Source organism: Melanostigma gelatinosum (genome assembly GCF_949748355.1).
Source record: "Melanostigma gelatinosum genome assembly, chromosome: 5".
Lineage (NCBI taxonomy): Eukaryota > Metazoa > Chordata > Actinopteri > Perciformes > Zoarcidae > Melanostigma > Melanostigma gelatinosum.
Genome location: NC_136638.1, coordinates 13,212,438 through 13,338,007, shown reverse-complemented (window position 1 = coordinate 13,338,007; position 125,570 = coordinate 13,212,438). Strand labels below are relative to the sequence as shown.

At 43.4% G+C, this 125,570-nt stretch overlaps 11 protein-coding genes across 13 annotated transcripts; 7 read left to right on the top strand and 4 right to left on the bottom strand.

Annotated features, from left to right (window-relative positions):
• Positions 1 to 10,655: 10,655 nt before the first annotated feature.
• Positions 10,656 to 13,952, bottom strand: dusp1 (dual specificity phosphatase 1). The gene is made up of 4 exons (XM_079269364.1): positions 13,351 to 13,952; positions 12,963 to 13,108; positions 12,615 to 12,834; positions 10,656 to 11,921 (listed from the first exon to the last, which is right to left on the bottom strand). Exons 1-4 carry the CDS (start codon positions 13,757 to 13,759, stop codon positions 11,566 to 11,568), a joined length of 1,131 nt encoding a protein of 376 aa, XP_079125490.1. The 5' UTR covers positions 13,760 to 13,952; the 3' UTR covers positions 10,656 to 11,565.
• A 2,584-nt stretch (positions 13,953 to 16,536) lies between these two features.
• Positions 16,537 to 31,438, top strand: ergic1 (endoplasmic reticulum-golgi intermediate compartment 1). The gene is made up of 10 exons (XM_079268069.1): positions 16,537 to 16,669; positions 21,118 to 21,179; positions 24,956 to 25,028; positions 25,281 to 25,375; positions 27,378 to 27,502; positions 28,092 to 28,196; positions 28,303 to 28,363; positions 28,577 to 28,677; positions 29,398 to 29,520; positions 30,417 to 31,438. The coding sequence occupies exons 1-10, from the start codon at positions 16,650 to 16,652 to the stop codon at positions 30,522 to 30,524; spliced, it is 873 nt and encodes a 290-aa protein (XP_079124195.1). The 5' UTR covers positions 16,537 to 16,649; the 3' UTR covers positions 30,525 to 31,438.
• A 1,004-nt stretch (positions 31,439 to 32,442) lies between these two features.
• On the bottom strand, positions 32,443 to 69,939 carry flt4 (fms related receptor tyrosine kinase 4). Its single transcript, XM_079268783.1, has 30 exons — positions 69,636 to 69,939; positions 54,555 to 54,651; positions 52,775 to 53,049; positions 50,155 to 50,285; positions 49,884 to 50,049; positions 48,763 to 48,902; positions 48,513 to 48,684; positions 47,832 to 47,949; positions 47,522 to 47,706; positions 47,192 to 47,357; positions 45,111 to 45,246; positions 44,416 to 44,524; positions 43,714 to 44,076; positions 43,074 to 43,220; positions 42,311 to 42,442; positions 41,660 to 41,766; positions 40,542 to 40,677; positions 39,955 to 40,059; positions 39,675 to 39,788; positions 39,061 to 39,149; positions 38,750 to 38,909; positions 38,558 to 38,652; positions 36,829 to 36,951; positions 36,629 to 36,740; positions 36,319 to 36,418; positions 35,983 to 36,088; positions 35,781 to 35,905; positions 34,539 to 34,659; positions 34,284 to 34,369; positions 32,443 to 32,986 (listed from the first exon to the last, which is right to left on the bottom strand). The coding sequence occupies exons 1-30, from the start codon at positions 69,691 to 69,693 to the stop codon at positions 32,758 to 32,760; spliced, it is 4,203 nt and encodes a 1,400-aa protein (XP_079124909.1). The 5' UTR covers positions 69,694 to 69,939; the 3' UTR covers positions 32,443 to 32,757.
• A 4,994-nt stretch (positions 69,940 to 74,933) lies between these two features.
• Positions 74,934 to 80,805, bottom strand: trim105 (tripartite motif containing 105). The gene is made up of 7 exons (XM_079268784.1): positions 80,717 to 80,805; positions 80,045 to 80,377; positions 78,805 to 78,900; positions 76,857 to 77,090; positions 76,712 to 76,725; positions 76,489 to 76,604; positions 74,934 to 76,259 (listed from the first exon to the last, which is right to left on the bottom strand). The coding sequence occupies exons 2-7, from the start codon at positions 80,330 to 80,332 to the stop codon at positions 75,700 to 75,702; spliced, it is 1,308 nt and encodes a 435-aa protein (XP_079124910.1). The 5' UTR covers positions 80,333 to 80,377; positions 80,717 to 80,805; the 3' UTR covers positions 74,934 to 75,699.
• A 2,646-nt stretch (positions 80,806 to 83,451) lies between these two features.
• On the top strand, positions 83,452 to 87,076 carry LOC306777809 (neuropeptide Y receptor type 2-like; the record flags this gene model as incomplete). The annotated part of the gene is made up of 2 exons (XM_079269103.1): positions 83,452 to 83,501; positions 85,923 to 87,076. The coding sequence occupies exon 2, from the start codon at positions 85,961 to 85,963 to the stop codon at positions 87,074 to 87,076; it is 1,116 nt and encodes a 371-aa protein (XP_079125229.1). The 5' UTR covers positions 83,452 to 83,501; positions 85,923 to 85,960.
• Positions 87,077 to 87,817: 741 nt separating this feature from the next.
• LOC306777810 (neuropeptide Y receptor type 2-like) lies at positions 87,818 to 88,609 on the top strand (the record flags this gene model as incomplete). Its single annotated transcript, XM_079269104.1, has 1 exon — positions 87,818 to 88,609. A coding segment is annotated over one exon (792 nt), but the record flags the coding sequence as incomplete, so codon positions are not given.
• Positions 88,610 to 90,451: 1,842 nt separating this feature from the next.
• Positions 90,452 to 94,622, top strand: prelid1a (PRELI domain containing 1a). Its single transcript, XM_079268312.1, has 6 exons — positions 90,452 to 90,557; positions 91,114 to 91,233; positions 92,304 to 92,529; positions 92,628 to 92,741; positions 93,035 to 93,113; positions 93,633 to 94,622. Exons 2-6 carry the CDS (start codon positions 91,142 to 91,144, stop codon positions 93,752 to 93,754), a joined length of 633 nt encoding a protein of 210 aa, XP_079124438.1. The 5' UTR covers positions 90,452 to 90,557; positions 91,114 to 91,141; the 3' UTR covers positions 93,755 to 94,622.
• A 267-nt stretch (positions 94,623 to 94,889) lies between these two features.
• On the bottom strand, positions 94,890 to 98,359 carry mxd3 (MAX dimerization protein 3). The gene is made up of 6 exons (XM_079268344.1): positions 98,182 to 98,359; positions 97,433 to 97,532; positions 97,254 to 97,283; positions 96,985 to 97,099; positions 96,654 to 96,819; positions 94,890 to 96,189 (listed from the first exon to the last, which is right to left on the bottom strand). Exons 1-6 carry the CDS (start codon positions 98,249 to 98,251, stop codon positions 96,071 to 96,073), a joined length of 600 nt encoding a protein of 199 aa, XP_079124470.1. The 5' UTR covers positions 98,252 to 98,359; the 3' UTR covers positions 94,890 to 96,070.
• A 1,096-nt stretch (positions 98,360 to 99,455) lies between these two features.
• On the top strand, positions 99,456 to 110,223 carry fam193b (family with sequence similarity 193 member B). Of its 3 annotated transcripts, XM_079269291.1 has the most exons (10): positions 99,456 to 99,702; positions 100,946 to 101,224; positions 101,881 to 102,067; positions 103,635 to 103,853; positions 105,608 to 106,019; positions 106,131 to 106,314; positions 106,451 to 106,684; positions 107,211 to 108,282; positions 108,370 to 108,445; positions 108,585 to 110,223. In XM_079269291.1, exons 1-10 carry the CDS (start codon positions 99,544 to 99,546, stop codon positions 108,679 to 108,681), a joined length of 2,919 nt encoding a protein of 972 aa, XP_079125417.1. In that variant the 5' UTR covers positions 99,456 to 99,543; the 3' UTR covers positions 108,682 to 110,223. The 3 variants fall into 3 exon arrangements, with proteins under 3 accessions (XP_079125417.1, XP_079125416.1, XP_079125415.1); XM_079269290.1 differs by having other exon boundaries at positions 105,608 to 106,314; positions 107,211 to 108,258; XM_079269289.1 differs by having other exon boundaries at positions 105,608 to 106,314.
• Positions 110,224 to 110,417: 194 nt separating this feature from the next.
• ddx41 (DEAD (Asp-Glu-Ala-Asp) box polypeptide 41) lies at positions 110,418 to 116,337 on the top strand. Its single transcript, XM_079268258.1, has 17 exons — positions 110,418 to 110,555; positions 112,082 to 112,177; positions 112,288 to 112,438; positions 112,560 to 112,634; positions 112,775 to 112,835; positions 112,919 to 113,055; positions 113,147 to 113,219; positions 113,313 to 113,466; positions 113,599 to 113,735; positions 114,006 to 114,168; positions 114,331 to 114,462; positions 114,575 to 114,646; positions 114,753 to 114,849; positions 115,146 to 115,295; positions 115,429 to 115,500; positions 115,648 to 115,758; positions 115,942 to 116,337. The coding sequence occupies exons 1-17, from the start codon at positions 110,529 to 110,531 to the stop codon at positions 116,076 to 116,078; spliced, it is 1,845 nt and encodes a 614-aa protein (XP_079124384.1). The 5' UTR covers positions 110,418 to 110,528; the 3' UTR covers positions 116,079 to 116,337.
• Positions 116,338 to 116,689: 352 nt separating this feature from the next.
• dok3 (docking protein 3) lies at positions 116,690 to 121,118 on the top strand (the record flags this gene model as incomplete). The annotated part of the gene is made up of 5 exons (XM_079268771.1): positions 116,690 to 116,746; positions 118,330 to 118,632; positions 118,922 to 119,012; positions 119,720 to 119,907; positions 120,103 to 121,118. The coding sequence occupies 5 exons, from the start codon at positions 116,690 to 116,692 to the stop codon at positions 120,961 to 120,963; spliced, it is 1,500 nt and encodes a 499-aa protein (XP_079124897.1). The 3' UTR covers positions 120,964 to 121,118.
• Between the last annotated feature and the right edge of the window lie 4,452 nt (positions 121,119 to 125,570).

Genomic DNA, 125,570 nt, shown 5'->3' with positions numbered 1-125,570 from the left:
TAGAAACAGATGAAATCTTAAAGGTAGAGTATACTAAATTGTATGTACGCTGTTATCCGAGCTTCTCCATTGGTGCATGTAAGCGTGACCCGCTGACGAGCTCGCGGACGCCGCTCTGCACTGCTCTCATACGAAGGTTACACCCATCCTCCGGTTCCCCCTCAGGTAGAGACTGTGTCCGACTTTCACTGTCGCCATGTTGAGAGCTGGCAATTGAAATGCTCCTAATCTCGTGCATGCCTTTAAATGTATCCAACACAATAACCAACAACAACTTGTATTCCATGTTATGGATGTTCATATGCAATGCCTTTATGATTTTGCTTAGAGAATCCCTGCAGACATGGTCATAAATGCATCTGCCTGGAATAATAGTTGTGTGTCTAATATGGTCCCTCCGCAAAAATAAAGTTAAATGATGTTGTTAAAATGTATTAAAGGACACAAGATGTCTCCTACTTCAGTGAAAGGTCAGTTTTCAGTGTATGTTTGTGTAAGTTTCATCCTGGACCACGATTGGCTTCCAAACTGTCACAAAATGCTTGTGCTAAACTGTCCCCCTTCAGCAGATGAGAAAACAGCCTTCTAATGTCCAACTCTACATCGCTCTTCACTATGAAGGTCAAACATAAGTGCAGGAACAATAATCAAAACACATTTTTGACTTTAATCTCTGGCCTCATACGAGGGGTTTGCCAGTAAGTGACATCAACTGTAACTGTGATAATTCCTGTGCTGTCAGAATCCAGCAACGTGTTGGATCGGGCACTATCTGCTGTCTAGAGGCTCACTCCTTAGACGGACAGCATACCAGACATCAAAGACAACTGCCATGGGAAGCACATGGGCCAATGGGAACCCTGTAAGCTGATCTTACGTCCAGGACACGCTGAGATGTTACAATGTACAGTATGCCGCTTATATGTTCAAATAGGTAAACAACTGGGAAAGCAACAGGTAAGGATTACAGCTCTGATATCCGTCATCAATGGGATGAAAGACGAAGCTGTGGGGGCCATAAACACCCTGTTATATGACCCTCGCATTTCATTTGAAGGGGGAAACAGCGGGGTCAATTTCACAGACACTCGGTTCACCTTTAGCACTTTTACACTGCTGAGTGCTTCCGCCCATCTGGGCCCCTTTTCCTGTTCTCTGTGTCCCTCCGCTGCCGTGAAGTCAACCACCATCCACGCCCTTTACCGTAACCCCTGTCTCCTTCGACCATGAGTTCTTATTTATCTTACTCATTATTTTCTTTGCCTCTCCTTAAAGCTAATCGCGCCTCCTTCCCATTCCCTGGCCCTCTTCCTCTCTCCCTCGCCCTCTTGTCATGACACTGGCCTGTGACACGTGTGGGAAAGTTCTGCGGGGCCCCCGCTTCGGGTAGGACACTGATATACTGAGAGTGCTGGGTGACAAGGCTATTTTGGGAACTTGTAAATATGAGAACTTCCTTTCCTAAAGTGTATCTAATATCCCAGAGGATTATTAACAACGAGAATACAGAGGCAAAATTGCTGCGTGTCCATCGTGACTTCTAGTACAGCTTCGCCTTCTCTTTGTGTTTGAATCAGGGGTATATAAGAGTGAGCTCAGAATAGCGACGGCCACCTTGTTTTTAAACGCTCTTACCTTTCACAAAGACACATTTACAAGGTAAAGAGACAATAAGGTTCTCATTTACATGCTGCTTTTTTCAGCAATTGTTCTTCTGTCTCTATGACAGCATTTTCATGTGCTTCCACACATTAGGCCACATTTTATTTATTTATTTAGGGAGCATCCGGCTCACAGTGCTATGAATGCCAAAACCCTCTCCCGGAGACAAGACAAGAAACAAAACAGGGAGGAAACATTGTTGAACTGGAGCTTCAGAGGAGGAAGCTGAGATTGTGATAAGGGAGATCTGGAGTCCTTTAAACTGCAAACAGATGAGATGGGATATGAACTGCTGAGTGCTTTGCTTATAAGCTAATGCTGGATATAGGGTTAGGTTTAAGTAAACCATACTGAGACCAATAATAATAATGCAGTTAACAAAGGATGAAATGAGTCAATATTTCAAACGATCCTCAGCTGAACGACTATACCGTGACCTGTTCATTCAATTTAAATCAACATTAAAAATGTATGGAAACTGCTTTGACGCTTGCAGACAGACTCCCCATCAGTAAAGATCATTATTAGGTGACATATATGTCGAGTGAATATTACTGATAATAAAATGTATCATTTTCATTCTCTTTTGTCTCTCACTTTCACACATCCACAAACACACACACACACACACACACACACACACACACACACACACACAAAGTCAAGCAGCCTTGAATAATTAAGACGGTGCTGAATGTTTAACTGCCTCTCCTTATGCCACCCAAGAGCTTCATCACATGTGAGAGCAACGGCCGAGGTCGTACTCACACTCACAACGTGGGCATCCTTAATTTACTCTCCAGACGCACAGATGTGCAGTGTAGATAATTAACGCAGCGTGTAACTTGAGCTGAACTTAGCAGGGATGTGATCTGAAAACAGCAGACGAAGCCCTCGTGATGATGGATCCTTCGTGCAATGAATAAATTCTGAGCTGAAAGTCTACACTCACCAACTCTGTTCTCCACTCTCATCCTCCTTCAAAGCACTCCGTGGTGGAAGTGGGGAGTGCTCTAACATACACAATAAGCACTAGCGCTCTCCAAAGACAGGCCTTGCTTTATAGCTTCAGATATAGGAACAGATATAAGACATGACACACCTGCTGCCAGGACATAAGCGACCGCTTCCACTGAACCGCAGAGGAAACATGTCTTGTAACACAGAATGTGAGTTTACATTTTGGACAGTGGATGTTTAAATATAAACAATGTTTCGTGTTTCATACAGTGATCTAATACAGAAGAACAGAACGATGAAAGATTAGCTTGGTTTTGCTACAATAATCCAGTGAATTCATCCCTTTTCTTGCCAAAGTCAGATCATGAATGCTGAGCTCCCTATTGGCCCTCCCCCACGACATCAGTATGATGTAGTGGCGCCACCTTGTGTTGCGCATTGGTATGTATGAGAAGAATGACTTCCAACGTGTCAGTACACGGACACTTAAAACATTTAGACAGAGCGAGTGAAAAACACGAGAGTACTCACGACAAACGGATGTTCCCTCGAGGAACTAAACTGTCTGTTTAATGTTTAAAAGTGATTTATAATGTCAGAAAAATAATAACACAACCTATTTGTGAACAGTGACGACAATGTTGAAAAGAGTAAAACAGAGGAAACCGTTTGTTTTCCTTTCTTCTGGATGAAATTGGTTCTTGTCCTGTGACCTCCTTTTCTATTCTCACAATCATTTTGTCTTTTTCCCACCACCCAACAGGGGGTCTGGGAAAGCTATGACATCACCAGAGGCCTCTGAACCTTTCTCAGCCAATCAGGGCTCGATACATGCAACGACTGAGTGACAGGCATTTCCTTTCGGTCTAAAACAATAAATAATAAAGTTTCATTAAAATGAGATGTGGTAGGACTGCTCCGACACTAGTTCAGGGTCAGATATTTAAGCAGTAAAATGTGGTCATAATAGTGTCATGTAATGTGTCTTACTGAGGTTAGAGTATAGACGAACAATAAGCTCATGTTATTAGTATCTCAGGGAGGAATATCTGTGATGTTTCAAGTGTTGCTCTGATAGCTAGTCGGCTACAACAACCACTAAATGCACCCGAGGACGAACCTAACTTTTTCTCTGTCATTTTTAATTCGGTGAAACATAAATTGAGTCAATGGGTGAAGTGAGTAAAGAGTGTGACTTACCCTCTGTGGTGCAGTTTAGTGTCTTCTCTCTGTTGGAAAGAGGCAAACCGCACAAACCAAAGGGAATGAACACGTTTGAGGACTGGTTGTGTCCCATGTTGTTTCCCAAACAAAACGTTGTTATTGAAACAATAAATTCTCCAAGTTGATGACGTTTTCCGAAAAGAAGGGTTAACCTGGTAGTCTCTGTCTTCCAGCTGGTGTTCTCTTGTGTTCTCTTGTTGTGAGTCAGGAAGCTGTTATTTTAGCAACAAGACCAAATCCCGCCTGAAATTTGAAGCGGTGTAAACATGAGCACGTGGATATTGTTATCTCTTTATTTCGTCCAATAAAATCAAACCAGAGAGGGGAAGGAGTGGACGTTGGCACTTGGGGAATTTGTCTGTGTGCGCGCGTGTGTGCCCGCGGATCGTTAAACACGAGACATTCGAGGGGAAGGCCGCTTACTTTTGTTGACCGTTTCTTAAAAAGGTGAAGTGGGCGTGCTTGGTAATATTCCTCTCCTCGAGAGGTGAGCGCGCGGGCCACTGGTAAAATGAAAAGATGAAAAGGTTTAGTGAAAGTACTTTGAATTGACGAGCTCAAGTAGCTACTCTGATACTTTTGTAAACTGCATGATACTGTAATTTGGTAGTTTAATCAATAATAATGCATCCTATTATAGAGTGATCACATGCTTTGTATGGGTGTAGAAGTACAAATAATTATAACTGATGGAGTGGACGTATAAAGTAGCAGAAAATGGATATATTCAAGTAAGTAGGCTACATGTAATATTCAATACTTGAGTCAATATATTTAGTTACATTCCACCACTGTGGTGCATCCTGACTCACTGCTACACTGTCATGGCTAACTGGGCCATTGCTCATGTTAGGAAGACTGACGCTTTACGACAAGTCAATCTCTCTGCTTTGAAACAGCCCTGCTGCTGAATTATGTTGGATTGCATGTCGGTTGTTCCTTTTTTATTTTCAGTAATTCTTTCGCCGCATGTGTTCTCCTTTTATAAAGGCTTCGGTGAACTGGTGAAGAAATGTTTTTTTGTTTTTGCTATCAGTAAAAGCACAGGTGTAACTCTCTCTACCAGTGTCACAATGGTCTATTGTACATTTCACTACTACTTTATCCAGTTCTTAATAAAAGCTGCATCTGGATTTTAATGTGATCATCATCTAAAGCTGAATTGTTGTTTACTTATTATCTTTTATTCTAAACTATATATCAGTGTTGCGGTTCAAATGAAGTTGATGATCAGTGAATATAGATTACTCATGTAAACAACAGCAGCAATGTGTTACTCATTAACAATACTGGTCAAAAGTCAACCGTCTGAATCAGAGTTTGACCAATAGTAGCCCAGTCTGTCTCTCAACTTATCCTGCATAGCTCAGCAGTTTTCATCTATTGGACCGAGGGTATTTGTTGGACTTTCGTATAAATTTGAATAGCTGATGTAACACACTATTGGCTGAGGTCATAGGTCATGTTAATCTAACATCCTCTGGTTCCACTCATGAAAACTCACTTGTGTGTGTCTGCCTGCGGCCTGTCGATACGCCCACACCGATCGTTTCATTAGCTCTTCACTGTCAACAGAGACTTTGACAATTTGGACGACCTCAACTATCTGATCACGTAAAGTCAATATGAAAAACGTATTGTGTAATCCAACTGCACTGATGTGTTGCTGCCTGGGTGAATCCGCCTCAATGCTTCTATATGCTAAAGCAAATAGTTTTATCCGCAGGCCGTCCACTTCATTCATTCCCATTACAGATTGTATTTTTTATATTTGTAACACACTTTATCTTCCATAGGATGGCGCTCACACCCAATGAACTTGGAAGAAGGCATTGCTCAGTGTCAACGATCCTCTGTGGGGATCCATCCACATGTGGGATGCTCTACTGAACATGTGTTCAACACACATTTGATCCATTCATCTGAGAGCGCTGCCGCGACTGTGGTTCTCCAGACAAAACTACTAATGTACCGCATCACATCAAACAGAATGACACAGAACGACATTTCATAAATCACACATCTTTTTAGGAGACCTTGTCTTGTGTGTGTTTTGCACGGGTCACACAGCACACATCAACCAGTTAACTAAAACAAACAGGACAAATGTTAAATGAATGATTTGACTCAAGCTTAAAGTTAAAACTTGAAAATAACATAAAAGCTGAATATCAATCGAAAAATAATTATTTGAAGAATTATTTGTGTCAAATGTTTTGAAGTAGATGTAGAGGATAATGTCGAAACACAAGTAAATTAAACCTCAAAAATATAAATATAAAGCATGGTCATCACATAATACCATCTCACAACTATCAAAATCAAATAAATGTAATTAATCATACGTTTTTGGCTGTGTTTTTCCGTCTGAAGAACGGCCTCAGTAATGTTGCAAGTGCCACCAGCTAGACCACATGACTGATCATTTCTCGGTCATGGGATGTCCCACGCTTGCTTTTGCCAACGGCCCTGAAATCTCTGCAGCAAGATTTTTGCTTTGAGTATCACTGCATTACTTTAGCACTGAAAAGGACAAGAGTACCGATCCCTTCCTTGACTTGTTTCCACCTTGGGTTTGACCAGAACAGCGTGGCGCTTTGGTTCCGTGATAGCAGTTGATGATGCTCTCATATCACAGTTCTCTGATAACAACCAGACAAACTAATCACACTTAGGTTCATAATACGGATCTGCAAAGATGTCTTATAACTGCAGTCGTATAGCCATTTGAATCCTTTATTTTTTAATTACCCCAAAATTTGATTTGTTGAAGCTACCGAGCACATCTGCACTGCCCTAATGTGATTAATGTCTGCTGATGATCTTTGTGTCTGACATCATCCGCCCAGAGTACAGCCAGTGCAGAAGACAGGATGCCAGAAATTCCTCGAATACTCCACACAGGATCTCGCCGCTGCTTGTGAACACAGCCCTGTACCTCCTGTGAGTGGAAAAATACAGACTCAGCTCACTCAGGGTGGTGAATGAGGCTCTGGAGGGATTGAACGGTGTCTTACGTCTGCCTTTCATTCAAATATGTGATGTGCTTTAACCATTACAAGCAATTCAAAGTTGCTACTTCTACTAATTTTTTTCATTTTTATTCAACAGCATATTGTTAGAGAATGATAGACCCCATTTAATACCAAGGTGTAGCAGAGCTCTTTTATCTGAACAAGTGGAACGACCACAAACACAATGGGAGATAAATATTATAGGACTTCTGTAGAGATGTCCTGGTTGATAAACCAGAGCACACCGTTAGAGCCGACAAAGTTTCTCTTCCACCGTCGTCTGACATTCCAGATGGGGTTGTTCAAGCAAAGGGAGCCCTGCTGGCGAGGAAAAGCCACTTCACTGCGGCCAATATGCAACGTCCTGACATTCCTCAAGCTATTCAAGTCTTTTGGTTATCATGTCACACATCTGTCCATATCTGGGCTCCTGTCACGCAAGACAGCAGCATGTCTGGCTTCATTTGCAGGACTTAAAACAGAAGGTTTGGGAGAGGTGTTGGGGGGGGGGTGTTTTACCAGCAGTTGCAGAAATAGTTTGAAAATACGAAGCTGCTTTCCCGCTCTTTCTTTATTCCCTTTTTAAATGTGATACCTGCAACATTGCTGGGTTGATTTATCCATTCAAAGCTTTTGAAGCAGGTGACAGGTCACAGAGGCCTTTGCCGTCCCAGTCCGAATCCTCTTACAGATTTACTCCAGGTGAGTATTCTGCCATGACATCAATGTGTGTAAATCTTCTCACTCAGGATATTATGTGTGTTTGTGAGAATGGATGTGTGAGTGTGAGAGACTTAATCCAGTTTCAAGGTACGAGGAAGTGTGAGAGGCGTAATTACCCAGCATCCTCCAGCAATCAGACTGGCAGGACACGTTCACACTTAAGCCCTTCTCACACAGGAAGTCGGGTTGGATTTTAGTGTGTAAGGTTGTGGCCTTTGTTGTTCAGTCTTGTATACTGTGTGTGTCTGTGTGACATATGTGACAATAAAAATGATGAAGTTGTTTATCTTTGTTTGGCGATGCAGCTGAAATTGACTTGAAATTTCAGCTGGTGTGATGCATTCCTGAACATATTTTTTATGTTTTGGCTTGCTTGATTGATATTGCTTGGTTTATATTTCATTCTATTTAAAGAACATGGAGCAAGGTGGAAAAGGGGGGCGACGGTTTTACCTTTTCAGTATCTGCTGGACGATAGTGTGCTTTGTGATCTTTGTGAGCCATCTGCACTTTAAACTGCAAACCTTCTGGTCACAATTATTACTATTTTTTTCCATCACAAAGTGAGATGAGACACATAATGAGACACATGAACAAATAATTTCTTTGAAAATGAAGGCAGAACATTCCCCGATGCTGCGCATATGAACTCATTGTTATGGTGTTTTGACAATGCACTGACAGTGTTGTATTCCAATATAAATCAAATAAACTGACAACATTTATAGGTTCATAGAGACGAGGGTGTCATATTGTTTTATAATGATGATGGTGAGCTCATGTTCTTTTATTGCAACATTGAGAACAAGCTTGTAGCAAATCTTTCAAATGAGTCATTTGATTCCATATTAAAGTCGTTTAAACTACTTTGACAGGATTCAATTTAAAGTGGCTATGTGTCACATATCATCAACTCCCACATATTTGATCCAAACTGCATTATGTAAAAAGGGAAGGGTTGGGGTTGTGCTTCTTCCTGTCGTGGCAGCAGTGTCTGACACATTATAGATCCATCGTTTGCTCTGGATTGTGTGAATTAAAATGACTTTGAAGCTGAGTCAGAGCTCAGTTGCTCGATGGAACAACCAATTGACAACTTAGTGACACTGGCAAATGTTGTTTCGGTCATTTCTGACTGACTGATAGTGACTAAACATTTAAGGATATGATAAGAAACATATATATCAGAAATAAATAAATGTATGCAAGATTCTCCTTTCATTTTTGAATATAATCCAGTCATAAAGGGAGAAAACTCTGCTCGCCTGGTATCAGACTTGGCTGAGATGCTGGCGCTGTAGGCTGTCGAAGTTAATGAAATACAGCATCCAGTCTCTGACCAAATGCTCGCTTATTAAAAAGACGTTTGCGCAGATAGCACCTTGACATTGTCTCTCACACACACTCTTGAAATCACAATGCTTTAATGTCTCTGACCTGGCTGAGGGCTTTTTTCCCTTCTAGGCTCCCTCATCAGATCATAAAAGATAACAGCTTTCACACACACACACACACACACACACACACACACACACACACACACACACACACACACACACACACACACACACACACACACACACACACACACACACACTCCTGCCAACAGGACAACAGGAAGTCTAAAGACACAAAGGCGGGTGGGCTGGTTTGGGGGGGGGGGGGGGGGGGGGTAGTCGCACATATGTCACCAAAACCACAGCTTGTCTGAGGGAGCTGGTGAGGTAATGACTAAGCCTTTCATCACAGAGGCATTGTCACTTGTGATGTTGTATTTCAGAGACAATCATTTGCATTGCAGATAAGAAGTGGGTGTCAGTTTAAAGAATACATTTTGTCATCTGTCAGAATCCTCGTATTCAAAGTGAAAGAGTTACTAAAATGTAAGGCCCCCCCCCCCCACCCCCACCCCCACCCCAACACATGAGTTTCATTAAATGTTGTTATGTAAGGCCTTAGGGTATCATCACCATCACGTCTGGAGAAAGTTGTTTCTCCTTTTTCTCACACCCCACCCAGGGTCAAAGCCAATGTTTTGGCTAATTTGGAAACCAAACATATTCCTTTCCCCGTCTCTGTCTCCACCTCCTCCATTGGTGTGGGAGGCAGGGGACACAGGGCCGGTGCTTGAATGAGCCCTGAATGCTCTTTAGTTGTCACACTTTTCCCAAACGCCTTGCAGCTGCTCCTATTGTGGCCGCAGAGGGAGGGCTCCTTGGCTGATTCTTTAAGCCTCCTGCTGCTGCCCTGGCCTCAGATGGGTTCATAGAGGGGGAGTGTGGCCCGAACAATGGCCGACGCCATGACATCATGCCTCTAATGTGGGCAAAATCCTTATGCAGATATACGATAGGATTCCAACACATGGAACAAAACAGGGAAAGATGTGCACAAAGATGTGTCTGACAGGCCAGAAGGCCAGTTTTACTTCGGCTTTATGTCGTTGCATTGAAGTCATTTTGATTCATTGACATTCAAATTAAGAAACTTTCATTTGTTGAACACATAAACAGATTCATTTTCACAAATTAAACCAAGTCGGACAACAGAAAATGTAACCGATGAATAAAAGTATTTTTTTTAGAAACAGTCATTTAAAATGTGGATATTTGCTGGTTGTATTAGTCTTCTATTATATTTAAATGTCTGGGTTTTGGAATGTTGATCACAAAAAACAAGCAATGTTAAAGACAACATGGGCTTTGGGAAATTGTGATGGCCTTGGTTAGTCAGTGGCAACCCTAAAATGTTTGTACTGATGGCCACATACATGAACACATTTATTTGAAAGGATGGATCAAGAGAATTAAATTACTTTTGGGAGACATTAAGTTGATATATTTGCTTTTCATTATGGACTTAATTGGAATAATTATAACCTGAAGATGCCACATTGTTTTATGTATTAGCTACCTCAAAGTAGCTAGAATAAGTGGTATATGGGTAGATTGTGACAGTTATTATAAAACTACATATGTGTTGTCTAAAATGATTTGCAAGTCAAGGTGCATTATCAGCCACTGGTGAATAAATCTTCAGTCAGACATGTAAGAAAGTGAACATTCAACTGAGTACAAAAGTCAGGTTAGATTTATTAAATGTATAAAAACAACATTTCAACAAACGTATGCAAAAATATATTACTTTAGTTCAATAAATATGTCAGAATGCAGGCACGGAGGACTACGTGTCCCCATTTTAGTAGTTCTGGGGTTCTGTCCGTCTCAGCGCTGCAGTACAGAAACATGAGGTATTTAATGGTCCATTTCCACCAACGTGTCAGGATCGTCAAGGTTTCATGGTGTCTTTGAACGGCAGGTATTTGCATTTGAATTGTCAACCAATTCAACTCTCAAACTGAGCATGAAGATTCCTGCCACATCTACACTGAAAAGAGGGGGGGGGGGGTACATTCATTGTTCGTCACGTGGAGGAGTAACTTCCATGCCATGTTGGGCAATGGGTTGATGTGGCTTTCTTCAGCCAGTACAAAAAGCAAAATGGACATGTGAGAGGATAAGTCAACACTCCTGAGACAACTGTCAGCCCTCTCCATTTTCTTTAAAATGATTACGATTATCAAAAGCATTTACCTTCATGAAATTAAAATTTCAAAACAATCGATCCGTTGAATAAAGAATATTCAGATACTTCCTCTACGGGAATAATCTCAACTACCCTTTCAGTCATTTCCCAAGTCATCTAGGATTACAACTTTCACATTATGAGGCACAACATGTGTACTGCCTGCTGGTAGTCTATTCTCCCTTTGAAATGATGAGGACAACCTACAGCGATCTGGCCAGCAGGTCAGAGTCAAATGAACTGACCCTAAATACTAGTTCCCATTCTGTCCAGTGATACTAGTATCACGATGAAACGGCTGATAATCAGGCCCGCGTTTTTTTGGCAGTGCTCTTAGCAGAGCCACTTGTGAGTTTCAGTTCAAGTCCAAACAAAGTCTGTGCTCCCCACACCGTCCTCAGCAGCTGGGAGAGGTGGTGATGGGACTGTGGAGGAATGACAGCTGACCAGCTGAGGTGTGTACAGGGATCGAGACTGGGAAATTGAAGACTGTGCTGTTGTTGCCGATCGCTGGACTGCCCGCCTCCGAGGAGCAGGTAGACGAGGCCAGGACCTGGGACTCGAACTGGAGGAGCTGACCCATGAAGCTGAAGTTGGGGGAGATGATGCTGCGGCGCTGCTTGACAAACTCGAAGGCCTCGTCCAGCTTCACGCGGTTGGTCCGCATGAGGTAGGCAAGGCAAATGGTGGCGGAGCGGGAGATGCCTGCTTGACAGTGCACAAACACACGGCCTCCTTTATTTCTCACCGAGTCTGTGTGGGGAGGAGGGGGAGACAAGAGAAAGCAACATTAGTTCACTGTAAACATCCATCAGGTGATGAAATGCATTTGCAAAGAACAGAGGTTTGAAGTCTGCCTGTCACAGGAAGGCAAAAACACAAAAGTCCTTGCAACACTTTCAGTTGCTAATTAAATCCAGCAGTGCTCATTAAGACACAGGAACACAGTCAGGGGGGGGGGGGGGTGCAGGGTGTGAGCTTGCGGGGGGTTGTTCCCAAAGGAGGCCGTCTGAATAGACAAAAGAGGGGGAACAGACCCCTGCTGGGGGTATTGATCTGGGAGGAAGGCCGACAGTGAGAGAGGAGAAATTTGCCTTTTGTCTAGCCAGAACAAAGAGTGGCGTGGACGGGAGCCATTCAAGCCCAGCCAGCCTCCCCACGACAAAACTAGTTTGGGGCCGTCGGCCCCGCAGTCCATTCAAAAGGGGGGCATCCTGAGAGGTGCGGATGATGTAACCACCATTATGGCCCGTGTCGAGCCAGCTGGTCTGTTTTGGAGGGAACTTTTTCAAATTTAAATCCAGCAGTCAAAGAGTGTTGTAAAGCAAAGGGAGGGGGGGGGGGGGGGGGGCAGTCAATGGACTCTAGTGGTGACAGCTGTGATAGGTGCCCACATTTGGCAGTTGAGGGAGCGTGAAGGGGGTAAAGGTGATGGACATTACTCACCGATAAACTCGATTGCCTCGCTGAACCAGGAGCTGATGTCGGCTTTGTGGTTGTCCTCCACCGGGATGCTCTTGTAGAGGAAGGAGTCCACAAAGTGGTTGGGACAGTTGGCCGAGACGTTGATCAGAGCGGTGATCCCCAACATGTCCAGCATGTCTTTTCTTGAAGCATGGTAAGCGCTGCCAAGGTACAGGAAAGGCAAGATCTCCACAGGACCCCCCTACACAGAAAGAAAGTAAACAAAGCAACCCCATTCAGTCAGCACCAAAACACTACAAGAGGAAGTAAGACACAAACGTGTGCCATTGAGTATCTGTGGTGTGCACTCAATCAATTAAAGATACTGACCTGGTCATATAAAGGAGTATTGCATGGACTACAGCTTGCGTCTGCACTCTCAGGATGGCTGGAGCTCAGGGGCAAACTAAGCCCCTGTGGAGGGGAGGGTCTGGTACACATATCTGGATACTCTGTGGAAAAGGTCTCAAAACCACCTGAGAAGGGGAGAAACAATACATGTCTGTCAGATCACAGCACAGAGGCACAGCCACGTTTAAATATGGGTCTCCAACAGGGTGACAACTGCTCACGGGTCTATTTTGGAACATTGTTTACTCCAGCACCACCAGCTGGTATGGTGACAGCTGTAATCCGCATTCGTTGCCCCGTTGTTAGGATACAGTGAAACAATTGCGCGAGGCAGTAAGAGACCTGTGTTTTTTCATCTCGCCCTTACCTTTGAGAATAAAAACCCTGGCTCCGCAGGGCTCGCGACGCAGGGCCGTAAGAGCGAGCATCAACGTCCCGTCTTTCTTCGCCTGGTTTAAGTCCGAACTGCGGTCGTCGAGCAGCACGACCGACTGGTACTCCCCGGACAGGAGTCGGTTCCTTGTGTCCTCGTTGGGGACAATGTGCTCAAGTCCTAGACCTCCCCTGGCTCTCCGGCGCACGATGGTGCTGAAGCGCACGTTGGTAGAGCCCGATATGTGGGACGAGTTGAAGGACAGGAAGGAGCGGCAGTCCAGCACCAGGCAGCCCGGGACCTCGTCCTCCAGCAAGCAACGGAGGGACTCACAGTGGATGGTGGGGACCTCCATTATGACCATAATAGAACGGCGGGATTTAAACAGTAAATCCAGATACATAAAGCTTGTACGGCAGTGAAACAGAAGTTTAGGTTTGAAGCGGTGAGTCCTTTGTTCCGGTTAGTTTGTTGAGAGAAAACAAAACGGTTTCAACTAAGTTTCTAAGACTATCGAAGCTAGTCCTTTCCTCTTGTTTGCGTGTGTCCGGTAGTTTTGGGTTCTTCTTTAAAAGTTTAGTATGTACAACTTCACAGTGAGCTGCTTCTGCCTCTGAGCGCTTTGAATAGCGTTTATATACGGCTCGTGCCTGTGAATGAGAAGGCACTAACGTCAGGTGGACCGCCCTTCTTGGCTTCCTGCCAGCACTACAGACGTCATTCCTCCCCCCCCCTTCTCCTCCCTCCCCCCTCTCCTCCCCGAGCGCAGGACGGGGCTCGTGCGCATGCTGGACATTTCTTAACGTGCGCACAGCACGTACGCGGGCACGCGGTGTCAAGAAAGTTTTCACTGGGACACTGGAGTCTATTTTTGTTTTCGTTTTATTCTTTTTTAAACAAGTGTATAATTCATGACTCTTATGTTTCCAAATTACCAAACCGTTTGCGTAAAATGTCCGTGTGTCAGCAAATAAGGAATTTGCCAAATTTTCCATGATGTTAGTGTTTAATTAGATTTCTATTTTGCCTCTTCAGCTGAGAGTTGACAAATAACAAGATAACAAGTAAATATAGGCCATGGGGGCCATAAAGGTTTATTCTTTGTTTTTATTAGTCGGAGGTACATAGTGTTCAATGCCCCGAGAGCAAAGGCGAACCATAAAAGTTAATCACTGTATAGAAATCTGAAGTCCAGTAAATTTCCACATGCTGAGAAACAAAACATGGTCTACCAGGAAGACAACAGCAGTTTCATTTGTGGCCTCAATCAAAACGGAGGAGTTTTTCACCACCAAAAAAAGTACAGTACAGACATACAGACAGAGAGAGAGAGAGAGAGAGAGAGAGAGAGAGAGAGAGAGAGAGAGAGAGAGAGAGAGAGAGAGAGAGAGAGAGAGAGAGAGAGAGAGAGAGAGAGAGATAGATAGATAGATAGAGAGGGGAGGCTTTAAAGACATAAACTTAACCAATCACAACAAAGTGTAAAAACTCTCCAGCCGGTTTAACCTCACAGTCCTGTGAGATGAGTCAACTGTTTGACACATGCTGGAATGTTACACACTACGGAGGCGGGTTAAATGGGGCTCTGAAAACACTCTGTACCAAACATTTTGTCCTCAAAGGCATCTTCCCTTTCAGTCATAGAGCGACGGCTTTACGTGCTGGAAGGTAGGAAATAAATCAAACACCTGGTGACGTAGGCAATAACAGCTGAGGGGCCTGGTGAAGCAATTGTGAATTTCCATGAAGTAGAAAAGGGCCATAAGCAGCAAATAAGACCATGTATGATTGAAACCAAAACATTCATTTCATTAACAAAAAACTCTTCTTCTATAAGTGTGGACATTTATCCGCACATATGTCCTCCCAGAATACAAACCTGTCTGGATGTGTCTGAGTGTGAATATTTGCATATAGCCTGAGTTGTTGCTCTGTTTTGGAGTTGCATAATTATGGCCCAGTAACCAACCGTAGCTCTCTCTCACCCAGAAAGGGAAGTGAAACAGAGGCCGACACAGAAGCATTTCCTGCGGTCCGACCTCACTGTCCCTGTTTACTGTCATTGTCACAGGCAACAGCTGAGCCATCAGTGGGAAAACACAGGGCCTGTCTGTTAATTGTTATTTGAGACAAAAATGTTTAGTTTCATGTACAGTCTATTTGAGTGTGGGGAGAACAAAAACAAAACATGGGAAAAACCTTAACTGATGGAGATGACAAATTTTTTCAATATCATCAAAGCATACAGCTCTCTGTTTCTGGGTTATGATGGGAACATCGTTGAAAAATGCCTCTATCTGACGCTTTTCTGACAATGTTCCAATACTTTTTTGTATGTCATTCAAACAGTGTAGCTGGTGGGATTGGGACTGATGGGGGCATTAGACTTCATCACATGAATTTTAATAAAAAACGTCTCACATGGATTATGGCCCGCTTTTTGTCTGCAAACTTAAAAAACGGTCCAGAATGCACAGCAGTTACTCTAACCACAGGTTGGTAACACTTTACTTTAAGTAGTACTTAATAAATCATTTATAATGCACATGAATGTAGATTTATAAGGTAATATATCATATGTTATTGTTAATTAATATATATGAATCACTCACAACTATATTATGTTGTTATATTACATGATATTGTCAATCCCCAGTTGCACCAGCTGGGTTTCACATGAGGAGTTACAGTAACAGATACATTTATAAACACTTCAAAATGTGTTTTTATACTATTTTAGGCCAAGGAATAACAGATGGATTACGCACACATTATTTTAATGTTGATAAAGATATTTTTTAAGCCTATACTATACTGTATTACAGACTATTACCGTAGACCACCCTACAATGTATTGATTGCATAGGTGCTGCAGATTGAAAGTGACTGGTTAAATCTGATGCGAAACATCTCTTCTCTCTATGATTTTAATATTTTGTGTCCATGGTCCCTAAAAAAATAATGTAATAAAACGGAGAAAAGCTCAGAATTGTCACAAGACCCGCTCTTTGTTTGTATTATTTAAATCGCTTCTATTATAATTTTTTTAAATACTAGAACGTTTTCAACGAACGTTATTAACACAAACCTTAAAAACCTGATAAAAACGTCGCAGCCGGAAGTAGAATCGGAGCGAACCGGAAGTAGCTTTCAGCCAATCGGCTTTTGCAAAGCGTACTAAGCTGACGTCAGCCCGGTACCGATGAACAACCGGTAGCATTGAAGAGAGCTCTGTTAGCCCGTTGTGTGTAGCTTTGTCCGCTAATCCCCCCCCTGTTAAACGTGCTAGCATCATGCCTTTCGATGTTAGGAGGTGAGTACGAAGCTTCCGTTCATTTTGGGTTGAGGTATGAAGGGATCAATGGCGCTGTTTTCACAGTCTGTGAATTAAGGGCTGGCAGAAGCATCGCCCACTAAATGAGCGGGTCAAAGTTGTAACAGTGGTGTTTAACATGTGGCATGAATGGGCCACATCGTCGCATGGGGTGCAGAGTTTGTGTTGACTCCGTGGAGTGATGTTCAGGGACGCTCACAAGAGTTTTTTTTTTTTATGTGAGGGTTCCTGGCTGCGCATGTGCAGACGTCCTCATCCATCCCCCGATGCGTCCTAATGTTTGTAACACGTGAAGCCTCAGGGCATAGTGACGGTCACATTGTTTTACTAAACAAACGTGATGGCCTGATCTAGTCTTCTTCACAAATCAATGCTCTATAATCATCACAGTACACAGAAAAGGGTAAAGGCATTCAGATTCATTAGCGACCAATAAACACGCAATACACATCCAGCAATACACCTGACGAATCCACTAACTTATAGATACCGTGGGATATCAGACACAGAGACTAGGATAGTCACACCTGCAGAGCTGTTGGAACTGTCAATAGAGCACTCCCTTATCAAAATATAGGACTGTGGGGACTTCCTAATTTGGGCAGTGATACTGTACTGACCGGTAATCTGTCAAACTCTTGTGGTCGCAGCCACATATCCTTCCATTTGATCAGAAAGTAAAGTAGAACTGCAACCAACAATTTATGATTTCACTCATTTTAAAGCAACAATTCTAAACCTCTTCTTCCAGTTTCTTTGCTTTTCTGTCTTTTGTGTAACTGTAAATATAACATTTTGGGGAGTTTTGGGCTGTTGATCGGACATAACGAGCTATTTGTAAATTTCTTTTTGAACACGGTGGTCAGTCGCAGCCCTGGGTAGCACACTGTAGACGTCTGTCACAGTTACTCTCGTCTTTCAGACCACAGCTGTGTTGAATCTACCGACATACAGGATCTGCCGTGACTCTCGTTTGCATTGCAGCAGTAGATGACCGATGTGTGAGAGAGCGGGTGTGTCACGGGGTTATCAAGTGGTCATGTCCCGTTCAGAGGCTTCTCTCACTCGATCGCACAAAAACCTGCATTGCAACAGCTGGAAATAGTTTGATTGACCAACTAACGAGTTCAGAAACACATGGGGGTTAGTCACCAGTGTGAGAGTGTGTAGCAACATAGATTACTGTAGATTACACCATCAGCTAGGGCAGCGTGTATTCCCAGAATGCTTTGTTGTCTTTGACGACTAAATATATAAACCAACACCAGCAGTTGATTGACTATAAAAGTGCTACTGCTGGTTCTATTCCTTTTCTGATTGTCAACAAATCGCGTGGAAAGACCAGCATTGTGTTAATGTTAATGCACCTGTCGTTACTTTATGATCGCTGTCTGTGTCTCTCACAAATATAGTGTTTTTATTGTTAAAGAAGGCTTAGTCGTTTCCTAAAACAGCTGGGTATTGTAGTTTTAAAGAAAACGTTACTTAAACTGGTGTTAATAATGCATTTGTTTAGGACTATTTTCAGCTGCGGATTAATACATGTTTGGTGTGCTAGGGCGTGTTTACAGCCGCAGAATTGCTTTGGTTGCTTGTTAGTTGGATCAGTTAATTGTTGGTTTTTGACTCTTTGTTGATGAAAATAGAGAAATATAGAATATCACCGACTTTATCCTTTAAAATGTACTTAAAATATTTGTTTGAAACGGAGTGACTGTGTTCACATCCATAAACCAACCATCTTCGGAAGAGTTTTCTTAAAATGCTTCCTCTATACACAGCTTGTTGATGTGTTATTACTAAACACATCTCGGACTGGATGTGAATGTTCTGAAATGCCTTTACCATGACACAGTACCTAAAATGGTAATGACACTGGACTAACATACAGCTGAATGTATTGGCTTCCTGTGCTGCTCTTGACAGGTTCTTCAGCAGTAATATCGACAAAGATCTGCTTCTAATGATAAGGATAGAATGACATCAGCTCATCTGAGTGAATAACTGAAAGGCTTTTATCCCCAAGTTTAATTGACCCTCAGATTATGTCATTTATTGACACACGCGGAGTTTGGTTTTGTGATAACCTGATGATGTAATGTGTTTGCTCCTCGAATAATCAGTCCACGGTGACTTCAGTAAGGAAGCTCGGTGTCAATAGATGCCATGTCTTTAAATCTTGGCATATATACTTTATAATCTTGGCATTATACTTGACGTACACTTCGAGCAGGTGATTGAATCGAAGCCCTGTACGTAAAAGAGAGGCGTAGGCACATGTGCTGCTTATAGTTGGTGATGCGGGGTGATCAAAAGTGAGAAGAAGAACATTCATCATAAACATCCGTTATCTGCCTCATGCAGCAATACATGAAAGAGAATGAACTTCTGACTCACCATGACTCATTTGGCGAGGCATACGGTGTATTTCACCCTGTCTTGAAAAGCAGCTCTGTGGTGTCAACAGAGGGATGCTGGTACACCATGTCCTCACCAATAACACGCGAGCCCGCCATACAGAAGACTGAGCAGTGACGGAGGGAGGTGTGTTGACTGTAATTCAGGAAATTACAAACATCAGCAACGCACCGAGGGCTGAACTCTCGAGAGTGAGCGTTAGTATTCATGAATACAAAGTGTTCTGAGCAGAGAAGATTAAGGGGAACTGAGTTCTCATCCAACCTGGAAATAAGTGAGCCAGAGTGCATTAGATAGGTTACATGAACTATTTAATCATATTAAGTATTTAAGAATGATGCATTTTAATCAGGACATTTTAAATGATCATGATGCGTTAAAGTAATACTGAATGTATTTCTTCACAAAACAACTTCCTTTTTTGCATTTCAAATGCTGCCTTATCGTATATAAGTTTAATTGAGCGAAGATATATTAATGTCATATATTTAAAAACAACTTTACTGGAGTTATCGTATATTTTATTTAAATAAAAATGTGTAAAAACTGCATTAACGTCAAGTTGTTTTTTATAATTATTTCGCTGTAGATGAAATTAGTTCCTTTATTGATTGTTTTATTCTGAAGTCAAGGATAATGATAATGATAACCTGAAGTGTAATTCAGACCGTGTGTCCAGATATAACAAGTATACAGTTCACATGCGTAGCATCAGTTTCCATCTCGCGTCGAGACTGACCAGACGAGTGAGATTTAGTTTCCTCGCTCGTATTCGTATACGATGGTGCGTGCAGTGTGCAAAAATGTACATGATTTTAAACGTACATGATTTTAAACGTACATATACGTAGATGGCTGGTTTTTGTGTGATTATGATACAACCAAGATCTATTTAAAATGCATTCAAAGTGACTGTTTGGTATAAGGTGAGCATGCAATCCTTGAACTAAAGTCAGAAATATGGAAATCATCAGAACTAGTAGGAGGCAAGAGACCCTCCCTCTGCACACTAGAGCTTTACATCCAGGAAGTGTGTTACCCTCGACGTTATTATGATCCTGATGCAGAGGGATACAGGGACCAAGGGGAGCTGGCTGAGGTGTTTAGGATACAGGGGGTCCTTGAGCACTAGACGAAAACAAAAGGAGTGAAAGTTGAGGCAAAACAAGAGAAGCAGCGGGATCTGGGCTGGACGGGAAGCCGTCCCTCCCACTTCCTCCCCCGGTCCTGCTAGGCATCAGCTGGGATTATTTCACCGACCGCTCTCGGTGGAAGGAACGCGAACAGATGTGTGAGTGTGTTGGGACGGAGATGAGTAAGGGGAGTGAGCGTGAGAGAGCGGGTGGGGTTGGTCAGCGATGAAGTTTTGGGTCGAAAATGTTTCACTGCCCAAAAAGGACATGCGCGAGAACTCATGAACTTAAATAGTTTTGGTGTTGAGTAGCAGGTATCCCCCCCCCACACACACTTTTTCAGATTTTTCAAGCTGAGAAACAATATTTCATAAGAGAGTGGATTGTGTCAGGTTGCGATGATCCTCCTCCGCTTCTGATTCACACACACACAGTCTGAAAAGTCAAAGCGAGAAATGCCAAGTTGAAGATTTAAACGAGAATAAAGTCTGATTGTGCCAACTTGAATCCTTCACTGCTGGTGTCGCTGTATGTAATTGTACAGTAACTTCCAGAAGATAAAACGATATAATTTAAAGGTGTGTATATGTTGGTTGAGCGTCATAGACCTTTGTTGAGGTCAGGATCACAGAGCACACATTCAAACGAAGAGGTGTTACCCTGTAAAATGTGTGTGTGTGTGTATGTTGCCGGGTGTCTGGACCTGTTGTGTATCGTGGCGGGGGTCCAGAACTAACATTCCACCACTCTTTAGTAATATTGCTCAGCCTTATTGGTACAGAGTGTTCTTCTCTTCTCAGCACGTAGTGTTTACATTTTCTTTTCTCCTTTTTTTTTTTCTTACTCCCCTTTCTCTTTCTTCCTTTCTCTCCTCAGATTCGATATCTACAGGAAAGTGCCAAAAGATCTCACCCAGCCCACATACACGGGAGCTTTCAGTGAGTAGTCCTTCACCCACAGCAGGCCCAGATTATGAGCGTTATTTGTGGCTGTTTCTTATTTGGATAATTTTGTTGAATCAAATTTTAGTTGCCCACTCGTCCACATATGTATGTTGGTTTAATCATGTAAAATGTATACAAGTAATTTTGGTCCAATGAAGTTCTATTCCTCATTCAGTGTCAAACCTCAAATACACATACTCGATTGATACCACTCTCATGTCTGCACTTAAAATATGAAACTACCGCCAGTTGACGGTGGGTTTAGCTTAGCACAATGGCTGAAGACGGAGGGAAACAGCTAGCCTTGTTCTGTGTGAAGGTAACATACCGTCATCCTACTACGATTACTGTTTAGCACACGATGTAGTTTTAGCGAGGTGGCTGAATTGGAAAGGGTTTAGGCAGGCGAGAACAGCTGTAGTTCAAGTACCTGCCTGTCTGTCGCAGAGGTGCGTCCTGAGCACAGGGAGTACCTGTCACAGCACAAACCCGTTTGGTAAGAATGTTAATAGCCATCGCCTCAGGCACCTGAGAGAAGAAGAAGAACCGGTGCAATCTGAATGGGGTCATGTGATTTCCTGCTTATCATGGAGTTGTATTGATTATTCACTTCATTGAAGACAAAAAAAGACCCAATGACGCACCTTTTGGCTCCACTTAGTCATCTACTAGTGTTGGTTATTCATTGGTCAGCTGATGAACAGAATGACGAACCCCAAAAACAAACTTGATGACATCACGGAGAGGCAGTGCTGTCACTGGATAGTGGACAGTTTAACACGGATTACAAACGCCTTCCTGGATGACAGGGACGAGAATGGGTTTGCTAAAGATATATACACGGGGTTTTTTTTTGTCGCCCACGAGGAAATGGATGGAAGTGCTTCCTGTGCACAATCAACACCCTTCCTGTCGCCATCCACTGTCTAGGGGTGAGGGCATCGGGTTGATTTGGATATTAGACTAGTTACTGCTTCACCCTCGGCGGGTCGACTCACATCAGAGCTTGTGTGGTTCTGAGACTCCCCGCTTCACAAAAGGCCAAATATTTGACCCCGCTTTTGTTCTGTTTTAGGGCCACATTCCTTTTGGGTGAAATTTTTACGGTACTTACTTTGGACAAGAACAGTGGTCTCTAGACATAATGTATCCATCTGTTGTCAAAATATATGGTTGGTGTGTGTGTGAGAAAATGAGCCTTGGGCAGCGCAACAATCTGAAACGGTGTGATTCATGGTGTTACTGTGTCCGATTCTTTGTGTCACAAGCTCTGAAGCAACTTTTTGAGCCCGTTTCCTCACATGGTGTGTGAGCCCTGGCAAGGATGAGCTCCAATCAAGACCGTTCATGTGAGCTCTTTTGTAAGTCATTCGGCTTGTCAGTATTTCCGTTGTGGAGCGGTTTCAAGCGGTAGCAGCCCATCACGCTGATCTTTAGTAATCCCCTTCCTTTGAAGCCCGGGGAAGAATTAGTCTTCTTATGAATCGGAGACCTGTGTGTCGTAGCGACACTCCCTGTTGTTTGTTGGTTAAACATTACTTTATGCCAGTGATTCTTAACCATAGGGCCACCTAGAGGGCCGCGAAAAACTTTCAGTTTTGCACCTGTGGGCCGCGAGGGCCGCGGGACCGCATAGGTTATCAATTGAAGACACCAGAGATATCACTGTTATCCATGAGACGCTCAGTTACAATACAGCTTCCCACCACCTGGTGGCGGTAATGCGTCAGTTAGTTGTTTAACAAGCTGCAATAAGCAGAAGAAGACACTCAGCTAGCCGCTAGCCTGTAGCGAAAGTTATGGATAAGTTATTAAAAAGAAAAAATGAAGACGACAGTGGTGCCATACCCCCCAAAAGTCTAAATGTGTGCGCAAGTACAACCCTGACTTTCTTAAGTACGGCTTTGTGAACGGAGGCAACGAGGCAGAGCCGAGTGCTCAGTGTGTGGAATGTGAGCTAATGCTATCAAACGAAGCACTGAAGCCTTCAGAAATAAAGCGACACGTAGCGACGAAACATCCAACGCTCGTGGGAAAGTCTGTTGGGCTTCTTGTTGTGTATGCAGGTTTACATACACATGATAATAAACGTCTTTGTGATCATCACATTGTATCATCTCATTTATTTAACAAGGGTTTTGCCTGTTCAACACCGGCATCCTCGATCCCCTCCCCTTCCGTTCCTACGGCTTGTTTGCGCAAATACGTCACAAAACATGTCCGTGTTTGGTATCCCAGCATGCCCAAAATCCTCATCTTTGCAAAGAAATCATCGATTTTCTTTCATTTCTTATGGTTTCTCCACAAAAGGAGCCCACACACACACTGTCCAAAGTCGCCATAACCGCTGCAAGTCGTATCTTGTAGCATTTCGACGGAAAAAGACACATTACAGACCCGACAACGTGCTAGCGGATGTTACCATGGAGCTACTGCCTTCAGAAAACGCTAGTACTTATAGTACAAACCTTATCCTCCTCTTCCGTAAGCCGTCAACCAACGTTTGCGTAACTGAGCTATTCTCATTCTCGTTCGTGCGCTCGGTCGCAGCCATTAAGCACAGAAAGTCCGCTACTCACACACCATGTCTTCGGCCATATATACATCGTTTTTGCAATTTGCAAAGGCTAATAATAAAAGGAAAATAATATAAAATCACAATATAAAGGGAGAAACACCTTTAGTGTGTCAGAATATCATGTGGTTACCATGTGTCCATTTGGGTCTCCAAATGTCCTTTTAGAGCTCCGCCTGGATCTCTTCATGGAGAAACTCTGTAGAATGGTCATACTTTGTCCAATCTTCTTCAAATTTGAGGCAGTTGTTCACTGATAGTGTAGTTACAGCCCTATACTGTCCTTTACCTGTACAGATACAGCCACCGGCAGTTATTTATACTGAAAGATACCTTTTTATTTAATGCGGACAAAAATCTTACATTTTTACTGACTCCAAAGGCCCACTGCTCTGTTTCTGTATGACCTGCAGGTTGTCTGACACTTTTGATGCATATAGTCAGAGTGGGCCCCGGGACACTTTGTACTTGAAAAGTTGGGCCCCGAGGTCAAAAAGGTTAAGAACCCCTGCTTTATGCAAAGCCTCGGCCAGCCGCAGGTTGGGCCCTGCCAACCACAAGGTCATGTGACTGTGAGATCCCATTCGACAATTGCCACGTCAACACGCCTCGCCTGCTGAGACAGAGCTTCTCTGACCGAGGCTCTCGTCACACCGGTTAGACCACAGATCAGTTCCTTCCATATTTATCTTAGCGAACACATGACGACGATTAATGTGACCTGATTAGTTTGACACATGAAATGAAAAGGGCAGCCTGAGCTTCTCCTTTTTAAGCCCGGGCTTTATTTAGGCTCAGACTAAACCAAAACACTTATTATTTGTCGGGTCTGTGTAGCATGAGCTCACCTCTTTTAGAGCTGATCTGCTGTAATGGCTGCCTGTTGTGCTGGTATTTAATGTACAATTAGTGAAGGACGGTCTTTTTAAAAACCTGCGTAATGGCAGGTTTAACACCGCCAGTAAAACTGCTATTTAGGGACATTCTTTATGGCCGCTGTGATTTAATTAATGTGAATATCTTCGCTCAGCCATTCCCAAAGGCTGGAACAACCCGGCCCATTTGGTTTGCATCACCCCTTGAAATGTTGGTGTGACTTGAGATGAATGTGAACTAAATGCCATGCGTAAGATCAGCAGTGAGTGAAGCGTTTAAAGAAGGTGTCCATTCTAACTTTGCTCCTCTCTGCCCACAGTTTCCATCCTCTGCTGCATCTTCATCCTCTTCCTGTTCCTGTCCGAGCTGACGGGCTTCATAGCCACAGAAATGTAGGTGTCGCAGGCATCAAATCTCAGAACTTTCGCACAGGAAATTGTCTTTGTGCATGCATCAGTCTCATGGTCATGTGTAATAAGGGATGACTAAGGGAGGCGGCGGGGTGGGTGTGACAGGAAGGAAATTACTCTCACAGATGTTAAAGTCATCTTCTTTTGCTCTAATTGACTGTTTTTTTTTTTCCTTCTCATTAAAAGTTTGGTTCAAGCTTACCTAACCATTTGTCTCTTCTCCGTCCATTACAGAGTAAATGAACTGTATGTGGATGATCCAGATAAAAACAGTGGTGGGAAGATAGAAGTGAGTTTAAACATCAGTTTGCCACACTTACACTGTGATTGTGAGTATATAATAATATAATAATATATACAACTGCACACCATTTCTTTGCATTACACTTCCTGTTTGTGTGTTCTCTTCTTTTTTTTAATTTTTAATATGGGCCTTTTTTTTATAGTTTTGTTTTGCTGCTTTATCAGACCGTATCATGCTTACCATGCTAAATGAAAAGATAAATGATGCCTTGGATAGAGAGCACGGCTCTCATAAAGAAGTAGTAAAGCTACATAATGGTTTGCATACACGGCTACCCAGATAACACGAGATCTAAGGCTGGCCTCCCGTCTGTGTTGCCTCCGTTTGATGTCGTGCGGCCACACGGCCGTGATCAGAGTTTGACTTCTCGGCTCCTCCGCTGTGCTTCGATGTCAGAGAAGTGGGCGGGGACGGAGAGCCGTCACTGGTTATTTGCTCCTCATGACTCCCGTCAGAAACTATGCCCAATGACCCACACGCGTGTGCGCAAATTGGCGAGGCTCTGGCAGCACAGAAAACACGCATTCGTTCGATTCAAGCGATATCCAAAAATGGCAAAGCTAATAAATGCTGCCGGATTTCTGCAAGAGAGAGCTTTGGCATGCAGACGCACAGCTGTTGGCCATGTGTTTAGACGACCTCACTCATGGCGTGCCTCAACAAAGGCGGTCTCATGTCGTTTCCAATTAAAGCTCTCGGTGATTGTATGTACGGTGGTTTTGTTTCTTTGCAGAAATGCGGGGCCCTCTTTAAATGCACACGCTGGTCTAACCACTCGGCAGCTGCATGTAATGAGTAGACATGTTTCTCAGCGTCCTCCCAGCGAGTTAATACTGTACATATATTTTTCCGGGGCCTCCAAACAGGTTGTCATCCATTACAAATTTGGCATTTCCATCCCTTTTTACTAATTATCTGCTCTGCTCTGCTGTTGTGGATTTAAACACCGTCTCCCTCCACTGACCTTTTACGGGTTGCCAGGTCTTGATTTGTTACTTCATGGAAAAGCAGAACTGCGTGCAATAACCGTGTAATAATTCCCACCATCCACTTTACATGATGAAATGTCTTAAAAAGGAGAAACGACCGGCTCAGACGCACTCGCAGTGGCACAGTTGACTCGTGTTTGTGCACTGTGTTTTGAGAGACGGAGGGGGAGCCGAACTTGTCTTGAATGTCAAAGGTCAGACAGGCGGCATGTGGAGGTCTTGAGCACAGGTCCAGCAGACGTCCCTCTCTGCACTGCTAGCCAACACACAGCGCAGCCCGGCTCTGAAAATAGGCCACTGCCAGTGTGTGTGTGTGTGGGGGGGGGGGGGGGGGGGCAGTGAAGTCTAGATGGAAAAACACAGACAGACAGGCAGGCAGGATAGGTGGTCTGTTTGGACTCTGCAGAGAGTGACCCGCAGAGTAAACACACAGTTTCTCTCTTTATTCTTCTCTTCCACTGTTAATAAAAAAGAAAGTGCTTGTTTTAGTTTTTTGCCTGTAAAAGAAATAAGAGCTGCAGCTCATGATTATTCTCACTATCAGTAACTTCTTTGATTAATTAATTGATTGTTTGGTCCATAAAGTGTCCAAAGAAACCTGGGAAAATGCCTGGCGACTTCTATAATTGACTTATTTTCTATTTATAATGATGTTTGTTTTGACATGTATTCATAATTGTGTCTGTGTGAGCGCTGGCGTATAGTTTCTTTCATCTCATTGAACTCAAAGACTAAAATAAAGCTTATTGTACAGAATTGAGAAAAGCAGAACATTTTTGGTGTAAAGCTGAAACAAGTTGATCAGTCATAACAAAATAAGTAATTAATTGACAAAGTAAGTGTTAGCTGCAGCCATAGTTGGGTATTTTTGCTGAACAATTTAAGATAGTAGTTGATTCATTTCTATTGTTTGATTAATTGTCTCAGCACTGAAAATGGTAAAAGTTTGGATCCAGCTTAGGAAACTGCTTATTATTGTCATATTCTCTCTTCTTCATTCTATATTAAATTGTCTCCCACGTCTCCCTGTTTCTTCAGTGGTGGGTTTGGACATCCAGGATGAGATGGGCCGCCACGAGGTCGGTCACATAGACAACTCCATGAAGATTCCTCTCAACCAGGGGGACGGCTGCCGCTTTGAGGGAGAGTTCACCATCAACAAAGTAAGGCCTCATCACCACATAGTAGAGAGGAGAAGAAGAATAACCCCACACACACACACACACACACACACACACACTCATATATACTGTATGAGGTTTAAATGGCTGATCAGCCTCAGAGAAAGCCTAAAGTTAGCTTGTTTCCCCTGTGCCCAGTAATTACATTATGATGATTTGGATATTTTGTGGGACATAAACTCTCAGACTATATGTCGACTGAAGCCGACCTGCTTCCTCCTCCAGTCTAAATTGAGTTATGTTCAATTTAAGAGCTCTGGGATCGGCTTCAGTTCCATCTGCAGTCTGTTTGTCCTACCTCCAGCGTGTGCGTCAGTCTTTCCAGTCCATTTAAAATGATTAACCCAGCAGTTGTCCATTTAACACTCTTTGCTTGTGGAATATTTGGAAATATTGTGAAACGTGTTAAAGTGGATTTTTCTTCGGGACACCAGGGCCATTTGGTTTCCAACCAATCGCGCGCGCGTGTTTAGACTCGCTCATTAGTTAACTAAATGTGTTGCAGGTGCTCACATTAACTTACCTCGCTGTGTGTGTGTGTGTGTGTGTCTGTGTGTCTGTGTGTCTTCAGGTACCAGGAAACTTCCACGTGTCGACGCACAGCGCTACAGCGCAGCCCCAAAGCCCGGACATGACTCACAACATCCACAAGTTGGCCTTTGGAGAAAAGCTCCAGGTCGGGACTCGCACTAAAACACACCGTGGGGAAAAATGGACACTGATAAAATTGAACGGTATCAAGGCTGAACACGGATCTCTTCTCTCTCTCTTTTGCCACGCAGGTACTAAAAGTACAAGGAGCCTTCAATGCGTTAGGAGGGGCTGACAGGCTGTCATCCAATCGTACGTATGCACGTTGCACATGTACCCTCGTATCCACTGCGTGACCTTTATGTAAGGCGTGGTGTGATGCAATGAAACGAGACACCCAGTGGGACGTCTTTTGTATCCAAAGTAGAATCACAGCTGACTTTGCATCTCGGATGGAAAGGCTCCAGTGATCAAAACTACATCCATTTTTGGAGACTTTAACTTGTAACTTTACTTCTCTTGCAGCTCTGGCCTCGCATGACTACATCCTGAAGATTGTGCCGACGGTGTATGAAGACCTATCGGGCAAACAGAGGTTCTCCTACCAGTACACGGTAGCCAACAAGGTGCAGTCTCCCTCCTATCATCCCGTGTTCCCTTTCCCCTCACCTGTTAGGTCCGAACCCTCTGCGTCGCACGTTGTTTCTGCGCATGTCGAGGCAGCAGCGGGACCATCCCAACATGTGGCCGGAGCGCGTTTTGCCGGGTTAACTTGTGCACTCACCCGGAAGTGAAAGCTCGCCCCTAGTGACTGGAAACGCTCCGCAGATGTCAACAAACCACAAACACACTTCCTAGAACTGTGTTGATGGACAGCTGCTTTGGAGTTTGGAGTAATAACAGCGCAGGTCAGCTGTGAATCGAGGAGGATGAGGGCCTGAGCAGATTATTCCAAAATCAGCATAAATAAAGAAGAGTGCTTCAGTGTGGCAGTCTTTTGTTCTTTAGGTGAATTTAGGTTGTTTTTTTTGCAGTAATGCGATTTAAATGAATTCACTGATGTCGACATTATCGCGTAACACATTGTAGCCTCCTCTTACTTCATCACATTTATTGAGCCAAGATTCATTTTCAATGAATCATTTATGACTTTTTAGTGACTTCATCTGAAAGCTATTCTATGACTCATAAACGCCGCCGCCAGAATGAAATAACAAGATTGCTCCAAATTGATTTCTAAACACAATGGGTTGAAACGTCTGTTTATTAAATCAATTTTTCTTGCCACGTGCAGCTCCAAAAATGATGAAGGTTTGTAACACGCTTTCTTTTTTCTTCCCCCACAGGAGTACGTTGCTTACAGCCACACGGGCAGAATCATCCCGGCCATCTGGTTCCGGTACGACCTCAGTCCAATCACAGTCAAGTACACGGAGAGGAGACAGCCCGTCTACCGCTTCATCACAACAGTGAGTTAATCCTCCTGGGATTCACCTGAACAAAAATATCTTAGTTCAAATTCAGTCAATTTGTTTTAATTCAAAGTCTTGATGAGGTCTTGAATACAGTAAAAACTGGGATTTTAGGCCTTAAACACAATCTTTTAATGTTTCAGCGTCTTTCAGCTTGTTGTTTTGGATCAACAGCTGGCAGCTTTAAAGTTTTGGTTCACTCTTATCGATGGTTCATGGCACTGATAAACTGACACCCAGCAACAAACGGCAGACAGACGGAGTTAGCAGCTAGCTGGTGGACAAAATGGAGCGTTCAGCAGCTACAGAGGCATGTGTTCCCCTCAGGAGCTGGTGGAGAGCCGCTTAGCTTAGCTTAGCATAGAGACTGGAAACAGGTAGCCTGGCTCTTTCCAAAGATAACCATCTACCAGTTTTAAAAAAAGGTTATATTTGGTTATTTAATCTGTACATTATACCTCCTGCCTTCTTTGTTCTCGTTCTCCGCCTCCTCTCCCCACTCGACCTTATCGGTTGAGGAATTTTGGCCGAGCCCGTAGCGCCTCATCGGCAAGGTTTCCTTCTGACTGATAATGCGGTCGGGATTAAATTGGCTGCCTGGCGGATGATCTACCCCATTGTTTGTCCTTTTTGAGTTGTTTCGGTTCATCGTGACTTGGCATGGGTAGGACATGACTGTAAGCATAGTGCGATTATGAGTCACGGTTTAAGATTTTGAGTCAAGCTGCAGCAGGACTCTTTGCTGGATTCCAGCACATACTGAGGTGTCAGTGAAATGTGTTGTGATTTAACGTGATCACAAGCAGATGATGTTGAGCAATTTCTAATCAGAGGAGAACACAACGTTTTTTTTTTACCGGTGAGACTGACGGAGTGACTTGTGTTTCCTGTAGATCTGTGCCATCGTCGGCGGGACGTTCACAGTCGCAGGAATCATCGACTCCTGTATATTCACCGCTTCAGAGGCCTGGAAGAAGATCCAGATTGGGAAAATGTCATGAGGACTGCTCCCCACTCCTCCCTACATCTTATTTATAAGTGCAAAGTTGTTAGCCTGTTAGCTGAATCCAATCCTGCTCTAACCCACTTCCTTTTGGAGGTTGTTCCAAAGCGACCAATGGAAGTGGCTCCGGCACTCGATCTAACTACCAGGCTACACGGCTCAGTTACTTAAGCTCCTCTCAGGCTCCAGCTGCTCTGACGTGTGGACGCAGACTATCGCATGTCTGCTTCCGCCGTCTTCAGTGTCGGGAGAGGAGAGGAGAGGAGAGGAGAGGAGAGGGAAGCTCTTTTGTTACTGTCGAGATCAAGTACTGTGTGTCAGGGTTCAACCAGTCTGGGTATTTGAAGTCTGTAGACGATTTTCTTTGAAGTATAAAAAAAACCAAAATGCTGACATTCAATCTCTTTTTTTTGTTTTTTAAATTTGGTGCACAATTTGACACAAATCCCCACATATATTCAATCATAGGGAAGTTTTCAAGTTATGGCTGAATGATTTACAGACATAACGAAGTGTTTAAATTAATTAAAAAAAGTTTAAAAAACAATATTGGTCTAACTGTACTTGTTTTGTTTGTAAGCCGCAAAAAGGGAATTCTCATTTGAAGGAAGTGTTGTGGTTGATAAGACCGGACTGAACTTCAAAGTGTTTCCGTAGGTCACGCTGTCCATAAAACTGCATCTTGAATCATGTGACCTCTTACTGTATCTCCAGTATTCACTGCATGTGCCTTTGGGTTTAACTCTTCCACCGCACAGGGTTACCATCAGCTCTCATGCGTCTGGTTCAACGGCTGCTGTTACAACTTAGTTTTGTAGATTCACTTTTTAATACATTGATCATTGTTCATCTTTCAGTCAATTTATACCAATATTTCATCAATGCTGTTTGATATCCTAGTTTTGGCTTTTTCCCCAATGCATTTGAATTACTGAATTGCTGTTTTTTTTCTAAGAGCAAATTATTTAGTTTTTCTGGGGGTTTTTTTTTACACGGTACGTGAACTCATTGAATTTCTATGACGGTGTAAATTGTAAAGAATATTTGGTTTTGTAAGGAGAGAACTTGTCGGCCAAGGTGTTTGTCCTCTGGTCCTTTTTCTTTCTTTTATACTGTTTTAAAAGACTCTGATGGAGAACAGTGATAATCACAAGCTCTTAGAAACTGCTCTTTCTACTGCTAAAGTCATCCACTTCCTGTTCTATCTCAAATTGCTCTGTAATGCAATGTGTTCCTCCAGTAAAGGCACCATAGAAATCATTTGTGTGCTCCATGTGTTCAGGTTTCTATAAGCTTAGCTGCCAGCCGTTCGACAGGTTTTATTTCCTCAGTTTTCAGGATTTGGTCTTTTACAAGTCTAAGAGGAAGTACTATCCCTATCATTTTATAATAAACTCTAAAATAGTGAGTCAGGGAGTGCTGGTTTTAAGAATGAAGTGAGCTGCTGCTTTAAAAGACGATTATTGAACCCCTTTTTCACCTGAAACTGACGGTTTACCTAAATTCATCCAGGAACCCTTAACAATTATTCATAGAAACTGAAAATGGAACATTTCGACCTCTGATTTTGAAACGTGAACTGAGCTCTAGTAGCTGTAATAGTGTGTGTACAACGAGGACTTTGCACCCAGAAGCTGCTCACTTCTCTCAGCTGGCAGCCAGAATCAACACCCTGCAGGTTGCCGTTTGTGATGTGAGCATGTAAGAGGGTGTTAAACTGTCACCGCTGTCATGCTTACGTCCAGCTCTGATAAGAGGTGCTTAGTGTGACTCACTCCTTTTCATTCGCCCTACATCCTCCGTTTACCTCCGTCACTTTTCTGTGTTAATGGCGTCGAGTCGTAATCAAGCTTCACCGCCTCCACTCAATGACGAGACACATTTCTTTATTTCTCCCCATTTTAGTCATAGTTTGTACAAATGAAGGAAGAACACTCTGTATATAAAATTCGAAATGTGTGAAAAGAGAAAACTTAAGGTTTGTTTGTCATGCTGCCACCCGGTGGCTGGTTAGAGGATCTTCAGGCCCATATAGCTCAGTCTGTTTGTTGAGGCAGCCGCCCGAGAGGAAGAGATGAGCAGAGGTGAGCTCTGGTCCCAAGGATCTATAACCTGATCTTCATTTATAAAGGACTAGTTACATGTCACTAAAACCTACACGCCTCCCTTGACCTGAGCTGTCCCACTATTCCAACCCGCTTATATTCTCTGGAGCTGCATCTTTGGTTAGATTACACGTTGGAGGAGGCCAGGCAGGGAGCGTCGGGCGAGGAGAAGAAGTCGCAGAAGCCTTCCTCGGACAGGTGTCCGTACTCGTTGTTGTAGAAGGTCTGTCCTGAAAGCTGGCTGAAGAAGTTGGGACGGTGCCTGGAGCTGCCGGCGCCACTGCTTCGACCCAGGGAACCATGGGAACCATGGGAGGCTGTCAGCGGCTCTGTGCTGCTGCTGCTGCCCATACGACTGGGAATAGAACAAAGAAAACACAAATGCTGTTTAGAAATAAGGTACCTGTACTGTAGGTGTGTTGGACATTTTGAGTTCATGAACGTGAATTGTTTCTCAACAGGGACGTCAGTTAAAGACCAAAGTTACTCTGGTCCATCTTTAAGCTCTGAACCTGTAACTGCTAAAAGTGGAAATTGGAGCTCAGAGTATAAGTCTGGTGACTCTGGATTTTCCTTATCGTCTACAAATCTCATGAAAGACCAACAGATCCTACTAACAAATATTCTCTGTGTCGCCTAATGTGGCTTATTTTCTCTAACATAGAGCTCCATTGTTGTCCAAAAACTATTAAAACACGTCACGGAGCCACGCTGATGTCACTGGGTGAACATGTGCACTGTAGTATGGTACCATAAATACTCACACTAAAAACACTCTCCAACAAATACACCAGTTTAGTTACGCGTGATAAAACCACGACAGTGCCTGATAGAGGAAGTTATTTAGCCTTTTTCATTTTAATTTTTTATTTTAATAAAACCATTTATTCTTGACTAATTATTTTTGGCTTCAGTGGGAAAGTGAAAAAGTAATGACAGACAACGCATTGTTGGTTTGGGTCTTTTCATGGGATTAGATGACAATAACAAACATTTTGGACATTGCAAGCCCTATTCCGTATGCGTAAGAATAAAAGCTATTTATCACACTTTCTTTTTTGACTTCAGGTGGTTAAGACTAGCCTGAGGTGGTAATAATGAATGTTTATATCTTTCTGCTGTCTGGTAAGCTGTTCTATCCAGACACCTTTGATACAGATACTCGTTCTTGCCGTCCTTGTCGATGTGGTACTAGATCTCGTTGTTTCAGTGTTTAACAATGGAGCTTCATTGTTGGTCTTTCTTGCTCTGAGTGCACCTGTGATTAATCCTGAAATCACGTCAGAGCTGCTCCCCAAAGGTTTCTCCGACACCTTTGCTGTAAGTAGGAGTGAGTTGCTGGATAAATGTCTCATCTTCCCGTTTAGCAAATAACGTTTTACTGCTTTTTTTAGATCATTGTTGAGCCTACTTCTCAAAACGGTCAAATGACTCAAACTGTTCCTTCCTACTCACCCATGCTTAAATTAGCTCTGCTGATGCTTACGTCCTTTGCAACTCTACTGCAGCTTCCCTACATATTAGGCTGTGATTCTACAAGCCTGTTTCCTCATATTGACTCTGTACTGGGTCTAAATTCCTGGCTGTATATATCCTCTGCTTCTCTTTCAGTTTCAGGCGGCGGTATCGATCAAAACCTTCGTGTTGTTAACCTTTTTGAGACGGCGCCCCTGTGCCCGTGTTCAATTCTCTCAAATTCTTCGGAGGCCAGAACCATCCCGCTGTCTGTCTGGTTATCCTGGGAAGAGACACAGTGAGACATCATGTGAATATAAATGCCTTTGGTTGACCCCGCTGCTACGTCTGCAACTAGTTTTGGTCATTACCAGAGGATAACAAATCAAATGGCTTTCATTAAATGTCACCAGTCACATTTTCGACAGTTGATGAGAAGATAATGAGCTCACTTGAGTCGCTTTCTGTGGCTGCATCCCCTGAGGAAACTCGTCAAATGTCTTCACTCTGGGCTGACACAATTTAGTGGGTCCCACAAACACACAGCCGGTAAAGGGCACGCAGTTATAATACCTGGTCAAGAGGTGCAGAAAGGATTATCAGATTAATAAAAGATGGAGCCTCTAAATGCCACAAGTCAGATAAGAAACGGTAAAAAAACGAGAGCAGAATAAGTTGTATTCCATAAGATACATAGATTACATGTAGATATTTTAGTTATGAATAGGTTGTCAGCTGTGTGACTTGATGATACATCTTCAACCAACAAAATGATCCTGTCCGCAAGTTGAATAAGAAATCATTTGATTCAAATACCCGTCTCTTTTCCGGAGGCTCAATGTCTTGACAGGCTGACAGCGTGTGTCAATAACAAGATGTGGGAAAAAAAAGCTTTAAACGTTACTTTTTCTCCGAGTTTTTCCATAGCGGCTTGTAAAAGTGACTTTAAACTTTACAAGGACAATCTCACCACGAGGTACATTTACTAGCTTAACTAATTTAGTAGCTGGATGTTGTGTGAGACTATTTTCTGCTGTTCAATAAACTGCTGTTTCCGAGGTCAAGAATTCACTTTGAATTGCATTAAAGATTCACCGTGTCCGTGCCTCAGGCAGCAGCCCTGACCGGAGGCGTTATGTTTTTGGGGTTTTCCCTCATTCCGTACGTCCATCTCATTCTACACACAAAAATCTGAATTTATTCAAATTTGGCACAAAAGTCTACTCGCGCTCCAGAAATAACTGCTCAGAATTTGGTGGTCAAAGATCACTGTGACCTTGCAAAACACATTTTTGGTCATAACTCAATAATTCATACACTAACTACGACAATTTCAAACAAATGTCTACAAGGATGAAAAGGATGAAGTGATGACATTTTGGACGGACGTGGATGTAAAAGAGGCATACAACCGTAATTCAAGTTTTGAATGAAGTTTAGATTTCATGTGGCTGTTAAAGCCCACGAAAACCTGAAACAATTCTCTATGACATAAAATATTTATGTGCATGCAAGTTCATGACATCACCTTCAGCGTCCAAGCAGTGAGAAGAGCTCAGACAAAAACACAACATCTCCGACGTGAGATGACTTGGTGTGTTCAAGTAGAACCACGTTGCTCATAGGAAACATCTCGACATGGAAAATAGATTTCCGGGGCCTTTACGGACTACAGGATGAACATGCATGAGTACCTGGCGGGCAGAGTGTTGCCGACCAGTCTCAGTTCCTCCTCAGATGGAGGGCGTGAGGACACCTGTGAGAAGCCATCATCCTCTGAGCTTTGTGAGTGGTTCAGAGGTATGTAGTCCTTCCCATCCTGAAGGGTAAACGGAAAAGTGTTAAGGATTCAAGACCTGAAAACTAGAATTGACGTCTCTCCGGCAATGGACTCACAGGTAGGCTGTTGTCCTGCAGCAGGTCTCCCAGGATCTGCATCAGGTTAGGGAAGGTTGGTCTTTCTTTGGGCTCACCGTGCCAGCAGGCCAGCATGATGCCGTATCTACCAGCAGAGAGCAGCACCATCACGGCAAGAACACTGAGGTCCTCAACTTCCCTGACACACTAACCTGACCCTATATCCTCTCCTACACATACAAGTTAGCCAAAGTTATGATTTTTTATGAGTATATTCTCATTTGCCTTCGGGATTGGCTCTAGCAATCAAAAGGACTATAACTCTTATTTGACAGCAAAAGACGAGAGAAAGAATCAATCAAAGTCTCTGCTTACATTTCGGGGGAGGCAGTCTCCGGTGACCTCATCCGCACGCCATCTTTCAATCGTTTGCAAAAGTCTTCGTCAATCTGTACTCCCGGGTACGGAGAAGCACCTGAGGGAGGATTAAAAGAAGATGAAACATTCATTAACATGTCAGAGATGGGAAAAACAAGTTTGTTTGTTTGAATAAAATTGGTTGAAATAAAACGAATAAAAAAATGACCTAATTGCTTTGGCAAGAACAGAGATCGATACACTTACAGACTGACGGAGGAGATTTAGATTTTTATACAAATAAATAAAAATGAATTAGTGTCTTTACCCAGTGAGAAGATTTCCCAGAGGAGAACTCCAAAAGACCACACGTCACTCTGGGTGGTGTACACTTTGTCAAAGATGCTCTCTGGAGCCATCCACTTCAGAGGCAGACGAGCCTGAGAGAACATATGGAGTTTGATATTTCATCACAGACGGATAATAAACCTGGAGCTCCAAAGCGTAGCAAGTGTGAGGATGCCGTACGTTGCCTTTCCTGACGTAGTCGGGGTCTTTGTATATGTCTCTGGCCAGGCCGAAGTCACAGATCTTCACGATGTTGCTCTCTGACAGGAGAATGTTGCGGGCTGCCAGGTCTCTGTGGATACACTGCCGGTACACACACACACACACATACATACATCACAAACCTGCGGTGTGCATGTGTGTGTCCCTGCATGTGTGTGCGAGTGTTTGCATGCATTGATTCCACCTTATTTTCTCTGATGAGTGAATTACAGATATGATTTAAAGACAGTAAACAGCATTTTCTCAATAATCTGTTGCCTTATAACCTGTGTGTGTGTGTGTGTGTGTGTGTGTGCGTGTGTGTGTGTGTGTGTTTGTAACTGGGACTGGACTATGTCACTGCAGGAGATCCAACGCTGTCAAGTAAACGTGCCTTCAGGGTCACGACAGTCAGTAATTTAAAGACAGACATTGTGCGTCTGGTCAGATTGTTGATATTCATTATAAATGATCGTCTCTTTTGTTGACACCATTTAAATTACATTATTCACCCGATTACCAGAAGCTTCATACGCGATCAGCTCACCAACAAATAGGACCAATCCCAAAAGAAAAACAGATTGGTTTCATTTACCATTTACCGTTTTAACCAGATTTGATTTTGTTTGTAATATAATTGAATTCAAGTTATTTTTTATTCCAAAAATTATATATTTTGAATCTTTTTTGTAATCTCATTTAATCTCATCCAGTCGAACTCCTTTCCACATTCTGTACTGGTTACTATTGATTTCACATTAACTGACAGTGACTGTTCACCTGACAACCGATCACTTTCAATTCAGGGACATGACGTATCCATGGAGACGGAGGTCAACCCCGTCACTCCTCTTCGCTCAGGAGTTCTCTCAGTCCCTCAGTGAAAGGAACTCTCTGCTAATCTTTAGCACCATCTAAGAGGACCCTCGTAACACAACATAAAATCTATGTAACATAATATTGAACATACTTTGACACGTTGAATGGGGCAATAATGCAGAATCAATGCATAGTACTTTAAAATAGCAAGTGAGCTTTTGAATGCAGGACATTTACTTGTAAGAGAGTATTTGTTTTATCTTGCAGTATTACTACGTTTATTAAAGTAAAGGATCTAAATATTTACTTCACCACTGCCTGAATCAGTCCTCAGCTGTGTACCAAAGCCATATCACATGATAACTGTATACAATAACATTTTCATGGTATACTGTGAAGGGAGTTCAACATAGAAAAGTGTATGTATTTGAATGCATTTGGGGCAAAGGACATCAAACTGTGACTTTGGTACGTCACTGCCAAATAAACGTCAAAGAGCAACATGCTTTTCCAAAGGTACGGAGCTCATTTTATGTTCCCCGTTAACCATTCACAGTCTGTCTTAATGTTCTGCAGCTGTGAGTAGTTTCTTAACGGTGCATTATTGGTGAGCGTGTCCATCAACAGCACATGCAAACAAGTATGGAGTACATTTGAATTCCTTATTCTATGCTCCTGTTGAACACGCGGCATGCTGGACATTAGCTTTAATATGCAGCATGAGATCGTGGCATTGCTCTGGTTATCGGTCACGTGGTTCATTAACATGCACGAAGGACGGAAAAGCTGAATGATCCAGGCTACAGCATAATGCCTGAGCCCAACCTCTGCTGACATTTCCCCACAGCTCATTCGCTGAATTAAAGCCTTTGTAATGCTGACAATTAACCTTTCTGGAGGCCAGGAACTCCATCCCACGAGCCACCTGGAAACTGTAGCAGATTAGATCTTCTATCGTCAGAGGAGTTTTCCACAAGTCCTCCACTGGAGAGAGAAGATGAGAGCGAGATCGGTCATGGAAAGAAAAAAAAAGAATAAGAAATTCAATAATCTGCTTTTGTGTGAATTAAAGCAGACTCACTTGTCTCCCCTGCGGGATTCTCACTGGGCGTGTTGGATGACTGACTCTGAGGACTGGTGAGCGGGGAGGAGCGTGGAGGGGGCGGGTGGAGAGCTCTTTGGTCCATTTGACCCGCCTCAATCATCCGTCTCACCTGGCTCTGAGTTTTAGGAGAGCGATCCTGAGTGGGGGAAACAGTTCAATGCATCACCTCCATATAGAGGAAATACAGGCTCAACCAAAGAAAAGGAGATTCTCTCTGCGGCCACATTATGGCAGCAGAACAAACAAATGGAGAACGGTATAGGCAGTGTTCAGTGTGTTTTGGATACCCTGTACGGGAGGAAGAACTCTCTCTTTGCTCGTAGGAAGTTAGACAGATTCCCATACTTGCAGTATTCCACTATCACCATCAGTGGACCTGTTGATACAGACACTTTAATTGTCAGCTTTTATCACGAGAGTACGGTGTGATGAAAAGGCTATGAATATTTCAACATATTTTACATTTTTTTCTTACTTGATAAGTCATTAAAAATCTCTACTTTTTCACACCACCTGGGATTATCTGAACAGTTAAATTGCTGCTTTTTTTAAGGGTACACAGGGTTAAACTATTCCAGATGTGAGCTCCACAAAAATGTGCTCTTCAGGTCAAAATGATGTACTGACACAAAATTAGGGGTGTCAAAGAAAAGGAGAGGCAGCTGTTTGTTTTTATCAGATGGTTTGCTCGAAAAAAAACATGTTAGTGGAAGCTGCAGAGGGTGGACAAAATAATGTTAACACTCGTAAAAAAAAAAGGGATTTTACTAATTAGGACAAACAACAGAGCTGAAAATAGATCCAAAATGAGCTGTTCATGACAATTTCATTTTTCATGAGACGTCACTGTTACATAATTGTTGATAGACAACATTTTCATCGTAATACATGTAAATCTCACCATTTGGTTTGGTGCAGGCTCCTAACAGGTTCACTACATTCAGATGGTTACCAATGTGAATCAGTATCTTCAACTCGGACATCAAGGCCTTGTGCTCACTGGCTGTGGATCCATCTGAAACACACACACACACACACACACACACACACACACACACACACAAAGTGGAACATTATGCATACAATACATCTTGTTTTTTATTGTTGTCTTGTTTATCTACCAGGGTATATACCAGGTAACTCTGTGCATCAGTGACTTGATACACAGAGGCACATCTCACCCTTCAGCATCTTGACAGCCACTGTGTCCAAACTGTTGCTCTTGCTGATGCTGTAGATTGTTGCCTCAATTACTTTTCCAAAGGCACCGTGTCCCAAAACCTTTCCTGTGTCAGGAGAAACCACAGAATATTTATGTTCACTGATCTATGCCGACTTCGGTTTTGTCTCATTGGAACACAAAAACAGTCGCGGTTGGGAGCAGTTGCAAAATGTAAATGCATCTGGCGTCCATATACACAAGGGGGGGGGAACTTAAAATCTCAATTGCAGCATTTGGAAACATGTTCCCATGAGTTGGGAACTGTCGTGGAACAGATGCGTTTCCTCAGGGCGTTTTCAAAAGCCGCGCTGGGAATGAGCGAGTATTTAACATCAGCACTTTACTTGGCAGCACTTTGCCCGGCTGGCTGCGATCCAATCTCATGCCATTAAGGATTCTGGAAATGGAAACGTAATTCGGTTTCATCCCATCTATTTGCTCTCATCCCCGCCTGCATACTTCCTCGCAAACCTCCCCTCGCTCCCATTCACTGGTTTATCCCAACAGCCATTCGTCCTTTTCTCCCGCCCTTCCCCGGCTGCTCACCCAGTCGCAGTTTGTCTCTGGAGACTTCCCACTGCGAGGAGTCGTAGGGCAGGTATTCACACTGCTCGTCCAGAGGCACCTCCCCCGGGTCCATAATGATAGACAGATAGCCCGTCTTTATGTCCGCCGGGTTAACCTGAATGAACCGGGGAGACAAAGAGCTCATGACAACAACAATGACTGTCGTGTGCATTGAACATGTAACTCTGGCAGCTGTGATGTTTTCCCTTCAGTCATAAGATACGGGAACATTTCAGCAAGAATATAAGCAAGCATATAAGCCTTACATCGCCATTTATTTTACCTTCATTAAGTGTTAATAAAGGAATGTTTCTTCTTCTTCTTCTTCTATTCAATTTCACACTTGTTTCAAGTTTATACAGTGAGATTACTCATGTGCCGTACAAAGGGGAGCCAAATCCGAATGGCTGGTTGAATCATGTTTTCTGATCCAGGCTCCCCACAAAAAACAAACTGGTTTGTCTGACAGCACAGTTGTTAAGTTGGCAGGCACTGCAGACACCCAAATGTATGTAAAGCACTGAAATAGTGAGTTATTCTATGATATCTCTTCTTTAAATGACCATTTAAATGACTATTTCATACTGCTGCAGTTTGACATCACAAACATTTAACACAGGTTGACTTTTGTCATGACATAATCACAGGAAATGCAATGTGTTTGTCCGTGAGCTTGAAACGTTCCTCTAAAATGTGTCGACACAACATGAAAACTGTGCTGACACACACTCATGCTGTCTGTGCAGCATGACATCAGATCACAGTTGCTCACAGAATGATGACGAAAGTAGTGCCTGAGTAAATGAGTTAACTGGCACAAGTGAACAAGGGGGAAGAGACACAAAGACAGAGCTGCTGTAAGAAAGAGGGGAGGAAACGAGTCATCTCTGCACAACAAGCCTTCTCTTAATTACTTGTTCATGACAGCACCACACTGTGCGGGTGAACTGCTCGACTCTCTTGAAGATCAAACAGGTTGCGCTCAAACGCCGACAGACATGTTGTGGGGTCAGAGGTTGAGTTACGGCCTGTCAGTCTTTCCAACAAACCCCAGGGACACAAACACAGACACACGGTGAGAAGTGGCGCCCTCTGACCCGCTTTGCGTTGCAGAAGATTAGGATGAGCAATGCCCAGAAGAAAACAGCAATGACTCCCGTCCCGATGAGGATTACGATCTCCACATTGGCCTTGTCGCTTGAACCTTGGTAGAAAGAAAGAAATAAAGTCACGCGTGGGTGCAAAATGTTTTATCTGAAACCACTTTATCAACTCACAGGTCTTTATTTAGTCACTCCTTACCAACTGCAGGGGGTGCTATATCACAAACTACTCATCCTTCTTGCAAGCGCCTTACTTTGAAATATTTAGGTGACAGCAATGTGTTAAACAGTCATTTCATTTCATCAAGAGACCACTTCCAGCAAAGCCATTCAATTATTTATAGTATGAAATGTCCCAGCAGTCAACGCCTTTGATTTTGACTGTGGAAAGCCATACACAACAAAAGCACAGAAACTACAGCTGCAGAGAAAAGTGTGAGCGGTGAATGACTAAAATCCTGACATGTACATTTTGTGTGTGAAGATGTGAACTCAAGGGCAACTGTGATTTCAGGCCCGAGTGCTCTCGAGAAGAAGGCATGTGAGTGTGTGTGAGTGGATTCAGGTGTCTTTGGGATCGCATGAAGCAGCCTTTTTTCTGCATGTGTGTGTGTGTGGGTATGTGTGTGTGTGTGGCTGACTCACCGATGACCTGGACGGCGGCTGAGGAGTGGACACAACCGCCCTGGTTGCAGGCGGTGCAGGTGTAAAGACCGGCATCCTCCTCTGTAACCCGCTGGATACTCAGCGTGCGGTTTGAGTCCTCCAGCTGGATCCCTGAACAGCGACACACACACACATCGGCTCACTTCATCGCTCCACTTCTCCTCTCACATCATAAACCCAGCAACTTTTTCAACAACATTTCTTGAATTCCTGTCACACGTCTGCACTTCGATCTGTAGTGTTCATTTATAATGACATCGCCCTGTGAGGCGAGCCACATGTCCCAGCAGCTTCTTTGAGTGAACCCAGAGCATCGGCTGTCACTCAGACACCATATTGACCCCCCCCCCCCTTCCCCATCTCCCTCAGATGTTAAGAAGAAATGCACGCTGCGAAAGCTAATGAGCCATGCCCATCGGCCTGCAGGGTTTTACGCCTGTGTGTGGGTGTGTATATGTGCAGTGAACACATCTGTATTCTTGTCACTGGCTCTGTTTGACAAGTGTGTTCTACAGTGCCAGTGGGCGTGTGGGTGGGCTGGTGGGCGGTTGTGTATCTGTGAGTAAATATTAACAAACCGTATTGTTTCTGCTCTTTTAGCTAATGTGAAGGCGGAACGTGATTCCCCTGAACAGAGCATAGACTGTCATACGAGTCCTGCTAAATTAAGCTCTAGAGGCGCAGACCTTATGTGTAACACTGTGTAAATGCGTGCGTCACTCGAGGAGGTGTGTTCAGGCACCTGACATTTGGTGGAGAGGCTGGTTGTCTTTGAACCAGGAGAGGCGGGGTAGAGGTCGGCCCTCTGCGTCGCACTCCATCCGCAGAGACTCGGTCACATTCACCGTCTGGTTGGTGAGGCTGAGCTTGTACCGAGGTGCCTCTGGGGCTTTGGAAGAGAGAGAGAGAGAGAGAGAGAGAGAGAGAGAGAGAGAGGACAGGGAAAAGGGAAATTAACATCCTGCACCCATGTGAACAGTGCAAACCAAGGAGTGCCAATGTACAACGCGTCTTGTAGCATTGTAAAAAGGGCAAATGTCAAAAAACCCCATTACAATGTACATCTATCCTCCGGGGCGCTGAATTTACAGCACACAATTACGCAGGAATTTGTTTCTGCATTTCAGCCCTGCAGCGTCTCAGCTCTGTTTTCTGTCGATGCAGTGCAAACACCGGGTACTCTCTCCATTACGTTGGATGTTGGTCTCAGGCTGCGTGGGTTTTGTGAGTGTGCGTATTTTGAAGCCCTTCAGCATCTCAGCTTCACTGTGTGTGTGTTTGAGCTTTTCTCTATAATTAGCTGTGGTTGAGAGAGACTACTCTCTACGCGGGGCGATGTGTGCATGTGTGTGTCTGGACTATTCATCTCTCTTATCTCTCACCTTTCACAGAGATGTATCTGAACAGGCACTGTTTCTCCCCGCTGCGCCTGCTCTGAGCCTCACACACATAATGACCCTCATCCCTCATCAGCTGCACGGAGGGGATGGTGAAGTCCAGGACCCAGCTGTTGGAGGCTTCCTGGAAGGAGAGCTGGCCGTCAAGGGTGTATGCGTAGAGGTGCACGCTCCTGCAGTCAAGCTCCTGGTGCTTGCCCTGCTCATCCTGCAAGGCCTTGGGGTCAATGCGGTACCACTGCAGCTGCTCGTAGGTGTAATTGTCAGCGCTGCAGGACAAGGAGACTTTCTCCTGCTCCAGGGGATTATCCAGGGGCTGCACGTCCACACTGAAGCCCTCAGGGATGGCTTTAAAGATAAAGAGAAGGGCAGAGTGGTTAGGTAACCTAACAAGACAGAGCTAATGCACTGGGCATGAATGAAACCTATTTCTTATTGGTTGGTTTATCAAAATTACAACATTTTCTTATTTAAATCCTGTTGCTCCCCTTGGGCTTTTGTCAGGGGGACACATTCAATAATCCATCCATGTAGACAGAAATGCTGAATTGTTCAATGTAATTTTCCAACCTCAGATATCTCAACACCTCGACCCACAATTATCTGCACGGCTACAGAACACGAGAGTCATCGTCCTGTGTTCTTTTGTTGGCAAATGCAGGGTGAAATGTGACCCGACATACTTACTGGTTACATAGAAGTAGATCAGCCGCTCGTCTTTGCCGACTTTGTTTTCAGCAGTACACTTGTACATGACAGAAACACTGGCGTTGCCAATCTGAAGCCTGCTCACTATCTGTGGGGTAAGAGAAGGTGCACGAGACTTTAATTCATCCGGAAGAAACGCGCATACTCGAAAAGCAAGTGCAATCTGCTGTCACGTAATTCGCTGTGACCACAACACAAGCGAAATGTTGTTGCTGACAGGTCAACAAGAAGCAAACCCACTCAGGTGTGACTGTAAAATCCCAGGAGTTTGCAGGGGTGTGTTTTCTGTTGTCCTGTTATGGGTGTGGTTTACAAATGTACTGGCATGTGTATGTGCACAAGCGCCCCTTGCATGCGTGTCTGGGTTTTGCTTATGACCAGTCCTTACAGGAAGTCTGCAGAGGAAGACTGTTCTAAATATTTCTACTGTGGAAATGGTTTGTAATTGACAAACCTTGTGATGGAATTCAGAATATGGGACGCTTACATGAAAACATCACGGTCCACTTCTATCAATGTCTTCTTTTCTGGGCTATGTCCTAATCGTCGTCATTCTTTTACGGAAATTTCATTCATATCAACAATCATGTCATCGTATTGTAATGTTGGGATTTGTTTTGAAGATTCATGAACAGGTGGGCTTCGGCAGTCGTAATCAAAAAGCTGTGATGAACCTTTTGTTGGCCATCCACCACTTCCACCGCCGTGCCGATGGACTCGATTTTATTCATGGCGTTTTCCAAATGAATGTCCTGCCAGTTCTGACAGTCTGCGATCCCGTCACTCCGGCCCCTCCTGTCTCGCCGGACCCTGTATAGAAACACAGACGCATTCATGACGTCTCCCCTCATTGACATGCGAAGCAGAGAGTGGGCAACCTGAGGTTTTATGAGATGTTATCAGTTTTTCTGTTGTTTTTCACGCACTGGGTTGCATTTTAGATCCATACATGAGCTTGCATCTCAAAGCCAAGGTAATAATGCTGTGTCCGAATGGAAAAACTATGGCATCAATTTCTCTTATGAAAATCCATAGTGTGAACATCATAGCAGAACTAATGAACCATGGATTTTTGTTTTGCATTTTCTTCTAAAGGCAACACTCAAATATTAGCAGATATATAATCAGGGTCAATTCATTTGTTGGAGACTTTCCCAAACCTTAACCATAACCACGAACTAGTCTTCTGTTTGGGGGAAATTTGAGGGTTTGGTGACACAAAAATGAGTTCAATTCTTCAACTGCACACATATTGAACACATTTTTTTTATTTTATATAGCGACTGATATCTTTTAGCCATGTGTGTGGCTGTAGGAATGGCAATGGGGATCAGAAGTATGTGCCGCTCCTTGCTAAGAAATAGTCCAGCACATAACCACATTGTGTTCATTGGTGAGCTTCAGAGGTGCTGGAAGGCCAGGCTAGCTGCTTCCCTGTTTCCAGTCGTTACGATGAGCTCAGCTACCGTGTCCTGGCAGTAGCTTCATATTTAGTGTACAGACATGAGAGTGATATTGTTCTACTCTCTTCAAGAACATGAATGAGTGTATACGTGTATTTCCCAAAATATCAAACCATTCCTTCATCTAAACATCAGTCTCTGTAATGTTCCTAACACAGACAAAGTGCTCATCATGAGACTCTTAACTCATCCATTATCATTATCTTTTTTTTCTTTTCAACACTTATCCTGTTCAGGGCAGACATATATAGACAGACAACCATTTACGGCATGTCTTTGGACTGTGAAGGGAAGCCGGAGAGAACCCACGCTGACACGGGATGAACATGCAAACCACACAGGAGGCCTGTCTAGTCGTGGAATCAAATACCAACATGGCGCCCCTGTCCACCCGTATGGACCCGTCATTTCTCAAGTTTTGCAGAGAATGTCACTCAAAACAACTAAGGTGAATTCAGTATGGGACACTTCAGCATGCAGGTGGACTTCACCACATGTGAATCAAATTGACTCTTCTCTTAAATTGGATACCAAATACAGAAAAGGAAATTCAATTATTTCTGCATGCACCAGAAAAGGTCAACATAGCCACGCCTCAGTCGGCGCCCATGAAATGTGACATGAGATGTACGTACATGAGACAGAAAATGAACTGGACATCTGGAGCCAAAGTTGAGCTCAACCTGCCACTGCTGTGTGTTTCTGATTGTCCACTCTGTTGCACGCTCCCATGGAAAGGTCAAGAGAACAGCAATAACTTCAAATGTTAAGCCTTGGACGGAGATGGAGGCAAGTGAATATTAAAGGGATATTATGCAGTAGCGGCCAGGCGATGCCTGATAATAAGTGTGTAGGTGTGTGTGTCACTGTTACATGTGCATTTGGGTTTGAGTTTTCCGATGTATGTCAGACAGTGAGTGCAATGTGAGAGCTGAACCATGGCGGCTCCACGTGGGGGAAGAAGCAGGTTGGATATTGAACACTTTCTTTTCGTCCTCTCTTTCCTCTGTTTACTTCTACTCCACCTTCCTCTTCATCTCTGCTCCTCTCATCCACCTCCGCATTTCTTTCCCCGTCGCCTCTATCTTCATCATCTCCTCCCTCTCTTCTTCAATCAGAGCCAGTGGATCATTTCCCACTGACCTCTTCCTCTTATTTGGTCGTCTCATAACGTTTCATGCACTGCATCCCACTCCTCCCTTCTTTTCAATCCCGTTCAATCAAACTCTATCTGCTCCCACACTGGTTACACCGAGTCAGTCCCGTGTGTGAGTTTGTGTGGTGTCTCTTACAGTCTGCTCCGGGTGCTTCTGAGGACACACGGGCCCCAGGGCCTCCACTGCCAGCTGATGCTGGGGGCGGGCAAACCATAGGCGGTGCACGTCAGCGTCTGGCTGCTGTCACTGGGGTAAGGACTGGACGGATCTGCCACTTCTTTCTCATGGATCTGTGGGGCAACTGGGTCAGAGGAGAGCCAATCAATCACTCCCTTCAGTCAGACATAATATCTAGGGACCTCTCGTGTTTTGTGGCATTTAACTGTTGCACATCCACTGTTTTTTACACCAAACATCTGGCGTGATCTCCACTGAGGGCTACACAGACTGACAGACTATAGTTACCGTTGACCACAAGTGTAATGTTGAGCCTCCTCTCCAGCGCGGCGGCACTGTTCCTCAGCACCACCGCGTACAGCCCAGAATCCTCCTGACAGACATCCTTAATCTCCAAAGCATGGTTAAGGTGCATCCTCATCCTTTTCATCCTGAACTCTGGGCGCTGGTTTATCTGCTTTCCATCTTTATACCTGGGCACAAAGCACAGCTGCTACATTACAGGATACGCTCCAGCTGAACGAATCTGTAAACCTAAGGCCTAGCTATGCATTTGGAAATTACCCATCAAACTTAATACACCAGAGTCTCATCTCACCATTGTGTTTCGGGTGTGGGGAAGGCAGACACGTTCACTTGTAATTTGAACGACTTCTGGCCGGCAGTTACCTCCACCACTTGTCCGTTTCTGTAGTTGAGGCTAATAAATGGCTTTTCTGTAAAAGAGAAATTCACATATTTACAGTCTGAGTCTCAAAACCAAAACGATCCACCAAAAATCTTCTGAGCATCAAAGACTCGCCCCCTGTAGGCTTAAGACTTGAAATGTCCAAAGAAACTTCTCAAATCACTCCTCCGCATCGTCACTTTATTGCTTTGCCAATTAATTGGATTAAAAGGAGTGGATATTTCAACACATTTTCTTGCTGTGACTCTGGGTCACCATTGGAATCAGAGCCACTAAATATTTGATAGAGTATTCATTTTAAAGCAAGACTATATCATTTTTTGAGGATATAAATTGTTAATCCTTATAAGTAATAAAACACCCCTGCTCAGTTCAGCACCATGCTAATACGCTTAACTAAGATGGTGAACATGGTAAACATTTCACCTGCTTAAAATCATTACGTTAGCATCTCGTCAACATAGATTTAGTCTTGGTATTATGTACAGATACTCACAATTAATGTGATATTCAGGCTAACAGACAGATTTTTGTGAACAACAGGAAGGCCACGCAGTAAACGGCACTGTTCTGAGCCAGTGCTCTGCTTACCATAAACTATGACCTGAGTTTGTTGGGTCTGTGTTGTGTCCGTGGTGGTGAGGTTGCAGCTGTATGGGCCAGTGTCTGTGACGTTGACACTGCGGATGGTCAGGACGCTAACAGCCTCTGTGGCGTGAGACAGAGATTCACGATGGGGCTGAGTGTCCTCCCAACTGTTGGGCTAGTGAGGAGAAATGAAACTCAGGTTTTCATTGAGTGGTGCCTTTCATCGTGCGACCAACCGATGCTGATACGTTACCTGTTTGCGAGGGTAAGACCACTGAATGTCCACTCCAGTGTCAAACTCCACCAACGCTGTGCAGTTCAGGATGAGGGCCTCCCCCACTATCAGCTCGACTGGGTCCTCAGGAAACAGCTTGAAATCGTAAATCTGACTTCCTGTACGGGAAGAGAGAAAAAGGTGGGAGGTAGGGACAGAGGGACAGAGGGAGGGGAGACAGTGAGAGAGGTCATGGTGACACCGTCAGCAGTTTTCCCTTCCTCGCAGGACCAGAGGAAATGACATTCCTTTGGACCAGAGGAGCCATCCTACTATTAAGACGGTTGTCACAAGCTCGCACTATTTTCGTGCATGTGTCAAGCCATACATCAGTGAAGGAAATTAAAGTGGAATACAGAGAAGCCTCAATTCAAGATAAGACAGGAAAAGCAAGAAAGCTTTGGACACTGGCCCAGTGTCTCTGACATCCTCTCTCTGCGGTCTCTGGAAACAACATGGGGTTTACAAAATAAAACATACGCTGGTGATGTCTGTGCAGCAGACTGTCATCGGCTGATTGTTTAAACGCTCCATTAGCGCTCGGAGTGAAGACTCGCTCTGGGTTTCTCTTCCAACTGATGCTGGCTGTTACTTTTGGCCCGGCAGCGGTGGGTATGGGTTTCCTTTCGCCCTCTAATGTGAGAGGTGAATGATCTCACACAATATAGCAAAGAGCCTCTGGGTCGCTCAGTGTTCAGTTGCAACGAGTGGGAACCTCAACGTGCTGTCTCTTCATCTTAGTTTCCTGCAATTGAATTATGCCTTCCCTCTCTCTTTTCTTTTCTTTTAATTCTGCTGGCATAATGGCACACGTCCCCGCATTAAAAAAGGGAGTTGTGTTCTTTCGAAGAAAAGACATAATGAAAGAAAATCCTTCAAGTTGTTAGCATTAATGCGTAATTGGCACACTTGCTGCCATGCAGAATGTCCTTGTTAATTTCCCTTTCAACAAGAGTAGAGCTTCAAATCTAATTTAAATATTTGCACTGGGTAAGTCATGTTTTTGTAGCTGCTGTAGTTAAGGCCTGTATGATCCTCAATGTTTTTGCTGGAACACAAGAGGAGACCGAACCCTTTAAACCTATAAAGTGTGCGTTTACCTGTCATGTGGATCAGGTAGCTGGTAGATTGATACTCTTTGCCTCCCAGCGTGGCGGCACACGACAATCCAATGATCATCGGCATACTGTCCACAACCTGTCTGGGAATGGACCAGCCTCGCTTGTTGTCCCATGTCATCCCGCTCTTCTCCAGAGGCGTGGGATACTGAGATGACACACATGAATTGCTCCGGGTCAAATCGTAAATGAAAGCATTGACAGGTTCTGTTGGAGGAATAGAGTGTGAGTGAAGTCTGTGATGAGTACAAACCGCGTGGAGAGTGACGTTCAGATCCGGCACTGTGACCAGGCATGGCACTACGACGTGGGTGGAGGAGCGGGTAATTAAAATAGTTCCGAAGTCATTCTCGGGGCTGTAACTGAGGAAGGGATGTTCGGGGTCTGGGTGCAGATAGAAACAGGGAGCTGTTAATAAAGGGTAAGCCTGATTCCAGCCACGATAATAGTTACCTATTACAGAGGTAACTTCAGGAGCGGACAGCCACATATCGCAAAGCCTGATAATGACCCCCAAAGACACTCATTGTTTGTGGAGTTCATCATGATTACCATGTAATGCAACAGCTCAGTCTGTCCTCACACAGTAAATAGCATTAAGAACTGCAATTATACGTCGGAGAGAGAGACAGATAGCCGAGGGGTTTATTCCTCCTATAAACAGTGTTACAACCCCCCTAGGCTGTCCGTTAGTGGAAGAAATCTCTTTTGTGTTTCTTTAAACCTTGGCGTTCCCCTTTTGATTGTCTATGACTCAAAGATACTGTTGCTAGGGGACTCTGGGAGACGGCAAAGCAATTGTGTCACCAGTTTACATTGCAGCTGTTATCTTTACAAAACCTCATATTCCCACAGCATGAGCACACTATTATAAAAATGCTTATCTCTCAGACAATACCAACGACTTTCTGAACAGCAGCCAAAGATGTTGTGTGACTGCTGCCTGCTTTTGTTCTCATTTCTTTTTTCTCACGATAAGCCTACTTTTTTTGTTCTGCGGCACTCAAAGCTATGACTTCAATCATCTGCAAGGCCAAACCATAGTTCCCATCGTTTATATTTCTGCCCCGCGGTGTTCTAAATACACACAGGCAACAGCAATAATACACAACTCCTCGCAGCTTGAGTTCTTCACAATAAATCACTGCAAGTATTAGAGTGCAATCGGTTTCCTAAGAGAAGCTGTTGCGCCCGGGGCAAGAAGAGTTTGCAAAACCATCATGAGCCTGGGTATGAGTGTGAAAAGGTGCGTCTCAGAGGAAGTGATTGTGTATTTTACATGAGCCTGCACTGCATGTGTGTGCATGTGTGAGTGCAAGTCCATGCACATACAGTACAACCATGAACGCTATAGTTACGCGTGTCCTGGTGTTTACGTGATCGTGTGCAGTAGAGATGGGGTAAAGGGGCGACGTCTGCCTGTCTAACTCAATCCACATGCGTCGCTTTTCATTCCGCCACATGCTGGGGCTAATTTATGGCTGCGATCTCATCTGCTCCTGATCAGCCCCCTGGTTAGATCTGTGGAAATTGTTTTGGCACCTTGTCAGAGGGGATAAACAGGCATTTCACAGGAGTGGACTGGTCAGCAGGATTCCCTTACATGACAATCATGTGTCTCTCCCACTCTCCCTCTCCACTCCTCCTACACTTTTCTTTTTGAGCGAGGTGAGCAAAAGTAAAAAATGCAACCCCTCACTGACAAGTGCTGAAGTTGGTCTCAAAATAAAGAAAGTAGGAGTGATGGCTCTGAATACTAAGAGAGAAAACATTGGTAGCAAAACCAATTTTATTGTGCAGGTCCTATCAGGTTTGATGCATGAAAAGTCTCACGTGAAGGTGAATAAAAGGTGAGCTGCTGCTATATTTCAATATGAACAAATGAATAACATGTTCTTTGTCTAATCGGAAAAGGCACTAAGCTGCTAATTCCTATCTCTATCAAACACTTTGCATCTCTAATTTCCGAAAACATAAATCGCCCCAGCTTCCTGCTTGTTACTGAGGCAACAACTTCTATTTCTATATAATGTCTTTATACTGTTTTGATGTTGAAGTCACGGTCAAAAAACAGATCTGTTTCAGTGGGACGTCTATGCAGTTTTGTTTTACTTGTGAACCTCCCAAGGAAAAGAGAAACTGAAGACGAAAGGGTCCACACAGCCAAGCCAAAGCGCTGCAGACCTGGTCAGGGAGAGATGAATCATGCTCTCTTTAAACACAGAACAAGTTCAGAGTGTTCCGACCATTGATGGCATCTCTTCAGGTAGTCCACGTGTAATTGGAAAGATTACCCAAAATGTAAACAAGAAACCTCTACCTGCATGCATGTCTTTTATTGTTGTCTAGCTGTGTCTGAGTGATTCATGTGTTTCACATACTCTGTATGCTTTTATGTTTTGTGCCTCTGACGTGGATGTTTTTTAGCGTCTAAACAACTACAGCATAATACTGTTTTTAGTCCATGTTTTAACATAGTTATTCTCACTTTTTTTCATTGTTTGTCCACGCATTGTTAAGTGTCAATATTGTTTAACCTTTTAACTTTAATCTTACATTGTTTTTAGGTTTATTGTGTAAAATCGGCCTCTTGGGACTACAGATGAAAAATAGCCTTTTGGCTAACTCTGGCACATTTGCAGAAATGTTTTTATTAATGTGCACTGTCCCGTTCAAATAAACCAATAAATAAAAATGTTTTAAAATAGGCAGCAAAATGACCCACAAACTCACTACTATGTGAAATGGATTTCTGTACAGAAAAATCGAACTCATGGTTGGAAATAAGGAGTTTGGTCAAAAAAACTGCCAAGGACTTTTCAGTTTCTTGCATCAGCATAGTGTATGTGTAGGTTTGTGGGAGTGTGACTCACCCCTGATGAAGACATAAACGCTGACGGCAGTGGTGCCGACAATGATGGCCTTGACATCCTTGTAATAGCAGCGATAGTAGCCCGTGTCTTTGGCCCGCGCCCCGGTCAGGTCCAGCCTCTTGCAGTACGGCCTCCCAGGCTGCCCCGGACACTCGCTGAGCAAGGCGACCCTCTGACCGGGGGCCCTGGTGGTCGACAGCTGGGCCTGGCGGTCGGTTAGCTCCTGTCCCACCAGAGTGTGATCAGGCCAGGCCCAGGCCAGAGTGTGCTGTCCCCTGAGGAGACATTAGGCCAGGACATGGAACAAATTTAGCTTCAGGGTGATAAAACATCATCCATAAGCAAGATTTGAAAGAAAGGGATAAGGTTTAAAAAAAAAATTTCAATGTACGTATGGATACCTGATTATTGTTTTAAGGCCGACTTGAAATAACACTATTTTGGTGTCTGTATTATTGTCATTCTTCCAGTCACAGAATAATTGTAAAAGATGAGAAGTGTTTGTGTGCATGTGAGCGGACACCAGTGTGTGCATGTTTGTGTGTGTGTGTGTGTGTGTGTGTGTGTGTGTGTGTGTGTGTGTGTGTAATGCTGTAAAATTCTCAGTGCGTCCACACATCCCTGTTCGCTTTGTGCTTTGTCACATAAATTCAGTTATGGTTGGTTTATGTTAACCCGGAGGCTTTATGAGCGAGATTGCGTGGAATCATAATGGATGCCTGAAAACTGATATCAGCTCTGCTTTCACCACCTGCCTCCACCAACTGAAAATGCCTCCATTTGCAGACAGTACCATTTTAAACTATTTATTTTCGGGCTGCAACTAAGGATTCAACTGCTGATTATTTTCTCGATTAAAATGTTTGGTGTGTCGTACGTCGCTGTTTGGTTTCATACTGTAGTTCAAGACACAAAAAAAAGAAACAAATTCTCACATTTGACATTTATGCCTCAAACGCATGATTGGGTACAGTTGGAGAGTACTAGTCTATATTTTCGAATGACCCTATCAGGTTGTGCAAAGTTCACTTTTCAAATCGACGTTATTTTGTTTGAGGGGGTTGGCAAAATGACAGAAGACTGTACGATGGTTCAGGCAGAATGACAACCGAAAGGGCAGGAAGAGACTGAAATACCTCTGAGCAACAGTTGAATAAGAACAGACGAAAAGAATAGAAGAAATCAAAGGTTGGTGAATAAAACTGGAGGCGTAGCATCCAAATGTGAGCAGACTTTAATAGGAAGAGGTTCCTGTTTCGTTGTCAAGTGCACAAACGTGCAGGTTAGAGGTCAGCACTGTTGGAAATGGATCAGGGAAACATCAGCTGAAAATACTATGCACTGACAAATCACAGTGCAAACCTATTCAAGCTAACATCTGAGTGGACTGCAGAGGGCCCAAAGATAAACGGTTTCCAAAAATATTTAGAGCCCAATTACAGCGTTGTAAATCATCAATGATTGATGATCACTTATGCTTTGCTGGACTGGAAAACAATTTCAAAATCAAAGAGTATTTTGGGGGAAAATGGTACCAATATTCTTCGCTATCATTAGTGGGGACAGTGACTAAATGGAAGTTTTAATCATAATTCTTCTTCGTGACAAGAGATATCACTTGTCAAGTAAAGTATCTAAAATTTGTACTTGAGCAAATGTAATTACTCTCCACCACAGCAATGTATAGCAAACTTCTGGCATCGTTGGGTCATTATGATGAAAAAATTAGAAGCCTGAATGAACAAAACAGCAAGTCACTCCAGCACACACATCCACAAACCTGCATGTAATGGTGAGGGTTCCGTGGACTGGAATCACTAGGTCTTCTTTGGAGCAGTCGAGGATGGGCGGAGTCATAGAAAAGCCAATCACCAGGCCTGAGGGAGCGAACAAAGCAACTGCATTAGATTCATGTTGCACAGGTTCAGTCAGGGCCGAGTGGTTTTGACAGAGCGGCTGGTGGGCTGTCAAATCTCCCGAACACATCAGGAATCTGAAATCCAACACGACAGCGGCTCAGACGGCACGTTGTTCATTACATTTACAAGCTGTAAGGCACTCTGTCCCTGACGCTGAGAAACACCCAGAGAGAGAAATCATGGCCCGCTCGTGAGGCGGTGCTGCTCGGAGCGCCTCACTTCCACCTCTGAGAAACAGCCCAACGCCACCGTTTGTGTTTGATTCATTACCAACGCATTCCCTTCTCTGACTTGTGCTTGGTTAATATGTCCGGCCTAGAATGCCATTACAGTCCCGGAGTCCCCTCGGGGTGCTATTAGCGCTTAGTCAGACTCCACACCTCCAGTCTATCATATATATAAATGCCACCAGGACTTGTGCCCCACCTGGATATCATATAAAAACACACACCGAGCGATAGCACAGGGCGTGTGAAGGTGGAGAGGCTTTCTTTGCATTCATGGAAGCAAATGATGACCATTCTACACATCAGACTCAGTGTTTGTTTTTTAAAATCAATGTGATACGTGAGCAGTATTCAATGTATTAATGGTGGCACTTTTCCAGCAGAGCCAACAAAGCATATTCAAGAACAAACACATCAGCAAGTTAAACACCTGAAAGCCAACGTTGAATATTTTCATATTTGAATCATTACTCCCTTTTCCAGGCCAGACAAAAGACTTCAGCAACAGAATGATTTCACGAGTCGGTCGATTCCGGCTGCCAATCAAAACCCAGAGCTCTGGACAGCTGTGATTCTTGTCGACAAGCCTCATTCCTCCAACACATCCTGCTTACAGGGAGCACAATAGAGCAAGGTCATTCTCATGTAAATATTTAGCTATTCGTGTTTACAGTAAAGGCTGATCAGCTTGGGTTCCTTCCAATCCTGCAAACAGACTTTGAGTGGTCAGTCTCGAATACAGTACAGCGAAGGTACGTTGTTAGAAACATTAACACGACAGGTCAAAAGACATCGACTTCATTTTATCGATCGTCCTTCGTCCCTTCTTGTGTGTTGCTGCTTCCCAGAGTGACTTTACTTAAACACTCTCCAAATCAAAAGAGGAAAGTGATTGCTTCGCTTTCAATGGAAAATTAGACGGCAGGACAATAATCAAGGCCACTTTTCTGCTGCATTTTGTTTTCAACTTCTACTCTGAATGAGGAATAATTCCTTAAAGTGAATAAAAGGTATGCACGAAATATAAAGAAAAAAATACATAAAATTACATTTTGCCAGGAACTTTCAGACAGGTGAAGTTTTTACTGTTAAATTTCCCTTTTAGCCAAAAAAATGTCAATGTCATATAATTGTATTCTGTTTTTTCAAAAGAATAAACATTTAGGCATTTAAGCATATTTGCTTTCTTGCAACGAGATCAAGAATAATAAGAAAAGATCAAAAAAGATCAATACCACTTTCATAACTGCCAGTGCTCTCATATTTATACAGTTTTAAAATATATATATATTGATATACAGTCTATAGATATATGTATATATATATTTATATATATATATATACATATAATCACCATATATATATATAGATATATCTATATATATATATACTCGTGCTGGGCAACGATTCAAATATTTAATCGCGATTAATCGCATTGTTATGGCAAAGTTCAAGAATGAATTCAAAAGTAGTGTATTGCGCACTTTTATTTTAAAAGTACTGCTATATGAACAAAAGGGCGATAAGATTTGGTTCACGAGATGCAGGCAGCATGTTTTATACTTAATGTGAATATAATTCATACTATGTTGGCATCTTATTCTGAAAACCGGATGTTCGTCTGAAGAAACCAGATGTTGTCTCACGTTAACCTTTCCGCTGACTTTCAAAGTCCTTCGCTCGCTCCTGATCTGTGCCGTTTAAATGCGTTTACCGTGAATGTCAGTGCACTAACATGTAAGTGTCTGCTGAGTTGACCACGGAGATCTGAGTGTCTGCTGACTTTACCGCAGCGATGTCCACTGGTCTCCAGGGACAGCAACAGCTGGTGCAGCTTCTCTCTTTATTTTTTTTCCCATCTCAAAAGGCTCAAGGACATACACACACACGTTCACACACACACACGTTCACACACACACACACACACACACACACACACACACACACACACACACACACACACACACACACACACACACACACACACACACACACACACACACACACACACACACAACTGACTATAGGATGTTTGCTGGATTTTATCCCACTGTTCTTGTCATCCTCTTGTTGTTATGTATATGTATTGTCTGTTGTCTCTCAATTAAAAAATAAATTAAAATGAAAATAAATAAAAAAAATGCGTTAACGCAAGATAAAATAATTGTCGGTGTTAATTAATGAATGCGTTAACGCGAAATTAACGCGTTAACTTGCCCAGCACTAATATATACATATATTTAATCAGTTAGTTTAATCCAGATAAATGTGCGTCATGGAGGCTGTCTTGGCCTGAGGTTTCTGTCGCCCGGCAATCTCACAGTGATGACAAAACTCGGGATTCCTTTTTGTGTGAGGATTAATCCAACAAGATAAATTACATGCTAATTAGTAAGCTTTAGGGGTGCTGTTAGGCAAATTCCATAGATTTTTCATATCAAAGTCTGTTTACAGGTTTAGGGGGGAACTTCTGCATATGTGGGGAACGGTTCTATAAAAGCCTTTAGTGTCTCCAGAGGGAGTTGTGTAAAGTCTGATAAAATCCGCTCATCAGATCTGCTTGAGGCTATAGCGCTTCGAGGCTACATTAGCTGCTATTTGCATAACAGACCCGAATCTCTGGCCAAACTGTCGGCAGTCGAGTTGCATTGTGGGTGACGCAGGCGGCAGTTTTTGAAAAGGAAGAAGAATGCGTGCAGATAGAAATGGCTCTGCTGCATCGATTTCTGACAGTAAATGTGTGGAGTTCTCTCTGAGCCAGTTCTAGGCGATCTACTATACAGACATGAGAGTAGCATGTACCTTCTCATCAGTCTCTCAGCAACTACTCCTGTGTGCTCTACTACGACTGCTGTTAACCTTCTTACTTTCTTTCATGCTAATAATATATTGATTCACATTTCAAATCATTGTTCATGTCTGCTGGGGGATCACAGTTGACTCAACAAAACCACCAGGCAACGTCTGTTTCTGTCTACGCTCGGATATTGAAAGTGACATGCTAATTTAAAACCACAAAAAAAAAGCACTTTAAATGTGAACGAGGGCAGCTAACACCGCCATGCTGACAGAAAACAAACATGTTACGCCGCTGAAGTGGGAAGTAGTGGCAGTCTGTCATCATTCCCAGGTTGGCTCCCAGCGGGGTATTCCTTCCTTGCTCTTTCAGAGATCTTTAACTCTGCCCCAGAGAGGCAACGTTTTCCCAGCATATTGTCCCAACCCCACCCGTCCGCACCACAACATAGCTTAGTCCACCCTTCCTCACACCTGAAATGCTGTAGGCCGTGTCAGAAAACCCCCCCCCCCCCCCCCCCCGAAGAGCTACAGACAAGGGGAAAGTGTGAAAGGAAATCCCTGTCAGGACTGCTAACATCTTTCACACTCACTTAGAGACGAGAACAACTGCTTGCTTCAATCTTTTGGCATAGCTGAGAGATGAGCTCTGGATCCTCCGCACCTTCCTGTTAAGGTTTCAGACCACTATGGAGAGCAGACCTGGATGTTTCCCTCTCAGCTGATTCAGAACGCTGCAGCTCGAGTCCTCACTAAGACCAGGAGGGTGGATCACATCACCCCAGTTCTAATGTCTTTGCACTGGCTTCCTGTCCAACAAAGAATTGACTTTAAAATCCTGCTGTTGGTTTACAAAGCACTGAATGGTTTAGGACCAAAATACATCTCTGATCTGCTGCTACCTTATGAACCATCCCGACCCCTCAGGTCGTCTGGGACCGGTCTACTTTCTGTTCCCAGAGTCAGAACTAAACATGGAGAAGCAGCGTTCAGTTTTTCTGCTCCACATATCTGGAACAAAGTCCCAGAAAGCTGCAGGTCTGCTGAGACCCTCAGCTCATTTAAATCAAGATTGAAGACCTTTCTGTTTGCTGCTGCCTTTAATTGAACCACATTCAATTCATATATTAATCAATTTCCTGCATTTCTGCATTTTACTACTGTATTTTATTTCTTGCACTGTTTTTTTAATGTTTTAATGAATGTTCTTAATTGGTTTTAAATCTCCTTTTCTTTTGCCTTATGTTTTGATGCTTTTAATGGTTTTATGTGAAGCACTTTGAATTACCTTGTTGTTGAAATGTGCTATACAAATAAACTTGCCTTGCCTTGCCTCTCGCTATGGAGGACATTCAAATGACTCAGAATAATAAAGACACTTTTCCATTGTTTACTATCATTGTGGTTTCTTTTAACCACAACTACAGACGCTACCTTACACTAACTAAGTAGTTACAGTTTCAAACCTCAACCATAGAGGTGGCCGATTAGAAAAACTGTATATGACTGTCTTTTGTAACTTTTGTTATGTTTTTAGAAGGAATTACGTCACCTTGTCAATAGAGATATCAGAAAGCACTCATATGGTGGGGCTGGGCGAAATGGCCAAAATATTCTACACGTCGATAAATTTACATCACAACGTAGCAAATAATCCAATAAAGAGTCCATATCAAACAACCACATGGTTTTGTATACTATTTAAATACTTGAAAAATAAAAGGTATTTTGCTCATTTAATTAAGAACTGAACTGCAAAATAATCAGATTTTCTAAGAGAGTTCAGTTAGTTTGTGCTTGCTATAATCGACAACGTGTAGACACGATGAGAGGCAATACAGGCTGCTTCCCACACAGATTCTACCTTCCACAAAGACGTACGCCATCAGAATAGTTTGAAAGATAATAAATTATACCCATCGTCCGAACATAAAACAGGACAACAAAGCTGTATATATATATTCCACAATAAACACAACATGGGGACATATAGGTGTAATCCAGTGTACAGACGGATGTGTCGGGACATGATTTATGTTACTGAGAGATGAGCAATGAGCTCTGAGATAAATCGCTACTGTAGCTGAGTTTCAATGACGGATGCTTCCCTCACACTCAGTTGAGAGATCGCACGCTGACAGACAGGATGCCGATATTTTTGAAATGTCATGACTGACTTGCATGCCCTGAGAGACAAGACATCAAGATGTTGCCGGTGTATTTCGGGGAGGAAAATCTGAAAAAGATGTATCTACGACAGAAGGAAGATTTGAGCCCCTGCTGTTTGAAATGCTCAAGTACAGTAAGATGGACTGTTATGTCTATCACAGCACAGCAAGAGTGTCTCACACCAGAGGGCAGAGGACATTACGCCCACATGGAGTCAAGCTAAAAGCTCTTTGAAGTCGAGACAAACATTTCACAGATCATTCAAGCTGATTTAATTCATGACAAATGGGCTGGTGTCCTCCGAGCTCAGCAGTCCCGACGCGGTCTGGGCGAGTTTGAGGCTGATGTGCCCCACGTTACTTGTCAAGACTGTGGATCTCTTACATACTATATCACATGTCATCCTCAGCGGCTCTCTCATAACTGCCGAAGGAGACGCTGCCAAGTCATGCTATAGGTTACAGAGGGCTGCTGGCCAAAACAGCCACCGACAACTCAGACACTTCAGACAGATGGGAGGTATCGGAGGAAGGGGGTGGTTCTGTATGGTTGTAGGTGACTCTCGCCCCCATGTTGCTCCAGGACCTGCTGGCTCTTTCCCTCATGTTTCACATGTTGTGTGCCATATGTCAATACCTTCCATATGGATGTGCAGTATAATGTGTACACTGTGTTTCCAAACTGTGAGACACCAGATATGTCATCCTGTCAGCTGCATTAACGATTTGAGGAGAAAAGATATCATCCCCATTAGCAATTGTTTGCCCTCCTTCAAATATAATTAAAAGATTGTTGCTCCGACGTAGGGCCATGTGAAGCAAATGCCAAAGAAAAGCAAACACATCGATTCATACGAGTTCGTGGCTGATAGCACATATATCGTCATGATAATAAACACGTTTTTCCAGCTGTGACCTTTCATGCTGAGTTTCTTGACAGATTGTTATGACTGTGATCACTCAGTGAGCTCATTTATCTTAATGTGCTTTAAACAGTGAGGTGAAAATAAAAAAGAGTCTCCGTGTGTCGTACGAGCTTGGTTCCCAAACGGCGGTTTCAGCCGGAGGAGCGCCGGCACAAACCGACGTGTAGGTGGACAGTGAGAAAGCAGAGCTGCAGCTGTGGACTCTGGTTAAAGGAGACTGTGTTACACTTCTCTACACGAGGCTGCAGCTTCAAAGAGAAGATGACTCAACAGTGCAGGTGAAGTGAGACATCATGTGTCTGTTTACACTTGAGTTTAAACCTTGACTTAGTGTCATTGATTATACAAGAGACTGGTTTTAGCTCCTCAGCTGTGGTTTACGTGCACTTTAGGCCACTGACTTCTGTTCATTTCTGTGAGATATGAAAATCAATCAGCGTACTGTTGAATCCTGCTTGACTTGTATCCATCACAGTTAACGTCTTGGCTGCATTCATTTTTGTCAGTGCTTTGTTATCATTGCAAAGTGAAGAATGATTTGAAAAGTGTGCACTGCACTAACTCATGACAGTGTAACTTTGACAAAAATAAATGCAGCGTTGATGTTTATTGTCATGGATTACATATCACCGGCAGCTTTAAAGAGTCTGATAATCAATTTGTTTTAACAGATAAATACATTAATGGAAGCCAACGGCTGCCTGGAAGGTCAGAAAAACATATTTTAAAAATGAAAACACAGCAGCATGGTCTGTCAGTCTGAGGCCATGGCTCTTTGCGGAAAAAAATGGTCGATTGCGCTCCCCGGGTTGGGAATGAGTCACCGGCCCAAACAAGGGAGTTCAAGTATCTCGGGGTCTAGTTCACGAGTGAAGGTGAAATGAAGCGTGAGATGGACAAGCGAAAGGCAAAGCTCTGGCTTCATCAGTCCATCTATTTTGTGAGGCTCCCCTATAGTCATGAGCTTCGGCTAGTGACCGAAAGAATGAGCTCGAGGATACAAGTGTCTGAAATGAGCTGAGATAAGGTGAGGAGCTCAGAGCTCATCTAAAGGGAGCTTTGAGTAGAGCCGCTGCTCATTCGCGTCAAAAGGGGCCAGCTGAGGTGGTCCGGGCATCTGATCAGGATGCCTCCTGAACGCCTCCCCACAGAGGTTTTCTGGGCACGTCCAACAGGGACCCAGAACATTCTGGAGGGATTATATATCTTGTGTGGCCTGGGAATGCCTCGGGGTTCCCCCAGGAAGAGCTGGAAAACATTGCCGGGGAGAGGGACGTCTAGAACAGCATGCTGAGCCTGCTGCCCCCTCGATCCCGCCCCATGTAAGCAGAGAGAGAATGGATGGATGGACGATTGCATGGTATGCCTCAAAATTGCTTGTATGGCCCATTATTCAAAGCCTGCAGCTAACAGCGTCTGACAGATCAACATGTATGTTTTCAGAATAATTGCTTGGCCTGAAATCTCAAGTGGATGGTGATTGGCTTGTTGGCAACACTCTTAGTCATGTGAACAGGGGGCAGACAGCCAAATAAATATTTGAGCTTGGTTGCTCTCTTTTCCCATGCATTCCAGCTGGTGGTGCAGAGATAAGCAGCAGCTTTGGGTGATTAGCTTCCACCAAGAAAAATCAACATAACATAACCTACAAAGATAAAACACAATGTTTCCAAAGCTGACTCACTCGTTCTGTTATCATATGATTACACATGAACACACACGTTTATATGTAAATCCTGTCTCTGACAATAAATTGTTCATCTGGAGCCAATTTTCTGTTTCAAGCACTTGAAATGACTGCAATGACTTTATAAACCCTGTGATTCAGCTCATTGCATTCACAATATTCAACAATTATTGCAAACATCAAGGTTTGAGTGGCCGAAAAAAAACTTTTCAGGCTTATATTAGTTTGAAAGAAGCAATAAAAGAGAGGGAATGATAAGAGCTTTGGTTGGTTCAATGCAGTTCAGATAAGGATGAGGCAGTGAAAAGAGTTGAAACATGCCAACCATGTGACAGCGGTCATATATGGCTACATTGGACACACACACAGCTGGTCTTTCTGCCTTTTCTGTGCTGCATGCCTCTGTCATGGTGGAAGGGCCAGATGTGAGAGAAGTGCCAGAAGTCCGAATTTTTCAAGGACAATTGGTTCTCTTCACACAGCATGTGAGTCAGGCTGCACTTTGATGGGTCAGCTTCCCATTCCTGCTTGACAGGCAGGAAAGATGTGCGACTGGCTACTTGTCAATTGAAGTGTTCAAACAGCATGCCGGAGGAACATCAGCAGTAAAGCTCTTTATTTATTGAAGGGAGAGGATGCGAAGAGGCGCAGAGGTCTGCAGGTCATTTGCAAGAATTCAGTGCTGCAAAATAAGACGAAATAAAAGGTATGAGAAAAGCTGACAAAAATAATGTCAACCCAATTCATTTCGGACGATTGCAACCTTCTGAAAATATGTGCAAATGCAAGGTGAAGCTGAAGATTCCTGTCATGCTTATATTCTCTGCAAAATCAGTCAAGATGGCTGAGCGGTTGAAGATGCATGGTACATAATTGTCTTATCTCCTTTTTGTCCATGCAGCCAGTGGACAAAGGCAAAATGCCCCAAAATGAAAGGAATAAGTTGACATGTTAGGAAACTTATTTCCAACTAAAAGCTCTGCAGAGTTACAGAGGTCATGATATTTGCTATTTGGGTGTATTATGTGCTTGTTTTGTGAGGAGTTATGGCACATTGAACTGCAGAATTGCTCTTGTAGTGGGAGTACAGTGGTATGTACAGTGCAGTAGATCTTTCACCGATTGAAATGCCTCTGCGTGCAAGTTCATCTCATGCTTTGCTGAGCTCTGTTCATGGCTCATACTGCTGGTTTTGTCACAGTCAGGGAGTGCTGGAACTGGACTGCCCAGCCTATGGAGGCCACCTGCTGACTAAAGATAAATCACACACACACACAGGAAGACGCAAAGCAGCCATTAGGCACTCTGAGCCAGTTCAAAATGTAAAGCTTCTCTGACAAGCAGACAGATACGAGGCAGGAGGCAGTCAAGAGCATCAAAGGTACACATGAGCGCAAGTACGACACACGGCACATTTAAAGCTCGCGTGAAAGGCAGCGCAATGTTTTTAACTGGTTTTTCATATTTCCTGTTTTCTTTATCATGCTTGCGCTTCTCCCACTTCCCCTTTTCATGGACGGTGAAGGAGATGTTGCCGTCAGTTGTTGGGCTCTGATCAGTCACATGACAGGAACAGGAAGAGAGGAACCTTGTGTAAACAAAAAAAAAGCTTTTTCTCAGAGTCTCAGGATGCGACGTGGGAGTCCTTCAAAAAACAGACACGGGTTTTCACAGATATAGGAATTGGAATTAGGAACTTGTGCTGTTGCTTTCTGGTTATATACGCTGTCAAAAACAAATGGGTGAAACTCCTGGAAATGCCAGCTGTGACATTCCTTCAATGGAGACTTAAATAAAAACTCACTTGTCTCACACAGCAAACAGAGAGACAGCAAATGTGATGCCCATTTTTTTAAAGAGCAACGTGTAGGTGACAGAACAGCTACAGTTGTCGTGACCCAGTATCTGGCAAAGGACCAAGGCCGAGGAACTCTGAAATAGCCCCGTGTGTCCGGCGACGGACGGGAGGCCATGCAGGCCATGGAGCAGACCTGCACTCTGGATGTGGAGTCAGCCGGCCTCAGGCTGCTCCATACTCACTCGCTCTCTCTCGCTCTCTCTCTCGCTCTCCCTGAAAGAAATAAAGTCCACTTCCTCTGTCATCTGGACACAAGGCCAGGCCAAAGCCAGGCGACGGACTGACTGGCAGCCCGGCTTTGATTTCATTGTTACTACAGAGGAGGATGACATTCACTACGTCCCTGTCCTCTGGACTATTAGGGGAGTTAGGCCTTTCCAACATCCTGCCAGAGGAGGAGTGCGAAATTAAGGATGCGGCGACAAGCCATCTGGTCCAGCTTCCTATGTTTAAAACCTCTGTCCCTGACTAAATCTTCCTGTATGCCTCACAGGCACACCGGACAACTCAAGCTCTTCCTCCATTTCTTTTTGCATGTCATCATTTTTATCTTTGAGAAATGGTTTCCCCTGCTGAGAGGGATATCAGACACATTCTGGCACTCTTGTAAATGCTTTGTTCTGGCTCCTGGCAATGACATTTATGTCGAGAAACATCTAAAACATCTCACTTAGTACAAGCAAATGCCAAAATGTAGCCAAGTCCACGCCTGCTGTGATGGCCTGCACGCTCCTAAAACTCGTGCTGCGACTGTTCAGAGGCCAAACTTTGAGGAGCCCTATTACTGCTCTTGTTACCTATTTCCTGGAGATTCAGGTCATAAACAAGTCTTTGCTGCCGTGTCAGATGTCCCAGTGAAATAAATCACTGCGGAAGCTTAAGTTGCCGTTGAAAACAAGGGAGTGCCAGGTCAACAATTATGGTGCTGATTGCCTAGAGGGAGGGAAGATGGCAATTTCCGCAGGCTTTGCCAATGGACTCTTTCCCACGAACCTCAAGCGACCTCCAATCCCAACGCAAGAGGTAGGAGTGACCGATGAAATACTCTACACCTATACGCACGCATCTGCCTGAGGCTGAGTAGCAATTTGAACGTAATAGCAATGGAGGCTCTCGTTGAAATGATAAGTGCTCTAAATGATGCTTGTTTCTTAGCAACGCAAGCCCTTTGGAGTGCTGTTGTATGTAACAGCCACCGTGTCCCAGGATCCAGTTTCTGCCTTCAGAACGTGTGTCGGGTGATCAGCCAACAGATAGATGTCACAAAGCAATTTCTCTCTGGTGTCTGTCAACGCTATACTGACAGTAACTGTTCACCAGCTTTTACAGATGCTGAATCTCATGTAATCGGCCTTGCATTAGCACGTCAAGAAAATGTTTCAGCACCTGTCATAAACAGCTGTGTGTTCAAAATCCCTAATTACTCCGGAATGCCTAATTTGTTGATAAACCCGCCTCCCTGTCAAATGCAATCCGATTCACCAAGATGTAAGCTGAGCAGAAGAATGTGCAGCAGTCCTCCTAATCATTTCCCGTCACAGCGAGCAGCAGTGACATAATGTCATCTTCTTCTCGGTAAAAGCATTTTTTAATTGTGCACACTACCCATTCATGCATATGTTAATTTACTTATTGAGTTGTAGCTCAAGTGCTCACAAAAATGCATTTGCTTGATGGCTGCAGTATGAAACTCAGGCGTATGTGACCATGATAGAAAGGACAGAGAGGGAGGCAGAGAGAAAGACAATCAATCGGCTGAACCTCCTGTGCATGGTAATTATTCCGGTTGAGTGTTTTAAGAATGCGAACAAACTTTGACATTGTTGGAGCCTGCTGTGTGATAATATGCTTTATCCCTTATTCAAATCATATCACATCTCCCCGCTCTCTATGACGGCCAGCATTTCAGCCTGCCTTCGAGAGTGGCCAACTATTAACACTTTTTATTACGTCAAACAAAACAGCTCTTTTCTAGCACAACTAAGAGTCTGAAAACGGGCTAGCAGCTATGCAGGGCTGTACTTGGGCACAGCGTTATGTTAAGATGCTGGTGCATTTGCTTATCACCACAAAGCACAAAGTCTAGCTGTGGCTGATGAGAACGTCATTACAGTTTTGCAGGTAGTCAGTCAGAAACCGAAATACTGAACACATTTCAACCTGATTATGGCGCTAGATGAAAAGTTAAGGGATTACCGAAGTTTAACAATTCATCCTGAGAGGAACATAAATGTCTGTGTTTATTTGATGGTTGGGAAGACATTTCACTAAAAAACACACATGTTAACATCATGGTGGCTCCAGATGGAAGGTCAGGGGATCACCAAAGAGGATTCATCCTCTGGGCACCATATCTGTAAAGCTTATGGCAATCAAGATACTTAACTAAAAGACAACAATGTAAACCTCACGGTGGTGCTTGGGACAAAGTCCAGGGATCAACAAATGTGTCGGATTAAATTGAATGTCCGTATGAAATGGCATAGCAATCCGCCCAGTTGTTGAGATATATCAGTCTGGACCAAAGTCGTGGAACGGCCTGCGGAGACACATTGCCACACCTAGAGCCAGGCAGCTAGCGTGCAGCTAGCATTGCTAAAAACTGGGCACAGAAAACATGGAGGGGTCAGAAATATGAAAACATAAATACCACAGATGGTTTTCATCAACTATCTAACACCAACTCCGACACATATTTGGCTTTTGCTGCAGATTCCTGGTGTTGAAAGAGCTTATCTCTCAGCTCTAGTCATATTTGGGGTGTTGGCGCTTTAGCATGATGAGAAAGTGAGTGACCAGACATACAAATGCCCATGGGGCCTCGCTACTTCATGCCAGTGATGAGTGAGGCACCGGACTCCCTATTTATTTGGACTTTACTGCAGAGAGCTTCCCACACGGAGCAGCAGCGGCATTCCTCTCACATCCGAGCTGCTCTCCAGCTGACAGAACCAGATATGCCCGGACAGACACCGAGGGTCCGCACCTCAGAATCTGAGAACCTGAGATTAGCGCAGAGGATAGGGGGCTATTGTTGGCTAAAACAACTCGACCTCTATAAGTGGACGACTACAATAATACCCAGAGTTGAGAGTCAAATTTCTGGGATGATCTGATCAAGCAGAGGTATGCGTACAGAAAACACTCTGCTAACAGCAACATCAACACTCTGCACCCAAGACACAAAGTAAGCCAAAAACCATTCGGCTCCAAAGCTCAGCTTTAGAAAAAGAAGGAAAAACGACATTCACTGCTTTCATATGTGACTGGGAAGGTTTTCAATAGCCAATTATGCTTCAACAAAAACAAGGAAATTAAGAGGAGATGAATCAGTGATTCACAATTCATTTCAATAGTAGATGTCTTCTTTTTTTTTTTTAAAGACAGGATTTCTAGCTGGGTAATTAATGTTTAGGAACTACCGTAATTCAGACCAGAGACATAGCGTGACAGGAAGATGGTAGAAAATGGCTCGGGGTGAAACCTTGAAGCTCCAGCAATGCAGCTGCTGCGTAAATGATGACACCCGCCCCCAAAATGACAATGACTTCTGGGCTGGCTCGCTCCGAACACATAATGGGACAGTGTGCTCATCATGCTTGCATACGACTCCAAATCAGTAGTGTTATTATGAAAGATATTTGGGGGTTAAGAAGGTTAAGAACAGACAAAAGATGAATTGCTGCGTTCAAGGTGCATGCTCTCTATTTTGGAGATGTGTCATGCTCTGCGTTCATGTTCATTACAATCTGAAAAGGTGGTGGGCCAGCACATGGCCCCTGTCTCTCACCGCTCCACCTTATTGTGGCACTCTCACAGTTACATACTGTGAGGCTGTAATTGAATTGAAAGCCTCCAGGATAGTTCTGAAATATTTAGATTCCCCTTTATGTTGAGCATCGACTGAGAAAGGTGGGGGGCTCTGTATGGTCGAACTAAAAGTGGCAATGAGTCCTTCAACAGGTAAGACCGCACATTCGCCAATGGGAACATCAGGTTTGTGTGACGAGACGTGTCAGTCATCGTGGACTCATGAGAAAAAGACGACAGACGAATTCGGACTCAATTCGTCGCACATTACAAAATCTATCATTCCCATTACTGAGGGCAGTGATTCCCCTTAAATGGACTTTGTACTGCAATTAGTCCCCATTCCTCTCTGGAAAAAGAACAGCCACTGTTGCTCTGTTCCTACAAATGTACATAACCCACCCAGCACAGCAGCGAGCGCCATCCCTCCACCCCGGAGTCGAGATTCAGCCATATGGTGACTGCCCCTCACAATCCCCTGTTCTTCATGAACAGCTGTTCCACAGCAATCAGTGAAGAACAACTCAAATATACACATTCAGTCATTCAGGGTAAAAATGCAAACAATCTCAGCCACACTGCCAGATAACAGAGTAATTCAGGGGGCCTTGATTCAATTATTTGACACGACAACAATGTGCTTCAGATTATTCAGTCTCAGTTTGAATGCATTTCCTAGACCAACACACACAAGGGACTAAAAGCACTTGTGGAGGCCGATCACGCTGAGAGTAACCCCAAAGTTCTTCAAACAAAGTTGGTTTGTACTGGACGCAAGTGACATTCTCTCACCTTCCTCTGGCTTTGCACAAATACTATTTCATTAAAAAAAAGACCACTCTGACCCCCCTCTTCCTCCACATGTCAGTCCAGGCAAGACAGCTCTCCTCCCACTCTGCCTCTGAAATGTGACCTCCATACAAGTCTGGTAAAGTCACTCAGATTTCACATATTAGACAGAATCTTACATTTATGTTCCTTCTTCTGAGTTTAGCATCATCAATTAACAGCTGCCTCTTTGTCAAACACAACAACAGCATGCCTCCCCCTAGTGCCTATCTGCATGTAGACTTATTAATTCTGTCCCGTATTGAGAAACAAAAACCTCAATCAGGTATGAGTGATAAATGAACATGAAGAAAATCCGCGCTGCACTGACTGCAAACAGAAAGGGGTTTTCAAAGCAGACTATAACCTGGAGGGATTTCATGTTTTTGGATTGAATGTGGTGCATTAGTTACAAAAATGTAGAAATATCCCACTCCATTTACAATGAATCAAACAGAAAACATGTATAAACTTAAGTTCCACTGCAGATTAACGCGAATACAACTTTTGCGACGCTGGAAATAAAACTCCAAACAATTATTTCCCGAAAGTCAGTGTCAGCACAACACTGAGCTCGACCTGTCCCCTCGTAAAGAAAAAGGGACGCGCTGAAAACGTTCAGACTCATAGAAGTCTCCTCACCTGCGGCGTATGCTATTCCAGTCAAAGTCCGACAGAAAAGCGTAAAGTCTGTCTTCATCTCCAGATCTCCGGTCCAGACGCGCAGAAGCTTGAGCGCTGTTTATTATAAAAAATGAAAAAGAAAGAAATGAACTCGTTACATTTAATACTGCTGGAGACCGCGGAGAGGTGGTTTGAATGAATGTCCGTGGGTTGGTGGGGAGACTCAGGTGAACCTCGGCCAATCGATGCCTTGTCTGTAGCCTACTCTGCACAGAGAGGGCAGAGCCGAAGTGCTGAGGAAAAGGGGAAAAACAACGTCTTTTCTTCAGCCAAAAGGATGGACAAGGCACTCAATGGGATTTAAAACGATTTCCCTTTCCTTTACTCGTGACAGGAGCGCATGCACACTCGGCCATCCAGTGCATAAAACAAACTGAATTGGAGGGGTGTGTGTTTGTGTGTGTGTGTGTGTGTGTCCATGACAAACTCCCTTTCCTGCAACACCCCATTCATTTCACCCTCAGGCTTAAAGACCCATAGTGATCATCAATGACATTGTATAGGCAGCAATGCCACTGATTTGTTCAAACACTAAGTACAAGATTGACGTACTTGTACTTCATTTGAGTATTTCCATTGCATGCACCTTCCACTACATCTGAGAGGCAAATATTGTACTTTCTTCTTGGTCACATTTGTCTGAGAGCTTCAGTTACTTTTCAATCCCCCTTGGATTAGATGGAAAACACGTCATCACAAAGGGCTGTTGTTCTGAGCTCATGGAAAGTTTAGAGATACATGGTTCTCACAGGACAGCTGCAAACATATGATGATCTTATCGAATATGATGTGTGGCTGTATAGATTAAACTAGCCAACAGTGTCTGAAGGAGTTCAAAGAAACTCAACCATAAACATCTGCAGCAGTAAATTGCAACATACACATTAATGCAGCGTTATTATTAATCCAGAAACATCATATATAATCGTAAAAACACTCACAGGGAGAATTTCACTGCACAATGAGAACTTTTACTTTTGACAACTGAGAGTAAATTTGACCCTAACTCAAGGTGTTGACTGCAGGACTTTTACTTGCACTGTGTATTGCTACTAAAGTAAAGCATCATAGTACAATGAGAACGCCACAAACGGCTGTAAAGGAGCTGTGGATTTCCGTTTCTTGCTTTAGTGCAGAACGGTTTGATTTTCCCTTCATGGTTTCCCTTCAAGCCATTTAAATACCTCCTGATATCCAATCAAAAGCTCATCAGATAATCCCAATACCATCAGATTTTCTGAAAGCCACCACCGGAGCGCAGCAGTATGACCAAGGAAGTGCACAAAATACCACAGGAATATTAGAAGACGATTACATGATATGTTCTCCTTTGGTCGGCTGTCTTTCATCGACAAAATAATATGTCTGGCATCCAATTCTTCTGACACCATAAATATGCAATTGTATCTGTTCGGGGCCAAATGTCGGCCATTCATTTTGAGTAGGAAAATGATCTTCTCTTTCTTCCAAACTACAGCTGAGCATAGGTGCCTTGGGAGTAGCTCACTATCAGGAGTGTGTAATTATTCTTCCGAAGGGTCAGATGCAATGATGCCTCCAATAAAACTAAACTGCGTCGGGTTCTTCCAGCCTTGTCTAAACCCTGTTAACCCCCACCACCCACACACATCCCTCCTGCTCAGCGAGTGTGGATGAAAAGCATGTACTAAGAGCACAACATGCCCACAGTGAGCTGCCATCAGCCTGTTCTATTTTACACAGAGGGATTTTGGAAATTGAAAACCTGTGTGGCATGCACTCTGTGAAATCATTTTTTTAAAAGTCAAATGGAGTGCCAGAGCTGTGAACTTGGGTGATAGAGCACGTAGATAGCGTGTCGGATGCAGCTGTGCGTTTCATTTATTAATCGTCCCAGATGAATAAATCAGAAGGACCAGCAATGCACATTCAAGCCAGTGTAATCAATCAACTGTGCCGTAAAATCAATAGCATGCTTTATCTCCTCTTGGAACATTGCAACAATAAGAACACTAGTGTACTCCAGATTCCTTCCTAACTGAGCCATCAGAACTGTTGAACACTGACCAAACAGCTGTCAATGAGAAAACAATGTTTCTTTCTCAACATGATTATGCTGTTACTCTAGAGGAGTTCATGGAGAACCAGACATCAGGAGTGTGCCTAATAACAGGGAGTCAAAGGATCATTGCGTGTTTTTGTGGGCATGTGGGAATCCACCTATCTGACCTGAAAGCACAATGTTGTGATTGAATGGTTGTAATTAAAATGTTCCCCTGGTTTCAGCCCCGCAGCGCCCTCGGCTTCAGACGAACATAAACACACTAAATTGTGTTGATAGCCTAACCAAGCTACGTCCAGGGAGTTACCAAATCTCATTATGAATATAAAACAGATCATTTCAGAGAGACGTGAAAACACTTGAGCCGCCAATGTAACAATAAACTGCACACATAAGCATCCAGGCGAGTCATTCAGACACCCAGTGATAACAAACAACAGCCCTCATGCTGGATAGCACCATGGCCCCTGCTGTGTCAGACGAAAAGTTTTCAGTTCAGAATCCCGCTGGCTCCTGAGAGACAACTGCGGACTCAAGGACCCGTCCTTGAAGTGCCAGCACTCCATCCGGCCCATCCTCGGGTCAGGAAACACATTACGGACCCGCAGCTACTATAGGAAGGATGTGGAGAGCGCATGCTGCCCCGCTCGCTCTCTCACTGAAGTCAGTGCCCATGGGCCTGTGCACAACACCGCACTCTGCCAAGCCACTATAGCTGTCACTGTTGAAGAGGGTCTTTGTTGTGTTTTGATTGAGGCAGCCAACATTTCACATCAGTTGTAGGTCGTGTTCACTATCGGTGAGCTGTTATGGCTAGCTTTGTGCCTAGAAGAAGGAGCAGGGCTGGCATGAAAATGATTTACCAACGAACTAGCCTTAAAAAGCTAATGTGCTGAGTCAGTTTAGAGCAAATGGAATCTGGAGCTTAATTTAAACAGAGCATTTCTACACAATCCGAACCTAATTTGAAGCTGTTTTAATTGTTTTTCGTTGGCACTTGAGGGCAGCAGAACCACACAACGTTAATATATTATCACCATATAAAGCTGATATAGCAAATGTGTCAGCAAACGGTAGGCTGTTTGTATTCAGCAGATACGGAGAGACATTCATTTGGAGTGGTGTTTCTGTCCACCAGACGAATGTAAGTTTGTTATGCACTCTCCTTTTAGTTCTGTTTTGGTCTCCACCAACTCCTGATGAAAATATCGGGCTCCTTCGTAGCTAAATGCGTCATGTTCAGCAGCTAGTGCTGGGCTGGGCAGGTAAGGTACAGTGGGTTTTAGTAAAGGAATACTTCACCCACAAAATGACCATTTGTATGTGGATTACACACCCCGGGTTACCTTGAATTCTGAAGAAAACTTGCATGCTTCAGCGGCGAACGAAGAATCAAAAAATTGAGAAAAGTCTTCATGAATTGAAGTAATCGGAGGCCATGTTTCATTTTTGCTAAAACTTTATTTAAAACATTTCAGACTGCGCAAGTGTGAGACTGGATAAATGAGACTTGGATTTATTAGGGGTGGGGGGGAAAAAAACGTTTTTTTGTTTTTTTTTAGAAAAATCAAATCAATTGCTTTTTCATTCCACTAGATGGTGCTGAGTTGTTTTCTGGTGAGGTCAGCAAAGGTCCCGGGTCAGCGTGATTGGTAGGAAGTTGGTCAAAGCAAAGATAGAGACATCTGGCCTCACAACGGGGTTAAATCTGCCAACAGTAGCCGGCTCATGGGGAGAGAGCAGCGCATAACTGTCTCTCTGCCCTCGACATCCACGCATCACAAGTTATACTGAGTTACATAACTCGTATATCCTACTTGTATAAGTTATAGTTCATATACTGAGTCCACACGTTTGCATTTAGTTCAGTTGGACTGTAGCAATACAAACAGTTCAGTTTGTCAGGTTCATGCAACATTTATGACATTGTTGGTCAGTCTGTCTGCTTGACAATCATATTCTGCTGCAATAAAAATGATTGACGTGAGATGAACAGACTGAAAACTTTATCTTATGAGATAAAATATGTTGACAGTTTTCCTTTGGGGACATAATTTGAAGTTGAAAAAAGTAATAAATCGCAATATAGGCCTATGGTATCGCAATACTCAGAATATCGCAGTATCGTGATAATATCGCAGTATCGTGATAATATCGCAGTATCGTGATAATATCGTATTGCGGGACCTCTGGTGATTCCCACCCCTAGGATTTATACTGCACAAGTCTCCACCATTTACTTAAATTCAAATCAAGACTTTTCTCTTTGTTCGCTGTGGGGGCATGAGGGAAAAACAAAGATTTATTCAACAATTCCAGGGAACAATGGGTGGGTAATTGATATACAAACGGTGTAGTGGGTGATGCATTTCTTTAAGAGCTTTTTTTTGCTGGAGAGAACTGCCTGCTGTTAAAGACAAAGATGATGAGAGTGGTGAACCGAAACCCTAAAAAACACTAATGTGCTCTGTAGAGCTGAGGGGAACTGTAGAGTTGTGAGATAAAACTCCCCATTTCCCCATCTGTGATATAAAAATATTGATACGTGCAGTTTATGAACCTAACCGTAATGAGGCTACCCACCACAATTTAAAAATACTGAAATATTTAGTTACATATCCTCTTTCAACCAAGCAGAACAAAGAGCTTTCCAGAGAGGACGTGGGGTCCAAAAGCAACCACACACATGAAGGACCTCCTCATAATCTCTTCAGATTTCATATAAAGTAAAAGCCCTCTTCAATTCAGATTGAGTTGACTTTAATCTGCATTTATGGGTCAAAGTGAGTGTCTAGTGTTGTAAGCGAGTCATAAACGCACCCACTCTGCTGAGCAGGAAGCGCATGGGTCCCCCTCTGGGACAGCTCATTGTGCCACTTTTACAATCTGCAGAGGAGGCAGCAGCATCCTGCTTCGGCATGCCCCCCCCCCCCTCCAGAGGCCCGTCGGGCAGCCCACTGTCCCTCTGTTTATACGACCTTTCACCTGGCAGGAGGAAACAGGACGTCAGTGCTCTAGTGTGGTTGTGAAGATAACCCAGGGCCCGCCTACTCTTGACGGCTGGTGCACTCACAGCCGCGCGTTCTGCTTTGATGATGCTTAATAACATCCTTGATTATTTCAAGTGAGGTCATGGAAGAGTGCAGTGTCACAGCTGCAGAGAATCAAAGACAATGTTTATTTAATAAAGAAAAAGTGATTTGGTTTATTACTTGCATCAGCAGGTTTTACAGATATTGTTTGGGCCTTTATCAGGAAATGACAGAACATGTAGCTGACATGCAATCATAACTTGAGCAATAAAGAAAGTGTACATTGTATATGTTCAAATCCATGCACGTGTAACACATAATGACAACTCAACAGGAGGTGCATGATTGAATCTGAAGAACTCATAAGCTGTTGTGAAGTCACATCTGGGTGTTACAACTTAATCATAAAACATCTGAAATTAAAAAAAGGCAAAAAAACTTTAATTTCATACTATTGCATAAAACACGAAGAACCATTTCATCTAATGTAAAACCTCACAGTGACGTGAACCATTGCTTCATGATGATTGAGGTCAGGGGTGACCATAAGACCTTTTCACAAGCGAAGCCTCAGGAGAGTCTGAGAGACAATTATGCAGAGTATCATTGTCAACCATCTTCATCTAGCTCAGATATTTGTATGAACAGTGAAGAAAATGAAACCGTGATGCATCCAAGCTGCACTGTATTCAACCCCAAATGGTTGAATGCAGCAGTTCTATGAATATGGCAATTTTTATAACATGTCGAGAGCTTTTAGGGTTCATTTGAGATAGAAAATAGATGCATATATATCCGATCATTAAAGCATGGACAATAAGAAAACAATCTTCAAACTCTTGCGATACAGAAACCACAATGGGCACAATGGCAGAACTGTGACAAAAAGTGATTACGTGAATAGGCAGCTCTTGCATACTGAAACGCTTTTCATTAGCTTGCACTCCTGTTAGCAAGACAGAGCGACAGGCGGGTGGTGGAGGAGTTTGATAGGCGGAGGTTTCTGACTGCTGTCACTAATGCACGGGCTGAAGAAGGGGAAGGCCTTGCCCCGCGGCCCGTTGGTGAACGAGTAGAGCAGACTCATGTTGTCGGCGTTGTAGAAGGACACCCTCCTCTCCTCGCAGTCCAGGAGAACCCCGAGCCTGTGAGGGGACGAGCCGAGCCGCAGCCTCGTCCAGGGCTGCGTGCCGGCCGAGTACTCCCTCCCGTTGCGCAGCCGCAGTGTCCAGTAGCCGCTTTCGGGGCTCAGCTTAATCCGAGTGTGCCTGTCTACGGCCTCGGACGCCACGCCCAGGTCCCACTTGGCTTTGGATCCCACCTCTACCTCCCAGTAGTGTCGGCCCGACTGGAAGCCCTGGGCGGCCAAAATGTTGACGCACTGCAGGAAACGTTTGTCGTGGTCCATATGCGGGATGGTGACGTCACATTCCATCGCCGCGGTTTTGTCCCTGGAGACGTGAATGTTCGGGTGTGCCGTGTCGACATCGAACGTTAGCGGGGAAGGACCTTTGGGGTGAAACAATCCATTAAAATGGTAATAAAACTCTACAGCGTGTCCCATTTTGAAATGAAAATAAATCCCATCGGTGGACCAATGGTGTCATCACTCTCCTTCTGTTACCGCCTCAACATCTTTATATAACAATAGTAATGTCTCCTATAATTACTCCCATCGCTGAGGATTTTAGCACAAGTCTTTTGTGTTTCTAATAAAGCACGTCACAGAGGGAATTACCTGGATTCAAAGACTTGAACATCTTTCTCCATGTGATGTACTGTAATGGGGCCATGTATTTGTTGCTGAAAGCATTTGTATCAAACTCTTGGGCAATATCCACCTGCACACATGGCCTGTTGGGGGGGGAAAGTGTGTTTAGTGAGGGTCCTTCATTCTCAGCACAGATGACACACAATTGAGGTAGAAATCAGTCAGTCATAACACCGAAATGGACACTTACCTCAGCTGTGGGAGCTGGAGAGAAGGAAATGAAAGAGAAAATCACATAAAAACAGTTTCAACACTCCGGGGTTTATTAAAAGTTCAGGTGTGATCTACACATCCACAGCTACTTTGAGGCATCAACACATTTCAGACAAACTCACCTCGGCTAGCATGATGTTCTCGGGGGCAGCGCTGGCCTGCTGTAGCGCTCTCATATCGTCCTCCAGCTCCCGCACCGCCAGCTCCGTGGCCTCCAGGTGGCGCTGGACTTTCTCCAGCTCCTGCTCCTGCTCTCTGCTGAGCTGCTCCAGCGCGCAGGTCTCCTCGTCGTGCAGGATCAGGTGGAGAGCTCTGAATTCCCCTTTGACGTGAGCCTGCAGATCTGCTCCGACTCTCTTGAGACCGGGGGGGGAAAAATGGCGGATGTTACAGGGTGGACATCATTTAGCATCTTGCTGCCGTTGGCTGGTTCCAATAAACCTCTGGAAGAGCTTCCACAAGAGTACACATCTCCAGAGAGAGACAAACGAGCGGTACTGAAGCTACACTCTGCATTAAGATCTACGTGTGTCAAACAAATACAGATTGTTAAAGCGAGGAGGGATTTCCTGTTCGTCATCTCTTGCACAGCATGCAAAACTAAACTCAAGCACTTATCCTCCATCTGTCTCACACAAATGAGATGTTTCTATCTTTCTGTCGCCTCTGTGACGGTTTGTCACACGGTGTAATGTGTCTTGTTTTAGCAATTACACGCTTAATTTAAAAGGGCTGTGTTTGATGAACTGGGTCTTTCTGCTGGAGCAAATGATGGTCATGTAGGAATATGACTGTAAAGTATGGATTGCCTATGCATAGGTAATGCACAGTCAGAGGTTAGAAAGGCATTCATGCACCCACGCACGAGACCATTATTCTTTACATTTCAAAGCACAAACTGTCACTTACCGCCATCTGCAAACACCACCATATATACACACTACGACAGGGGTGCCCAATACGTCGATCGCGACCGACCGGTCGATCGCGGAGGTAGTGCGGCCGGCATTCAAAAAAAATGAGATGTCCGCATGGCATTCGCCACTTGATTTTCTAACACACGGGTCACCACGTATGCGCGGTCAACCCCGCGAGCTACTGCAAAACTCCGCCGAGCTAATTAGTTAGCCTTCCAATATAGTTCTAAAGAAGCGAAACCTGGAGCGCCGTGATTTGGGAAACTTCCAAAAATTCACGTCAGAACTGGAGACTCAGCGGAAGGCGTGTGCGTAACTTGACACTACACAGAGCAGATTGACAAGTGTCTGTCAGAGTTTGACAAAACGCTTTCGAGACTTTGCTTTACTCGAGCCAGCTGCAATGTGCTGCACATTTCGGGAAGATATTGAGGTTGATTTACTCGCATCAAAAATGTCAACGCTGTTTCACCTGAACTCGTCTGGAGTGGAGGATGAGATGTTGACACTGCAAGCTGACATTCAGCTGAAGTCCAGTGCTCATGGACAGTTTCCTCACAGAGGAAAAGTACCCAAACATGAGGAAATATGATACCTTTTTGACTGCATTATTCGGCTCTACTCATTTATGTGAGTCAGCCTTTTCCCACATGAAGAACATTAAGTCCAAACACCGTTCCACCATGACTGATGATCATATGAAGTCTGCTTGAGGCGGTACCAGCAGCTCCTGTCAGGACTATGCAACTCTGGCCAATCCATTCAGTGCAAGTCATCAGAGTAAGGGAACGACCAACAATGTACAGAATTGTATTGTGCCATGAGGGTTCATGCAGTTATGCAAGGTACGCCAACATATATTGTAAATATAAAGTATACTCAGTATATATATATATATATATATATATATATATATATATATATATATATATATATATATATATATATATATAAAAATAAATAAATAGATATTCAGCATTTTTAATGTAGGTAGATCATTTTGACTTGGTCATTTTAAAAGTAGTTCGCAAGCCGAAAAAGTGTGGGCACCACTGCACTACGACATATTGCAAACAGCCATTAGGGAGTTTCATGTGCATTGTTATCTGTTAAGTGCTGCCCCCCCCCCCTTGAGTTCCCCAGACGAGTGTACCTTTATGGTATCCGTATTGTCTTTGTCTCTGCGAATGCTGTTGATGAACTCCTCCCTCTTCAGGCGACGACTCTCCAAAGTCTCTTTCAGTTGTTTCTGTACAGCAATATGCACATCAAATCAGTGTGGAGACAGAAACACCAACGCGCAGAGAGAGACAGCCTGAGCAGAGCGTCAAGGAACTCATAAACAACTGTAAACATGCTGAACACTGAGTGACCAGAAACACAGCCCTGCAATAAACACTGCTCCCTTCAAATGTTCAGTTTCGGTCGAGACAACTCGATGGTACGTTCTGAGGATCGTGCTGTTGTTGCATTAAACAGCCATTTGACTGAAAGATGTATGTCTAATAAACCTCAGTATGGATTGAGCAAAAATATCAGATACACCTGCAAATTCAATGCAACAGCACAAAGTACAGCCTGTAAGAAAGAGTTGGAGTACGCTTTCCTGAAGTCTCCATGAGGTTGCCAGTTATCCAGCAGAGTCTACAGGGAGACATAGTCTGACACAAAAGGCCCATAACACTACCCCTTGTTGTTTCTGTATGGATTAACCAAACAAGATGTAGCATGTTAATTAGTGAGCTTTAGGAAGTGTAGGTGGGTTAATTGCATTACCTTTGGACTGAGCCAGGCTAACGGTTTCCCCCTGTTTTCAGTCTTCATGCTAAGCTAACCAGCTCCGCTGCTGGCTTTAGCCTTATATTTACTAGAGGCAGTGTCATCATTAGTCTCATCCGACTCGCAGCAAGATAGTGAATAAACATATTGTCCAAAATTAAACAACCATAAAGTTAAATAAACACCTTTCTGGCACAGTATGAAAAACAATTACATTTAATAACAAGAGTGACTTCGTGACTGCATTTCGTCTGGTTGGTTTTATTGTTCTTGCGTCGTATAGTGGTTCCCCTGCTGGAGTTAAGTCACATATCTTGCCATACAAAGCAATATAAAAAGGGAGTGGAGAGTGAACCTTGCCCTGAGCCCTTCAAGCAATATGTGTTGAGGGCGGAACTACAGTGAAATGAACACGGATGTGGACTGACCGATTGAATACAAATGTGTTCAATTTACCCAACAGAACGCGCATTTTCAATCGATCGGTTTACTTTGGAGTACAAAGTTATTTGTACATGATTACCAAAGACTTTAATAACACTCTCTAGATGACCAGAGTAAAGCAATAAAGGCATGGAAGGCAGCCAGCAGCATCCGTGGAGGTCTGAACTCACCTCTAGGTTCTTGATGTAAGTGTCCGAGGTGGTGGCCCGGACTTTCTCCACCATGGCGGTCACAAGGTAGTTTGTTTGAAACTGCTTGGAGCTGAACTCCTTGCGGCACTGCGGGCAGGTCACGGGCCCCTGAGTTCCTCTCCAGTACCTGGAGATGCAGGGTCTGCAGAAGTGGTGCATGCAGCCCAGCATGACGGGCTCCGTGAACAGGTCGCAGCATATGGCACATGTCAGGTCCTCTCTCAGGCTGCCTTTGGGGGATGGAGCAGGAGCAGCAGCAGCAGCCATGGTGAGGGAGCTTTCCTCTGTCCACGCTGAAGTGAAAGCAAAAGCCTGGTGGAGAGAGACAAACACTCCCTTTGTGAGGACAGTTTGCAGGGTGACATATCGTCGTTAAGTCAGCTGAAATTTAAAATAAAAATAAGAACAAAGTTCACACTCCACAGCAACAGCTTCCTGTTGTGCATAATAGAGTTATTCTGGATCCAGCAGAGTGAGCTGAGCCCCTCCCCTCTGAGTTACAACACTGATAGCACAGCGTTTTGTTTTGACACTGCTAGCGCTATAGCTACGTGTAGCAGCCAGTACACCGCGTCTTTAAGCAACACAAAACTAAACAAATGTAACATGGTGACTTTAATAAACGTCTAGTTAACACTTTCATGAACTTACGTTGTCTGTTGCTCGGAGAAATAAGTGCCCGAATACTTCAAAGTCCGTCCATTTGCTCTGTACTTTCTCGACTCAACTGGAACAAGACGAACACCCGTACTGCGCATGTGCCAGCTACAAACGCACCTTTGATTGGTCCATTTGTTTCAGATCAAACAGTAGGATGTAAGGACATTATTCTTAGTCAATGGAATGAATGCAGTTACTTTTTCTCTTCTCCACTTCACTCATTACTGTTTCACTTTGCACTGAAGTTAGAGAGCATCTGTGACACTACTGTGAACAAAAGCTACATTTTCCCACTAACTTGCTATAAATATGCAGAAACCAGTCACCTCTTCCATTATATTCTGAATATTTTCAGATTGTTTTCTAATTTGATCAATTGAACAGATCGATTACATTTTGTGAGTTGTATCCCTCTACATTATTCCACAACTGTTTCAAAGCGCAAATGTTTCAAGACTATAATTCTGTTGGAGAAATACTAAATCCCTTCATCATATGATTTAAAGGACCCCTCCAGCAGTTTAGTATGCACTTTCACAAAGTTGTCAGACTTACAAGAGACAGATTTTTAAAAAGATTGGATGAAGTCAAAGCAGCACAGATGAAGATATCCTGACTTTTAGTCTCATTGTTAATCCCTGAACAATACAATACAGTGGACATGGCCTCATGGTAGGTATGATGGGACACCTAATTTGATTGAGCATCTCACACAAATGTTAACCTCAAGATTTCCATTTGCAGACTTCACAGTCCATCCTTTTTAAATCAATATTTTGCATCACTGAAGAAGGAAAACGCTGTTATGTGCATGAGGTCAACAGTCTCCACATGAAACACACTAAGAGCAAAAAGGCTTGAATGATTTCTCACTTTGTATGCCATGTTCATTCATTCACACAGCCTACACACTAAATGACAGACAACCAGACAGAGAGAGAGACAGAGACAGAGAGAGAGAGAGAGAGAGAGAGAGAGAGTAAGAACAGCATGTGGCTTTGCAACGTGAGGACGCCACGGTCTCTGATTATGGCATCAGATCAGTGGCATCAGTGTTCCCAGAGAACGTGAACCGAAACAGTGATCAGATGAGAGCAGAGGGTCATGACAACCCCAGGCCGTATGGAGAGGAGCCCTACAGATTAGCCATGTAGATTAATATGAACACAGGTAGATGAATGAAGATGCAAAGACCTATACGGTAAAACTATGGTTTAACTTAAACTGACACAACACAACAATGTTCTACACTGTAAAACCTCCTCACTTTCAGAGCCAGTGGGAGATAAGCAAGCTTGTGTCAAGGACATAAATCCCAGAACGCATTCAAGTCAGGCTGAAGGAACTGTCAACCTTGACAGCCGAGTGACCCAGTGAAAATGAAGGTCTGGAGAGGGCTCCCATAATTGAAAGAATAAATTGAGGGGGGAGAGGCTGCCTGCCCCAATCAATAAGGCGAATCTTTCTTGCTGAGTCAATCTTTGCACGATAATTATTGCATCATCCAATAAAATGTAAATCTGAGCTGCATGGTGAAAGGTAACTCTCAACAGCTCCAGGGTAATGCATGGACAAGGCTCAAGGGAGACATCCTGTTCTGTTATCAAAATCACAAAGCATTGGGTTCAGTGGCTCACGCTCCTTTGTTCGTCTAATTTAAAGTGACAGCATGTTTCAGCTCCCTGACACTGACATGCACACCGCATCTATGAGTTGGTTAAAAAGCATCAGGTCAGACAAAGCTCTTTTCAAAGAGAGTCATGAGCTGCAAATACATGTGAATTGCTTTTTTACATTTCTTTCTTATTGCTGCAATATTTTTCAATCTATTTCAAGGTAACTGCTTCGTGGCAAGTTTAGATTTCTGTCGTACTTTCCTTGGAAATTTCCTGTACTGTGCACAATACCAAAATCAACCTTGACAAATGCCCTGACCGCTACAAACCTCAAGCTTTGCTACATTATATGAGAAAGAATGACTCCATCCAGGCACACAATACAACTTCATTAATTTAAACCCCATAGGAGTTGAATGCAATGAACCAGAATATTAAAATACTGATTTAAATTCCCAACCAAACCCTATTCAAACACACCACACTTCAATGAAGTGTTCCGGGTCGTCATGGGAGCGCTCATAAATTAGCTTGTGAGATGAACTTGTCTTCCCAGGAAATTAACTATAAGTCTACTGTTTGTATTGTGCAATTAACAAGCAATGGCTTGTTGCACAACAACACAACAGTTTAGTTTTATTGCTGCTCATGTGATTGTTGAAATTAAATCATGTGAGGTGGAGCCTGAAATAAAGCAATATGAGGATTTGCTTTACGATCCTGTTGTGAATTGTTCCAAAGTTCATTTAAAGTTGTACACACGTGAATATGAAGAAATCGGCTTTAGAATGGAATGTCTGCCTGGAAATAGAGTGAATACTAAATGGAAATCAATAACAAAATGAAAACTCGGTGACGTAAATGGGTTGGCACTTTAAATGACATTCTGTGATATTTAATCAAATATCTTGAATGTGTAATGCAGTGGTGAGAACGTATACACAGATGCCCCATAAAAGAAAAGTGATCGACAATGCGCAGATCTCTGGTGAGGGTCCCTGGCACAGATGTGGATTTTGTGGAACCTGCAGGAACGCACAGTCGAGCCACAAAATGCGCACTAGACACCACAGTTTGGGAGGAGCTTCGGGATTTTACAGCTTTGTTTCACGCCGCTCTCCAGTGAAGACCCGTTCGCAAAAGGAGATATAGTGGGAAAGGTGAGTCCATTAATGTGTGGATACCATTCATTTTGCACTTTACATTAATATTGCGAGGCTACTTTATTGACATAAGTGTGTATCCCGGAGGAGACAGAAATTAAATAGTCTGTTCTTCTGCGCAGTTTAACGTGTAGTTACTGAAATTGTTAGCCTATGTGTGCGTAATTTGGATTGAGAGTAGCATTTGAAAAGTGTCCCAACTACGTACTGACTATTTGTGTTGGAGGCAAACGATTTGCACCTGGCTAGTTGTTGAATAAGCCTTGAGAGCTCACTTGGAGACATTTAAATGCGCGCTATTCAGTGGCGACAAATTACGCACGACCGAAGCATCAATGCATATCTGATTGGGAATTGGATATCTCTTCCTAATTTGATGTCAGCGCGTAGAGTTCACAACAATCTGGTTAAATTATTTGTAGTTTTTTCTTTTCTTTTTTTTTTTGCTCCTGCAGGTGTATGGTAACTGATTCCTCAGTGGCACGAGCTTGCCTCAAATCATGGATTACCATCGCCGATCAGAAAGGGTGCTCTGACAAATTGCATGTCGCCTGTAGTCTGCCTGAACGTCTGCTGGGTGTTACTGTGTGACTTTCTGCTCTGACGGAGGATGCAGGCGGGCAGTGGTCAATTGGCACTGCAACACCATAAATGTCATCACCACAATTTGGTCCCTGTGGTTTCTAAGTTATCCTGTACGTCATTTCGTGGCTCACAATATGTATTTAGATTTGATATATATGATAACTTTCCTCTCCTTTAGGCCAAACACCTGACATTTTATACTCTAGTTAAATCCTAAAGAACCCAGAGACTGTTTGGATGATTTTAATGTACACCATTTTGCTGCTTAAAGTCAGTTGCAGAGAGGACAATATGATCTATTTAGCATAGATTTGACAATAAAGCAACACAACCATGCAGCAAGTAAAATTTATGCCATATTTCAGTAAAATATTCAATTGTGAATAAAATAATGAAAACGCAAAGATGTCAATAAACTGTCTGATAGTCCGTGAAAAAAACCGCTACAGGATCCCCATAGCGACCAAAGAGTGTCTGTCACCAAATAGATGACCTCTCACGAAATGGTTTCCAATTTGTCTCAGTGATTCATGAAGAGAACTTTCAAAATTGAGTGTTGAATGTGCAAAGTTGATTCAGACAAGCAATCAAAAGCTACAAAGTGTCCAGTTTTTAAACACTTAAAAATGTGTTTTGTGGATAATGTCTCTGGTTGAGGCAGATACCACTCAATGTAATTCACATTCATCTGATTTATGAGGATGCAGAGATTTAACAGTTACTTAAGAGTCAAACATTGAGATAGTTGTTATGCATGCCATGACCAAAGTGTTCTGTATTCAGCTCTCAGTCTGTCACAGCTAAATTATCAGAAATGTCAAGATAATGACCTATAGAAAGTATTGAAAGGAGAGATACTAACATACGGTATGTAACATGGACCAGCACTGATCTTTCTTTCGCAAACTAGGCAAACCACTAAATATTACTTTTATGAGATGCCGACTGTGTATGAGAGCAGTCGGCGGCTCTAATGATGTAGCTTTGTACTGTCTGACTCCTGCTGATTACATTGCTTCCCTCATTGTTTGCCTTTAGTCTTCCTAATGGCAGGTGCTTATGTCCCTTGGAAAAAAACAGCATGTTATAACCAAACAAATACTTGTACACAGGACACCGGGGAAATATCTTCAATCGCTCTAGATAGCAACATGGTCTGTTTTTAGAGGGTGTTTGAAATGAGCGTGTACAAAGACATCTGATTTTCTATTGCTTGCCATCTGTTGCTGAGACGCGTATTTCCTTTTCTTGCCTTTTCAGAACACCAACTTCCTCAATGCAATTGTTCTAATAATTAGGCTGCATGCATCAGATAATTCTCATAACTTCTCAATTGCACTGTTTCATTACTCTCAAGTTGAATGCAAAATAGATTTAATAGCAGTACGACATTTACAATGATAACTTCCCTTTTCAGGTGTTACGAAGGGGATAATGAAATAGGTTTATCTGATCAGTTTGTCAGATTTTCATTAGAGGTTGGATTTTGCCAAAGCCGTTGCAGTTCTTTCTTTGCTGAGGAGACCATATATGGGAATACATGACAGGCAGTATTGTACAGCATAAGGAGAGGGAGATAATGGGCCAGGAGGTATTCAGAAGGTCAAAATAACAGCCCGCCACCAACGAGACCAAGGTTGCAGCTCTCTGGATTTGTCAGGTGTTCAAGCGAAAGCAATGGGAAACAAGTGAGGGATCATGTCTGCTACGCATGGGCACATGGCACACCCTCCGGGTGAAGACAAGTGACTGGTGTACTTTATTTTCATATCATGTCAGGAATACTATTCTACCTGCCTTGTGTCGGAAACAATTCTCATTTTCTCTCCTCAGGTGTAAGCACATTCATCAATCTATCATCTACTGGTAAAATGAGCCCACCAGACACATGCAACACAACAAGCGAAGGGGCGGCTGGTGAAACCGACCCCTGGTTTCAACTTAACGAGAGCACGGGTTTGCAGCCGCCTGGTTTCCACACTGACATCACCAAGCACCTCAGAGTCCAGATCATCCTGATCACAGCGTACTCCCTAATCATTCTGCTGGGGCTGCTGGGCAACGCTCTTGTCATCTACATGATTATTCGCTACAGAAAAATGCGAACAGTGACCAACTTCTTCATAGCTAACCTGGCCCTGGCAGACCTCCTGGTGAACACTCTCTGCTTACCCTTCACTCTGGTTTACACTCTGCTTGATGAGTGGAAGTTCGGAGCTGCGTTGTGCCACATGGTGCCATTTGCCCAGGCCCTGAGTGTGCATGTATCCATCCTGACGATGACTGTCATCGCTCTGGAGCGTTACCGCTGCATCGTCTTCCACCTTGGCCGGCGCCTCATGTGGAACACCAGCTTCCTCATCATGGCATTCACCTGGACTGTGTCTGCTGTCCTGGCAGCACCCCAGGCCATCTTCAGAGAGTACCGCCACGAAGAGATCCCTTCCATCAACCTGCGGATCGCTGTCTGCTCTGAGAAGTGGCCCCACGGGACCAGCAGGGACGGAGTCATCTACAGCCTCTCGATGCTGCTCCTACAGTACATTCTCCCTTTGGCCATCATCAGTTACGCTTACATCTGCATCTGGGTCAAGCTGAAGAATCACATCAGCCCGTCCAGCCGCAACGACAGCATGAACCGCCGCAAAAAGACCACCAAGATGTTGGCCCTGGTGGTGGTGGTGTTTGCCATCTGCTGGCTGCCGTTCCATGTGTTCCAGCTGGCCAGTGATCTGGACCTGGTGCTCAGGTTTAAGGAGTACAAATTCATATACACAGTGTTCCACATCATAGCCATGGGTTCGACTTTTACCAACCCTGTCCTGTATGGGTGGATGAACAAAAACTACAGGAACGGCTTCCTCATGGTCTTCCGTTGTGAGGATAAGCCAGATTCCTTCCACCCCGAGGGCTCGTTCAGGACACGCTCCTCAAGAAGGCTGACTCTGAATAGTCGTAATGGCGGACAACCTCCGACTGCTGTATGAGAATAACACAATTAAAAAAAAAAAAGCCTGTAGAATGTGACTGAACACACTGAACGCACTTCTGGTTTGTGGTGCTCGTGGTTCAAAAGTAGCCTTTTGACTTGAACGGCCTGATCTTGAGTATCTACGGGACTGGAGAGGGCTCAAAGCTTTGCATGCCAATCGCTTAATGTAAGGCTCTTCTTTCCTGTGTAAATAGTACTCGTGAAAATACATCTGTCGAAGATTTTCAAATATATGTTTAAAATGTTTACTAGGCTGTTAATTAACTCAGTACAATGTATAATGTGTCTACTTGTTGGTTAGTGATGTCCAATTATATATGCAGTCCATTGCATAAATCGCCTGAGGCTGGTACTGTGTTTGTTCTTACTCAAGGTGATTATAGTGGATGCGAACAAGTTTAATTTCCCACACTTGTTTTTCTATTTGCTGGCCATTGAAAACATTTGGACGTGTTTCTCTTAATTAATCCAAATGCTGCGTTTTAGATTCACTCCAACGTGCTCACAGAGTAACATTCAATCGTCATCCAAGGAATCCAGAGGAGGCTGTTATCTGTACAACCAGGAAGCCAATTGTGCACTTCACCTGGCAGCAGCTCTTCCTGATTAGATGGTCCAGCAGGAGTCTCTGTCCAAAGGAACGCAATCGACAAAAATGAAAGTTCTTGAAATTGCTCTCTTATAATGTGGGCAGCTGCTTTGAGGATTTGTTAAAAAAAATTGAATTTGCACTCTGCTTGATGAGTGGAAGTTCGGAGCTGTGTTGTGCCACATGGTGCCATTTGCCCAGGCCCTGAGTGTGCATGTATCCATCCTGACGATGACTGTCATCGCTCTGGAGCGTTACCGCTGCATCGTCTTCCACCTTGGCCGGCGCCTCATGTGGAACACCAGCTTCCTCATCATGGCATTCACCTGGACTGTGTCTGCTGTCCTGGCAGCACCCCAGGCCATCTTCAGAGAGTACCGCCACGAAGAGATCCCTTCCATCAACCTGCGGATCGCTGTCTGCTCTGAGAAGTGGCCCCACGGGACCAGCAGGGACGGAGTCATCTACAGCCTCTCGATGCTGCTCCTACAGTACATTCTCCCTTTGGCCATCATCAGTTACGCTTACATCTGCATCTGGGTCAAGCTGAAGAATCACATCAGCCCGTCCAGCCGCAACGACAGCATGAACCGCCGCAAAAAGACCACCAAGATGTTGGCCCTGGTGGTGGTGGTGTTTGCCATCTGCTGGCTGCCGTTCCATGTGTTCCAGCTGGCCAGTGATCTGGACCTGGTGCTCAGGTTTAAGGAGTACAAATTCATATACACAGTGTTCCACATCATAGCCATGGGTTCGACTTTTACCAACCCTGTCCTGTATGGGTGGATGAACAAAAACTACAGGAACGGCTTCCTCATGGTCTTCCGTTGTGAGGATAAACCAGATTCCTTCCACCCCGAGGGCTCGTTCAGGACACGCTCCTCAAGAAGGCTGACTCTGAATAGTCGTAATGGCGGACAACCTCCAACTGCTGTATGAGAATAACACAATTTAAAAAAAAAAGCCTGTAGAATGTGACTGAACACACTGAACGCACTTCTGGTTTGTGGTGCTCGTGGTTCAAAAGTAGCATTTTGACTTGAACGGCCTGATCTTGAGTATCTACGGGACTGGAGAGGGCTCAAAGCTTTGCATGCCAATCGCTTAATGTAAGGCTCTTCTTTCCTGTGTAAATAGTACTCGTGAAAATACATCTGTCGAAGATTTTCAAATATATGTTTAAAATGTTTACTAGGCTGTTAATTAACTCAGTACAATGTATAATGTGTCTACTTGTTGGTTAGTGATGTCCAATTATATATGCAGTCCATTGCATAAATCGCCTGAGGCTGGTACTGTGTTTGTTCTTACTCAAGGTGATTATAGTGGATGCGAACAAGTTTAATTTCCCACACTTGTTTTTCTATTTGCTGGCCATTGAAAACATTTGGACGTGTTTCTGTTAATTAATCCAAATGCTGCGTTTTAGATTCACTCCAACGTGCTCACAGAGTAACATTCAATCGTCATCCAAGGAATCCAGAGGAGGCTATTATCTGTACAACCAGGAAGCCAATTGTGCACTTCACCTGGCAGCAGCTCTTCCTGATTAGATGGTCCAGCAGGAGTCTCTGTCCAAAGGAACGCAATCGACAAAAATGAAAGTTCTTGAAATTGCTCTCTTATAATGTGGGCAGCTGCTTTGAGGATTTGTTAAAAAAAATTGAATTTGGAAGAAGACAAAACATGCAATTACATACACAGCTGTCAAAGTGTCCTTTGTTCGTGGTCTTTTAATAATGAGTGCAGGAACATTAATCAACCACAAGGCCTCTGGGCACATATATTGAGCTCCCACTGCACACATAACTCCCAGAGTTGAGTTGACTATCAGGAGAAATGATGTTTTATGTATCAAATAAGCTGTGGTTTAGATAAATGTCGAATCATGTCTGGGTGTATTAACCTGAAAATTGTGGCGTATTACAAAATGTATTGAAAACTGACACCATACAAAGACGACATTTGGGGGTAGTAGTCGGGGTACTTGTACCCTCCATACTTGTAATACAGGAAGATAAAGTTAAACTCAATGAACCTGAAGGCTGGAAAATCCATCCATGGAAAGTCTGGATATCGTGAAATTAATAATTTCTCACAAAATTGAGGTGAATCAAAGTCCTCACATAAACATTCTGACTTAATTTTGAGCAAAAAAAAAAAAGAACAAGTGGGTCAAAATAACCAACAAAGCATTTAATGAACAACCAGACAAATGTGGCCTATGCAGTGTGATTCATTTTACAGCAAAGATAATACACATTGGTTTTGTACGGCTGGAACATGACACCAACATGACTGATTTCCTACTGAAACTCTCAAGCCTTTATCGGGACTACCAGCAGACGAACATTGAGCTTCGACCCATCACATCAAACCCTTTTGGCATTAGAGCTAATGTGTGAAGATTATGCTGCAGACTGGAGATGTTTTCAGGGATGATTTTATGCATAAGAGATTATCCCTCTGTAGCAAGGTATGGCATGCTCAAGGGGATATATCTCCAAGAACAGCAAGACACAGTCAGATTAACCATAATAATGTTAGGGGTGTTTTACATTTGAGTTGAAGATAGATTGTAGGAGCCTTACAGATGCCACTTTCTGTTGTTTTGACACAATTACATAACATCAGACCTCCAAATTTATGATCGAAATCCACTCTTGAGTAAACACAATACTCTTGAACGCTGTATTACATTTTGCACCGTCACGTGCTGCCCTCTAGTGTTCAAGAGGCACCACCTACCGGAAGTGTCGTCGACGTTTGACCTTCCATTCAGTCCAAGTCACGTGGGACGTGATCGGTCGGTGGCTGCACGGGGAAGTTCATGCCGACCGGAGTACAACATGCAGATACTCACCTTTTGAATGCTGTCGCCATACAGGTAACCGCCTTTTTGCCTCTGAAATGAACTTCGCTTATTGAAAGTCGGTCAGAGAAATGTCTGGGCCGAACTGTGCCACTCATTCACGAGGTTCGCTCCATGCTAGGTTAGCTCGTGATGCGGACGTGACAGATGTGACAGGAACGGTTTGTCTGATGGAGTCTCCGGAGAGTGATTCACCGGCCTGTAAAGCCTGTATTCACTCATACTGTTAGACACATTGTCTGTTCGTTACGTACCAGAAGACTCAGCGTTGTATTTGTGAGATGATGATATATTTGTTTTGTATCTGTAACGTTAGCTAAGCTAGCGTTTAGCTGAACAGTTCGGTAAAACGTCTCTGTTAACTGCTCACATTTATTTACTGAACACGTATGGTATTACATAACGTTAGACAAAGATAAATCATGTAATTCGTCCATTTTTTGACACTTCCGAGTACAAAAACACGAACTTCCTCAGTCGTCGAAAGTGCGGTTGAGTAAACGCTGTGTGTTTACATGAGCCGCCGACATTAGCCTGCTCACGATGATGTGTGTGTTCTGTATTTCCTCAGGGTACTGCCAGACTAAACGCAGGGAACAATGGTGAAGTATTTCTGCTGCGCAGGTTTGCTCAAGAGCACCTGGGACGAAGTTTGTATCGCTTTCTGGCAACGATATCCCAACCCTTACAGGTGAGGGAGGTGGATCTTGCTTATGAACTTCTTTATTCAAATTGCACTGTGTTAATAGATGGAATTATGTCCCAGCAGTTGTTTACTGATAAAGGTAAACAGTGGTGAAAAAATAACTAAGTAGCAGTTTACAGTGGTTTAGGTGTGACGTGATTTACTTCAGTTTTCATTTTTATTGTCTGGTACTTCATACTTCAACACAACTACATTTCATGTGCTGGTTCCTTAAGATTTTATATATTAAACATATGATTAGCTGACTAAATATGATACTGTGTCAGTAATAACAGTCCAATGGTGTAATATAACATCATTCTCTCACCTGATGAGTAATTTCAATATTTAATACTTAAAATACATATTGATGCTTATACTTTTGTAGTAAATATGAAAGAATTTTTTTTCGAGCACTTTTATAGCATGATGTTGTTACCTTCACCACTGAGGTTGCCTCAAGGTTTCCCCAGACAGCAGTGAAGTGGTGAACATCACAGCTGAAACAATTAGTCCATTAATAGATCGACGGGCAAACGTTTGAATAAACTGCTTATTGTTCGGCTATTGTTGTGATATGAAAACAAACAGTTTGAATACGTCGTTGTGTTGGGCGTATTTAGCTATTATTGACATTTTGGAGACAAATGATTTATTGATAAATCAAGGAAATAATCATCTGAGCGACTGAAAATAATCGTTCATTGTAGTTTGAGCTGAAATTATAAAAATGAAGGAAGGGAATAATCCATAACAAAATACATCTCCAGGAATTTTGATTATCGATTTAATTGTTTTAAAAAGTTATTATCTAATCAAACAGTTTCTTGTTAAGTTTCTCATGTGTGAGTATTTGTTGCCTTTTTATGACATTGTAAATTTGATACTTTTGGGGTTTTAAGATGTCCCTTTGAGAAAGTGTGATGTGTATTACTTCGCAATTTCTTCTCATTTTTTGAAATTATGAAAACTTAATGTATTTGAATTGAAGAACATGACAGACATGTGTGTATATATATGCCCTACACAGAGGTTTTGTATCATCCTGATCCGTAGCTTGTACTTCTCTCTCACAGTAACCATGTTTTGACCGAGGACATCATTTTCCGAGAGGTTACGCCAACCAACTGCCTCAAATCCAGACGACTGTTGACCAAAACGAGCCGAGCTCCTCGCTGGATGGAGCGCTACCTTCCCAAGCACATGGCCAGAAAGGCATACATCATCGAGGACTCCATTGTGGACCCTCAGAAAAGGACCATGACCACGCTCACATGGAACATCAGCCACGCTCGCCTCTTGGTACCACAATGTTTGACTCCATTGGCACTCGGCATCGCACAACGTAATCACACAACCTCATGTTGCGTTTGTTGTTGTTTTTTACCTCTCGGTCACAGTCCGTGGAAGAGCGGTGTGTGTACCAAATCAACCCTGACGATGGCAGCTGGACAGAGATAAGAAGAGAAGCTTGGATCTCTTCCAACATCTATGGGCTCTCTAGAGCCATTCAGGTCAGTAGAGGAAAGCGTTGCTATGCTACGTAGCAGCTCAGGGAAAGTGGTGTGGGGCGTCACACCGATCTTTCATTCTGGAGTTGGTAACACAATACACAGTGTTGAGATGCAACGGTAGAGCAGTCGTCTGCCAAGACCTAGGTTGCTGAATGATTTATGACAGAATCAGAGTGGTCTTCTGTTGTCCTCAGGCTCTGGGAAGGTATATTAGTACGTATGTGATGATATGAGGTATACGTTGTTCACACATTGTTCTCTGTCTAAGCTGACTTTGTGTCTTCTCTTTCCAGGAATTTGGTCTTGCAAGGTTCAAGACCGGTGTTACAAAGACCATGAAAGGCTTTGAATATGTGCTGGCCAAAATGCAAGGTAAATTGTCAATAATGATAATAATAACATCAGTAATTAGTGCTTTGCATTAATTGCTAGACCGAACCATCGTTTATTTTATTTGCAACGCCTGTGCTTTGCTGTGATGCTGTTATGCTCAGGTTAGCAGAGGGGAAGTACAAGATGAGCAAATGGTTGGCGGAGAAAAAAAGGAAAAACTGTGTGATGCTCATTGAGAAAACATATCTGTCAAATAAAAACACTGCCATTCTGGGTGAAGCTTAACTTGCTTAACAGCTTTCTAAAGGGAGTATAACAGGAGAAGGTTGGGAACCTCTAAAGGTGCAAAATATGCAAGACAACTTTTGTTGGTAAAATCCCTGTCACTGACACACACAGAGAGAAGCTGATTTATATGAATAATTCAAATGGTATGCAAGTGTTTGTTGTTTATTACACAATTCCCAAATATTTATTGATAGATTCAATCCTCTAGAACTACGTAGGTATCCAAATATTTCTACCGATATTTTAATCGATATGTTATGACTTTTGTAGGTGAAACGCCATCAAGAAGCTTAACAGAAACTGCTACGGACCGAGCAAGAGAGACAGCGCTGGCAGCTAAGGAGAAAGCCAAAGACCTCGCCTCACAGGCCCAGAAGAAACAATATGTGTGATGAGCTGTGTAGGCCATCGGTTTACCCCCACCCCTCATGGTTCAGACAGACGGATCCCGTCGTGAGTAGACGCCTCTGTGAGGAAGCCACGTACTGAAATGGTGGGTGGACCATGAAAAGGCCTGAGCTGGGTTCAAGAGGCTCCTCCTGGAATATATTCTGCCGTTCAGTTGTAACGGTTAAGCGCCGCATGAAGATTGACGTACCGTGTACATTTGCTTATCTACGGTATGGAAAAAAAGTGACGTGAGTTAAAGGTACAGACTGGAGCAGTCTGGCCGCGCTGCCGTTACAATCAGATCATCTCAGTAGTGACCTTTAGATGGGAGCTTAAAGGACTGGCTGAATATGGCTCTGTGTGCCATAAAGTAATAATGGCACTTAACCAACCTTGATACTGCTCCTCAGACCTTTGCTCAACCTTTGTGCCCATCAACAACGTTTACCTTTTACTCTGTTCCTTTCAGTATTGTGTTATTTTATAATAGTTTATTATTAACAGCTTTTTCTTGATTTCCTTAAGTTGTATGTTTTGTCACAATCATGTTGTCTTTTAGTTCAGTTCATCCGACCACACCTTAATCACCCTACCGAGACTGATTGCTTCAAGTTGAAGTGCATTGACTGAAGATGGGTCCGTACTGTTGGCAGTCATAGCTTGGTGAAAAATACTCACTTTGCACTTTTGATATTAAGAACTGCTTGCAATGGACTTCAGTGTCTTAATTTAAAATGTGTTTACAAAGGCAAAAATCATACTTTGTATTGCACATTCACCTTATGACTGATGACACAGCCCATGAAACAATGTGCTCTTACTGCATTGATTAAATATATTGTCAATAAATGGACATTTCCTTTGTAACAATCCTGCTGTGGTGTCTCTGTGTAGTTAAATTAGTGTCTGCCAAGCTGGGGTAGCTAGATGATTAACAGGATGGGACAGAAAACAAAAAGATTGTTAAATACCACATTTTTAGACTTCCTGTTTTAAATAAAATGGAAGAATCCATTTCAACGGAAGAGGGGTCAGCCATGACTTTGTCGTATGGGCTCCTTAAGTTGTATGTTTTGTCACAAAAAGGTTTGATCATTGTGAAGCAATGTGTCCAGTAAAATAATTAGAAATGGCAGATAACTATACAAAATATTTATTCAATAAAAAAAGCTTACGCCAGTACAAAAATGCTACATTATAACTGGGCGGAGAGACAGATGAATGAATACATACTATTAAAAGGTAATAAGGCATATTGCATACAAAAGTGAAGGGGGGAAAGCACCTTTAGTTATTAAATATAGAGCAATGAATATGAAACACTTCTAATACAGCATAAATTGCACAATTACAAGTTTGACACAAACTGTCAGACTGTGGTGCATGCATAATTGACGAGAAATGCACAAGCAATGAAGTGTACGGTTGTTATAATGCACACCTCTAAGAAGCAGACCAGTTCGTATAAGCGGTGAATAAAACGGTCAATGTACTCTCTCCACATGCGCTCACAACTCGTCTTTAAATACAGGCATCAAAATTCATGCACTTGTTCACAGACTGAATTGTGTACAAATACGCTAAATGAGTATTTTCCACATTTAACTTAATTTCCAGACATGAAGGTGCAAACATGAGCAGTTCTTTTATGTTCACTGTTTTCATTTTGATATACCCACAATCTTTTTGAGACAAAACAAGTGCAATGTGTGGTGGTTTTTGTGCAACATAAGAAAAAAAAAACATGACAAACGACTTACAAAATAGGACAATAATAGCTCAGGTTTAAGTGCATGCTACACATGGCATTGCTGAAATATGAACTTAGTGCTGAAGAAAAGCCGTACGGGATACCGAACCAGATCTTATTTAAGGCAGAATTCAGTATAGACATACATACATACATACTGTAGTAAAGAATAAGTTAAGAGGTTTGAATAAAAAGCCCTTCAAGATGAGTGAGTAGAACAGTTTGAGTCGTCACAGACACCTTGTGGCTGAGGAAGTAAATGCCGCTAATGGTTGAGGACAGGAAATTCATACATCCATCCCAGCCCAGCGATTTTAACTGCTACTCAGTGCAAATGAACACAGCTCATTCAGAACATTAATTGTTTAGCTTGTAGTCTGACATATTTTAAAAAGAGAACATCAAAAGTTACTCCTTTAAAAATTTGATAATAAAGTGTTCAGTTGTACAGTAGCATCTTGCTCCACTGTCCCTCGTCCTGCGCTGGCTTGTTTTTGGAATGTTTTTCTCCTCCTCTTCCTGTCCACCCGGTGACACGACGTGAGCGACCGTAGGTGTTTCTCTGCCGTCATAGCCAGGCTTTGTCCATGCTGGAGTAACAGTGGTCCGCACCGGCGTGCGTAATGCTCAGTCCGTCAGAGTCCAGACAGTCGAACACGATGCCTTCCACGTCAACCTCCACATCCTCTGTAAGGTGACCAAGCAGGGATCAAATCCATTACTGGGAGGAAACTTCACTCGTCTCATTGAACTCACAAACTACCGCTGGGTCATAGGATTGCAATCATGATATCAACATAATGAGATTTCTCACATGGAAACCCTGAAGGTTGATAAATTGTACTTTTGAATTATTGCCACGCTATAGTTCAAACTATGCTGCTCAGAAAACATCAACACACATTGGTAAAACATTGACATCCAAAACTCCTATTAATGACAAGTCTACATCAATGTGTTATTTGCTAGGAGACAGAGGTTCTTTTTATGATGCTGGAACTTCCAGTTCCCATTAAGACCACGATCACAGTGGTTCGAATGTGACATCATAATGATCCAAAACAAATCAGAGCTTGCACCTATAATCACACTTTGAGCTATAAAGCACAGCTGTGATTTACTGTGCCTAGGTGGCTTCCTGACGGACGTACCTCTGTCAGAGTCCGACCTCTCGGACGACATGGTCGACCCCTGACTGTCGTTCCTCATCCTCTCCGAGCTTCTCTGCAGCTGCTCCAGACGAACCCGCAGCTCTCTCTGCTCCCAGCGCAGGCGGCCCTTCATGTGCTCCGCACGCTCGTCCTGCTCCTGCAGCTTCTGAAACGAGAACGCAGAGAGACAGACGAGTGAGCGGTGGACCGAACGGACCAGGCGGGGAAAGCATTCGGAGGCCACCGGCCGAGGTGCCGTGAGCAAACGCGCGCTAGCCGGGACAATAACTGTCCCAACATTGCGCTCTCGACTAGGCGGTGTGGTGTTTACCTTTATGTGAAGGTGGGCTTGTCTCAGCAGGTTGAGCGTGGTGTTCCTCATCGAGTCAGATGACAGAGGGACTTGCTTCTTGAGCTGCTCCAGGCAGAGCCTCAGCTGAGCTCGTCTGCAAAGCACAACAAGCAACAACAGATGCACGTTAATCCATGCAAGTCAAAACTGGGTGTTTATGAATAATGCGTAGTCTTCCTCTAACTTTCGCTACCATAAAAAGCATCTAAAAAAATGCATATTATTTATTTTGACAAAATATAAATTACCTGTTTTTTTCCAGCTTGTTGTGAACTGACCTGCATTTACAGAAACAAACAGCTTGTTTAGCTATGAACATAACAACCCTTAGCAATGACATCATGCTTAAGATTCATGTCAGAACTGAAAGTCAAGCTTCACAACCACACCCTGTTGTTGTCAGTTGTATGTTATGCAATGTATTCACCTATTGCCACCAGCAGATATCTTTTTGCTGTTCTGCTTACTCCTCTTGTCGGAGTGATCTGGACTGAGAGGCAGGAGTGAAGCGTATCCATGTTCTGCCTCTGTTTAGGAAAATAAAAAGTGCATTACAGCTTTGTGAGGAAATGTTTGAAATTCAAGAGCAGCAATGTTAAATATAAAGTTTCCCCATTTATTTAGTGAACCGTGGTGCTGCAAATTATCTTCATTGTCTGATCTATTATCTCCTCCTAAATCGTACGAGAAGGAAGACAAAAGCGACAGACTGCTGTCATCAGCATCATCAGCTGGGCGTTTTGTTTTTGGCGCCATCCAACACCACCTATTCCCCATTATACGACTAATCTGCAGCCTCACGAGCAGAAATACACATTACAAATGTCTGCAGCGTGTGCATAATGAATGAAACTTGTGAGAGCTGAGTGTTTTTTTCCTGTCTCACTTTCATTCGCCGTAATGAGCGTTCACCGCCGCTCGGATTCATTTTCAAATCGGACGAGATTGGCGCCTTTGAGTACAATGATGGGAGCGATAATGTAGGTCACTTAGTCAAATAGGAAACATCGACTAAAATAACATCCCAGCAACAATACTGGCGATTTCTCGACCAATTGCATTGCATTGTGTACATGCATTGTGTTTTGCATTCATAGTGACAGTACCTTCATTGTGTATTTTGCTGTTAACCAACTTCCTCTCCTATACACTGACAGTTATCATAAAAACACCGACCTCGCTCTCTTCGCTCCAGAAACTCCGCAGCCCGAAGAAGCACCTGGATGTTGCAAATGTTTCCGTCCATTATTATTCAGTTTGTTGTAATACAAAACAACAGCGTGTAAACAACCCACTGTGGTGTAAGCGTCAGCAGACTGAAGTAGCTGAAAGCTGTGTGTGTCTGTACTACGTCGTCCTCAGTCCTCAAAAGCCCCAACACAGCGTTCACTGTGACGCTGCGTTCAGGGGTTCCACGCAAACTCCGATATTTGAGCTACCATCGTAATTATAAAAGCGGGCACGTACGTTTTATCGGATATGATGACTAAAAGGGCCAAGTATTGGACTCTGTTGGTTTATTTCTGTAAAATATAATAAGAGAGTGCTCATTTGGGTGACATTTAGAAAAAAAACGTTTTTACCATGAGTGTTGCACGTAAGACACTTAAGAAACGGACAATTTTACTTAACATAATGACATAAACACATAACGTAAATCTCATGTAAAAGAAAGATGTATCTCGTATCATAATGGAGCCATGGGTTGGTCATTATTGTGAATTTAGGCTAGGATTATAATATTTCTGAAAGTTTTGAAGGCATCGGCAGACAACGTAAAACGTCATTATCAAGCCCCCCTCACCTTTCCTTTATGTTTCAAACATGTATGCTTAACAACAATATTGACATGTATTTATGCATATAATTGCTCCTATAATATGGAAATCCAAAACTATACAAGCTGGCCGTTTGCGCATGTGAGCTCACATAGTTGTAATAAGTTGCATTGTTATATATGTGCTATTGTTAAACTAAGGTTTGTTTTTATCTTACTCTCCCCCTCTTCCAATGTCTGAAAAAAACATATCTATTTACTTTAATTACAGCTGCATCTCATTTTCTTTCGATACCAATATATTTATTTTTTAAATATCGACTGTGCACATTAAGCAAAATGTCTTCATATCGAAGATGAATACGTATTTAGCTAGCATAAAATCATGTTATATTATATTCACTCACACTAAAACCGTCAGTTTGAATAGCCAGTGTAAACGGGAAGATGTGTTTAATTGTCTTTTCATACGCTAAAGAAAAAAGTAGGAGGAGAGGGTTGCCCTTACTAAATATGGCGGGGTCTGGCTTCACTGCCTCAGTCTAGTTTCAGTTGTAGTCTCCGAATGGGAGTGAAGCCGCTTTGCCAGCAGTATCTTTAACCTATGAACTCCTGAGTGTGCCAGTACTCCGCCATATTGACTGTTGTCTTGACTGAAGGAGATAGAGAACATTTTGAGGTCCGAAAGAAACGAAAGTGTGCTCTACAAATCATCGAAACTGGTGCAAACTTGGCCAAAGCGTATTTTAACCACCACCGTAATGGCGAGGAAGAAAAGCAAGCAGCAAGGGGTCGCTCAGAAGGAGCTTGCGCCCGGACAGCAGACCGCACCGAAGAGCCCAGTCTCTCCCGGCGATGCAGCTGACGGTGGCGGCGGAGATGCTGGGCTGGATAGGTTGGCTACTACCAGGGCGAACCAGGTAGGTTAGCTAGCAGCGAGCCAATCGCTGCGTTTAAAACAAACCTAGCTAGCCTCTGAGCTAGCACCTCTCTGCTAATCCAAGCATCCTCCATTGTGCTTTTATTGTATGTGGCTAACGTTACATCCTGCAGAGGTGAAGTTATATGCATCCGCTGGCTGGTTGAACGCTATTTCAATCTTTATGTAGTAGTCTTGGCTGTTGAGCGTGGTATGTAATTAAATAAATAACACGCTCAACTTAGCGAGCAGACTCGTCCCCAACAGGCAGTGTGGCTAGCATTGCAGCCCCTCTCCTCTGCCGGACAGGTGACATTGTGCCCTGGACGGGTTGTCCCATTTTCAGCGTTTACAATTGCCCATCCACCCAGCTAACCTTAGCCAGAGGGCTAGTCGGGCTATCGTCTCCAGCTAGCATGCTGCAAACGTGCTTACTGCCTACACTTGAACCCATCCACAGGAACCACTCAGCCAACAGAAGCTAAACAGCTGCTAGCTAGCTCATTAGCTTGTTAGCTGAACGAGATAACGGGTAAATAATAAGGCTAGCTAACTCATTAACACGGGTTGGAGTTGTTTATTCGACTCTATTACACTGTTAATCTTCTTTGTGTTGCTGTACTGCACTATTCTATCGGAGTTTGACAGGAGCTAATGTTCAAAGTTTCAATGCGTGCAGTTATCAGCCAGTGTTGCCTAGCTAACGTTAGATAAGTCAGTAAGGTTAGCTACTTAAGTTGAGGGTGAACGGTAACCTTTAAAAGAGAAGCTGGTGCGCTGCAGGCTGGACCACTGTCACATCAGCGACCAGCTAACCTTACAACCGACGTCTGCGCTTCACTACTTGCTGCTTGGATTGAGTCAATACATTTTGTACCACATGTGCAAGATGCCCGTCTAGACGAGTCTCATAACTACATATTACAATGTTATGGCAGAATTGTGTCGTGCATTTGCAAACTTTGAATAACCTGGTTATCTCTAAAAGGTAAAACAGGGTATCACTTTATCATACAATTATGTGATATCTAGAAAATACTGGGAAATGTCAATGATACATAACTCTTTTAGCAAGGTGTTGATTCAACCGTTTAACTGGAGGGTGTTTTGTATCACAAAATGTGATGTTTACACACTATGTTTACACTAAATTGTCAAATTTCTTCTGACCTATCAGACTATATTTTTCTAGTGTTTAACTGGTAACCACAGTCGACCTCTTCGGCCTCTCTTTCTCCCCCTAGCCTATGCACACCTGCTGCCTCCTGTGCCACCGGGAGTTTAAGGACTGGGGAGCAGGCTCGGTGAATGGACTCCCCGGTGGCCATGGGACCAAGCTGGCTGATGCTGTGCCCGCGCTCTCCCAGGCCTTATTGCGGGAGGCGCCAGGGCGTAAGCTTGCTGATGCAGTGCCCTCGCTGTCTCAGTCTCTGCTGGGAGAGGTGCCTCTGTGGATATGTCAGAGCTGCTGCAAGAGTGTGGAAGAGGAGGAGAGGCGGAGCACCCAGGAGCAACCCACGCCGGTAAATAAAAGGGGACTGATTTGGGTCGTATACCTGGATCCTTTTCACGACTTCTTTTAACTTCTTTTTGGTTAAACTGTGTCTGTCGACTGAGGTAATCCCATCTTTATTCATCATCCGAAGCATTGGATTTGCACGAGCTCACTCACTAAATATATCTGTCCAATGTTGGATTCAATAAGTTTCAACATGTAGTTTACTTTTTGCCTCTTCATAAGTAGCTTATTTTGTATGTGTCTCTCTGTGGCATATGTATCAGCAGCAGCTATTACCTTTGCTGTCTCTTGGTTGCTTCTACATAAATTCTTGACATGAAATGCAAATTTTGAAGACCTCTCTATCATCACACTTAAGCTGAACTGCAGATGAACAAGATGATCAAGATGTTTTGTTGGTATTTTGCGCAAACTTGCAGACGTGCAAAAACAGAAGAGATTGAGGAATTGTTTAACAGTCCCCTGCAGTGATTTTTATTTTTTTATTTTAATATTTCTTTTTTCTTTACCTGATATTTATTAATGCATTTAAAGAGAGTTTTGCTTGTCGCTCCCTTCAATGTATTACAAGCTAATATTGGTAGTTACTTGGTGCCAAATGTAAGCCGATGTATACAGCCCTGTGATTAACCATTTGTTGTTTTTTTCTGTTTAATTCAGGTACCATTGTCACACTCTTCCTCCTGTAAGTCCCAGAGCTGTGGGAACGGTTACCCGGAGCAAAGTACTGTGGATTGGGACCCGAGTTCCTTCCTGTCAGCCCACAAACTGTCAGGTCTCTGGAACTCTGCCCACACCAACGGAGGGGAACACTGCAACCACAACACTTCTTCACACTCACAACAAGGTCTGTCATCCCAGCTCCCAGAATACATTTACTGACAATGACAGTAATTGCTGGAAACTCAAGTTTCAGTCATGTGAAATGGACACACGTTAGGCTAGAATCAGAGCTCTACGGGTGGCTTGTTTGCTGTCTTACTTAGCTATAAATGTGTGATACAATTCTGTTCAGTTGGTCTATTACGTCTTAGAAATACAAAGAGGCATCATGTAGAAGCTGACAACGCTCTACTTCCTGAGGTCCTTAGAGAAAAATAGACTTTGAAATCAAGATGATTTAACTAAATCAGAGAGTGATTAGGACTAAAATAGCAAGAAGAATGCTGTGGATTTTGCACAAAAACATTGCTCATTTCTTTTCCTTTTTTAATTAATTTAATTCGCATTGAAGAACACCAACTGCTTTGCGTAGAACTGAAAATGTTTGCATGCTGTGCTTTAATCAGAGTCAAATATCAGTGTCAGTGGAAAGGTCACAGCAAAGCAGAGGCAATTGTCTAAACTTGTGTAGTTATTCTGGTAAAATGTTCCTACATTGGATTCAGTTATTCCATCATCAATCCTGCCGAAGTCTTTAGAGATACAAAAACTGCAGATCTAAGCATCTGTTGCATGCCTGAACCTGCAGCTTTCCAATACAATGACGACTCAACAATTGACCCTCAAAAACACTCTTTCATAGGTGAAAAGTGATGATCTCTCAGACACACTGTGATTTTCTTGAAATATTCAGCTTCAATGTACAAAACTGCTGTTCTATTATTGATTTTCCGGGAAGTATTGCTGTCATAAAGAAAGATGGAAAAATGTGGCAATCCAAAATTGAGATGCATTGAGTTTCATTAAGATGTTTTTCCATCCCATAGTAAGACTGCAGTTATTATCACTTTGTCAGTTGACTGTTCAGTGGTTTAATAGGACTCTTATTACAAAGTAGCACGACCTAGCTGTAACATGTTCTCTCCATAACAGTGACGCATGATGTCCCGGAGCTGAGAAAGGGAGTTGTTTATAGAATGGGACGCATGGCCTGTCAGTCAGCTGTGATCTTTGCTTTTTATCTGTTGTCTTCCTGATTCTTGGCTCCAATCAAAACACTTTGTAGAGGCTGTTTTTCTAGTTTAGCAAATACTTGAATGGACCATGTTGCCAAATTGCATTTACACGAGAGTAAGTGAAAGTAAGGCATGATGTACATGATGGCATTTGAAATGGTAGGTTTTGTTTTAATCATGTTTGTTGATGGTTGCTGGTGACCAATTATGTTTTTCAACTTGAATAATATCAAACAAATATTTGGTTGACGTTGTATAGGAACTGAGCTAACCTAATGTACTTGATAATATACCATCGTAAATGTTTAACCAGGTATAAATAGTATGTTGTAGTACTACTTCCTCATTTCTATTTGGTTAGCGTTAGGGATTTTAACCTTCAGGGCTAAACGTTTCTGTCAATGCTGGTTTCTTTCTTGTAGCAGTAAGAAATTTGGCTTCATTGTAACTGTTTTCGTATTGTCTTAAATCCTCATCGCCATCATTTTAAATTCATTGAACGTGTGTCCTCTCCAGGTATAACAGCAGGATCAGCCTGTCATGAGAAAAGAGGACTTCATGAAGCGCCTGGGAAATCTGCTAAAACGTCGGGGACTAAAGTCTGTCCCTACAGTCACCCGTCATCCCAAAATTCCAGCGGATCTTCTGCTGGGAACCCCCTGTCTACCTCAGCAGATCTTTGTAAGACCACTCCCAAGCACTTCAAGACCATGTGCCGTCGACCAACGCCACCAGGTAATATTTCCTGTGACTCTTAGGATTCTATAGTATTTCATGAAATCAGAACCCCGGATAGAATCCACCCATCAAACTGAATGTCTACAATCTCATATCAAATCTGCAGCGTCCAAACTATCGCACATAGAGACAGACAACCACGTGCACATTCAGACCTGCGGGCGATTCAGAGTCCTCAGTCAAGAGTCCTCTGGACCACCCAAAGGACTCTTGACTGAGGACTCTGAATCCTGGCTCCTTTTGCTGTGAGGTGACGGTGCTAGCCAATACACCACCGGGCAGCCCCAAACAGTTACTATACACCAGCGATTTAGTGGAAAACAAATCTTTAAAATGAACAGGAATTACAATTCAAGTTTAAATCTCCTGAATTAACCAACAAATTGGTCAAAACTTAAACGGGACTTAAAATTCTGCTTGAAATGAGAACAAAATGTAAACATTCAATCCCAATTAAGTCACAAACTCGTGAAAACAAACTTGATAAATACTAAACACAACTCCCTCAGCTGTGCGGTCTGTCAGTGTGCTGCTGACGCATGACGTAGTACATGGATGAGGAAGAGGACCAGAGAATGAGGAAGAAGACGAGCAGGTTTATAAGACGTAAACAAATAAGTGAATTGAATAAATCCGCCCCCTTGTGACCAATACCCGATCCAGCTACTTGAGTCAGTATCGGCCCGATATGGTTTGGGGATCAGTCCATAGTCTAAGAGAATCGGGGCAATTGCATTGACTGGCCTGCTCGTTTGAGGTAGTGTGTGTGTATATAGACGGGTAATAAGACCAGGGGTCTCATTTATAACCGCTGCGTACGCAGAAAACGGGGTCTGAAAGAGGCGAACGCCACTTCAACGTTGTGATCTATAAAAACGAACTTGACGGGAGAATGAGCGCACCTGTACGTAAACTCTGAGCCACGTGTACCAACGTTTTGGAGACGGGGGAAAGATGGTGAATTGAAGCCAGACTAATCATAAAATGTTCGAGGCATCATTACAGATATAACGATGCCTCTAACATTTCACTTCATATCACTCGTTACTTTGCACTTCTACATTCTCTTTATCATCAACAGTCAAACCAGCAGTGTTATTTGTGCTTGTACTAGTGAGCCATAACTAGAAGCACATTTCAATTATAAAAGATATCAACCAACTCGAACCTCAAATCAAATTTCGCTTAATATTTTATCAGCGCTGTCTGCACCCCGGAGAGAACGAACTACCGACACTCGTGATCAGCTGTGCAGCAGCTGATGAAATTATCGTCAGCTATAAGATAGCGTTCAGGAACTGCAGAACAGAGCAATACTCTTCTAATAATGTGCCGATAATCACAAAGTACAATCTTAGTTTTCATTAAGTGTTTGTAAGTAAAATCGCTGCAGTAAACACAACTTTCTTTATTCATTCATGGTTTATTCCATAGTGACAGATGCAGCACACAGTACACAGACAAACTGTAAACAGATCTGTGATGAGAGTATCAGAGTGACACTTGTGATGTGTTGTGTTGCACGATAGATAGTCTGGCACTGTTACGACTACTTAAATGGAGTAAGTCGGAGGGAAGGAGTGTCCTTCCTCTCGGTAGTCTCCGTGATTCACTGTAAAGACTCACCGATCAGGAGCTCAGTTTGTGAGGCTGGACCAGCTGCGCACATGTTTTATAAATGAAACCCCTGAACACAAACTGAAGCACGACGTGATTTTAATTCCTTACTTTCATGTTTTCCAATCATCCAGGTGAAGCCTTTCACCCCAGTGACCACCATCAACACACAGACTTGTCGGTACCCCCCAACAGTCCCACTGGCCTGTCTTCCCAGCATTCCTCTCTCCTGCCCCCAAAGCTGAACTCTGGGCAGCACGGCCACGTAACGTCCTCGTCCGGCACCGGGGTGGCAGCCCACGCTCCTTTCTCCCCGCTGGTACCAAACCTCCACAGCCCCACCGCCAAACTCAACTCTTCCAGTCCGGACAGCCCAACATCTGTCCATAAGCCCAGCCCGTGCAAAAACTCCCACATTCCTGCCGTGAACACGCAACACAGCAAACTGGGCACGTCTATCATGGGCTGTAACCACCCGTGTAATGGACACAGTGCAGGGACGGTGGCCACTTCAAATGTGGGCCACCTGACAGCTGGGGCCTGCAGGTTAGTGTCCCTCTGTCAACATTGCTTTGCTGTAGGATGGAATTGCTTCTGTAGCTGTATTGATTTGAAATACGAATGCCTTCTGAGGGTCATTGTCACTTGTTTTTATAGGGACCAAGCATGTAAGGGGCACAAAATGACGAATGGGACGCTGTGCCACCCTTCGTCTGAGCTGGAGGAGGGAGAGGATGAAGACAGCAGCTCTGAGAGGAGCTCCTGTGCCTCCTCTTCCACCAACCAGAAGGACGGGAAGTACTGCGACTGCTGCTACTGCGAGTTCTTTGGACACAACGCGGTACTTTGAAACTTTTTGTTACCCTCCTCTTTCTCAGTAGTACTTAATAATTCCCATTGCCATTAGATACTTCTTAAATATTTAATAAAAAGCTAACATAAACATATTCTGTTATGGATTTTTTCCTTGGTCACAGCCTCCAGCTGCCCCAACCAGCCGAAACTACGCTGAGATCCGAGAGAAGCTCCGCTCCCGTCTGACCCGGCGTAAAGAGGAGCTCCCTCAGCGTCAGGATTCAGAACTGACCGTGACCGGTGCCATCGACAACCGGGACGTAGATGAGCTGCTGGACTTTATTAACAGTTCTGAGCCCAAACCTGTCAACAGTGCCAAGGCGGCCAAACGGGCCCGACACAAACAAAAAAAGAAGGTGCGGTAACTTTTCGAATGATTTGGGAGGTTTTTTTTTCATTTTAATTTGAATATTTCTCATCTAATGTATAGGGACGGGTATTGTATTAAACATGTTTATACTATCACCCATACAACTTTATTAAATATGTCATTTAATTAACATGTATTCTTGAAAAACCCCTTTTTTCATTTAACAAAAGAAGCCATAATAACCTCTACAAGAACTTTAAAATTGTAAAATTGCCAGGATTTAGATTTACGCTCATAATCCCTTTGATTTCAGTCCGAGCAGCTGTAGGACACATTTGGTTTGCATTAACTGAAAGGTCCAGTGCATTTTGAGCAATGTATTAGCAGAAGTAGAATATAGTAATAATCGTTACAATGTTTTTATTGGTGTATAATCACCTGAAACTGTTTTCATTAGTTTAGAATGAGCCGTTCATATCTACATCTACAGTCCTCCTCCTGGAACTGTGGACGTTTTCATTGGTAGTGCATATATTTGCGTGTCTCTCAAGCCTGTACCATTTCTGTTTCAGGAAAAAGCTCAGCAGGGCATGGGTGCTGCAGGCAGTGACCCCCACTCCAATCCATGCGAGCCCGTCGACGACGACGAGCCCCTCCCTGACGGTTCAGAAGCCAGTCGGTTGCTTGATTGGCCCCAGCTGGAGCTCGAGCGGGTCAACAGTTTCCTCACCAGTCGGCTCGAAGAGATTAAGAACACCATAAAAGACTCAATCCGGGCCTCGTTTAGCATGTACGACCTCAATCTGGATGTTAATGACTTCCCAAAGAAGGCGGCCACGTTGGAGGGCAACCATTTACTGTCGCATCTCAATGGTTCCTCTGACCTGCAGCAGATAGACCTCGACTTGGCGCCTCTTTCACTGGGAACCTTTAAGAGCCACCTGGACCTGGTTAATGGATGGGAGGACACAACCACAGTCTCCTCCCCTAACACCCCCAGCACCACCACCACTTCCACGGCATCCGGGGTCCCTGCTGGACCCAAGGACATTCAGCGGTTGCACACTACCCCCAGTCTCTCAAAGCTCATAAGGGTTTGGTCCCCAGAAAGATGCACTTCCACTGGATCTGACAGTTCGCCACAGGTGCCAGCTCAAGCTACAGCTAAATCAAACGAGGATGCCCCTGATCCCAGGAACACAACAGCTGGGAACGGTGGTGCAAAGTCAAAGAAGAATAAAAAGCAGCAGCAGCAACGACAGGAGCAATCTGTGTCGGAGCAAAATTCCAACAAACACACCAAAGCTGCCTCCGGGAATGACACGCAGAAAAGCAACGAGTGTAAAGAAATGTCTTCTAACGGCTCAAAAGCTGGGAACAAACAGCCCCAGCACTCTGCAGACAACCAGAGAAATGGGCCCAAGAAAGCCGAGGAGGGCAGATTTTCTAAACATGCGGGAAACGGTGGCCTCTCGAATGCACAACGGGGGAAAGGTGACACAGAAGCAAGAGGAGGTCGGTCCGAGCAGGATTCAGAAAGCAAAGCTCACCCCACCGTTCCAGCAAATGGGCAGCAACAGCAGCAAGCCAGGGGGAAAAATAAGAAGAACAAGAACAAGGGTGAAAAATCTGGCGGTGCTATCGGTACAATAAACTATCTTTAACGTGCAAAAATGCAATTGTTTCCTAACCTGTAATGTGTAACTAATGTTCAATCTTTGTGATTCCTAGATGATGTATTTCTCCCGAAAGATGTCGATCCAAAAGAAATGGATGAGAGTGATCGGGAAGTGGAATACTTCAAAAGGTAGGTTTATCATGGCAGTGTATCAGGGTACTTTTTAAAAACACTTTGAGTTAAAACTGTTGTATTGCTGACAATTGACGCATCAATAAAACTGCATTCCTCCTCCTTTTTTGTTGTTGTCTGTCCTTGTCCCCTCTAGGTTTTGCCTTGATTCTGCAAAGCAAACTCGCCAGAAGGTAGCAGTGAATTGGTCCAACTTCAGCCTCAAAAAGGTTCCTTCCAATGCAGCTCAATAACTTGGACGAGTGCCAGAAAAACAACTTCACACCACAAACTCTTTCAGGAGAGCCCCGTTTGGCCTGAGGCCTTCTCTCATTCCCTGTTTTCTTCTCTTCCTTACTAAGCCAAGGGACCCTGGTTCAAAAATCATACTTTCCATTCTGAGGACTGAAACATAACTTGTGGCTGACAAGCCAGGGATCAGGCTCAAGGCCAACTGTACCCTTTGCTATGTTCACTAAATGAGAGATGCAAAAATGGAAAAAAAGTCTGTTGAATCCTCTGCATCCATGTGCTTACGTATGTAGTATGTAAACAATTACCTTAAATGAAATAAATGTTTTTATCACAAATCTGAGACATTTTAACGTTGTTAAACTTCTGAATTCCAATCAGTTTAATTTGGTGCTCATCATGCATTACATTCAGTATCGCTAGTTTCAGGCTCAACACACCAATCGCAGCAGACACTAGAGACCGTTTGTCAAAAATCAATACGGACAGCGGAGGCAACAGCTGCATTGATTTCACTCAAGAACAGACTGCAGTGCATTCAGCGGTCTCAATATTTAATTATGATCATCAAACGATTTAGTAATCAGTTGTCCAAAATTAAATGATAAACAATTGGTTACCCACCTGCTACACTGTTGTTGTTTTTTGTATGGAATTAATGTTTTTTTAAAAACCAACATGAATATTTGACAGTGCAGTACACCAACAACGCTAATATTAATTTCAATATGATGTCTCGCAGGATGCATCTTAAAAACTATACATCTATTGAAGTACCAATGCAAATATGCATGATGTGTCCAACAGACACATCTAAATACTGTCCCCCAGTTCTGTATTGGATGAACTTAAATGTGTCTGTTGCTTCACTGTCGATCCTCCCTTGGTGTTAATCTTGAACAATTATATCTTTTTTTTTTTTTAAATAGTGATATCCAGTATACACTTTGCCATCTGTAGAACGAAATCATTTAGAAGTCGTTTTCTCATTCCGAACTGTTCTATTAACCTCTATATCCCAGCAGTGACAGGTACACCAGTGTGCAACGTTGGAACCATCGCACGTTGTTTGGCACAGTTCATTTCAATGCTTGTACATATTGAGTGATTATTTAGGGCCCTTTTGAGCCTTTTCATGCGTTTCTCGGGGTTGTGTGTGAGATATATTTTCAACCATACTACTCTTTTCCCTGTACTGTGACATTGGTGGCACCCTGTACCTCAGCTAGCCTATCGAAGTCCAAGTCTTGATGATCTTTTGATGAGAAATATCACTGAAGACTTGATACCTTTGGGACAAAGGCCTTGGGATTTACACCAGTAACCATGTGTTTAGCTGATGGCTTTCATTGAGGTGGATCATGTCTTTCTTGAACCTGTGCTGAGATTTTGTTCTGATGCTTTCCAGGTTATATTCAATTAGAGAAGATTATCTTAATGTTTCGAATGTAGATTTATACTATATCAATAATAGCCAAGTGTATGTTGGCTTGTTTCTTTTCTTTTCTTTTTTTTAATTCACTTTTTATACTGTGAAAAATCTTTCGTTCCGAAAGATTAAAAACAATACCGTTCTGACAAAAATAAAGTGTGGTGTTTGCTTTCTAAGTTTATCTTTTGATTTGGTTTTCCATGCACGAGCTGCCTCTCCAGCACCAGGCGGAGTCGCTTAGAAATCATTGGCTGCCGCATCCCGTACGGTTTGACCCTTCCAGCGTTCCGTACAGTATCGAGGCTTCGTGTGTTGTGTAAACATGTGGATGAGGTATATTTATTGAATTCTGTGAGTATTTGGTCAACAGCTCCGTGGCTTTAGTACATATAGGACGTTACTGTATCCATAAATAAAATGGAGAACGAACATGGACCCAAAAAGGTAAGTTAAGCGTAAGCTATCAATGACGTTATGAGGTTACACTAGCTAGCTAGCCCTGGCTAAAGGTAGCTAGCTAGCCAAGTTTCCTAGCTTAGTGTCCTGTGCTCTGCTTACGTACACAAATGTTATCGATGACGTATTTAAAGTCGTTGGAACAGGTCAACGAAAAGTGTTAAACTAAAATGTATGAATAAGATGGGACTTTCAATCATATTTTGTATGAATGTAAACCGCGTTCGTTAAAACTCAACGACAAACTGACGTTAGGCACACTTCAGTGCCACAATATTCATGGTCAACACGTAACGTTAATGGTGACGTTTATATTATCCTAAAAGTCAGCTTTGAATATAACTACTTCCATTTGCAGTATTTTTATGATATGACTGTTCACATAATAATGTTGACGAGCAGTAAACGGAAGGACAGAGCAGAAGTGAGGGCAAATAAATAGTATTATACTTAACGTGACATCAATGATTTTGGTGAATTCAGATGAACGAGTTAAAATGACCAGGTTAAAAAAACCACCTCTGTCAAATACAGCATCCTCTTAAGTTTATTTTGAGAAACCTTAGGATCAAACAATGTTGAAGTGAATTTCATACATCGAACACTATCCCGGTCTGAGAAAGGAGGTGGATGCAGATAGTAAAATATACCTCTGCCTGTAATGCATCCACATTGTAACTTTATCAATAGAGATCATGTGGTTATCAGCGCATACTTGGGTCATTTTTGACACAACAGCCCTAATCAAGGAAACTGTGCAAATGTCAGACCAAACATAGGTCTATCAAGGATACTATCAAGGATATTATACTTCTGAGTATAATACAACATTGATGAACCCCACAAAGAAGATGATATCGTATTTAAACAGCACTTTCCCAAACTAGTTTAAAGAAAGGCCTTCACGGGGTGTGTGGCACTGTCCTGTCCTACATATACAGCTAGGTCACTGAGTCCTTTTAATAAGAGTTTAATACTTAATCACAGGATATTCAAACGCAAAAGAGATGTGTTGCTTCCATTGCCAAAGCTTTAATAAAACCAATCTTAAAATGAGAGCTAATCAAAGTACAGATGTCAGAAAGGATGTAGTTGTGTCCCTTCAGCTGATTGAAACATGTACGATTAGACAACCACCTGCAGAAGTGTATAGAAAACAAATTCATATAATATAATGGCATGAGCTTAAATGTGTTTGTTTGAACATCAAATATCTGTGTCAAAATCCTATTGCCATACTGTGCATCTATGTGGCACATGCCAGCATATATGACTGTGCTGTATACAGATCGATCACATCCAAATAATATATGAAATAAAGTATGAAAATGCATTGTGGTAATCTCTAGTACCATTACATGTATGATCTGCGTATACATTTCTGAAAAAAATGTACCAGCCGCTTTGCATGCCTTGGAAGGACTTTCACTGGATGTGCTTTAAGGCTGATGTGGCTGAATGCTGAGCTCTAACCCAGAGAGGATACTACTGATACTGATACTGTGTTTGTTCAGAGATCCCACGGGGAGGACGACAGGTCTGGCTCAGAAAGATCAGAGGACGACGATTATGTTCCGTATGTTCCCGTCAAAATAAGGAAACACCAAATGGTAAGTTATCATTGCTATAAAAGGTTTATCATTATTTAAAACACAATTGTATTTAGACTTTCCTTATGTACATCAACATCTCATCCTGTTGCCACATATGTACCCGACAGCTACAGAAGATGTTACGTCTGCGAGGAAAGGCGGTGGACGAGGACCAGAACGGCAGCGGGGAGGAGCAGCGGGACGAGGATGACGGTCTTGGTCCACGCTCCACTGTCAGCCTTCTCGACCAGCATCAGCACCTCAAGGAAAAAGCAGAAGGTATACGATCCACTCTGGATTATGATTGTTGTTGTTGTTGTCATGCTGCTCATTCGATTTCACCACATTGGGTCTGTGAGTTCTCACCTGCTGTATGTTTGTGTGTTTGTGTGTTTTACAGCCCGTAAGGAGTCAGCGAAGGAGAAGCAGCTGAAAGAGGAAGAGAAGATTCTTGAGAGCGTCGCAGAGGGAAGAGGTAAAATTATAAGGCTGTGAAGTTCAAATGTTTCATTGTTAATCAGATTCACTCTGATGAACTTACAGACGTTAAAGCGGTTTCATCAAAAATACTCTAAAGTTGAAAACTAATTCTCGAATTAAATCTCCCCCTTTTAGCTCTGATGTCTGTGAAGGAAATGGCCAAAGGTATCATATATGACGATCCCATAAAAACAAGGTATGTTCTTGAACAGTGAATTCTACAAAGTAACATTGTTTGTTGAGTTTTTATTTTATATTTAATGTAAATGTTCTTTATAGCTGGAAGGCACCACGCTACATCCTGAACATGCCAAACACCCGACATGAGCGTGTCAGAAAGAAGTTTCACATCCTGGTTGATGGAGACGGCATCCCCCCTCCGATCAAAAGTTTCAGAGAGATGAAGCTTCCATCAGGTTATAACGTGCTCCCTCTCCCACACATGAAATCACATTGTCTTTTCTACGCGAGAGCCTTTAGCAACAGATCGCTTTGCTGTTTTTGCAGCATTTCTAAAAGGTTTGAAAAAGAAGGGGATCGTGCATCCGACGCCAATTCAAATTCAAGGAATTCCTACAGTGTAAGTACAGGAAATGCACATATACTATACAAAATGTGTAGCGTATGTTAAGTGCGTGTAAACTGTTCGTGAACTGACGGGGTTTGTCTGTAGTCTGTCAGGTCGAGACATGATCGGCATAGCCTTCACTGGTTCTGGAAAGACGTTGGTCTTCACTCTGCCCATCATCATGTTTTCCCTGGAGCAGGAGAAGAAGCTGCCTTTCTTCCAGAGAGAGGGACCGTATGGACTCATCATCTGTCCCTCAGTAAGACTCACAAGACAAACGGCTTGAAATGCCTTTAGACAGATGGCATTTACTGTGAGCAACCGTTATTTATTTTTTATTTTTTGCAACTAAGCATGTCTGATTTTAATACCTTTTCCCCGAACACTCCAGCGAGAGTTGGCGAGGCAGACTCACGGCATCATTGAGTACTACTGCAAGCTGCTGGAGGAGGAAGGCACTCCTCAGCTACGCACCGCCCTCTGCATCGGAGGAATGTCTGTCAAGGACCAGATGGAGGTCGTTAAACAGTAAGTCAGAGTGACGCTTCTGTCTTCTCTCCAGAATTTCACTTCGAACTAATGTCGAGCATATGAATGCGTGATTCAGCTACATTAAATCATTCAGAAAGGAACAAAGTAGGCACAAATTCCAGACATAATTCATTACAGAAATAATTCACTGGCAGTTAACATGACCATCTCGGGACCTATGCACAAATAGCACTGCATTTTAGAGACGGCAATACATTCAGTTTGAGTTCATTTTCCACCTGAATCGGTGTCGTCTCTTGGTTGTAGTGGTGTCCACATGATGGTGGCTACCCCTGGCAGACTGATGGACTTGCTGCAGAAGAAGATGGTGAGTCTGGACATCTGCCGCTACTTGGCTCTGGATGAGGCTGATAGGATGATCGACATGGGCTTTGAGGAAGACATCAGAACCATCTTCTCCTATTTCAAGGTGAGGTCCTTCTCTGCAGCAATGGATGCCAAAATCATCCCGGTTGTTAAAGCCCTGGCAGGGGTGTTTTTAATGCGAAAATCTTGCCTTGAAAACTAAGCCTTGACTTTTCGAGGCTGCCAGACATCAAAAGTCCTGTAATGTTGTTATTTCTTTATCTAGGGACAAAGGCAAACCCTGCTTTATAGCGCCACTATGCCTAAGAAGATCCAGAACTTTGCCAAGAGTGCGCTGGTCAAACCCATCACCATCAATGTGGGCAGGGCCGGAGCTGCCAGCTTGGATGTCATCCAGGTATGTTCATTTGTCACCGTTTTCTGTTTAAGTCAGGGGAATTCAATTTATAAACCCACTGGTATAAAAAAAAATGTGTGAACTTAATAATAAATGCTTTGTTTGTGTGCAGGAAGTGGAATATGTCAAAGAGGAGGCCAAGATGGTGTACCTGCTGGAGTGTCTCCAGAAAACACCACCTCCTGTCAGTACTTCCACATGTTATGACATTGACATGTGCCAAAAAAATCCATAAATCCATAACTCAATCATGTCAAATTTGACAAAATGTTGTCTGTTCACATCAACAGGTGCTGATATTTGCTGAAAAGAAGGCCGATGTAGACGCCATCCATGAGTATCTGCTGCTGAAAGGAGTAGAGGCGGTGGCCATCCATGGAGGAAAAGGTGCGCCTAAAAACACACAGTACACAGTGCCTGCAGATGAATAGTGTATGTGGAGCACGTTTCAGGTAGCTTACATGTAAACGGCCTTAAACATCAACTGTCTTGTAGTTGCTCGTCATTACCACCAGATGCCATCCTGCTTACAAATGTCACCATTTCTGGTTAAAAGTTTCATCAACGCGTCCAAGGCGTAGAAAGTATTGCAGACACTTCTCTCTCGTTTTTCATTTGTCACCGTCTTGCAAGATACGGTTCATGCAAGATTTGTTGATTCCGTGTGTGTGTGTGTGTTTCAGATCAGGAGGAAAGAACAAAAGCAATAGAGGCATTTAAAGAAGGAAAGAAAGATGTCTTAGTGGCCACAGATGTTGCCTCCAAGGGTCTGGATTTCCCAGCTATACAGCATGTAGTGAATTATGACATGCCTGAGGAGATAGAGAACTATGGTAAGAGGACACGTATACACACACACATACGGTGTATATATATATATATATACATATACACAGTATACAGCTTGGCCTTCTCAAAAGTGATACATTATATAATCATCAGTTCTCCTTTGGTTGTCCATTTCAGTCCATAGAATTGGAAGAACTGGACGATCAGGCAAGACCGGTATTGCCACAACGTTCATCAATAAAGGCTGTGGTAAGGACAATACCAATCAAGACTAAAATTCATTTCTGTGTATTATTAGTATTGATTCTCAGAATATTAGCGACGTATTATAGAGAACTGTGGTCAGTTCTAGTCCGTGTTAATTGCAGTAAGTTAACAGTATGTCTCCCCCCATAGATGAGTCGGTGTTGATGGACCTTAAAGCTCTGCTAGTTGAGGCCAAGCAGAAGGTTCCTCCGGTCCTCCAGGTGCTCCAGACAGGAGACGAGACCATGCTGGACATCGGAGGTGAGTCGTTCACACCACATCTAGTTCACATCTCTTTCTCTAGCCCTACATGCCCTCTATATGTGTTACTCGATAACTGCTTTGCGTTGTCCTTCTAAACGTTCCTCTGATCATCTCAAATCCACAGGAGCGTGGAGTGTTTGCAAACCCTTTCTGACGTACCTGATTCTCGTGTTTTCACAGGAGAGAGGGGCTGCACATTCTGCGGAGGTCTGGGTCATCGTATTACAGATTGTCCGAAGTTGGAGGCCATGCAGACCAAGCAGGTCACCAACATCGGGCGAAAAGACTACCTGGCTCACAGCTCAATGGACTTCTAAGAGTTTTGTTTCTTTTTAATCAGAGAAAAGAGTCTCCAATGCCACACGGAACTGAGGAAATGGTACAGCTGTGTGTTGTATCACTGAGTAAAGGAAGTGTATTTTTTTATCCTCACCTGACGTAGTCTGCAGGTCCGTCAGATGGATTTTCTTGTTACCTTTTTTTTTTTTTTTTTGCCGGAAATCATGTCATACTTGTTGATGCGTAGCCGTTGTTATTTTTGATATTCCAATTGTAAATAAAACCACTTTATCTGTTGATGCTCTTTTACGTTTCTATCTGGATTTAAATATAAAGGTGTTTTGTTTTGTGGTTTTGTCGGGAGGAAGGAAGTTGCTAAAACAAGCTGAATAATGGAAAGGGAAGTTTGACTCAAGAAAACAGCAGTACACAACTTGTGTGCCCTTCCTTCCGCAGATCAGAGATATCTTGACGTGGAGCCGGTTAGACTAACACAAGCAGACGTCAGAATGAAAGCTGCGCGTGACGTAAAGGAAAGAATTATTCTCGTGGTGTAGAAAACTAATTTTAACCTCTTGGGTTTTTTACATCTTGACCACAGAGCGTAGAGAGCTAGAGTGAAAGATTTTGGCAGACGAAGCTTATGAGCATGGATGTCATCTTCAAGGAAGGAAAGCTGTATCTTCAAGGGGTCAAGTTTGGAAAAGTAAGTGTTGTAGAAATTCAGCGTACTTGTGAAACTGATCTGCTCTGTCGAGTTAATTATTTTTCTGAAGTCAATATGGCAACCGAACAGCTCGGTCAAACATATGCGACGGTGTTTTGCTTTCAGGAACTGCTTCGTTAAAATGAGCAGAGGCTCAGTTGGCAATACAAATGTTTTTCGGAGGTTTTATGTCTCGACAGCATATGAAAAAGAAACCTGCATTCAAAGGCGATTACTCTTTCAATATATATCAAGCTTTAGTAAACGGTGCACTACCAAAACCTTTGAGCATTTAGTAAAAGCTAACGTTAAAGTGAAGTACAGTGTTACTTCTCAAACATGTCCATCAAGGTTTTTAAGAAGCTGCATTATCTTATTTTGAAATGTTTTCAAATGTTCAAGAGGGTTGGTAACTGTAACGTCATCCTTATGTTTTCTTGTATTTTAAAACATGATTCTTTAGTTCAGCTCAATGTGCAGATGACTGCTTAACCAAATCTGAAATATACTACACGTCATCATACCTTTGAAACATTCAGGAAACGCATTGTGACTTACTCCACCCATGTGTGTGTCTATTCGTGCAATCTGATCGTAAAGTCAGACTGACTTCAGTGGTGAAGATCTGGCATTGGTTCTCCCATACTATATATTATTATTAGTTAATAACTAAGGCTGGTAACATGTATTACATGTGTTGTTAGCTGACTGTTTCATGAATCAGATTGTATCTGTGCCTAGTTTTGGTCATATGGGAGATTTAAAGAATACAATGTTAAACTCCCATTCAAGATGCGGTTCTGATTTATGAATATAACAATACTGGTCCCTATGATGTGGACACCCACGATGTGAATACGATTTTGGATCAATGTGGTTTGTTCTGCCCCCTCAAAAACTAAGTTTAGTCTTTCACAGTAACACCTTTGGCAAGCGGCAGTATGACTAATACACAGAGGACCAAATTAACTCATCATATAATTAGATTAATAAACTTTGTGTCGATAAAAGATGAATAGTAAACAAGCAAAAATGTTAGAAACAAAAGAAATGAGACAAGAAAATAAGGGAAATATACTAATAAATAAATAGGAGAAACGGTAGCTGACAAAACATCCAATGAGTGATCCTACAGGTTAGACAATTGTTCTATTAATCTTTTGTTATAAGACTAATCTGAGGCTGTTCATGAGTCAGGGGGGGGGGGGGTGAATGGACTAAATGCAGCATCACTGAGGTCATATATGAGGACAAGCATGTTGCAATCAATTCTGAAACTTAATATTATTGCAATACACTTTGTAAAAGGTGAGAGCCAGTAGTTTCTCTCTCTGCCCGTCCTCTTAAGAACCATGACCTCTGCATTGTCCGTAAACTGTGCAAACGTTTGAGCACATCCATCACTGATTTCTTTTTTTTTTAACTCAACAATGTTGGCAGGAGTCATCACATGGAGCAGAAATGTAGAGCTGTGTGTCATCTGTATAACAATAGACACAAATGTCATACCCCCAATATAAACTACACAGGGACTTATTTACAATGACTTTTTTTTTCATTTCCCTCTATGTAATCTACCACAGAGAACATGGCGTAAAGTATGGATGGTGCTTTTTAAGCCCAGCTCCACGGGGGTGGGGCACTTGGAGCTCTGTACTGTACTTGACAACAATGCCACTGCTGACCGGAGGAGGGTCGGTCGGCAGAAATCATCCGAAAGGAAAGCGGTGCGTCTAAGCGACTGCCTCAGTGTCGACCCTGCTCCGAAGGAGTCTTGCCCTCCCGGGTGCACCGCCTTCTACTTACACACCACTCAGTGCACCTACACCCTGGCCTCCGCCACAAGCCAGGACTGGATAAGTGCCCTCTGTCTTCTGGCCTTCCAGGTATCACACATCTCTCCTTCTTGATCAGTGCAGCCTTTCTTTTTTTTGTTTCGGGAGCAGAGCTATCATTTTGGGGAAAGGTGAAAAGAAACATTCCCCACAATCAGAGACAGATAACACAATGAGGAAGTGAATGCACTATCTGTTACTTCTGTCTCTTCACTTCTCCAATTCTTGTGCTTGCACAAGCTATGCTCTTTCTTGCATCTTACCTCTTGGGAGCCATAAAGCGGTGATAAGAGGGTGGTGTACACTCCATGTAATGTTTACCATGCCACTGTGTTCACAGAAGGATCCTGGGGAATCAGACAAAGGGGCTTTCGAGAGAGGAAACGGCTTGACCATGGAGGACAATGACCTTTACTCATCTTGGAAATCCGGTAATGGCAGACGACAGCTAATCAGTCAACAAGCAATCAAAAATAATATTCCTTGATCGGTTTAGTGAGTGCCTAACTGAAGTGGTTCTCATCAGAAACCAGCATGAACTGTTTTTACAGTTTGTCAGATGATCTGGACAATAGCGTTTCCTGCCCCCTCAAACTATATTACAGTGATGCGGCAGTGCTCCCTGATGAGCAATCAAGAATCAGACCCAAACTGTGAGAAAGTGGAATTACCCTGAAACAAGGTGGCAAAAGTATTATAATGAAGCAAAAAGATGAGGAAGAAACTTGCGGTGATGTTTAGATGTCATAGCATCGTAAAATTCAAGGCATCAGCAGAAACACTAAAATATGTGTGAGCAGGAGCTAAAGCCACTCATTTATTCGAACGTGAACGGCGGAATGTATTCGTGTCAGCAAGCTCGGGTTTACGCACATTTATTTCTTTTTATTTCCTAATGGATTACACTGAAAAAGCCCGGCAGCCCAGTCACACAGAGAGAGATTAGCAGAATGCAAGCCATTTGAAAATCAGCCTTTTTCTGCATGAGAGTTTCTCTGCTGCACATTTATTCCCTTTGCTGACGTTTTGCTGCTCAGAGACCTTATACGAACAAAAAAAATCGATGCCTTTACGCTGCACTGACCTCAGCCTGCTGATGTTTCAAGCGGCAAATGTTTTCATGTCTTCCCATGTTTAGACGTGACCCTTCCTCCAAATCAGTACCAAGTGACCGTGCAGAGCACAGAGGCATCCAGGAGGTGCAAGTTGGCTGGGGAGTATCTGGTCTCCCTGGAAAAAGAGGCCGTGATACTGCTGGCCATCAATACTGGTCACATATTCTATCGCTGGCCGTACACGCTCTTACGCAAATTTGGACTGGTCGAGGTAAAGTACTTTTGAATTCCCCTAAATCCCCCCTAAATTGAAAAGGACACAGTTAGAGGAGTTAGATAAGAAGATGGATACCTTTCTAATGTCTAACAGTATCGATCTTCTCATCTAGCTCTCAGCCAGAAAGCAATTGAGCACATTTCCCGAAATGTCAAGCCATTCCTTTACGATGTGTGGATGTGATTGCAGGGTGGATTATGCATCGAAGCGGGCCGTCGCTGTGAGTCGGGAGAAGGAGTGTTCACCTTCCTGTCCAGGCATGGTCCCCAGATCTTCCAGGTTATCTCAAAGCAGTGCTCTGTGGAGAGAAGGTCCTCTGTCCAGCCACACAGAAGATCATTCTGTGACCTGTCCACTGTCATCCTCCCAACTACAACCGGCTGGCCCGCCGCTGCCCCTGCCTACAATCCCACAGGCCTTTCTGAAGACACAGAGAACGAGTCTGACGACCCCTACTCTACTATCAATGACCGCCCTCTACTAAATATAAGGTCTCTTGCCGAAGCTCATCTCTCTGTGGGGGAAGAAGGTGAGGACGAGGATGAGCGGTGTCAATCCCTGGAAGCTGTAAACCTGGATGATGTCATGGAGGGCAACATTTACTACAACCTAAGGAGAGCCATGCTTCCTCTGGTCAGAAACGACAAGTTCCAACCTGCGATGGACTCAGAGTGCATCTATTCTGACTTGAACATAGTTGATTCTCCCTTGAATCCCCAGCCGCTGCCCTCCTTGCCACCACTCCCTCCGCTTGTTCCCCAGCCTCCTCCCTTCACCCTTCCCCAGTCGGTCCCCTACGCCCCAGCCAAGCCCAGACACCAGCGCCAGCCCCCCGTGAATAACTACATCCAGCCAGGGTACAATGCACAGGCACAGGCACTGGATGACATGAAGGAGATGGAGGAGGCCATCAGCTCCTCCACCCGTGTAACCCCTACAGATGCCCTTGGCAGTTTTAAACAGAGGCTGGCAGAAATCATTTCTAAGGACCTGGCAAAGTTCCAACCACCTCTTCCCTCCGGAGGGGGCAGCCCCACATTTTCTCATTAGGCTATTAGTTAAGAGACAGACCAGGAGGAGCAATTTTAACCATGATAGACTGCCATGAAGCAGAATTAGTTTCTTTATTTCTTCAAAATCCCCTCTGCTGGGAACACTTGGCATCAGAATTTGGTTCGCAGATGTTTGTATCTGTTGCATGAAAAAGGCATCTGGAAAACTTTTTTTTTTTTTTTTCTGTGGACCAATTTTGCAAAAAGAGGATTCAAGCAGTGTTGGTCTTCACCGCTGGAATGCTGGTCGGAGCTTTTTATGTGCTGCCGTATCTTCTATGTGACATTAGCTGATAAGCTGAATGAACACTTGACTGTTTCATTATGGGAATAGCTTTGAGAATAATGTGTCCTGATCTTTTTGGAGTTCATGTTTTTTCTTCTTCTCCTAAAAACTCTTTCTTAAAGAGAACAAGTGGGTTTTGTCTCATGCAAATCATACGTTTAGCAGCAACTGTATTTTGGACATGGGCGCTTCAGTCTGCTTCACATGGTACATATTGACGAACTCAGTACACTGAAATGTATTGCTGACCAAAAAAATGCAATATACAAAAACAACTTCAAATGCACACGCATACGCAAGTATATCTTTATTGTAGCAAAACAATCCTCAAAATACCCCGTAGCTATACATAAATACCAAAATAATTATTTTTAATTTAGACAAATGTCACCAATGACTCTAGGAATGTCTTTTGTGATGATTCAGGCCATAAAGTGCATTTTTTTTAAAGGCCTCTGAGAGTTCACCATGACCTTAGCAAGTAAAAAAATTTCAGTCGGTGGGTTTCATTGGCAGTGCAACATCTAAGCTATCAAAAATGACAGGTGCTATATATATATATATATATATATATATATATATATATATATATATATATATATATATATATATATATATAGGCCTATCTCGTATGATCAACAGTTCTACAAGCTGCAATATTTGGATACTGCAGAATAAGTCAGTGGTTCTCTGTTAATGTCTTTCCTCCATGTCACTGAGGTGCGAAGATTCCCCATCGCTGCTGTGTGAAGAACCCATTGATTGATTTGGCCGCAGAGAGTGAATCAGACTCATCATGGAGTTCTTGTCCGCTGAGCCCGGACGGGGACTCGTGCACTCCGGGTGGACCACGTCGGTCAGCAGCTCCGACAGCTCATTGATGTAAATCTGCGCCATTTGTAAGGTGTCATACTTGGACAACTTTCTCTCGTTCGCCAGCGAGGGGATGACGCTCCTCAGCTCGTCAAACGCCTTGTTCAGGCCGTGCATCCTCCTCCTCTCCCTGGCGTTGGCTGCGACGCGCCTGTGTTTCAGCGGGCCAAAGTGGCTCACCTGGCCTCCTCCTCCTCCTCCTTCTTCTTCTTCTTCTTCTTCCGCTGCCTGGTCCGAGTCTGTCTCGGTGAAGCCCGCGGAGGACACGCAGTCGGGAAGTTTCTCCAATGAGAGGCCCGCGTCTGCGGCTCCGTGCGCGTCCCTCCTGGAGAACGCGTGGAGGGAATGAGAAGAAATCCAAGTTTTGGAGTTGAGGTGGTTGCGTTGCTGCAGCAGGGTGAAATCCTCCGGGTACTCCGGCCAGCTCGAAAGCTCTGATTTTGCAGTCATCGCTGCAAGGGCCTGTGGTCGTGCGCGGCAGCAAAAATAAATAAAAAGGTCACGCAAAAGAAAATACTCTGTCTGATGCCCTCTTCCTCTGGAATGGGGTTTGCACTGCGCCATGCAGTTTATATACAGCCTCCCTTGAGTCACCTGGTGTCACTCCCAGCCACCCGACAGCCCGCAGCCTCAGGAGGCAGCAGCCAATCGCGCAGTCCCCTCTGACCCTGTCAACCAACAATTAGACAAAGCGCGACTTTGTTTTCCTCCTATTGTGCATTGTAACTCAATCACGATCGCACAGAGGGGTGCCCAAAGTATTAATCATTTAAGAGCGTGCATTCAAAAGTTCAGGAGAGGATGATCTAATGGAGTTGTTCAGGAAAGTCCGGGCTGCGTCTGTCGGCTTTATTATTGAGGAATAAATAGAGTAACAAGTGCGCATGACAAAACGGTTAGTTTATTAGCTTGGACTTTTAAAGTTTTCTCATTTCCCCCCTCCCCCTGAATTAATCGTTTTACACGCGTTATGATGTATGATTTTGACGAGGTTCATATTTATTTAAAAAGCCAAATGCAGCAGATATTGTGTAAATTTGGTTTGCAGTGCACTTTCTCCGACTCTTTTATTGCGTCTGACCCCCTGAAGGATCTGGCGGCGTTGAGGTTTGTCCTCAAACAAACAGTAAAACGGTGGGCAATCTTTCTCGCGTTATTTGCTGAAGAACAATAAAACGAACAGGTGGAAGGCAAGGCTTGAGACACACCTGTATACCCGATGATTCCTGATAAGTTGTCTGAAGGCGATTCATGAATCATTTAGCGCGTAAAGCGATGGTCAAAACATGCATATAGTGCAGGCAGTTTCATCGTTCTTCTTCTTATTATTATTATTATTATATTTTACGAACTGTGACCAAATCTAGTCGGATGAATGTCTTTTGATTCGTCACGTGGCCCCCCGTGCCTATCAGCTGGTGTCCCCTGGCACCTCACACAAGCTACACACCTCCAGTCACAACAGTGTCACCCTCGTCTCCCATATGCCGCGCGCGGCTTTCACAACGCTCAGTGCTCTGACACGAGAGCTAATCACTCATTAGGTCATCAATTACACGAGAGGAACCGTTCCAGCATCCGCGCGGAACTGTCCGGGGGGAGACCTGAGATGTGGCAATGACGGCGAGTTGGACAAACTTAGCATTCAGTGCCCCTCTCTCCTCTTCTTCTCTGTTTGTGGAGGCTGTGTGTGCGTGCGTGCGTGCGTGTGTGTGTGTGTGTGTGTGTGTGTGTGTGTGTGTGTGTGTGTGTGAGACAGTCGGGGTCGAGCACTGGTAAAGAAAATCACCGTGACCTGCCTGGCCGCCAGCAGTTTAATGAGGCCTGGTCTTACTTGAATAAATCGGCACGCTCTCCGTCCCGGGGTGTCCATTCATTTTTTTGGGGGTTGGGGCTACATGAATATTTCATTCCTTCAGCCCCTCTGCCAGCGCAACAGCCTGCAACCCTGCGTGCAGGATTTAAAAATGCGTGCTACACTTCCCATCTGCTGCGGGGCTTGCGCGGGGGGAGTGGCAGCGGAGGGCCAAGGAGGTGTGAGGAACATTTCTAAGGTCAGCTTATTGACCTCCTGCGAGAAAGAGACTGATGTGCCCCCACCGGGCGGGGGAGGGGAGGGGAGGGTCAACTGGCGAGTTATGGCAACTTTTCAGTGCTGATCCAAGCTGTGTTTGGCCATATAGGCAAAATCCACCCCCTCCCTTAGTGCAAGAGTTGACTGTGCGTGATGTCCATACTTTGTGGTATACTTGTCTGCATTTAAAAATCTTATAACAATAATACATATATAATAATATCAATAGCAAAATATAAAATTCTATTTTTAATACTGATGCATTGTAAGCAGCATTTTTATGTATTGGTTGGTAGCTATAGCAAATTTTAACTGCTTTGAATATTGTTGAGTCCATTCATTTGTAAGGTCATATTTTGCAAACTGTATGTTGAATCTGCAAAGTAACCTATTGGCTCTCAAATAAATCTTGTGGAATAAAAAGTGCAGTATCGGCCCTGAGAGGCAGCATAACAGGTGGACAATATTTTTGAATAACACACTCAAAATGGAACATTTGGGGCTCGTGGACTCTCTGACCCATGATGAAACAGGAACAGGTATACGTAAATACTGTAGCAGCTTGTAAACAAGTCGGATCCATTTGTTCACAGTGAGGATCTGCATGTTTTTTCCCCCTTCAAGTGGCTCTTTGGAGAGGCTTTTCAGGTTTAGGCTGTAGGTGTCACGACGTCACCTGATGCCAAACAGCAAACTATCTTGGCACAAAATGCCTCGGCAACCTCACATCTCAGTTTATAGCCGATGATGGTTTCACAATATGTCACCAAACTTGGCAACCGGAGCGCCGCAGACAACTTGCAGTCCGCAGCTGCCGGATTGACGTTGGTGATGGAACCTGGCAACCGTCCCAACAGTTTACCCTCCGGAACAAAACGATTCAAACCCAACCAGCCAACAGCAGCACCCTCTTGTGTCTACGCATGCATACTCCATCCACAGCTGCTGCTCAACTCTTATTTAACCACCTGAAGTTATTACAGCACACTCTGTAGGTGCTTGTAACTGTGAGTACAAATTGCCTCTCAGCCATGTTTGCTTGCAGCTGTAAAACACTTGGTCCATTACATTGGAGACAGTTCCTATCATAATACATTGTCCCATTGTTCTAATTTCTAGTAAATGAAGCAGGCCTAATGGTGGAATTAAAGCAGTCGTCATTTCACCGGGGAGGCTGCCGCCTTAAAGGCTCCTCAATTATCCCTGGGGAGCCACAGTTGGGGAACCACGGCCCCAAGCGATCTATAATTAATTCAACTCTATATTTGAAGTGTCGTGTATCTGTTTCTTTGTCCACCTGTTCATGACATTACAGCATTATAAGAGCGACATTACATCCATATCAACCGTCAGAAATGAAGGCAACGCTCTG

Excerpts from the sequence above, each read along its gene's own strand:
- dusp1 (XM_079269364.1), bottom strand. The coding sequence starts at position 13,759 with ATGTATCTGGATTTACTGTTTAAATCCCGCCGTTCTATTATGGTCATA. Across the intron at positions 13,109-13,350 it reads CAGGGTTTTTATTCTCAAAG|GTGGTTTTGAGACCTTTTCC; the intron begins GTAAGGGCGAGA and ends TCCCCTTCTCAG. Across the intron at positions 11,922-12,614 it reads CGAGGCAATCGAGTTTATCG|ACTCGGTGAGAAATAAAGGA; the intron begins GTGAGTAATGTC and ends CTCCCCACACAG.
- ergic1 (XM_079268069.1), top strand. The coding sequence starts at position 16,650 with ATGCCTTTCGATGTTAGGAG. Across the intron at positions 16,670-21,117 it reads ATGCCTTTCGATGTTAGGAG|ATTCGATATCTACAGGAAAG; the intron begins GTGAGTACGAAG and ends TTCTCTCCTCAG. Across the intron at positions 25,376-27,377 it reads GCCACACTTACACTGTGATT|TGGTGGGTTTGGACATCCAG; the intron begins GTGAGTATATAA and ends CTGTTTCTTCAG.
- flt4 (XM_079268783.1), bottom strand. The coding sequence starts at position 69,693 with ATGAAGACAGACTTTACGCTTTTCTGTCGGACTTTGACTGGAATAGCA. Across the intron at positions 47,358-47,521 it reads CATTACACTTGTGGTCAACG|TTGCCCCACAGATCCATGAG; the intron begins GTAACTATAGTC and ends CCTCTGACCCAG. Across the intron at positions 36,741-36,828 it reads ACTACGTCAGGAAAGGCAAC|GCTCGTCTGCCTCTGAAGTG; the intron begins GTACGGCATCCT and ends ATGTTCTCTCAG.
- trim105 (XM_079268784.1), bottom strand. The coding sequence starts at position 80,332 with ATGGCTGCTGCTGCTGCTCCTGCTCCATCCCCCAAAGGCAGCCTGAGA. Across the intron at positions 77,091-78,804 it reads ACAATACGGATACCATAAAG|AGAGTCGGAGCAGATCTGCA; the intron begins GTACACTCGTCT and ends CCCGGTCTCAAG. Across the intron at positions 76,260-76,488 it reads GTTCAAGTCTTTGAATCCAG|GTCCTTCCCCGCTAACGTTC; the intron begins GTAATTCCCTCT and ends TTCACCCCAAAG.
- prelid1a (XM_079268312.1), top strand. The coding sequence starts at position 91,142 with ATGGTGAAGTATTTCTGCTGCGCAGGTTTGCTCAAGAGCACCTGGGAC. Across the intron at positions 91,234-92,303 it reads CGATATCCCAACCCTTACAG|TAACCATGTTTTGACCGAGG; the intron begins GTGAGGGAGGTG and ends TCTCTCTCACAG. Across the intron at positions 92,742-93,034 it reads GGCTCTCTAGAGCCATTCAG|GAATTTGGTCTTGCAAGGTT; the intron begins GTCAGTAGAGGA and ends TTCTCTTTCCAG.
- mxd3 (XM_079268344.1), bottom strand. The coding sequence starts at position 98,251 with ATGGACGGAAACATTTGCAACATCCAGGTGCTTCTTCGGGCTGCGGAG. Across the intron at positions 97,100-97,253 it reads AACAAGCTGGAAAAAAACAG|ACGAGCTCAGCTGAGGCTCT; the intron begins GTAATTTATATT and ends TGTGCTTTGCAG. Across the intron at positions 96,820-96,984 it reads AAGCCCACCTTCACATAAAG|AAGCTGCAGGAGCAGGACGA; the intron begins GTAAACACCACA and ends TTCTCGTTTCAG.
- fam193b (XM_079269289.1), top strand. The coding sequence starts at position 99,544 with ATGGCGAGGAAGAAAAGCAAGCAGCAAGGGGTCGCTCAGAAGGAGCTT. Across the intron at positions 101,225-101,880 it reads CCCAGGAGCAACCCACGCCG|GTACCATTGTCACACTCTTC; the intron begins GTAAATAAAAGG and ends TGTTTAATTCAG. Across the intron at positions 102,068-103,634 it reads TTCTTCACACTCACAACAAG|GTATAACAGCAGGATCAGCC; the intron begins GTCTGTCATCCC and ends TGTCCTCTCCAG.
- ddx41 (XM_079268258.1), top strand. The coding sequence starts at position 110,529 with ATGGAGAACGAACATGGACCCAAAAAG. Across the intron at positions 113,056-113,146 it reads AGAGATGAAGCTTCCATCAG|CATTTCTAAAAGGTTTGAAA; the intron begins GTTATAACGTGC and ends CTGTTTTTGCAG. Across the intron at positions 113,467-113,598 it reads GACTCATCATCTGTCCCTCA|CGAGAGTTGGCGAGGCAGAC; the intron begins GTAAGACTCACA and ends CGAACACTCCAG.